This window comes from Centropristis striata, chromosome 13 (genome assembly GCF_030273125.1).
Source record: "Centropristis striata isolate RG_2023a ecotype Rhode Island chromosome 13, C.striata_1.0, whole genome shotgun sequence".
Taxonomy (NCBI): Eukaryota; Metazoa; Chordata; class Actinopteri; order Perciformes; family Serranidae; genus Centropristis; species Centropristis striata.
The window spans coordinates 12,221,835-12,366,013 of NC_081529.1; the positions used below are offsets into that span (position 1 = coordinate 12,221,835).

Below are 144,179 nucleotides of genomic sequence, written 5' to 3' on the forward strand. Positions count from 1 at the left end.
TGATTACTGATGTTAAATATCCTCATTATCCTCATTAGACACATTTACAGCACTCAACATTCATTCTATGTATGTATGTACTAAAAACAGCATTCTACATCAAATTAAAAACATTTAAAAATCAAAATTGGGGCCACACTTTAGCAAACTGTATGAAGATACAGCAGAATAATAAATTTAACCCATCACATTACACTAACTAATGAAACAGTTATGTTGTTAATTGTCTTACATACGTCCTGAAATGAAACACAGAGACTCAGTCTGTGAGCACGTCGAGGCTCTTGAGCCTGATCATTCATGCTCAGTAGATGAACACGCTGTCTGACAAACAGTTTGAAAGAATCCTCTCAAAGGGACTTTAACTGTTACGTACAGTTCATATGTCTTTAAAACATATTTTTGGTAACACTTTACAATAATCAACTAAGTAATGTTTATAGATGGTTTATAAACCAATTATTAACCATTTACAAAGTGCTATACATATTTAATCTTTAAATGTTTTCAACTAATTTCTTAAACGTATACAAATCATTTCAAAATCATTAACATACTTAATATGATGTTTAAAATGTTAAAATGAGTGCAACTAAAACTATTAAAATTCAATTGTTTGTTAATGGTAAAGTAGGTATAAACTTACATTAATATACCATCTTTTTGTCATTTATAAATTATGTAGTTAGTAAAAAATTAATAAATCATGTATTTACGATTCTAAATGGCCGATATAGGGTTTATAAATGATGATTAAACATTAATAAAAGGGAGTTGTTGAGTACTGTTAAGTACAGTTTATATTACTTTAAAACATATTTTTTCCCCTTTAAAATATGTCTGATCTGTTATGTGGGCATATGGAAGATGCAAATTCAGTAATTAGTCAATGTTGAAATGTAATACAAAATGAATGTAATGAGTACTGGAACAAGTTATTTTCTCCAGGGAGTGATTGAATAAAGTTAAATGCACAGCTTGAACTACTGGATGATCTACTTCTTTTTTATTAAATGATTTATGTATTTATTTATTCATTCATTACAGGTTTTTGTGGTTCATTTTTTCAGTTGTTTTTAAAAGAAATTATCTCGTGCTGCAATTTATTATATCAGAAAAACAATTCAAGCTGTACAATTACTATGGTCATAAATGTTTTATGTCGGTCAGAAAAAGTCAGCAACATGAGCTAAGACTGCCATCTAGTGGCAAAGGCTCTGTGAGGCCACACCAAGGACTTGGAGTGAAACACTCCCTCACATTCACTATCTCAGGTGTCCAGTGAAACTGGGAGGAGAACGTTGTTTGTGTGTCAACAAGGCCTTCTGACCACTGTGATGGTGTTATTCAGATGTGGCTGCAAGTATCAGCATTTTCATCTGAATGTCCAGTAGAAACAAGACACTGAGAGGTGATATGACTCAGTGTCCTCTTTCATACAGTACAACAGAGGATACTCCTACAATATACAGCTATTGTAAGTGGTTCATTTTACTAAATACTTTATAATAAGCATGTAGGACCTTTGAAATATATCAAGACTACTCTTGTATTGTATAAGCCTAACTTCTGGTGTACATTAAGGTATCAGCTGATATAACAAGCAGCAGAAGCACTTGACTGCCCTCTAGTGAATTCTGCAGTGAAGTTGAGTTTGAGCTTGAGTTTGATAAACATAATTTGGACGGCCAGGTAAACCTTAAACTAAAGCAAATACAGTGATATTCTGCTTTTTAAACACCCAAAAGCTTTTGAGGATTTTGTTTTTTATTTGAGGAATTCAAAATCTGCTTGCAGGAAACATCTGTTATCAGTTGAGCTCTGAAGGTTTCTCAGTTCCCCGACGCTTCTAAACATATCATCTTTAGAAGGTCACTTCCCTCTCTCTGCACCTCTGGGAACACACCTGTAGCACTAAAGCTTCTGTGGTAACCGTCAGAGCTACAAATAAACTTCTTGGAAACAAAAGAGCCATCTCTTACTGCACATTTTGCATACCATGTGTCCATGGCAGCAGCTTCACATGCATAAAGCAGACACACGTCTAGATAAATGAACAGAGGGATCAACGTCAGCAGATGCAGGACATGCACCTGATACAAGACAAGTATACTGGTTTATAATGTTTGTTGCTGCATGGTGCAGAGTTGTAGGTCCATGGTTTGTGTAGAGATAGATCAGTATATTTACATTTGTGTTCTTCTTTAAAAATATATTGTACATGTGTATGTGTATTGTATATTTCTACAAATATTGTAATCTATTCTAATTCAAAATTACACAATTCACAGTCCCACTAATGTACGACTAACTTTAAAGTTACATTTCAGAAGAAAAAAATGATCTCCCTTTGCATCACATACTGCAGCTTCATTAAAATGATTTGTGTAAGAAGACAACAGTGATCTATAAAGTGGAGGGACAGTGGAATAATGAGACTATTTAACTTTACAAAGTGACTATGTATGGAAAAGTTTTTTCCATACATCTTTTGTAAAGTATAAAAAGATAATAATCAAAGAATCATTGTTGTGAGAGAAGATGTGGACAAAATATTAACAGCCAATAATCAAGAATATGAATATAAAGATAAATATAGCAACATATCTCTATGGGCAAGAATAAACCCACACAATTTATTTTTTGGTCACAATTTTATAGTTTTATTGTTCATTCATTCATTCACCTTTATTTAACCAGGCAGGTCATTAAGAACAAATTCTTATTTACAATGACGGCCTGACAAGCGACAAGGGCCACTTGAGGGAAGGGGAGGTGGGCTAGGGAGTAAAACACAGTAAAGATCGTTAAAAATACAACAACAGGGTAGAGTGAGTTTAATCAAAATGAATGTTCTCCCGAGAATCCTGTACCCAATGCAGATGCTCCTTGTGAAGATAAATAATTCTGTTTTCTCTGATATTGATAAAGTTATTTCAAAATTTATCTGGCATGGGAAGAAACCGCGTCTCAGTTTGAAGACGTTGCGGCCGCCCAGGGAGAGTGGGGGTCTTTCATTGCCTGACTTTAAACTTTATAATTGGGTGTGTCATATGCGTATAGTGTTTGGGTGGCTGAAACATTTTATGGATCCTACACAGGAAACCCACATCGATGCTTGGCACTGCCCCTTATTGTCTCCACTTAGCCTTGTTGTTAATGAGAAGTCTTTGCTCTCTATCAAAGTAAAAAACAGTCATATTATGATGAACACAATCAGAACATGGGAGAGGATTGTTAAGCCCACTCAAAGTAAATGTCCCTCACCAGCTCTTCACCCTATTATTCAGAATAAGGCCTTTCCCCCAGGACTTGATAGAAATATATTCCAGTGCTGGTATGATCATGGTATTAAAATTGTTGGAGAATTTGATGTACCATCTCAACATTTTTATGGCTACCTCCAGGTCAAACATTTAATTAATAACCTAGGTCTCACTGAAGCCCAGCCAATAACCTCAGCTATTGACTCATTTTTGTCACAATGTCAACATAACAAGAAAATTATTTCCCATTTCTATAGGAAACTACAGTCCCTCAATCCATGTAATATTGATAAAATTAAAGATTTATGGCACAGGGACCTGGCAACTGAGTTTGAGGAGGAAGCATAGTCAGATGCAATAGCATCAATCGGCAAGATTTTTTTGTGCAACAGACTAACTGAGAGTCAGTATAGGATCCTTCATAGATTACAACGTACGCCCAAGTCCTTGAACTCTTTCTATCCTGAAATCTCTCCCCTGTGTAGTAAATGTAAACAAGAGGTTGGCTCTTACATACATTGCATCTGGCGCTGTCCTTTGAGATTTAAATTTTGGGAAAACGTCTCACAGGAAATCTAAATTTTTGTTTAGAACATACAGATAGATCCTGGTTTATTTTTACTTAATCTCTCAGGAGAGGGACTCTCTTTGTCAAGTGTTCAGCAAAAACTTCTGTATAAGTTACTTCTTTTAGCTAGGAGATTTTTTTATTTCAGTGGATCAAGCCCAGATCTCCATCTGTTAACCAGTGGTATGGAGAGATATTTAAAGTTCTGCTAATGGAGCGTCTGAGCTCAGTTTTAAAGGGGAACGAGAGTTATTTCAATAAGTTGTGGGCTCCCTTCTTGAACCGCCTACCAGGTGATGTAGCAGACTTAGTACGTAGAGGCCGCCGCAATGTGGATTGGCGCCCCCCTTGCATCTCTATATCTCCCTAATGTTCTTTCCCAAGTGTTGACTTTGTTTTATTGATATGGCTGTACAGTCCCCATTCCATGTATAATGTTAAAACAGTAAACTCTCTTAGAACTTTCCATGTAAGGTCCATTATAGTATTGCTATTCTTGTGTTTGTTTTATGTGAAGTATTTAATTGCCTCTGCTGTCATGTATGTTCTCTGTTTTGTATCTGCTTAAAAATGAATAAAATATTGGTTAAAAAAATAAATAAATAATAATAATAATAATATAATAACATTTCTAAACAACCAAAAAAAACAAAAACAAAAACCCACTTTGCTCTGGGGTGTCTACGTGGGAGTGGCATGAGCGTGTCATGGGCATGGCATGGGATGTGTCATGAGCATTGATGACACTTTGAAGTGGCGTTGGTGCTCGTGGTGCTTGTCGTGCCATGTTTTTGGCGGGCTTGTGTGACTCTTGTGTGGACACCTTCAAAATAAAGTGTTACCGTATCTCTGGTGCGATCTGCTGCTCGCGGAGAAAATAGAACTCCTACCTAATACTCGCGGAGAGTGCAACGGCGACCGCGGGACTGCTGTTCCGCGGCTGTAAAGCGCCCGGTGGAAATCAGGCTTAAGTCATTATTTCTCTTAAGTTACATAATTCACACACAATGTAATTACTACGCCAATAGCCATCCTTTGTTACATCTTTTTTGAGTGAAATGATCAATAAATGTCATATGTAACAAAAAAAAAAATACAGTAACAACAACTAGAAAATTTCCTCTGGGGAAATTTTGAAAGGGCCACGGGGGCTACTGCCGGTGTGTGTGTGTGTGTGTGTGTAATTAAAATCACATAAAGTTACTGTGTGTGTGTGTGTGTGTGTGTGTGTGTGCGTGTGTGTGTGCGTACATGCGCGTGCATGCGCGTGCGTGTGTTTGAAGCATGTGTATGCATGTGTGAGGAGTGTGCGTGCTTACGCCCATGTGTGTGTATCTGTAACTGTAATCACATCAAAGATCAAAGGCAATCAGATCAAAGCAATCAACAGAATTAACTGACAACACCTGTTAATGAAAGAGTGACAGCAGCCAGAGGTGGAATGGAATTTCTGGCCTCGAACAGAAAGCATTTTTGGCAAAACCATAATACCTATCATTGATCCGACTTCACTTTGAGCGTCCCGAGTTCTTCCTGAACGTCTACATATGTTGTTTTTTTTAAGAAAAATGAAAAAATAGCTTTGTTAGAGCGATCTAAAAAAACTGTTCCATCTTCCTTTTTTCCAAAATCTTCCTGCGTTTTTAATATGGGACCCAATGAGGCTGTTGGTGGTGTTGGTGGCGCATCTGTGCGTCGTACGCCCAAACTATGACTCTGACAGCTTTACCAGAGGATTGTGAGAGAAGACAAATTTTCCTACATTTCTTTTTTTTTTTTTATTTTTTTTTTTGGGCTTTTTCATGCCTTTAATGGATAGGATAGCTGAAGATAGACAGGAAGCAGGGGGCAGAGAGAGGGGAATGACATGCAGTAAACGGCCGTCCGATGCGGGACTCGAACCGGGGCCAGCTGCAGTGAGGACTGTAGCCTCTACACATGGGGCCTGCGTAACCCACTACGCTACCGACCACCCCTTTCCTACGTTTCTATGTATAAATTATTTCTGTAGAGTGGAATTTGCGGCCTGGAGCAAAGTTTTCTAATTTATTTCTGTACTCTCTGCATTTGGTAAAGTCATTACAAGTGGCATCATGGGTCCACTCGCTGCGTTGCCCGGCTGTGGCAGCTGTGCCCGTCTGGCTGACAAGATCGCCAAGCTAGAAGGTATGATCTCTACCCTTCATGAAATCCGGGAAGCAGAGGGGCTGATGGATACAGTGACTCTCCCGGCAGCGCTGACCTGCTCCACCAGCGCTGTAGTCCCCGCTGCAGGCCGCATCGGCCCCGCCGAGCTGGCCTCGGAAGCCTCCTCACCTCCTGAGGCGTTTTTTTTTTAAATTTTCCACAAGGGGGGTCAGGAGGGGAGGCGGTACTGCGTCACTTTTAAAAGAAACACTGAACCCAAAAGAGGTTTCTTTTAACAGTTACACATTATTTGAATATCACGCCTTTGTTTTTAGCAGCCCTCCAATTATCTGCATCACAGTTTACAGACCACCTCAATATTCTTCCTCTTTTATCAGTGAATTTTCAGAATTTTTATCAATCATACACATCACTTACAACAGGGTTTTAATAGCTGGTGATTTTAATTTACATATTGACAATATCTCGGACACAATGTCCAGAGAATTTTTTTATTTTTTTTTTAAGATAATTTTTTTGCATTTTACTGCTTTATTAGATAGCGACAGATAGAAAGGGGGAGACAGAGGGGAAGAAGAATAGAATAGAAGAATAGAATTATTTATTGTCATTGCACAAAAATACAACGAAATTGGATGGCAGTCCTCTTGGTGCTTATAGATTAAAAATGAATAAATAAAGGCAAATAGAGTTCTCACATAATACAAGACAAAATAAAACATACTTGTCCAGCTATTCACAGACATTCACAGACAGCCCCCCTCTCTACCCTCCCATATTCCCACATACATTCACATAAATTTTCTAGTGCATGTTTTGAATGAGAAAAGTGCATACAGTCCGACACTCAGAGGGGCTCAGTCTCTAAGTGACCGTGTGTGAGGGTGGCTGGAAGTGTTCAGTGTCCGTATTGCGATGGGGTAAAAACTGTTTTTGAATCTGTTTGTGTGTGATTTGATGGACATGAAACGTTTTCCGGACGGCAGCAGTACAAACATATGATGACCTGGGTGTGAGGGGTCTTTCACAATGTTTGCAGATCTGGTGACAGCGGGAACTGAAAATGTCCTGCAGGGAAGGCAGGGCACAGCCGGTGATTTTTTGGGCGGTGTTGATGATCCTTTGTAAGGCCTTCTTGTCCGCTGCTGAGCAGCTGCTATACCAGGTGGAAATGCAGTAGGCCAGCACACTTTCAATGGAGCAGCGGTAGAATGACACCAGCAGTTTCTCCTCCAGGTGGTGTTTCCTGAGTATTCTCAGGAAGTGGAGTCGCTGCTGGGCCTTCTTGACCATGTGGTGGGTGTTGGTAGTCCAGGAAAGGTTCTCTGTGATGTGTGTACCCAGGAACTTAAAGACAGGGACCCTCTCCACACATTCCCCGTTAATGTGGAGCGGCTCTATGTCTGTCTTTTTCCTTCGAAAGTCCATGATTATTTCTTTTGTTTTGGAAGTGTTGAGGATGAGATTGTTGTCCTTACACAAACCCACCAGTCTGCAGACTTCCTCCCGATAGGCGGCCTCGTCTCCCCCTGAGATGAGACCAACGACGGTTGTGTCGTCCCATACTTGACGATGGTGTTGGTAGGGTGGGTGGGGGTGCAGTCGTAGGTGTAGAGAGAATACAGCAGGGGACTCAAAACACAGCCCTGGGGGGAGCCAGTGCTGAGTGTGAGTTGGGATGAGATGTGTTGGCCTATTCTCACTGTTTGAGGTCGGTTGGTTAGGAAGTCCATAATCCATTGGCAGATGGATGAGGAGATTCCCAGGTTGGTGAGTTTGGTGACAAGTCTCCCCGGAATTATGGTGTTAAATGCAGAGCTGAATTCTACAAAGAGCATCCTCACATAGCTCCCCTGGTGTTCTAGGTGGGACAGTGCACTGTGGAGAGCAGTGCTGATGGCATCTTCTGTAGATCTTCCTGCTCTATATGCATACTGGTGTGGATCAAAGGTGGGTGGGAGGCTGGCTAGGATGTGCTGCTGGATCAGCGGCCCGAAGCACTTGGTGATCACTGGTGTGAGTGCCACTGGGCAGTAGTCATTTAAGCTGGTTATGGTAGTTTTTTTGGGTAGGGGAATTATTGTAGCAGATTTGAGGCATGGCGGGACGATGGCTTTGGACAGAGACAGGTTGAAGAGTCTAGTGAAGATAGCCGAGAGCTGTGACGCACAGACTCAGTACCCTCCCTGTGACCCCGTCTGGACCGGCAGCTTTCCTAGGATTTACTCCACTGAGCATCCGCCTCACCTCATGTTCCTGCACAGTGAGCGTATAGCTGGTGTTGCAGACAGGAGAAGGTGTGATGACCCCGACATTGGTGGTGCTCACCTCGAAGCAGGCAAAGAAGCAGTTGAGTTTCTCTGCCAGTGAAGTGTCCCCCTCTGCAGCGGTGCTCCTGTTGCCTCTGTAGTTGGTGATCTGCTGGATGCCCTGCCACGCCCTTCGTGGGTTGTTGTTGTTGAAGACATGCAGCAAAGGGACCTCAGGCCGGATTTGAACCCGGGTCTACCAGTGTGAGCCACCGGGACGCCCCATGTCCAGAGAATTTTTAAACATTTTATGCTGCCTAGATTTTAAACAGCACGTCGCGCAGCCAACTCACAACAGAGGACGCACCCTGGACCTGGTCATAACCTACGGCCTGTCCGCTGGTGTGTCCTCTGTTGTGGACCTGGCTGTGTCTGACCACTACTGTGTGTATTTTAACATTGCCAGTTTTAACCTTCAGGAGGCCCCGGTGAGAACAGTGAGGAAACGTTACCTGTCTTCTGAAGTGGCTGCAAATTTTATCGAGATTTTTCAGAGCACCCCTGCTGAGGTTTTACCTGCACCCTGTGATTTTATTGTTGACAATTTTAATTCCAAACTAAAATCAACACTGGACTTGGTGGCTCCACTTTTAACTAAAACTGCAAAAACAAAACCTGTACCACCATGGAGAACCGCTAACATCAAAAAACTAAAAAGAAAGTGCAGAGAGAAGGTGGAGAAAAACGAAATTGACAGTTCATCATGAAATATTAAGTGAACAACTCAAAACCTACAATAACGCAGTCAAACAAGCAAGAATTTCCCATTTCTCAAAACTCATAACAGACAATAAATACAACCCCAGGTTTCTTTTCTCCACCTTTGATCTTTTAACCAACACCAGTTTTAATAAAGCTCACATGACACCATCAGAGGCCCTCTGCGAGGACTTTGCAGACCACCTCAGAAGTAAGATCGGTGGTATCAAATCCAGTCTTTTATCCCAGAATGTAACTTTTTACACACCTGAACCATCGCTCTTATCTGAGGAAACACTGGAGAGTTTTGCCCTGGTTGATGCAAGGACACTTGGTCGAGTTTTCTCCCAAGTAAACCCAACAATCTGCCTTTTAGATCCTATTCCCACATCGCTCTTAAAATAATTTTATGGTTTCTCTGAGGAACAGATCTTAAATGTTTTGAATTGCTGTCTTCAGACGGGTGTCTTCCCTACTGCCTACAAAACGGCAGTGGTGAAGCCCCTTCTGAAGAAGAGTAATTTAGACCCCAACATTTAAATAACCACCGGTCTGTATCCAACTCACCATTTTTAATTAAATTTTTTAGAAAGACTGGTTTTTAACCAGTTAAATTATTTTTTAAAAAGAAACAAGATTTTAGAGAAATATCAATCTGGTTTTAGAATGAACCACAGTACCGAGACAGCTCTTTAAAGATTTAAAATGACTTCAGGTGTAATTTAGATTCACAAAAATTAACAGTCTTGGTTCTACTGGATCTCAGCGCCGCCTTTGATACAGTAGACCATCACATTTTATTAAACAGACTCGGAACCCTGGTCGGCCTCTCTGGTATTGTTTTTAACTGGTTCAGTTCTTATCTCTCAGATCGAATTTTCTTTGTAAGTATGGATACATGCTCCTCCAGAACACATGAAATCAAGTGTGGGGTTCCCCAAAAGTCAATTTTAGGTCCAATTCTTTTTAATCTCTATATGCTTCCCCTTGGGGACATCATCAGGAGACACGGCATCAGCTTCCACAGCTACGCTGATGAAACACAGCTGTACATCGCCGTGTCTCCTGATGACACAGAGCCAATTGATTCCCTTTTAAACTGTATTTTAGATATCAAGTCATGGATGGCAGTGAACTTCCTACAGCTCAACCAGGACAAAACAGAGGTTTTAGTCATCGGTCCTGAAGGCAAGAGAGAGAAACTTTTACCAAAACTACGAGATTTTAAAACTTCACAATGTGTAAAGAATCTGGGCGTCATTTTCAACTCTGAGCTCAATTTTATTCCTCATATTAAAAATGTAACTAAGATAGGTTTTTATCATCTTAAGAATATAGCCAGAGTACGCCCGTTTCTCTCTCAGGCCAACACGGAGGTGCTGATGCATGATTTTATCTCTTGTTGTTTAGACTACTGTAATGCTCTGCTCTCTGGTCTTCCCAAAAAGAGCATCCACAATTTACAATTATTACAAAACTCAGCCGCACGCGTGCTAACGAGGACCAGAGGGCGAGACCACATTACACCGGTTTTAAAATCACTGCATTGGCTCCCCGTGTGTTTCAGGATCGATTTTAAGGTTCTTTTATTCGTTTTTAAATGTCTTAACGGTCTTGGGCCATCTTATCTATTGGATATGCTTTTGTCATATCAACCATCGCGGGTCCTGAGGTCCTCTGGCACCGGCCTTTTATTTATTCCAAAAGTTAAAACTAAAACCTACGGGGAGGCTGCATTCAGCCATTATGGCCCACACCTATGGAACAGCCTGCCAGAGGACATCAGGACAGCAGAGACTGTTGATATTTTGAAAAGGAGGCTCAAGAACCACCTGTTTGGTCTAGCTTTTAACTGATTATTATAGTTTTTATCCTGTCCTGTTGTCTCTTAGTCTTTTAGTTCTTATCCTTTCCTGTTGTCTTTTAGTCTTTTAGTTTTTATCCTGTCCTGTTGTCTTTTAGTCTTTTAGTTTTTATCCTGTCCTGTTGTCTCTAAGTCTTTTAGTTCTTATCCTGTCCTGTTGTCTTTTAGTTCTTATCCTGTCCTGTTGTGTTTTAGTCTTTTAGTTTTTATCCTGTCCTGTTGTCTTTTAGTTCTTATCCTGTCCTGTTGTCTTTTAGTCTTTTAGTTCTCATCCTGTCCTGTTGTGTTTTAGTCTTTTAGTTTTTACCCTGTCCTGTTGTCTTTTAGTTCTTATCCTGTCCTGTTGTCTTTTAGTCTTTTAGTTCTTATCCTGTCCTGTTGTCTTTTAGCTTTTAGCTCCAGTGTTCCCTCATGGGGGTCTCCGCAGTGTGTTGGGTCTGCCCATGGGGATGTGGTCTTGGAGATTCCCTGGGCTCGGGGGACTAGGTGGCTCTGCACCATGTGTGGAGTCGGCCCCGGTCTACCCGGGTCGTGGTGGTCTCTGTGACTGCGTCCTCTATGGCTGTGGGCTCTGCCACCTCTCAGTGTGGATGCTCCCACAGGTTGTTTTTTCCTCATCTGGATCCTCGGTGCCTTGCCATGTCTCTACACTTTCAATCAATATGTGCTGTGTGTGAGTCTGAGTGTGTGTTTGTGTGCGTGCGTGTCTATGTGCATGTGTGTGTACATACAGATGTGTATGTGGGGATGGGAGGGGTGGGTTTTGTCATTTTTATTGTCTGTTTTTATTCTTATTTTTTGTAAAGCACTTTGTGCTACATTTCTATGTATGAAAAGCGCTATATAAATAAAGTTTGATTGATTGATTGATTGATTGATTGATTGATATAATCATATACAGAAATATATTTTATCCCATTAGAAAAATGAGTCAAATTGTTATACATTATTAAAAAAGAAAACTATCATGTAATAAAAAACAATCACTCGACAACTTTAAATACTCAGCATCTAACAATGGACAGTCTATCAGTCGGTGTCTCTTTCTAAATATCATTAAAAAGAGACAACAGCAACACATGATTATTTTCAGAGTCACTAAAATGTGGAAAGGAGTGTGGGAGTGGAGGTGGTGAGATAAGAGGAGGCCTGGTCATGGAGGACTTTGTTAGTGAAGAAAATAGGGAAAAGTTGAGCAGTTTTTGAAATGTGGCGTCCATACATGAATTAACATGGTGAGGTTGTTGATCAGGGTGGAGATAGGTCAGTGATGATGGAGTCGGTGGAAATCTAGAGGTGGATATAATCAGTGTGAAAGTGGAGATCATGATGACAAATGATATCACAGAGGGGGGCATGTAGAAATTAAACAGCAGAGGACCAAGCACCAAGCCCTGGGGATGCCTTGGTACAGAATAAACATGGTAAAGATGAAGTTGTTAGGCTGATGTACTGATGTCTGTCAGTGAGATATAGATTAATAATCCAGGAAATAGCAGCACAGGTCATGCTGAGGGCTGATTCAAGGTGATGATGTACTGAGGACAAGTCAAGTATGATTCTGTTTCTCTGAAAGAAACAAGGCTGGCATCTTCACATCTGGCTTTAAGCAGTCCATGTCAGACAAGTCTGTACTTTAATGTGCAGACTCAGAAGAATGTAAAATCAACTTTCCATCGATCAAACTATGGATTTGCAATATTAATTATTATTGAGTTTAATACAGGCTGCAGTTAAGTCCAAGTGACACTGGGAGAGAAGCGGTTCTGTTAGCAGCTACTACAAACATTGGATCAGACAGCCTGCAGGGAAAGGACTGGAGTGGATGAGTAGGGACATGTGAAAGATTCACTGAAGAACAAGTTCAGTATCAGCCTCGACTCTTCCAGCAACACAGTGACTCCAAACAGACAGAATATTATGAATGTTATGATATTATTGTTTATTGTTTATATTATTATTATATTATTGTGCCACACACCCACAGTGACACAAAGCATCAGTAGAGCTGAACAAAAATAAATGGGAAGTCTACGAACAAAGGTTCTTAAACTCATTTTACAGCAACATTTTATATAAAAAAGAATTTGAAATTATAATATTTGAGCCTCAAGCCTTTCCAACTACAGTAGAAATTAACGCTTTAAAGTCAGCTTCTCTTCCATGACAGCTTTGTTTCAAGAAAATGTGAATCATTTCTGCTTAAATGACTAAATCAAAAGTCTTTAGCCAACTTCATTGTGATCAAAGTCAAACCTAACAATCTAAACTGTCAGAGATTCAAGTTCCACCTTCTCTTTCTTTGAGATGAAGAACAACGCCTGAAAGTTTCATCTCCATTTAGAATTATTTGAATATACTTTAGTCAGCTGATTTAGTGTCAACAGTATGTAAATCTGCCTCCTTTTGTTGCCTCATAAAGAAGTGAAGTGAAGTGTGTGTGTGTCAGTGAGAGGAGAGAAGAGCTCACATCAGTTCAGCTTCAACATCAACCATGTTCTCTGTAGCTCTGATACTGCTGCTGGCAGCTGGATCCTGTGAGCAGCTTTCAGTGGATTCACACTAATAAACACATTAGAAACACTCAATATTCACATGAATGATGGAGATCATGTTGATTTGTGTTTCCACAGGTGTGAACAGTATTGATCTCATCCAGCCAGACTCAATGGTTGTGCAGCCTGGACAGTCTTTGGCCATCAGCTGTCAGGTCTCTGGTTATTCTCTGACTGATGACAGCTATGCAACAGGTTGGATCAGACAGTGTGAAGGAAAACCCATGGACTGGATTATACATCGATGGGGTGGAGGTAGCGTTTATCAAAATAATGCTCTTAAGAACAAGTTCCTTTACCACACACACACTTCTACAAGCTCAGTGACATTAACAGGAAAGAATCTGCAGCCTGAGGACACAGCTGTGTATTACTGTGTCCGTGTAGCTCCACAGTGATACAAACCACCAACAGACCTGCACAAATACTCAGCAACCATGTGACTCAACCACAAAAACAACTTCTAAATGTGAACATTATCAAAATAAACACTCTTTACTCAGTATAGAAGAGACTTAAAATAACTTTTTTTCCCCACAATGCAAAATGTACATAACACATTTTTTTTAAATGCATCTGTTGTTTATTTGGAGAAGAGATGAGGAACCTCTTTTCCTGTTTTAATGGGGAGGAATAACATCTGAAAACGTCACTATAACCTAATCCTGTAATTAGACCAATGTGGAAAATAAATCTCTAATCAGCTTCACCGTGAGTTAAAGATTGTCATTGTAGATCGTTGTAGTTTAAATATTTTCCATCAGTTCAGAAATGAGTTTCCAGGGCTTTGATATTTGAGTTTCCTCTGCTGTTGTAGAGATACTCTACTTATAGAAATGTGTCACATGTTCCTTTTTAAACCTGCAGAGGGAGGTCTATGCAAACTCTTGCTCTCTTATAAACACACCATCAGAAACTGAGAGCGTTTCTATATTTCTGAAACACTCAGGTCAGAAAGCTCTGAACTACAGTGTTTATCACAGAATGGACAATACAATTATCTGGAGTTTATTATTTGCAGTTGCTATTCATGGTGAGAAAATCAATGGTGCTTTTTAAATGTCCGACCTGTGATTTACAAGTTTGATGGATAATGATCAAAATGTTTCTACTTCCAGGAGTTTGGAGTGAGATCAAACTGGAGCAGTCTCCCTCTGAGGGGAAGAGACCTGGAGAGACAGTGAAGATGTCATGCATCATATCTGGTTATAGCATGACGAGCAACTATCTCCACTGGATACGACAGAGGTCAGGGAAAGCTCTGGAGTGGATTGGGAGGATGGATTCAGGCAAAAACTCTGCTAGCTACGGCAGCTCCTTTCAAAGCCGTTTCATCATGACTGAAGATGTTCCCAGCAGCACTCAGTACCTCGAGGTCAAGAGCCTGACAGCAGAAGATTCTGCTGTTTACTTCTGTGCTCGAGAGACACAGTGACTGAAGACAGTAGAGCAGCTGCACAAAAACCTCCACAGACAACAAACAGCAAAGTGATCTCAATGATATAATTTATTGTTTCTTTTCAGAGTTTTCTCACCATAATCAATGATGATTGTATACACCTCATATTACAGTTTTTTTCAGTCGCCAAGAAGCGCTTACCCATACTTCAGATACTTTTTCAAAACCCTTCACACAATTAGCACAGCATGGTATTTTGTAGCCATACCATTCACACATTTCATGTCGTTTCCACACAATATGCAGTCAAACACATTTCCTTAACAGACAAGCTATACCTCGCAACAAAATTATGGATTGTTTTTGTATTATTTAAGAATGTTAATGCTCATTTGTGTTTCATGGATATTTTGTTCACTGTAAGCAATACTGTAAAACTTTTTCTGTTCTATCATATTCTAAACAGTACTTCTAATGTACCTCCTAAAATAAAGTTTTTCTCAATTGCTAAAACACATTTTTCGAATCCTCCTGTCCTTTTCTCAGAATTCTTATTGCAGGAGAATTGTGTTTAGAGTTTTGCAAAAGGAATGACTGAGATCTGCAAATAGTGTTTTACTAGATGAAGATAGTTTATGGTTTTGTCAAAAAGATTTTTGATTCGGGGAATGAGTTTAGACAACCAAGCAATCAATTCACACAACAGAAATTTTTGTTTTAGCAATTGAAAAAAACTGTAAACAGTAAAGGAAAAAACAAACTGATTTGCTTTCTACTGGAATGATTTTGAATGTGAACATTACATGTGGACACACAGTTCCCAACCAAGAAATTTAGTGTAAAAATGGTGGATTGCATGTTTTGCATGCATATACCTGTAAAACTGAAACATAAAAGTCTATGCACTTTTTGTAATGTCAACAACAGCCAGTATTTTGAAACCTGGTGTACTTTGATTGACTGCATGTACCTTGTAAAGTGAAAACAAGTGTTGTTCTTTCACAGAATTTCATTTTGAGTCAGATTTCCAGTGTTTTGGTAAAGTTAGTGTGTGCAGAGAAAGATGTGTTCTATTTTGAAATGAAGAGTTAGTATATATTTAAAAAAATGGGTTTTTGAGAAGAAAATTATCCATTTGGTCAATTGTGTTTTGTAGGTGTGAGTCTGTGTTAAGAGTTTAGAAAAAGTATCTGAAGTATGGGTAAGCGCTTGTTAGCGATTGAAAAAAACTGTATACAGGTAAATACACCTTCATGAACCTGAGATAGACTCTTCTTATGAGCTTCATTCAGAATAAATTGAAGAAAACATTTTTCTAGATATTTGTGATGAGGCCCATTTTGCAAATATGTATTTTGATGTTTTTGTTATTATTACTGTCATTTTATTGTTTTAATTATCTTTAAATAATTATCAATAATCACTTCCAAAAAGCGTTCCTGTCTCTGTGTTATTGTATAACCATTAAAAGGACAAAAACGTAATAAATTATAAGTGATTCATTAAACTCTGTGTTTTCAGAAGCCCCTCCCTCCCCATGATGTGCTGATGCAAATGTTCAGTGTGTGCAGTGTACTTTTGTCCTGCTGACTGCTCTTGTACTTTGTGTGGAGCATCAGAGGTCACATCTCCAGCCTCAGGATGATCAACACACTCACTCTTCTGCTGGTTGCTCTCTCTCTGCCCTGTGAGTTCTCCTGCTGACTGCTGTTTGATCTTTGATCAGACAACATGGACTGATGGTCGCTCAGTGAGACCAGAAAACTTCCCACATGACTGTCTCACTTTCTTCTGTGGTTCCTCTCTCCTTTCATCTCATCAGGTTGTACAGGTCAGAGCATGGAGTCCATTCCTTCCAGTTCAGTGGTGAAAAAGCCCGGGGAGACTCTCAGTCTCTCCTGCAGGGGATCTGGCTTCACATTTAGCTGCTGTGACGTAAGCTGGATCAGACAACCTGCAGGAAAAGCTCTGGAATGGATCGGCCGTGTTTACAGCGATGCAAGTAGAACAGATTATGCCAGCAGCATGCAAGGACAAATAGAAGTCACCAGAGATAATAGCAAGAGCATGACGTATCTGAGACTGTCCAACTTACAGCCAGAGGACTCTGCTGTGTATTACTGTGCCAAACACACAGTGGTTAAAGGAAGCAGAGAGGCTCTACAAAAACCTCAAACTAGTTATTCTCACAAGTACCAACAGGTGGCAGTAGAAGATAAGAAGTCAGATGACACAAAGGAGAGGATGTCTCTAAACACACACACACACACACACACACACACAGTGAAAGCAACAGTTGATGCTGTGGTTTGTGACTTCCTGTGTTGTCAGGTTAAAAATGGTTAATAATGTTCCCATTGTTGATTTCATGAATAACAGCAGGTATTGATAATATATTTGGACATTTATACATGATGTGTCTAGAACATGGATAGACCACCAAACGCTGCTGAGCAAAATAAGTGAATATGTTAAATTTTACAATTGACAAACATAGCAGTTAAATAATTTGAAAATCATGAATTCATTTGTCATTATTACAAAAATAATATGAAAGAAAGATATAAATCATATATGACACAATGAGCAGATATAACTTTTTTTCACCCTGTCAATTAACTGGGCAAGTAAGAACAATAAATGTTTTTTGTGACAAAGCTCCTGGTACAAAGACAATGGCCCTCATTTATCAAACGAGCGTACGTCAGAAAGTGAGCGTAAAGTGGGCGTAAGATGATTTCTACGCAAGCCTCGGCATTTATCAATTTGGACGTGAGCGGACGGTACGATCAGATCTCACGTCTGCTCTCAGCTCGTGTACGCAAATCTGAGTCAGCGTGAATTCCACACGTCTGAGTCTGAGAATTGATCTTAGACTATTGTATCGATGCCTGGAGCTGATAAAACTCTGTGGTGTTTTGATTTTTAATAGTGACAAAGCAAAACATGTTTAGACTACATCATTTATCACTAAAACATAATCCAAAAATAAATACACCCTGCAATCGTGAAATTCTTTAAACAGAACACCAGCTGAGGATATTAAATGTTGTTGTCTTCTGCTGTTTACTGTTATCCAGCTCCGACACCAGAGCGTCAGCGTCTCTTTTACCAGCGGTTCTGACCGGATAGAAACATTTCCAATCAGCGTTGTCACACGCTCCTCTGACTAGGACATCATTATTAGTAAATGTAAAGAGGTGAATAATATATCTCCATCATAATAATAGCAATATTCGGATATTATATAGATTATCAGGCTTTATATATCACGATGTAATTACTCAAACCTCGCCGGGAGTTTAATGGTCCGCTACTCTGCTGACAGCACCACTGATTTCCTTCTTTTTCACTTTTTATGCTGCCAAACAAAACTAGTTTGTTGTGTTGCTGCTGTTGAACGTCAGCGTTTCACTTTGTGACTCTGAGAAATTCCTCTTCTTCTTGAATTAAAACTTACTTTAAAACATTGTTGACCTCCTTCAACCAAAAAGCTGAAAACTTCTAAGTCTGTGCTCCAAATGTAAAATATTCAGTGAACTTGTTTGAGTTTATAACGATAAGTACTTTTATTTCATAAACCTCCTTCGCTGCGTATTTCTTTAATATGTCTAAATTGCCCCTATTGTTAATTGTAACGGTGCACTTAGCTAATAAAGCTGACTTTAGAGGGTGAAAAAATCCTCTTTTTGGCTGTATTGCGTCCTTCGGTGTCGTAAACTCTGAAGGCGAGTCTTCTGAATCGAGTAGGCTATATATTAGGGCGTGACATTTAAATTACGCATGTTTCGAGCCACCACATTTATCAACAGCCGATCATTCTTACGCTGTGATTGGAGAGATACGATCGTTTGATAAATCACACGTGGATCCTGTCGTAAGACGAAATATACACTCAGATCTGCGCTCGTTTCTACGCTCGCTTGATAAATGAGGGCCAATATGTCTGCATTACAGTAACTAATGAGCTGTTTAAATGTCTGCAGGTAGGCCTACTGAGGGTCAAACACTGACTGAGTCTGAACCAGTGGTTAAAACACGTGAAGAGTCCCACACTACTTATGACAGGACAGTCCATCCTTCCTTTACAGCCTGTCAGTGTCCTTCTCTATGCAAAGTGAACTTCCTCACAGTCTGCTATAAAGACTTGATATCATGCTGTCAGTTGCAGCAGAAGAAGAGAAGCTCCCATCAGATCACCTTCAATACCAACCATGTTCTCTGTAGCTGTGCTGCTGCTGCTGGCTGCTGGATCCTGTGAGTCTCACTGAGGCAGAGACACTGACAGTATGATCACAGCACACTGACTGTTCACTCTTATTACACTCATTCAATATTCAACATGTTTTCCTCCACAGGTGTAAAGTGTGAAACGCTGACTCAGCCAGCCTCTGTGACTGTGCAGCCAGGTCAACGTCTGACCATCACCTGTCAGGTCTCTTATTCTCTTAGCAGCTACTACACAGCTTGGATCAGACAGCCTGCAGGGAAAGGACTGGAGTGGATTGGAGTCACCGTGTTGGATACACTGCAGATTACAAAGATTCACTAAAGAACAAGTTCAGTATCAGCCTCGACTCTTCCAGCAAAACTGTGACTCTAAACGGACAGAATGTGCAGCCTGAGGACACTGCTGTGTATTACTGTGCCAGATACCCACAGTGACACAAAGCATGTACATGACACATTTTTTTGAAATGCATCTGTTGTTTATTTGGAGAAGAGATGAGGAACCTCTTTTCCTGTTTTAATGGGGAGGAATAACATCTGATAACGTCACTATAACCGAAACAGCAGCTCTGTCTCCTCACAAATACATAATGAGAGGTAAATCTCACTCTTGTAATTAGGCCAATGTGGAAAATAAATCTCTAATCAGCTTCACCGTGAGTTAAAGATTGTCATTGTAGATCGTTGTAGTTTAAATATTTTCCATCAGTTCAGAAATGAGTTTCCAGGGCTTTGATATTTGAGTTTCCTCTGCTGTTGTAGAGATACTCTACTTATAGAAATGTGTCACATGTTCCTTTTTAAACCTGCAGAGGGAGGTCTAGGCAAACTCTTGCTCTCTTATAAACACACCATATTTCTCATCATATTTCTTACATCATATTTCTGAAACACTCAGGTCAGAAAGCTCTGAACTACAGTGTTTATCACAGAATGGACAATACAATTATCTGGAGTTTATTATTTGCAGTGGCTATTCATGGTGAGAAAATCAATGGTGCTATTTAAATGTCCGACCTGTGATTTACAAGTTTGATGGATAATGATCAAAATGTTTCTACTTCCAGGAGTTTGGAGTGAGATCAAACTGGAGCAGTCTCCCTCTGAGGGGAAGAGACCTGGAGAGACAGTGAAGATGTCATGCATCATATCTGGTTTTGACATGACAAGAACATATCTCCACTGGATACGACAGAGGTCAGGGAAAGCTCTGGAGTGGATTGGGAGGATGGATTCAGGCAGAAACTCTGCTAGCTACGGCAGCTCCTTTCAAAGCCGCAATGATATCATTTATCGTTTATTTTCGTTTTCGTTTAGTTTTCTTTTACCATAATCAATGATGATTGTATACACCTCATATTAATATGTTGTTTAAATTGTCTTCGTGATATTATTTATGAAGTTATTCATGACTAAAAAAGAACAAGGAAATCAACAAGGAAATAGTTAAAAAATAATGTAACATTGGAACTGACAATACGTAAAATCAACACGTGGCTGTTTACAATTATTTATAACTTAACTTGTTTAAATAAAATATTATACAGACTCTGACAGAATGTTAACCAGCATTTAAAAGTCTTACCTTTAACAATTAACTTCTTGGTTCAGAGTTCTGTGAGTCCCTCAACACGCTGAAAGTTTAACAGCTCCAAGAATCTCTCAAATACTTTTTAAATATCATGAGTATTTCGATAGCTTTGTTAAACTATAATAGCAGATTATGATGCTACAGTTTTATCTAACATCATGGTCTGAATAAAGGATGTTGACCACCAGTTAGCAGGTTGTTGTTTTCACTAAAATATTAAACATTTTGTTTGTTTGTTTGCTTGTTTGTTATCATGTTAAAATAAATGACTTGAGTTGTTCTACATCTAGGTTTTTCGAATTAAAATATGTACATGTGACATATAATACATATAACACTTACAATGTATTTGATATTGACATTAAAAAAAATTGAAATGAAAAACAGTGATAAAATAAACATAAATACAATTCAAAATTAAAATTAGCCAGTGTATAACCTTGAGTATGATTCTGCTCATTAGAATACAAATTCAGTTTTGTTCTTACCAGCTGCTGCTGACAACATAGTTCCCCTTCCCTCTAATGCAGGAAACAGTGTTTGGTTTTTGTATGAGGATTCATCACAGTGGTGGGCTGGGGGGCACTGAGATATACAGCAATACAAGAACCTCAGAGCAAAAATCTAACATTCTACTATTCTCACCATTAAAAAGGAGGATGGGACACATCATTTATCACTGGAATATGAGGTAATGAATCTGTCATTTCTTTTTAATTAGCAAATTAGTATTTAAAATTCAGTTTGTTAATAGTCTAAAGTAACAAGTCTGCACAGATGTAAATGTCATCTTCCAGTAAAACTTAACTTTAAGAACTGATTAAAATTCAGCAAAACACACATTGCTCACTGGATGACATCAGGGTTCAACACTGACCAAGATTTCTGAATATTTTATTCACTTAATGAGGTTTTAATGATACTTTCTGGCACATCAGGTTTTTGTTCAAGCTGTGAGTGGAGATGCAGCACTGTGATGCTTTCGACTACTGGGGCAAAGGGACTGCAGTCACAGTATCTTCAAGTAAGTCACATTTAAACATTCTACTTTTGTGAGAAGTTTAATTTTCTTTTTTAAATGTGCATATTGATGATGGGAAGATTTGAGTCATGGTCTTATTTAGATTGGTACTGATGTATAAACTAGAAAACTGAGCAGACAGATGTTATCAATGCAGTTCTTTCCTAGAAAGCATTTGAAAAGTTTTTCTTAGACATTACCACTGAATAGATGGTGGCTTGAGTTCATTTTTGAATGTGTTTAGCTTGATTATAATTGGTGCTGATCAATGTTTTCATCTTCTAATCACTTTATTGAATACATATTGTATTTCGATGGATATAAATTATAGATTGTACTGTACCTGACTGAGTCATTCACCGTAAATTTTGGAATATATATTTTGTGTGTTAAAATACAAAATCAGTATGTGTTTCAATTAAACAACCGACCACTGAAAAAGACATATTTATAAATAATTTGACTGACTTTTAAAAGGCTGTACGCATTTGCACTGTAGGTTCAATTGTTAATTATCTATTTTAGCTTTGTAATTCTCTCCAAAAACTTTGGGCCAAAAAAAAGAGCCTCATCAGAAACCATTCAATATATATTATTTCTTATTATTGCTAAAATAAGGTCTTGATTTTAAATGTTGGTAGAAGTCATTGTGTTAACGCGCTCAGCTCTAGTCCATTAGTCCATTTACTTCTGTGATTAACTAATCAAGTAAAATAATATTTATTGCTTGAGAAATATTTTTTTTGGCCCTCTTTCGTCTGAAACTTCAATTATCAATTATGCTAAAAGTGATATTTAATCATTATTTATTTTCCTTATCTAGTTTATTATTGTATACATTTAGAGAATGTAAAGATAAACCAGGCACAGTGGTATGGAACAAATTAGGTTTCAGTTTTTAAAATGCTCAAATCCTCCAAAAATGCGTGGCACTTATATTTAGAATTAAGCTGATTTTGTGATGATTGGCGGTGGTTTTACAGACAACTAATATCCTCTTTAACATTACACCTAAAGAGTTCAGTATTGCATAAATGAATAGGACATAAAATAATATTTTTAAATTCTTAAATAATACAACAAATATTGAACTATATTTTAGAATCATTTATATATAAATATATATATACTGTCACATTTTCTATTTACTCATTGGACACACGTAGGCTCTTCATATTTTAATTAATATGAGTTAAATGATACAACAAATTATTTGGTTTTATTATTTGCCAATTTGTGTGAATATGAAATAATGTCATTTTTAAAAATTTGAGAAAAAAAAATGTTTGAAATGATTGTGCCAACTCAAATCCCTTTGGTTTGGTACAACTCTGACACTGAGGAAAACAAATTGAAAAAGCTCTGTTTGTTGTGTTGAAAACGACTTCCACCCAAAGAATTATTTCCAAAATGTGTTTGTGTCTGTCTGAGTACCGAGGAGATAAACTAAATAATCAATAGGACATTACCTTTTAAAATGTAATCCCTGTCTTTAGATTCATCATATAACAATGTGAAATCTATTTTAATAACAAGCCATTGATGTTTGTGCTCTTTAACTGACTTACATTGGTGTTTACATGTTTTGACATTTTTTAAACTCTTTCACAGCTGCAACAGCTGCACCGCCAGCTCTGTTCCCTTTGGTTCAGTGCACGCTTGAGTCTGCAGATATGGTCACTGTTGGTTGTCTTGCACAGGACTTCTACCCTGAGAGTCTTACTTTTAAGTGGACCAGTGACCTGACACCTGTAGACTATCCTCCAGTTAGGAAAAGCAACAATTACACAGCTGTCAGTTTGCTCAAAGTACCAAAATCTGACTGGGAATCAGGGAAGTCTTTCGATTGTTCTGTGACTCTCAATGGCATTGCCAAAAATGTGACACTGGAAAAAGGTTTGTGATTTTTAACTTATTATCATGATTTTTAACTTATTATCATGGCTCTCTTATGTTCATGAGTCCACATGGATCACCTTGTTAATGTAATCTGACATTTTTAATGAATTGTTTCTGTTCCTTATGTTTGGCTTAATCGTTCTAATATTTCCTATTTAAAACATTAATTAAAACAGCGTCTTTATTTTTGCTCTTTCCTCCACATGCTCAGAAGCCATCTTTACTCCAAAGGTAACTTTAGTAGCAGTGCCAGCAGGAGACACTCAGGCCCTGGTGTGTTTAATTGAGGATTTTCGTCCTAAAAAATTGTCAGTCAAATGGAAAAAGAATCAAAGCGATCTAACTGATTGGACTGAATTGCACCCACAAATATCTGGAAAATTTTATTCAGATGTCAGTTTCCAGAAGGTCAGCCAAGCAGACTGGGACAGTAAAGCGGTTTACGCATGTGAGGTGAATCACCAAAGAGAAACGATTACGAAGACGGCCTCCAAAGGTAAAATGCCACTATGGCCATTATATAATACTCAGTTAGCTGTTAATAGTGTAGTATGGTGTGCCCAAAAATATTTTTTTTATTGTTGTAGTAACTTGGTTTTCTCTCTTCTCTTTTGTGTAGCTCATATCACAGTGACACTGAACCAACCAAGTCCCAAAGTAATTTTCAGCAACAACCAGGCAACATGGGAGTGTGTCGTTGCTGGACAGGACAAGAAGATTGTAGATGAAGTCCAGATCACATGGCAAATTGATGAAGTAACTGTGGCAGGAAGCGATGGAACATCAGAGCGAGATGGAAGTCAGTTTCGCAAAATCAGCACACTGACGCGCAATCGCACTGAAATTCAAAGTATCAACCGAGTGCGCTGTTCTGCCGCTAAAGACGATATGACACCAGTTATTCAAGCTCTGACCGTCCACAAAGGAGGTATGTTAAAGTGATGGTAGAACAGTCCTTAACAAATACACACAACATGTCAGCATCCAATGTAAAGCTTATATATTGTGGTAAAGCCAAGTATCTATTTCAGATGGGAGGGACCCAAAAATAACCGTCCACCTGCTCCCAGAGGAGGACACCAAAGATAACAAAGACGTCACCCTGGTGTGTCTGGTCTCAAGCTCTGTACTGCAGGATTACTACATCGCCTGGGCAGAACATAAAGGACAAAATCCCATTGTCTATACTGATGGCATTACCTTCCCCCCACAAAAGAACCATGGCAACTACACAGTTGCAAGTATTTACACCACCACTGAGAAGAAGTGGAACGACTACAACATGTTTTCCTGCAACGTCTGGCCTGCTGGTAGAAATAAGTCTATGAGATCCCGAGAGGTGTCTAAGGGCCAGAATAACATATGTAAGAAATAGTAGATTCAGCTTTAAATGTGTCATTTTGTGCTAATGTGTTGCTCTGTCTCTGCAGTGGGAACCTGTCTTTGTGATTGTAAAAATGATTGACGTTTGTTTGTCATCATATTGTGTTTTAACCTGTCTTTGTCACATTGTCTAACAGCTTGTGAAGTGTGCTGACTGTTTCAAATAAATGTTGCATGGAGACACTTTGGAATGACTTCAATATTTTAAAACAAACGTTGAGTGTTTGATACCTCACAGTAGCCTGTCCCACTACTCGGATGGATTAACGTCCACACATTACATATGATCAAAATGAACAATGTTTGATGCAATTAAAATTACAGAAAGAAAAAAAAAGGTATAATCTAACTGCCTATACCTTCCTCCTTTTAGCTCCAGATTCAAATCTGAGTTTTGTTCTGAGCTGCATAGATGATGCCATTGAAGAGGATGAGTACAGCAGCCTTTGGTCCACAGCTTCTTCCTTCATATTTCTCTTCATATCCTCTCTCCTATATAACCTGATATTCAGCCTGGTCAAGGTAAACATGTAGGCTTTCTATGGATTTCACTTCTCCTGAGGTCTAAAGACTGTAAGATAGGGATGATAGGCCGATACTAACCACTATCTCTTCAATTCAAATTGTATATACATTATAAACTGGATTTTTAATTCCTGGCAATTAAAAAGATTTAAAAAAAATTAAAAAGATTTTTTTTTTACAAAGTTCCTGGTGCACCAATAATTATCTTAATAATGAATAAAAATTCTGTAAATTCATATTCATTTGTAACGTTTTGTTTTACAAAGTTAGGAAAGCAATATTTCAGTTTAGCCTGGTCAAGATAAACATGTAGGTTTTATATGGATTTCCCTTCTACTGAGGTTTAAAGACTGTAAGATTACTGATACAAATACTGACCCAAACCACCATCTATTCATTCAAATCTGTACATTATATACTGGAATTTAACTCCTTTTTTTTTACTAATTTGCTAGTGCAAGATTTATTATTTCATTTATTACCAATTCAGTAAATTCATTTAATTTTTATTCAAAACATTTTGCTTGCCTGATATTGCTTTAATGATTTCACACAGTTAGGCTCAGCTTGCACTTTATTAAACAATATGACAAGTTGATATCTGATCGCTACTTGTTATCTGCTGCATGTATATAAATCACAAGTTTAACATACATGATACTGTCTTATGTTGATTTCTTAGAAAGCAGTTACATATTTGCTGATATCACAAGGTCTACCACAATAACAACTGGATTCCATTCAGTTTAGGGGCCTGCGATTAATATCATATGATATATATTAATAAGTTATATTTATATCAACTCACAGAAATAAATTGGTACCAAATTATTCTTTCTGACTGGCGGATTGTTCAACACTTAAGTTAAAATTCATTTTAAAAAGTTTTAAATGACCATTGACATTTTACTGAATTAAACAATGAACTATAAAAAAATAACAGGTAGTTAATAAGTCCTGAGGAACCTTTATATGCTGGTTGTTACAAAATGTATTAATGTTATTAATATATATTAATATAATTGCTATAGAAATGGCCATAACCATCTACTGTGTTGACGACACAGAGGTGACATTTTTTAATTGTTTGATTTTCTTTTCTTTTCTTTAGATGAAGAGCCCATAAAAGAATGAAGTAGATGTACAACATGGACACCAGCAGGTCTTCTTTTATTAAAATCTACTTTTAAAAACATCATCACTTATCTACTTTGCTTGGTTTAATGTTTGTTTAAGCTTGTCCTGTATACAAATATTTGCAATTATTATTTTTTATGAATACATTTTCCTGCATTGGGTACTGTTGTTACATTGTGATTACAGAAGTTGTTAATTGCTTTTCTAGAATAATTTGTGTCATAAAATGTCTGAGTGAAGTGAAGTATTAACTGTTCACTGAAATGTAAATAAAATAAAAAAATTGCACTAGAAATAGACAAATTCTGTCTGTGGTTCTTCATTTGGTAGTATGAATGTTAATCTTTACTTTTCATGTTTGGTCATTAGTCAATCATCTGTAATTGAAGGTATGATAGATAAAACAAACTTTAAAATACATGAATAAACATAATTTGGACAGCCAGGTAAGCCTTAAACTAAAGCAAATACAGTGATATTGTGCTTTTGAAACAGCAAAAGCTTTTGAGGATTTTGTTTTCATTTGAGGAATTCAAAATCAGCTTACAGGAAACATCTGTTATCAGTTGAGCTCTGAAGGTTTCTCAGTTCCCCGACACTTCTAAACATATCATCTTTAGAAGGTCACTTCCCTCTCTCTGCACCTCTGGGAACACACCTGTAGCACTAAAGCTTCTGTGGTAACCGTCAGAGCTACAAATAAACTTCTTGGAAACAACAGAGCCATCTCTTACTGCACATTTTGCATACCATGTGTCAATGGCAGCAGCTTCACATGCATAAAGCAGACACACGTCAAGATAAATGAACAGAGGGATCAACGTCAGCAGATGCAGGACATGCACCTGATACAAGACAAGCATACTGCCCTGCAAAGTCTAACTGCAGTAACTACATTTTTGGTCTAAATTGAGTTACAACTAAAAATGAACTCCTTGATGTCTGTTTTATCTTTTGACAAAGTTTTCGTTTTCATTTTTGCTTTATTTCAGAGAAATAATTATATCAAAACCACAAAATCCAACTCAAAACCAAGCAAGTAATTGCATTTACCACAGTCTGCTTTGGATATATATACTAATTTAAACATTAAAATGATAGAAATTATAAGTTTATGTGAAAGGGAAATTATTATCTAGATAGTAATGAAGTAAAAAAGTGAGATAAAATTATATTAAGATCAAAATATAACATTTCTTTATAATATTAAGTCTAAAATACACAGATTTTTAAATGGAGTTGTTAAACACTTTTAAATACACTGATAACAGTGTATTTTACAGCAAAACCAGAGTGCAGTAACTACGTTTTTAGGGTCAAAGGTAAAAAAAAATCACCATGATTTTTGAGCATAAATATTACATCATCAATGTAGATGTAAGTGTCATATCACTTATCTACATATAACTCATTTGGCTGGCCAGTTAAAAAACGTTGTTTAAAGTAAACAAACTTTAAAGCAGTTTTTCTCAGTTTTACCCTTTGCGTAGTTACTGCAGTTAGACTTTGTAGGGCAGTATAATGGTTTATAATGTTTGTTGCTGCATGGTGCAGAGTTGTAGGTCCATGGCTGGTGTAGAGATAGATCAATATATTTACATTTGTGTTCTTTCTATCTAGAATATGGCAGCACTTACTGATTGTGTGTGATGAATGTGGCCTTTTTTAACTACTTCCTTTTAATGTCTATCATTGTCTGCTTCTCTGAATATTATAAGGGGAAGCAGAGTTTATATCAGTAAAATGATTACTGATGTTAAATATCCTCATTATCCTCATTAGACACATTTACAGCACTCAACATTCATTCTATGTATGTATGTACTAAAAACAGCATTCTACATCAAATTAAAAACATTTAAAAATCAAAATTGGGGCCACACTTTAGCAAACTGTATGAAGGTACAGCAGAATAATAAATTTAACCCATCACATTACACTAACTAATGAAACAGTTATGTTGTTAATTGTCTTACATACGTCCTGAAATGAAACACAGAGACTCAGTCTGTGAGCACGTCGAGGCTCTTCAGCCTGATCATTCATGCTCAGTAGATGAACACGCTGTCTGACAAACAGTTTGAAAGAATCCTCTCAAAGGGACTTTAACTGTTACGTACAGTTCATATGTCTTTAAAACATATTTTTGGTAACACTTTACAATAATCAACTAAGTAATGTTTATAGATGGTTTATAAACCAATTATTAACCATTTACAAAGTGCTATACATATTTAATCTTTAAATGTTTTCAACTAATTTCTTAAACGTATACAAATCATTTCAAAATCATTAACATACTTAATATGATGTTTAAAATGTTAAAATGAGTGCAACTAAAACTATTAAAATTCAATTGTTTGTTAATGGTAAAGTAGGTATAAACTTACATTAATATACCATCTTTTTGTCATTTATAAATTATGTAGTTAGTAAAAAATTAATAAATCATGTATTTACGATTCTAAATGGCCGATATAGGGTTTATAAATGATGATTAAACATTAATAAAAGGGAGTTGTTGAGTACTGTTAAGTACAGTTTATATTACTTTAAAACATATTTTTTCCCCTTTAAAATATGTCTGATCTGTTATGTGGGCATATGGAAGATGCAAATTCAGTAGTTAGTCAATGTTGAAATGTAATACAAAATGAATGTAATGAGTACTGGAACAAGTTTTTTTCTCCAGGGAGTGATTGAATAAAGTTAAATGCACAGCTTGAACTACTAGATGATCTACTTCTTTTTTATTAAATGATTGATGTATTTATTTATTCATTCATTATAGGTTTTTGTGGTTCATTTTTTCAGTTGTTTATAAAAGAAATGATCTCGTGCTGCAATTTATTATATCAGAAAAACAATTCAAGCTGTACAATTACTATGGTCATGAATGTTTTATGTTGGTCAGAAAAAGGCAGCAACATGAGCTAAGACTGCCATCTAGTGGCAAAGGCTCTGTGAGGCCACACCAAGGACTTGGAGTGAAACACTCCCTCACATTCACTATCTCAGGTGTCCAGTGAAACTGGGAGGAGAACGTTGTTTGTGTGTCAACAAGGCCTTCTGACCACTGTGATGGTGTTATTCAGATGTGGCTGCAAGTATCAGCATTTTCATCTGAATGTCCAGTAGAAACAAGACACTGAGAGGTGATATGACTCACTGTCCTCTTTCATACAGTACAACAGAGGATGCTCCTACAATATACAGCTATTGTAAGTGGTTCATTTTACTAAATACTTTATAATAAACATGTAGAACCTTTTAAATATATCCAGACTACTCTTGTATTGTATAAGCCTAACTTCTGGTGTACATTAAGGTATCAACTGATATAACAAGCAGCAGAAGCACTTGACTGCGCTCTGGTGAATTCTGCAGTGAAGTTGAGTTTGAGTTTGAGTTTGATAAACATAATTTGGGCGGCCAGGTAAGCCTTAAACTAAAGCAAATACAGTGATATTCTGCTTTTTAAACACCCAAAGCTTTTGAGGATTTTGTTTTCATTTGAGGAATTCAAAATCTGCTTGCAGGAAACATCTGTTATCAGTTGAGCTCTGAAGGTTTCTCAGTTCCCCGACGCTTCTAAACATATCATCTTTAGAAGGTCACTTCCCTCTTTCTGCACCTCTGGGAACACACCTGTAGCACTAAAGCTTCTGTGGTAACCGTCAGAGCTACAAATAAACTTCTTGGAAACAAAAGAGCCATCTCTTACTGCACATTTTGCATACCATGTGTCCATGGCAGCAGCTTCACATGCATAAAGCAGACACACGTCAAGATAAATGAACAGAGGTATCAATGTCAGCAGATGCAGGACATGCACCTGATACAAGACAAGTATACTGGTTTATAATGTTTGTTGCTGCATGGTGCAGAGTTGTAGGTCCATGGTTTGTGTAGAGATAGATCAATATATTTACATTTGTGTTCTTCTTTAAAAAGATATTGTATATGTGTATGTGTATGTGTATTGTGTATTTCTACAAATATTGTAATCTATTCTAATTCAAAATGACACAACTCACAGTCCCACTAATGTACGACCGACTTTAAAGTTACATTTCAGGAGAAAAAAATGATCTCCCTTTGCATCACATACTGCAGCTTCATTAAAATAATTTATGTAAGAAGACAGCAGTGATCTCTAAAGTGGAGGGACAGTGGAATAATGACACTATTTAACTTTACAAAGTGACTATGTATGGAAAAGTTTTTTCATCTTTTATAAAGTATAAAAAGATATATATATATATGTATATATATATATATATATATATATATATATAGCTATATATATATATATATACATATATATATATATATATATATATATATATATATATATATATATATATATAAGAAATATATATATATATATATATATATATATATATCTGGTGCTGCAATTTATTTTTTCAGAAAAACAATTCAAGCTGTGCAATTACTATGGTCATTCATGTTTAATGTCAGTCAGAAAAAGTCAGCAACATGAGCTAAGACTGCCATCTAGTGGCAAAGGCTCTGTGAGGCCACACCAAGGACTGTACAGTAGAAACAAGACACTGAAAGGTGATATGACTCACTGTCCTCTTTCATACAGTGATACAGAGGATACTACTACAAAATCCAGCTATTGTAAGTGGTTCATTGTATATACTTTATAATAAGCATGTAGGACCTTTTAAATATATCAAGACTACTCTTGTACTGTATGAGCCTAACTTCTGGTGTACATTAAGGTAGCAGCTGATATAACAAGCAGCAGAAGCACTTGACTGCCCTCTAGTGAATTCTGCAGTGAAGTTGAGTTTGAAGATAAACTATATAAGTCAAAAATGGTGCTTTGCTTCCATCTACAGGCTTCTACTTGACACTACATCACAGCAATGAGTGGTCAAAAGTACAAAAGTCTCGAACCTTTCAGCCCACATATGTCAGTTCAATCATGTCATTCTACCATACAAGGTCAAGTGCAGAGTAATATATTAAAAGAATAATTGTAGAAGTGAGATTTGTCTGAGCTCACCAGGTTCAAGAACGAAAATCAAAATGATACAGAGGCATTATAACATTAAAAAGCACACACCACTCACACCAGATGGGCCACGCTTCTCTATCTAGACCAGGGATGGGCAACTTAAATGCTGCAGGGGGCCACAGTTTTTCATGGACACTACCACAGGGTCACATATAGGACCATGCACTCAACCAGATATGATGGATCTGCTATTTTAAATATATTTACAGTGCAGTAACTTAACATATTTCATGCTCAAATGCATTTTAACAGTATAAATAGGAATACAAAAGGTTTGAAGCAAATAAAAAATAACCACTTACTGTGATTTCTTTTTTATTCAGTGCAAGAACAGCAGACCAACATTAATTGCAAGAAGTCATTTTGTGTATTTTTACACTGCACTTTTAAGATTTCATGCTCAAATGCATGTAGTTGTACTGAGGGCAACTTCAAGTGAGGGTGCGGGCCGTATGCGGCCCCTGGGCCTCCAGTTGCCCATCCCTGATCTTCGGGTAGCTGCAGTTGTTGTGGAAAAGAGTCCACTTAAAATTGAATATTTATCATGAGTTCTTGTCATATGCACATCAGTTACAGTGGAGCAGTCGTTGGCAATGAGGATCTCAGGCACCCTCCTACAATGCTCTTCTAAATATTTCTTAAAGTTAAAAAAATAAATTAAAAAAGGTGTAAAATAGTAGAAAAAGTGAAATATATAACACATATAAAATCCAAAGTAAAATCTTGTAACTTCTAAAAAAAAAATGCGGTAGACAGTGACTGCAAATTAATAAAGTGTATGTAAAAAACCAATGCAGTCATGTATAAGCATAATGCAAAGCAATAAATATATATAGTGGTGTAAACAGTAAGTAGGAAAAAAAACATTTTAAACATACAGACAATGGCTTTCTTCTTCTAAACTGCTGTTTTCTTGACCAAGTCAGAGAAGTGTGAGTTTCAGAGGTTTTGGTATGTGCTTGTGTCACTGTAGTTTCTTTTTTTTTTTTAATATATATATATATATTTTTATTGGTGAAATGACGTAGAAAAACACAAATGTACAATGATGTGCACAGAGGCATCACAGGTGCGTGTGTGTATGTGGATGAGAGGCAGATGATATAATATATAAATATATATATATATATATATATATATATATATATATATATATATATATATATATATATATATATATATATATAACATGGCTCACATATATGTATAACACAATGAAAATAAATAGGCAAACAAAGCAAGAAGCACTAACATGAGAAGAGAAGGAAGAGGAAAGAAAAAAATAATAATAAAATAATAAATAAAATAAATAAATAAATAAAAAGAAATAAAAGAAATTAGTAATAAGTGTGGTTTCTGCTAGTGGCTGGAGTTACAGCACAGTGTTATACACCATAACAAAAACCATCTTGTAATATTCATCCAAATCTTTTCTGTTTATCCTAAAGTAATACAAGCTCCAGATAAAGAATCAATGAGTGTCAGATTTCTGTCAAATGATAAATGTGGATATTTAAATGAGATTTCTTTCAATTATGAAAATAGCACGGAGATTAATTGGTTTTACAACCCGGTTCCAAAAAAGTTTTGTCGTTGTTGAAAACATAAATCAAACAGAATGGGATATAGAATCAATTGAAAACTGTGCAAAGACAATAGTTTAGTGTTCAAACTGATAAACTTTTGTTTTTTGTAAATATACACACTAAATTCTTACAATGTATGGCAACAGTTTTGGAATCGGGGTTGTAAGAAAGGTCACTGGCAATTCTCTTCTTAACAAAACTGAATTTGTGCAAAATGTCACAGTTTAACCGAAATCAATTCAATTCAGCAGCCCTGCAATGTTATGTTGTATGACACAGCTGATTCATGAAGCAAAAGTGATGCTGCTGTAGCTCACAGACTGAGAAGTGTTGCCAAAATTATATCCCTGTCATGTGCAATTTGATGTTTATCAAATATATAATTTTCCCATTTCTCCAAACTGTTTTTGTCACATTCACACTCTTCAAAATTTTAATTTGAGGAGTTAAAATAAAAATACATATGCAGGGATATTTTAAAAACAAAACGCATCTAAAATCATGTAAATGCCATTATATTTCCCATAAATGAAAAATGAACACAGGAACATTTTATCTCTCCAGCGCTCTGCTGGACAAACTCACAATAAAAAAAAAAAATTGTTAACTGCATTATAAGTTCTGCAAAAAAGTGTTCATATCAGTGCATATTGGACATTGCATACACCATTACCCATAGACATGAATATATGTATGATTGGCCAATATTGGTCGATAATATAGATTTATCGGTCTCACTATACTGCCCTAAGTATGACTTCAGTAACAACGCAAAAGGTAAAACTAAGGAAAACTGCTTTAAAGTTTTTTAATGTGTTTTAACTGGCGAGACAAATTGGTTATATGTAGATAAGTGATATTAAAAATCTACATGTATTGATGATGTAATTTTTATGCTCAAAAATCATGATGATTTATTTGACCTTTGACCCCAAAACTGTAGCTACTGAAGTCTGGCTTTGCTGTAAAAGGTTCTAATAGTAATGATCAACAGAGTGCAGTAATAACAATGCTGTTGTCTTCTCTCAGCTTTTATATTTTGTTTTCAGTGAATAAACATTTTCCAATTGATTTTGTTATAAATGTATTTATAAGTGTTTACCAACTCTATTTAAAGATTTCTGTATTTTAGACTTAATATTATAAAGAAATGTTATATTTTAGTCTTAATATCATTTTATCTCACTTTTTTTACTTGATCACTATCTAGATAATAATTTCCCTTTCAAATAAACTTATAATTTCTATTATTTTTATGTTTAAATTAGTGTATATATCCAAAGCAGATGGTGGTAAGTGCAATTACTGCTTGATTTTGAGTTGGATTTTGTGGTTTTTATATAATTATTTCTCTGAAATAAAGCAAAATTGAAATCTAAAACTTTGTCACAAGATAAAACAGATATCAGAGGGTCATTTTTATTTTTAACTCAATTTTGACCAAAAATTTAGTTACTGCACTTGGTAGGGCAGTATAGTTATTAATGAACAGTAAATAGTGGGCTGCCATACAAAATACAAAAAAAAAACCCTATTAAATACAGCATTATAGCTTAACACACACATATTCACTATGTTAATAAAGGTACTAGAGCCTGACAGATGTATGAGTTGACAGAGAATATCGGCCGATATAATAATTATTATATTATCGATATTGTGTGTACTGCCCTATACAGAGCCTATTGCAGTAACTACAATTTTGGTCAAATTTGAGTTATAACTAAAAATGAACTCCTTGATGTTTGTTTTATCTTGTAACAAAGTTTTAGATTTCAATTTTGCTTTATTTCAGAGAAATAATGATATGAAAATTTGCAGTAACTACAAAACCCAACTCAAAACCAAAGCAGACAGCAGTAATTGCACTTACCATGGTCTGCTTTGGATATATATGTATATATATATATATATATATATAAATATATATATGAATTTAAACATAAAACCAAAGCAGACGGTCTGATACAGTGTAGCCTTGTATTTCCTCATTGTGTTAAATAGTGAAAACAATAATAATAATAACTTTACTTTATGATATTAAGTCTAAAATACAGAAATATTAAACACTTAAAAACACTCATAAGAAAATCAATTTGAAAATGTTAATTTACTGGAAACAAAATATAAAAGCTGAAAGGAGACAACAGCATTAGTTACTGTACTCTGTTTCTGCATTACTTTTACAGCAATGCAAAACCAGAGTGCAGTAACTACATTATTGCGTCAAAGGTCAAATTAATCATCATGATTTTTGAACATAAAACTGACATCATCAATACATGTAGAAATAAGTGTCATATCACTTATCTACATAACTGATTTGGCTGACCAGTTAAAAACGTTTAAAAACTTTAAAACAGTTTTTCTCAGTTCAACCCTTTGCGTAGTTACTGCAGTTAGACTCTGTAGGGCAGTGTATGCTGTCTAATATGTGTCCTCATAAAAAAATAAAGTTGAAAATAATTTTGTTTGTCTGATACAATCCTCTGTTCGTTGTGGTTTCATTTTCAAATTTTGAGAAGATATACACTGTCAAGGACAAACCACATTGTCACAATCATTTCATGGCAAGAGGTAAAAACAATTTTATTATAACTTTATGGGCGACTGTGTAAAATGCATGAAATGTTGTGTGATTTTAGAAATGGTGGTAGCTATTGGGTGATTCTCCTGAAGCCAGTCTAAGTTATGTCTGTGAAGATTATAAGGACATACTTTATTAAACTAAATATATTTCACTTTTATATGAATGAACAATATACCCAAAATGAGGCACAATTCATTGTTTTGTGCTAAAATAATATTTTCTATATTTTTAAACATATTTTTGATTCACAAATTAATTACTGTAATGCGTCCATATAAAAATGTCATGGTTTCCCCACACTTATATACAATAAATATTTAATAAACTTTATAAAAATAAATATACATTTGTTTAAAAATTTATATTTTAACAGAATATAATCAAATATGATGGTTTTTAACAATGTATAATGAACAAAATCTGAATGAAAATTGATGAGAAAAAATGGTGAAATGTTACGGTAATGATAGAATTGTTTGAATTAAAATAAGTGTATATTTTAAAAAAATACATTTTGGTGATACCAGCTACCCTTGAGCATATTTAAGTGCTTGCCAAAGAAAAAACAAACAAAAAAAACTTTTTGTTGTTTTTTTATTTCTATTTTAAAATGTTGGTAATGAATTTTGTTGCTCACAGTGTCTCTAAAAATGTCAGAAAATACATTAAATTTTTTCAAATAGATTATAAATTCATATTAAACAGTGACTCTAGATTGTATATGTTATAAAGGGTCAAAGAAAATATGTATTCAATGCTCTTGGATTTTTGCTGTGAGCTCAGTAATTGATGGAAAACTGAACATTAATGATGTTTATTCAGCTATTTATTTGATTCCTATTTATCTTTATTTTCTCAGGTATCATTTATAAAAACTGGCTGGCAATGTAATACATTGTTTGTGTAATATATAATGATGTATAAATAGCTATTGTATTATGTATTGCAGAGATGGGTATGACAGTAACACTGTGGCAGAGGTTTTTGCATTGTGGTTTTTCAATGTGTGGGTGGCCACGTTGACTCACACTGCTACAAAAACCTCTCAGGACAGCCTTAGGTCGCTATACTGCACATACATGGAGCATCTACAATCCATTTTTAAACAGTCAGCCCCAGCAGACTAAACTCTGGATATACAGTACTTTAAAGGCCTAATAAATACCTGGACAGTGTTTTTTTTATCTACCACTTGTAGCACCCAACCTTTGGATGATATGCCTGGAAATATACTGTAAGTTATTAATGTATCATCCTGTCAGAGCTTATTTTCCTTTTCATGCATAGCTGTTTTTTATTTATATTAAGTGAATGTCATTTGTGCATTTATTCATTTTTATGCTGCAATGTATGGGTCAGTGACGAATAAGGGTTGGCAAGATGGCAAATGGTGTAACGACAAAAGAATGATACATATTAAACACTTTATCCACCTACAGTGTATTTAAGTACACTTATAATTACTTCATTTTAATTGTATTTCTACATTTAAACATTTCGTCAATATTGAGCAGAACATATTCTAAAAACAACCTTTTTTTTAAAGTTTTGACAAATTATGTATAATGTGTTATATACCATAGTGTTGCAATGTAAATGTGGATTGTATTTTTTTCTCATTTTAGTTCACATTTATTTTCCTGTATATAATCAGATTTTTATGGGAAAAAAGTTACTGGTTACACCAACTGACACTGGGTTAGATCACGTCATTGACCAATATACACATTCATATAATTTTTAATGTTCTGGTGAAGCCCTTTTTAGCAATATATACAAAATGGACCCAATAAAAGAATAGAATTAGAAAAATCACAAGGACACGTTTGCACTCCTGATTCATTCCACAGGATTCGATCTTAACATTACTGAATTAAAGTCAAAAACTTGTATGTCGTAACAGCCAGTGTGCAGGGTGGAGTTTTTGTATTGAGTTCTAGCACAGTGCAGTATAACGTCCACAGTGATACATCATGTGTCAAAAACACCCTTCAACTAACAAGGAAATGTGTTGCTCTACGGGAAATAAGTAACTGAAATATGTATGCAACAAAACTCTTCTTAGAAAAAACAGAAAAACTGACACCCTGTCCCTTCCAGAAGCATTGTGTTGGGATATCATGAGGTAAAAAGGATTTAAAAACATTTTTTTTTACACAAAAACAAAAATGCACCAATATCAGGCCAAGGTTTTTGTATGAGCCTGAAGCACTGTGGATGGAGTGGCCACAGTGATACATGCTAATACAAAAACCTTTCATGTGCTGTCACATAATGTCACTGTGCGTTAAGAAAAATAGAAAATCAGGTAATTTCCCAAAGACTGAATAAAGCCAATATTGAATTGAAAAGTGAACGGGTAAATTAAATTCATGTGGAATTCTGATATTTATTTTTTACCCTGAAAAACAGGAAAATCATTAACTTAACTCATAAATTTAAATCTACTTCTCTGCTAAAACACACAGTGTTTAACTAAAGATGACAAATGTTTGAATAAAGTCACCCATCCTTCTGAAAAAAATGTATGAAGTATATTTGTTTATTATCCTGTCTGATTCTATTGATCTTAGTTATGCTACAGAAGTTTTGTTTCTCATTCAAATGCACAAATATACATATATTTAAAAGTATTTGGAATTTTTTTGTCAAAACCATATGTGGATGTTGTAACATTGAAATACAGCTGACTGTTAAAGCTGCATTTATTAACAGTTTTCATTAGTGAACTTAACTGCATTTTTATTTTTGGGGTATTCTAAGACACCTCTGCACAATTAAAATAATATTAAAAAATACTAAGCTAGCCAGCCATAATATAGTCTTAGTTACGGTAGACAGCAAAACCTTAACTTAATGGTAAATCACTTGCACACAGCTTACCTCATCAAATATATGCAATAAAATAAGTTGCTAGCAAACCACAAACACTACACACTTTGACCATTTGGCAGTTTTGATTTGCTACGTACACTTAAGAGATTGTTGCAGTCTTACGACATTTGATTATCCACATATAAAACCCCACTGTAAAAGGTAAATAACAACAAAATGCATCAAATCCAGAATTCAATGTTTAAGTTTTAAAAAGCAAAACAAAGGTTTATCAGTCTGAATATACAATAGTTTGGCTTTGTACAGTTTTCAATTGAGTATATGTTAAAAGGGATTAGTGTATTATCAGATTCTGTTTTATTATGTTTTTAAACAATGTCTCAACCTTAATGGAATGGGGTTTGTATTCCCTCTTAGAAATATCCGTTTGTGAATTGTGCCATTGCAGGGGAATTGCAATGAGAATATTTTTGTGAAGTCTTCTATATATGAACCACAAATACATTTCTGGATTATTCCGTGTACATTAATTAATTCCATAATATGATGTCAAATGGTACAATTCAATTTAATTCAAAATTCAGTTTTATTGTAAAAAAGTAGCGAGATATAGTAAACACTCCTGCTGAGTACAAAGAGTATATGACTTTGACGATGGCCATATCAGGAACCGGTTTTTGTACGAGTATTTGGCACTGTGTATTCGGGTAGCGGCCACAGTGATACACGGTCATACAAAAACCTCTTCTCAACTGTGTGAGGACCAAAGGTACTACGCCTCAGGAATAACAGAAGATCAGGTCATTTCCGTTAAGGATTGGACTGAACATAGATCATCTTTAATTTAATAGTGAAAGGGTTAATTTAACTTATGTCATTTTTTTCTGAACCTGAACATCATTCACACTGCAAAAAGGTGTGTCTAAAACAAGATAAAACACTAAATCTGAGGGAGATGTTCCTGCTGCATGGACAGATAATTTCACTTGACAAGATTTCTTAAATTAAGATTATTAAATCTAGAAATAAGCATGTTGTATGCTTAAAATAAGAAATTAACTCTTAAAACAAGATAAATTAAAGCTGCAAGTAGCGATGAACTGGTCCGAGCAGAGTGACCTGACAATTATTTGTTTCTTACCAAGATAAAAAAAAACCTTTAGATTTAGAAGTGTTAGATAATTAACCTTGTTTTAAGAGTTAATTTCTTATTTTAAGTGTTCAACATGCTTTTTGCAGTGCACACCTCAGAAAAGGTTGACGATTGACTTTTTTTTACTTACTGACTTTATATTAGCGTTTACAATTGATTTAAAGTGTAAGCTAATGGCCATACAGGACAAAATTGTTTTTCTAAAACTTATTATTACTATTATTTACCAAAATAACTACTATAACTACCTATATTGCTTTAATCTATAACTTTAAATCTACTACAACCCCTTTGTGGGGTATATATTCAATATGACTCATCCTGTCAGAGCCTATTAGCCTTGTTTTATGCTACATTTCCCACTTAAATTAGCTGTACATTATTTGCCCATTATTTTATGGCATTATGTACTCCCTACATGTGTATGACAAAATAAAAAAAATAAAAAAATCATCAACCAGTGTGCATGATGGCGTTTTTGTATGGAGTTATATCACAGTGCAGAATAACAACCACAGCTATAAATCCTATGACAAAAACCTCCTTCCACTGAGATATAAAACTGTGTGGTGCTGACGCAAAATACAAGTTAGAGGAAGACAACACTTCTGTTGTGTCAGGACATCATGAGCAAGTAGAAATATGATAATGAAAAAAACTGCTATAATTAGGTTTATTTTTTCCCCTTTTTTTCACAGTTTCATAGTTGTAGAAAGTGCTGAAATATATTCCTGCTGAGTAGAAAGACTGCAAAGTATGTACCCCACAGTACATCAGGTAACAGGTTTTTGTATGAGTATGTGTGACTGTGTATATGGGGGTAACCACAGTGATATGTGGTAATACAAAAACCTGCCCTGAACTGAACTGAGGCCCAAAGAAAAAAAGAAGATTTTCACAGAACTAGACTATTTACCTCATTTAATACACTAAATAAAGTGTATATTCAATGGAAAAGACAAGGATAAATTACTAATAGTATTTTTTCTGCATTTTACCCTGGCAAAAAGGCATTTAGAGTGTGTTGAAATGTGAGTTAGTGGTCATAAATTAGAGATCAAATACAGATTTATTTATGAAATAGTGGCTATTGCTTCCCATATTTGTTAAAACTTAATTTTAAATGTACAAATGTACTTCTATACTAAGAACGTTTTAAACTAAAGCTTTTGCTGTACTGTACTGTATGAAATATGTCTGTCAGTCTATTTATCTTGTTTTATGCTACAGTAACTTTGTTTCTCCAATTCAAATTAAGGTGCACAATGTTAACGTATAATTTGCAGGATATCTTACAAATTGTAACATATGACAGGCGCTATATATATATATATATATATATATATATATATAAATATGTGACCAGACCACGTTGTTTACACGTGACCACCGCTACAGTACCCTACATCACAACTGCTGTGTTAAAACACGTTGTTAATGATGTAAAAAGGTTAGGTTTAAGCACCATAGCAACAGTCCTAAGGTTAGGAAAAAGAGCAGGGTAAGACAAAAAAACCTGGCCAAGAAACCACTTTATTATGGTAAGCTTGAAAAGTTCTACTAGTGGACATACTGTGACTTCCAACAAGGGGACAGGAACACTAGTTCCCTAAGACTGGGGAACTGACCACTCATCCACATTGCCCACCCAGCTGGCAGACAACTTAAGGGGCTTTAAAATAATGTTCCTGCATCACTAGTCAACATTTTGTAGAATAGCTACAGATTACAGTGCAGTACTTTGCAGACAAAATGTTCACGAGGACAGCCTGAGTGTGTTTGTTTTATTGTGTCATTATAATGATTGTGAGGTCCTTTTTAGGAGTGTATACACAATGACAAAATAAAATTCAACAACTATAATATATATATTATAAATCATGGAACTTGCTGATTTTGATTCTTAACATTACGTGTTAAAACTTAGATGAAAAATCCCTCTGTAGTAAAAGTAACAGCATACAGTCAGTGTGCAGGGAGGAGTTTTTGTATGGAGGTATTTCAGAGTGTACGATGGCAGCTACCCACAGTGATAAATCTTATGACAAAAACCTCCTTCCACTGAGATATAATACTGTGTGGTGCTGATACAAAATACAAGTTAGAGGAAGACAACACTTCCGTTGTGTCAGGACATCATGAGCAAGTAGAAATAAGATAATGAAAAAAAACTGCTATAATTAGGTTTCTTTTTTTCCCTTTTTTTCACAGTTTCATAGTTGCTGTAAAAAGTGCTGAAATATATTCCTGCTGAGTAGAAAGACTGCAAAGTATGTACCCCACAGTACATCAGGTAACAGGTTTTTGTATGAGTATGTGTGACTGTGTATACGGGGGTGGCCACAGTGATATGTGGTAATACAAAAACCTGCCCTGAACTGAACTGAGGCCCAAAGTTACTGTGCTTCAAGAAAAAAAAGAAGATTTTCACAAAACCAGAATATTTACCTCATTTAATACACTAAAGAAAGTGTATATTCAATGGAAAAGACAAGGATAAATTACTAATAGTATTTTCTCTCCATTTTACCCTGGCAAAAAGGCGTTTAGAGTGTGTTGAAATGTGAGCTAGTGGTCATACATTAGAGATCAAATACAGATTTAATTATGAAATAGTGGCTATTGCTTCCCATATTTGCTAAAACTTAATTTTAAATGTACAAATGTACTTCTATACTAAGAAAGTTTTAAACTAAAGCTCTTGCTGTACTGTACTGTATGAAATATGTCTGTCAGTCTATTAATCTTGTTTTGTGCTACAGTAACTTTGTTTCTCCAATTCAAATTAAGGTGCACAATGTTAACGTATAATTTGCAGGATATCTTACAAATTGTAACATATGACAGGCGCTATATATATATATATATATAAATATGTGACCAGACCACGTTGTTTACACGTGACCACCGCTACTGTACCCTACATCACAACTGCTGTTTTAAAACACGTTGTTAATGATGTAAAAAGGTTAGGTTTAAGCATCATAGCAACAGTCCTAAGGTTAGGAAAAAGAGCAGGGTAAGGCTAAAAAACCTGGCCAAGAAACCACTTTATTATGGTAAGCTTGAAAAGTTCTACTAGTGGACATACTGTGACTTCCAACAAGGGGACAGGAACACTAGTTCACTAAGACTGGGGAACTGACCGCTCATCCACATTGCCCACCCAGCTGGCAGACAACTTAAGGGACTTTAAAATGATGTTCCTGCATCACTAGTCAACATTTTGTAGAATATGTTAGAAATAATCTGTGATTCTGTCTCTGTTGTTTGTCTCTGTGAATGGGGCACTATCTGATTGGTCACTATCTATGCACACTGTAAAAAATGTTTGTAGAAATTACAGTAAAACACTGTCAAATTACATCAGAAATAGGGCGTAAAATTAAAAATTGTATATCACCGTAGTAGACACTTTTAATTACCGTAAATCAAGGAATAGTACAAAACTTTAACTTTTACTGTCATTAACTGTAGGAAACTCACAGTTTTGCTGTAAAAAAATATAACAATTTCATGTAAAATTAATGGAGAAATACCATGATGTGTGAATGAATGAGACAATTACCCAAAAAATAACGGGACTATTCAGTTTAAATTACAGTTTTTGCTGATATTTACATTTTAATTTACAGTAGAAAACCCACTCACTGTCATTTTTACGGTAAACCAAAGCTGCCGGTATTTTACCGTAAATTAAACAGATTATTTTTTACAGTGCATGCGTAATTCACTAACTGTGTATGTAACCTCTCTCTCTGCATTTATAGATTAATCATGCAAGATGCCTTGATACAATGATCATGTGCTAATATTGTTTTAACACTGTGATTACCCTAGTATTTAGAGTAATCACAGTGTACATAATTAATACACTTATTCCATCTGCTCAAACGTTCTCTGTCCTACTTAGAGTAAGATTCTATCATCACAAAAATATATATTTTATGTTTTATTGTTTTGTTGCAAAATCTGTGTCTCCAATAATATCTCTGCAAGTCATAGCAAGGCAGGAGTTTGTGTTTTAAAAGTTTTCCTCTTTTAGGTCAGGTCACAGATATGATGTGCTGAGCAGAAAGATAACTGTCTTCTCTGCTTGGTGACATGACGTGTCCACAATATTAAATAAAGTGACAAATCAGCGGATCAGGAGGAGGCGACTTCTGGAGAGATCTACCTATGTTTTTTATTAAACCTCTGTTAGGATATAAAAAAGGGTTCAAGGGAAAGTAGCTTGATCCAAGCTCCATGAACTGACCAGCCTAATGTGATGTCAGGGACGTGTAGATTGAACCCAGAGACTCTGTAACTGCACATTTCTTGACGTATTCTAATAAAGTGAAGTTAAACTGAGAACTGGGACGTCTCCTGCTCATCATTCCCCATAAAACAATCGGCGCAGAGAACTAGGTGAGGATTTTGTGTTGGAGTCAGATAATTTAATTTTAAAGGTTTGCTCAATGAATTTCTCAACAATTACCTACGGATTACAGTGTAGTACTTTGCAGACGAAATGTTCATGAGGACAGCCTGAGTGTGTTTGTTTTATTGTGTCATTATAATGATTGTGAGGTCCTTTTTAGGAGTGTCTACACAATGACAAAATACAATTCAAAAACTATAACATATATTTTTTTAAATCATGGAAATTTTGCCGATTTTGATTCTTAAACCTTTATCAGGCAAAGAACTATATTTGGTAACTTCAGGTAATATTTCGAGAAAAAAGTTGCAAATTTACTAGATTAAAGTGGCAAATCTACAAGAAAAAAAGTCGCAGATTTAAGAGATTTAAAGTGGCAAATCTGCGCGAATAAAGTTGCAGATTTTCTAGAGAAAAAAAAGGGAAAAAAGCAACTTTTTTTCTCCCAGATTCACCACTTTAAATCTCATAAATCTGCGCATTTTTTTCTCGTAGATTTGCCACTTTAATCTCGTAACATTTTTTCTCAAAATATTATTTTCGTATGTTTTTTTTACACATTCTGGCAGTATGTAATATTCTCCAATAATCTCTGGGGTTGAAATCTGGAATTTGCAAGTATTTTAAAGAGTGCCAACATTGAAACAAGATGAAAAAAACCTCTATAGTAAAAGTAACAGCATACAGTCAGTGTGCAGGGAGGAGTTTTTGTATGGAGGTATTTCAGAGTGCACAACAGCTACCCACAGTGATAAATCCTATGACAAAAACATCCTTCCACTGAGACAAAAATGCTGTGTATGGTGCTGATACAGAAAAAAGTCAGAAGATGACATTCATTTTCTGCTGCATGTGTGCATTCAACAAACTTTTCTTTAGGGAAAGCAAAGATATTTAAAGACTGACAATTAAGTGTTCTTACACAATGGGCTGTGTCAGGACGTCATGAGCATAAAAGTGATACATTTTTTCTTAGCAACCAAGAATCATAACGACAAAGTATGAGAAGATGTAGCAATAGTTAGGTTTCTAAGGGTTTAATAGAAAAGGAAATCGAGTTCTGCTATAAAAAGGTTGTGAAGTACAATAAACACATACACTGCAAAAACACTTAAAATAAGAAATTAACTATTAAAACAAGATAAATTACTGGCCCGAGCAGAGTGCACTGCAAATTATTTTGTTTCTTACCAAGATGTAAAAAAAAAACTTTAGATTTAGAAGTGTTAGATAATTGATCTTGTTTTAAGAGTTAATTTCTTATTTTAAGTGTTCAACATGCTTATTTCTAGATTTAACAATCTTAATTTAAGAAATCTTGTCAAGTGAAATTATCTGTCCCTGCAGCAAGATCATTTCCCTCAGATTTAGTGTTTTTATCTTGTTTTTAGACACACCTTTTTTGCAGTGTACCATAAACAGGCAGAGGTTTTTGTACGGGTATGTGGTACTGTGTGGATGGGGGGGTAGCCACAGTGATATGTGGTAATATTTTTTATAGTACAGAGTCACTGTGCCTCAAAAAAGCAAAGATATTTAAAAACCAGGCCATTTCCAAGAAAAGGACTTTGTGTTGTTATAGAAAAGCTGATGCTTTATATGAGCAAAGATTTCGAATATTGAAAAAAAAAAAACTGCAATTGTTTCTCTTTGCGAATAATTAGATGTTTGTTTTATTGTATCATAATTGTGAAACTCTCTTCAGGATTCTGTTCAACTTGACCAACTTGATCAAAAATGTATTTATAACTGAAAACCTAATAACTGGGGAAAAAAAAACCCTTTTGCACTGCTGACTCCATTCACGTGATTAGATCCCAACATTAATTTTTAAACGATTTTTAAAAACTAGGGCCGGGACTTTGACGCGTTAATTAAGATTAATTAATGACACAAAAATTAACGCGTTAAAAAAATTGACGCATTTTAATCACACTTATTTTTGCACCGCGGAACGTTTCTCACTGGATGATTTTCAGGCGGACCGATTATACTGGAGCACCAACTAGCGTTCATGAGTTCAGACAACAACAAACCACAGTGAACATGAAGGAAGAAGCTGATGAGACGCTTTGGTTGGCCCTGTGGATGATGGGACATTTTGTTACAAAAAACCAACGGATGGAAGCATCGATAAGAGCATGGTTGTGTTGCTATGCAACAAGGAATTCACATATCACCGCAGCACATCCAGCCTCAAGTATCACCTCAATGCAAAACATATAGCAGCTAGCTGCTAGTGTGGTAGCTTAAAAAATTCTGAATTTCTGAAATGTACTATATTTCTAAATATGCTATTGCTTATGCTTAATGGCAAAAATTGCACTGGTCTGTTGGACTCAAACAATATTTTGTTGCTTAAGCTTATGTATTCAGTCATTATTCAGTGGTATACTAAAAATCCATGTGAAAAAAATTACTTCTCACTGTTCTCAGGTCAAATATTTATATGCGATTAAAATTCTATTAATTTCGATTAATTAATTAATTACAAAGCCACTAATTAATTAGATACATTTTTTTAACCGAGTCCCGGCCCCATTAAAAACACTATAGTTACAGTGACAGTATTTGTGCATTGTGACAGCCATTGTGCAGGGTGGAGTTTTTGTATGGATGTATATCAGAGTGCAGGATGGCAACCACAGTGATACATCCTATGACAAAAACGTCCTTCCACTGACAAAGAAATGCTGTGCATGCAGATGACACAGAAAACAAGTTGAAATATTTTTTCAGCCAAGTACCCCCTAACCAGGGCAAAGCATTTTTGGTTGAAAAAAAAAAGACTTAAAAACAGAGCGCTGTGCCATCAGTGTCTGATTTATTAAACTTTGGAACTGATAGACACAAAAAAAATTCCAACATTTGAAAAAAAAAACTATTTTGGGTCAAACCATCCTGGTATGGGGGAGACTCTGGGTTTTTAGGATAATGAAATAGAATAGTCTACTGAATATAAAATTCATCTTCTGAACTTATACTTTATTTTCCTAAAATATTTATTAAGTAATTATTTTTAAAGAATTTTTGCATGGATGCAGTGGCGGTTCTACACAGGGGCCTACAGGGGCCACTGCCCCTGTGAAGAAGCCCTTGGCCCCTGCTGTGACCCCTGTGTCAAATTAATAATAAAATGATCAATTTATAAAGATGAATGACAGAACAATCCTTATTTCTTCAAACAATATCTCATTGTACACAAAAGGAACTTAGAATGTGTACATTGTATAATAGTTTAATTGTGCAATAAAAGCTTGTTTATATATATATATATATATATATATATATATATATATATATAAATATATATATATATAAACATACATACATATACATCCATTTTTCCATTTTATACATCCATTTTATACATCCATTTTTCACATGGATGTATATATATATATATATATATATATATATATATAGTTGTTATTGTTGGTAAGTCTTATTGTTTCAATCAATGTATTTGTATCTTCCAAATATACTTAAATTATATTTTTAAATAACCTAAAATAAAGGATTTTTTTTATTGATTTGCATTCATATGCAGATATCTACTGTTTATATTAGCCAAAATGTCATCTCCAATTCCATTCTCACATCTCAGGTTGCTATTTGCACTGTAAACAATGACTAGAATTCTAATGGAAGGAAGTCTTGACCCAGATAGCCATTACCCACCAGATACATCAGAACCCCGGAAATATTTAGAGGTTTAATCGTCATCAGATCAATAGCTGACAGATTCTGAAATAGTATGAGCTTAAAAGTGATATAATCTACTAAGCACATAGGAAGTCATGTAAATATCTGCAAAATAAAAACACTTAGATAATGATTTTATAGTTAGACTGTAAAAAGGTACTCCCTCAAAGAGTGCAAAATATTGCAAAATATATATAATAAAAGTTTTTGGATGAGCATGTGGCACTGTGTGGAGCAGCAGCCACAGTGATACAGGGTAACACAAAAACCAACCCTGAACTCATTTGGCATTTGTACTGAAGAAATGTAATATGAAATTAATAATGTAAGTGGACATTTCCTTTATGTGTAAATGTTTGCTTTTCTTATTTTTACCCTCAGAATTTAGCAAAAGTTTTGTTTTTTGAGAAATAATATATTTCACATATTGAAAAAACAACATGTTTGTCATTAAATTAGGCTGGAGTCGTTTATTCATGGTTTTACTGTACAGTGTAGATCAATAACAATAGGTTTTTTGTTTGAAATGTGCCAGTGTGCAGGGTCAAGTTCTTGTATGGAGGTATTTCACAGTGCATATAGCAACGCCCACAGTGATACATCCTGTTACAAAAACCTCCTTCCACTGAGAAGTGAATGCTGCGTATGTCCACCAATTGGACTGGAGTTACCACACTCTAATTCAATTCAGTCTGGTTTTTTGCTTAATATCAAACCAGTTTGAACATTTTTACACCAGTCAAACCCTAATCATTTGTCCTTGGTTTGCACAATATGGCTCAATAACAATATTTTTGTTTGTGTTTGTTATATTATGCCATTATAATTATTATGAAGCTCTTGCCAGGGGTGAGTACAAAGACAAAATACAAATAGATAAATTATCACAATAGAAGGTTCACCTAAAATTAAAATCGGGTAAAGTCATGATGATGCATCATCTGGGGACCATGAACAGGTTTTTAAAGGCCTGAAGCAAATTGGTGAACAGACAAAAAAAAAATCCCTAAACATCACCAAAGTGACAAATGCCATTTTTGAAAACAGGCAATGGTTTTTGTACAAGTATGTGGCACTGTGTGGGGTTAACCACAGTGATATGTGCTCATACAAAAAACCTGTCCTGAAGTGAAGCACAAAGCCACTGTGGCTCAAGGCAAAGAGAGGTAGAAAGAGGTTGGTTGTTTTAAATTACGAGAGTCTAAGGGTACTCAATGGATTTTTGTCAAAGAGCAAATTGTATTTAAACAAAGGTTTTTTCAGTTTAACCTTGACATAACAAAAATACAATAACACCTCAGAAAGCAATTTCAATTGGTTTGTATCAGCAAAGATTGACAAACGTTAGGGGTGCAAGGACCGCCCCCCACAGTGCCGGGGTGCCAGTCAGAGATAATCTGATAATTTTTCTTTTGTATTTTGATTTGTCAGACTTACACAGGACCCATGCCTACCCATGCATGGTCCCTACTAACAACCAGAAATCAAGTATGACCATTTTTCAAAGGAGACCCATTAAACACAAAACACACAAACCAGAATTTGCAATATTATACAATTCAGTGTCCCATAATAATAATAATAATAATTCAAACAACCAAAACACAAAAATAGTCTCTCTCTTTCAACCAAAAATAGTCCTCTTCAGGTACCCAATAAATAAACAAAATAATATTTTTTTTTGGATATAAAAGTTGGTCAACCAAAACCCAAACTAAGTGCCGTGTCCGGCGTCTAATCAACCAGTTTTGACAGCGGCGTTACCTCCCGGTTGCCGGCAGACATCGGAGAATGAAACCAGGAGTTTTCTGGAGCAAGAGGATTAATCCAATGGTGAGAAGCGAACATTGCAACATATAACACGGACTGAAAATCCCCAGCTGCCAACGTTTGGCAGGCTACCAAAGCCGAACCTGGACGGACTAGACCTCTTCCTTGTCAGTAGCTGCGGGCTGCCATCTTGAATGCATCGCGACAACTGTTTGGCATTAATGTGAACCGCGTGTTGAATCCCGACAAGGGGAGTTGCAGTCATGGCGAGCAGAGGAGAAGAACCAGGCGGCAACCTCCGGGTCTGAGCAGGGAGGCAAACCAGGAAGTGCCTTAAGCTGCATTCTACCGAAAATTCCAGCAGGGGGCGCTAAGTTTGGCTGCAAAAACATTTCTGTCCATTAATTTCAGTGCAAAATGAGAAAACTACTCACTTGATTTATTACCTCACAACACTATGACAATTTCATGTTAATAAATAACAAAACAAATAATGGCCCCATTTAAAAGAATATAGAAGATAAAGAATCATATGATTTGGGGCGTGGCTACCTTTGATTGACAGGTGGCTAACAAGGCGAGCCGTCATCAGGAGAGAAGCAGAGCAATGCGTATCCACGGCAACGTGTCAATAAAGTTATATATAACGTTATATAGATATAAAAAAGGACATTTTGTATTGTTCAGCCTTTGGTTGGACTAACAGACACTCCAAGGAGTCACTGTTCAGTTTTCTGAGGTCAGTAACAAACATTTTGTTTTAGTTTTTTGCTAGCCAAAACTAACATCCCAGTTAATGCTCCAGTTAATGCTAACATGAATTAGCAGCAGCTTCTCTCAGTCAGGTTGAGGTGTAGAGAGGCTGGAGATGGAGACTCAAGATGGCGACGAGTGTAACGTTGAACTTGATGCTTCCAACGGGCCACAAACCTATGGGTGATGTCACGGTGACTACATCCATTATTTATACAGTCTATGAGAAGAACTTGAGAAGCCTCCTGCATTATCTTAATTGCATATATGGCAGCATTTTGGCATACCTATTAGCTACAATAACCATGGTAGAAGGGTTGTAGACAAAACTGTTACAGTGTGTAGGCAATGGTTGAAAATCAACAAGTTTAAATATCGTCACATTGCCATGATGGCCAGATGCTGCGTTGCTGTGGCTGGCACGTCTGTTCCTAGCCAGAGTGTTCTCCACGGCAGGCAACATACTGAGATAATTCACACATCCTTATCTTTCTAAAGAAGAATCAAAAATTATAATATATGTTTAGCTTTGCTTTCTTTTTCTTTTTTTTTTACTTACTGTATTTGTATTTGTATACACTGGCTATTTTCTATTTACTGTCCATGTTTTTATTGCACTTTATTTAGTTTTTATATACTTTAATTTTAATATTGGATGGACATCTTGAGTTTGTTAGAATTAAATTGAAACACATTTATATTCTATTTCCTTCTCTTTTTTTGCTGACCCCAAAAAATATCCGATCCATGAATCAAAACCGTGACACTGAGCTGAACTGTGAGTTTTGTGATCCATTGCATCCCTAACGAACATACAAAGAAAGATAAGGCAATCTTAATTTGTAATAAGTACAAATAATTTGTTGTCAGGTTAATTCACATGTTTTTATTTTTATTTGAGTTAATGGTAACAAATTAAGGATCCAATATTCATTTAAAATTCACATTTATGAATGCAACCCAAATCGAATAAAGTCAGACATGTAGTCAAAAGATAGATGAAATTGTCTGCACATTTTGGACTTGTGCTTATCAACATTCCTATTGGTTAATATTTATGTAACACGGAGGAAACAATCCTCACCACAACAGGTGTTTCCGCATCCAGTTAACAAACTGAAACTTTAGACTGAAGGCTCAGGCATCAGTGCTGATCAGATGTGATAACACATTACACAAAACAGGGCAGAGAAACTGGGTTTGTCTGTTTTCAACATGAAAATAATGTACAAATAAAACAATTAAATTCTGAAAGATATCATTTGTTTACATCAGTCTGAACCAATCCAACCATTGGATAATACCAATTTATACAGAGTATGAGGAGAACAAATAGTATGCTTGTATGAGTGTGAATGTAACACACATTATGCAACTAATTAAATAAAATTATAACATAGATACAGTCACTACATCCCAAAATGTTAATTCAAAAAGCCGGAAGCTGGAAATTTGGTTTAAAAGCATAATTTCAGGAGCCATGAAGGGCCAGAATTCGAGATATTTGAAATCGCTTGTGCATTGAGAAGTGAAAAGTAAGTCACTGTAGGGTCCAGTTTGCCCTCGGTTTAACATGAAAGGTTAAATACGTAGAGCCGCCTCGACAGCTAAACAAACAGGTTGAAGGTTCATCCCACAGTGAACAATCGCACATTAAACTCAAAGATGGCTGAAACTGTTGGCAAGTGACTTTTATCTCCATCACAACCACCCACTCTCAGCATTGACATGGTTTTGATTTGGTGGATTTCTTGCTAGTATGGTCTTGCTGAAACTAAGTTAAGTAAGCTACAACATGAACCATAGGCTTAGACCATGCATGAAGCTACTCTGAAGAGTTTCAGCAGTTTGGTTTGACCACTACTAACGACCTATATGAGAGTTTGCATTTCGTGGTACAGAGTGGAGCGAAGCGTTCTAAAAATCGCACCCAATTATATATACACGTACGGTTCACAGTTGTAAAAAAAAAGGCTACAAAGTTTTATTTAATTTAGGCCACTAGTAAGGCATTATAAAAGACAGTTTAAAAAGTAAATAAATGTACGTAAATGCCGGAAGTGATGTTGTAACGAGAGTACACTGATACTGCTATCACTGAGTACAAATGGAAGTATGGAAGTGGACACTTGGAGAGCGCAGGCCTCTGTTTCATGGCTATTTAATGAATAGTTATTCAGTTAGTTGAGTGGTCTGATGAAACGTCACCCTCGAGTTGTAATACAATCACGTAGGAGTACTGCAGTGTCGCTGTAATGTTTTTTCATGTCATTCTTAGATGTATGGCTGACTGAAGTGGCTTTGATACACTCTAAAAATAAATGTTTAGACTCAACAAAAAATCAACGCAACAGTTTCCATTAGTCTTTCTTAGTTGTGACAACTTAATTTGAAATTACATTGAACCAAAAAACTATATTACTTTGGGCGAAATAGCTTTTCCTTTTCAGTCAAATATTCTATTAAGTACAGCTTACTTAATAACAGTTAGCCTAAAGGCAAGTTTTTAAGTTGATAACTCATAAAAATTAAGTTACTCCAACTGGCTTTACCATATTATTATAAAGTAATTTTATTGGTTGTCTAGTTAATTACAATAATAATGCACACAACTTTTTAAGTAGCAACAATATAAAAAAATCTGTTGCTCCAATTAGATTTTCTTCAGATTTTTTTTTTTTTTTGGTAATGTAGTAGCTTTTCAAGAAAGACAGTTCAACCACTGCTTTTGCAATTAACTTCTTTTTTTATTATTATTTTGAACGTAAATAAGTATGACCACCTCAAAATCACTGTCTCCATGGATAAATACTGTAACAGCAAAAGCCAAGTAGAGGCCAATTGAACTTTGCAAGTGTTCCAGGGGTAGACCTGTCTCCGATGGAAATTTTCATCATGTGACTTTCAAAGCTGGTCTCGAACTCTTCATTGTCCTTGTAAAGCAAAAAAAGAGGGAATTATTGTCTTCCATGTTTTACAATTGACCTTCAGTTTGTTTGTATATCATGATAATTTTCTTGATGCTTTTCAGGTTGCATGAAATAACTGAACCAGTAAACAGTCATGTGTTCATCTTTTCCTTTATATTGCTATTAACAGCCATTTACAATGCTGATATGGTATGACGTACATTTTACTTTTCCAGCTTAATTTTAACCTAGGGTCTGAGATCAAATAAGCCACTGATAGCTACATGCTAACAAAAGGACCATACTTCAGTATTACTAGTACTATAGTACAAATAGTGTCCCAGCCCAGTGTGTTTGACCCTGGGTTAAGATTATGCCGGAATTTCCCTTTTAAAAAAATCGAACTGCAATCTTCGGCATCTGCGTTTACACTATGCTCAATAAGGATTTATCTCTATTTCATAATATTACATTACTTACCCCAAACTCTCCTCTTCTTTCTCTCCAAGGTATACAACCAGGCACCGGATGGCTACTTCTCTCCTCATTTCAATTGTGTTGTGCTGTATGAAAAAAAGGGTGGTGATGGTGTTAGGATATAGTATTCAAATTAGTATCATCTACAAGAGTGCATTTAAAAAAGAGGCAAACTCTAAATAATTACCATACCTCAAGAAGCATGTCCTTAATCTGCTTGATCCTTGCTCCTGAAGCTCCTCCTCTTGATGAAACCACATCCATTAGTTTCTGGGTGCACTGGTCCAGTTTGGCCATGAAAGTCGCTTCCAGGTTTACAACACTGACAAGTGAAGGAGAGAGTTTCTGAGTGCTGTCTTGACAGATGTGATCTAAGGCTACCCCATGTTTTAAATGAACAAAAACACTTGTGGTGAATACATGGCAGACGTTCCCCACCGTGGCCATGACGTAACCTGTAGTGCCGTAGCAACCCAGTTTGTGTGGAGGTTTCAAATTTACAGTTTGCACTCAAAACCCATCTTTGAAAACAATGGGAAATTTAACAAAATGTAAATCTGATTAGATTGTCTAAAGTATTTTAAGATTACATCATTACAGTCACATGGCTATTACAAACACATGACTAAAATATCTTTCTCCAGATTCTTAACAGGCAGACAAAATAAAAGAAATAGTTTGCTTACCTCTTTGATTCCTCTCACAGAAACATTAAACCACACTTTGCCCTCAGTGGAACAACACAGCTATACAACAAAAACAAAACAAAAAATTAATTGTGGTTGTGACAGTGGGGTAACATTAGAATGTAGCTGGTGGTTAAACGGTTAAACAGCAATCACATGACTAAAATATATTTCTTAATATATTTTAAAAAGGCAGACAAAATAAAAGAAATAGTTTGCTTACTTCTTTGATTCCTCTCACAGAAACATCAAACCACAATTTGGAACAACACAGCTATACATGTGAATGAACAATTTATTTTAATTTTTTTTAAAATTGTGGCTGTGACAATGGGTAACATTAGCATGTAGCTGGCGGCCGCATGCAATGAGCTAAATGTGAATAATCCTTTTCCCAACAGCTCTCTCTTGCTGGGCACACTGGCTATTATCTGAATGAAAGTCACTGAAACAAATGTAAACCCAATACTTCAGTAGAACTATTAGAATTAAATTTTACTCACCATGAAAAGTTGCCTTTATCAAGGTTGTTCAGCCTCCTAACACACCGTCTCTACTCAGAACTAGCCCAGGCACGTTGTGTGGAAAGGAGAGGGAACTTAAACTTGTAAAGTCAATGTTGAGAAAAATTAAGTTATCAAGCTAAGTTTTTTAAGTTACAACAACTTGAATTTTGTTTTAAACCCACCAACAATGAAATCTGAGTATAAATTATATACAAAATTAATTTGATGTAATTACCAACATTATTATTTGATCACAGCTTAAAAAATAAAGTGAAACCTGTTAGCATTCGAACAGAAATCATGTCAGGAAGTTGGCAAAATAACGCTGCAACGCAAGGGGGGGGGGGGGGGGTTTGGCATGACGATTTTCAAAGCGGTCATGTGACCTCTGACGTCATGATTTCTTGATTCCCACAAGTCTCCTCTCAGGGTTTCCTATTAATTACCTAGACTCTGGCGGCCCACGCACTGAATTTACCGAGCTGCCCACGTTCGCAAAACTCCTACCCCGAATGCTCCTCGTCCAATCATAGCCTTAAGCAACAGTTAACAGGAGAAGAAGGTCCATCAAGCTTTGAGCTCTGAGTGAAACAGTCTGACACCAGGTACCCTCAGAGTTTAGCAGGAGGAGTCGTTTTTTCCCCTTTTCAAAAATTCGAAAAACAAGAGGAGCGGATTTAACAGTGTGGGAGACCCCCCTCCCAACTTAATATCTCAAGATCAAAAGACACACAAATGTCTGCTCCAAATTAAGCTTCTAGCTAGCAAACATGAGCTAACTAACGATTGTCTAGCTGTTAGGTGAGATAACCCAAACCAGATTTAGCAGCTATGGTTCCTGTCAACTAGTATTCTCACCACTACTCAGAACTAATCCAACAAAGTAAGGTTAATGACACTGTGTGTAAAATTAGCGAGCCAAGCTAGCTGACAATGTTGCTAGGAGCTTAACTACTTGCTGCGTTCGATTGAACTTGAAAGATCCGACCTCCTTAGACGAATGTTTTTGGGAGGAAATCTGCGTGCATACGGTGACGCAAAAGTGTGTGGAATTGGATTGGGTATCATGCCAGGCGACATCACTTAAAGCAAAAAGAGCATCTTTGGGCATGTGGAAGTTTTCACACCACGCATTTTAATCAGCTACTACGACGAGATCTCCCAGGTCCCATCTTGGCAGTGTAGACGGACACGCTACGGCGGAGTGTATTCAAGTTTTCCACTCTGGAGGGTGGTTTCAGATTTTTGCGTTTTTAAGCCCCAAAACACTGTCATTGTCTAAACGAAAGGCACTTCTGATAAAAAAAATTGTCGTTTTTATCCACAAGCATCCTCGTGCAAACGGGGCCTTAATCACAAAATAATAATCTGTGACAAATGACTTCCTAAACACATGTCGCTACACATGCAGCTTTCGAAATAAGAGCACAAAGTGTTAACAGAATCCACCACAGCATTTTCAAGAAGACTGTCAAAATAAGAGGCCTTAAATAAAACATAAAATAACCCCTATTCTCCTTTAAAATGATTAATTAAAATATGCAATCATTAAGATCAGTGTATATGGTGGAATAGTGGCATTAGAATGTGTGAGAGGCCACCAAATGTGGGCTTTTACGGGAAAAAAATTATCCGTGGGGGGGCATGCTCCCGGACCCCCCTAGCCATTTTTTCCACATTGGCTGGCTACTTCATGTCCAAGTGGAAAGCATGTTGACAGCAATAAAAAAAATGTCACAGCAGGATAACAATAATGATTCTATAATACAGTATCTCTCGACTGAGAAAATTGTTATGTGAGGTGTTTGCTCTCATTTAGCTCTCAAAGTGCAAAAGATTAATGCATTTTACTTAAAAATGTACAACATTTTCACACAGGGACCAGACCCCCCTAGATGTCTACCTCATGCTGATAACATGCAGTTTAAAAAAAACACATTCTTTTTTTTCTTATGCACTAAAATGTGCTATTTTCCCCTACTGTACGTGAGTATTTCTGCATACTGCGGTCCCTTAACAGGCTTTTACATAAATTGACCTCACAATATAAAATAACCTGCTGTGACCTCTAGGATAATCACAGCCTCATGCAATGTTAAAACCACAAACTAGAGACCTAGAGCATTCAGAGGATGTGTAGCTTTCCCAGGTACGTTGACAATCATGGGGTTTCTAAGCAGCTTAGATAACAGCAGTGCTCGCCATCCTGAAAATATGGAAATCTTCAAAATCAACAAAGTTTTTTAAACCAAATCACAGCATGGATTTTTCTGTCTTGTTCCAAATCTCTTGGTGTATTGATGTCATATTCTGGAGGGGTTTTTGATCATTTTTATCCATTCTTGATATTTAAAAAAATGCCTAATTCAGCACCAAATGTGTGTAACGAATGGTATCAACCCAAAAATTGCTGCAACAACTTATGGGACATAGTTGAACATGGAAATGGATTTCAGAAAGCCATACATTTATGTTCTGAACCCTTATACACCTTAATAGGTTTATTTAATTAAATCATTAATTGAGTCATTTTTATTAGAGATTTTTGAGCAGAACAACTTGACACAGTGCTAGGCTGCATCTCAAATTAATCTTCAGATCCCCAGCCCCTAAACATCTACTGCCCAGAACCTCCAAATCTCAATAAAAGGACGAATAATACGGGGTTATCTCTGTGTCATCAACTTGTATCAAGCTTGACAGTAGTTTGGCTGAATCAAGTCCATGCTACAGGAACTGGAGTTGGCAGGAGGATGTGAAATAGAGGAAGTGTTGACTAACCGTTGAAAAACACACATTATTTTATACAACCCAGACCACAGGAAATGAATATCTCAAGGGAAGTGGTTAATAAACAGTACAGTGGGAATTACTTTGTCAGTGCAACAGTTATGCTATTCTTGATTTAATCAACATTTTTAGTATTTGTATTAGAAGCAGAGTACAATATATCACTGTGACAGCTACTTCGACTACTGGGGGAAAGGAACACAAGTCACAGTAACTTCTGGTAAGTCACAATCAAATATATTTTGAGTAAGACAATTTTATAATTTCTGTTTTATTATTACATTTATGTTGGTTTATACTGCACTTGAACTGTGATGTAATCTGCAGTAAAAAAACAAAAAAACAACACATCATGGTTAATATCAGGGATATAAAGCAGCTTTGGAAATAAGAACAATGATTTATTGGATAGTAGAAGGTGTAAATGCTTTTTGCACTAATGTGCGATTGAAATCTGTCACTGTGACTACTACTTTGACTACTGGGGAAAAGGAACTATGGTGACCGTCACAACAGGTAAAAGATCTTTTTTTGTCCTCATGTTGAAATTGTAAAAGTTACACTGTTTAATATAACATATTTAGATCTCATCAAGGGCATCTTAAAGGTGCTAGTTTTTGTATGTTGGGTATGTTGACTTATTACACTGTGACGGTGCTTTTGACTACTGGGGGAAAGGGACGCAAGTCACAGTAACTTCTGGTAAGTAATAATCGAATATATTTCACACAAAGCAAATTCTATATTTTTCTGTTTTTTGACTACATTCATGCACTTCAACAAGGCTAAAATCTGCAGCAAATAGATGTGGGTAAATGTAGACGTATACAGTAGTTTTCCAAATAAGTCCAATGGTTTATTAGATGGTAGTAGGTGAAAAATATTTTTGTACGAAAGAGCAATCGTAGTCTGTCACTGTGACGACTACTTTGACTACTGGGGAAAAGGGACAATGGTGACCGTCACAACAGGTAAAATAAGCTTTTTTATCGTTGTATTTAAAATCAAATAATTAAATTGTAGAATATAGCAGATTTGGTCTTTGTTGGCATCAGCTTGTTTTAGTATGTTGGATGTGTTGGCATAATACACTGTGACAATGCTTTTGACTACTGGGGGAAAGGCACAATGGTGACAGTCACATCAGGTAAGCCATTCTTATTTTCTTTCTCTATTGTACATGTTTTGATTTAAAAACAGAAAAGCAATTTTCTGAGAAATCCAGTTGTGAAATTACACAGTCCATTCAATTCAAGGATATTGTATGTTAAGAGTGTTCCAGTTATTACCCTCAATTTAAACTTTGGTCGTTAAAATCACGTTTGTTCCATTTTCTGAATTTTTATTTGCAAAAGTGAAGGAAAAAGTGTCAGAAGGTAGATTGTGCAGGGAACAGGTTTTTGTATGTGGAGCTTATTAATATGTTGAACTGTGACTACGCTTTTGACTACTGGGGAAAAGGGACCACAGTCACCGTCACTTCAGGTATGTAATCTTCACACTTCTGATTAGAGAATGAAATTCCTAATCACATTACTAAAATATTTATTAACATTTTCGTGTAGTCACAACTGTAAACCAGTGATTAGGCAGCCGACAGTGTGCTGTAGCCTGACAAAGGATTTGTGAAATGTTTAGAAATTATAATTTCAATTTGAAAGCAAGTCTTTTACCAGATGTGTATTTAAGCTCATTTTAACTGTTGCTGAAACCAAACTGTAAGACATGAAGTAATGGTGTATTACAGTAATGAGTTTTTGTGAGAAGTCTGCATTGACTCTCTTAACTGTGACAACTGGGCTTTCGACTACTGGGGAAAAGGCACGATGGTAACCGTGTCTTCAGGTAAGATTTGTACGATTTAAATCTAAAGCTGTGTATGTTTCAGACTGCTAAATTTTATGTTTAAATTTAACTTCTCAGTAAGTCCAAAAGTAAAGCATTTCAATATAGAATGTACTGTAAGATATCAAACAGCCATATTCTCAGTCAGACGCAATGGTGGATATTTGAGGCTACTGTCTTTAGGGTCATTTAAATGGATTATAAAAAATGAGTGTGAATAATGAAATGTTAAAGCTGACTATTTGCGCTCACCATAAGATGAAGCATTTTCATACTGAGAGTTAAGTAGATTCAGCACTGTGCTATGCTGCTTTTGACTACTGGGGAAAAGGCACAATGGTAACAGTGTCATCAGGTAAGATTTTTACCATTTAAAGTTACAGCGGGGTATGTTTCTGACTGCAAAATGTGTTTAAATTGAAAACTTCTTAACAAGTCAAGTCTCACTTTGAAATTAAAGCCGTTGAGTTAAAAATGGACTGTAAAAAATTAGATGCCGTCTGTCTGTAAGACACAATGATGGATATTTGAGGCTACTGTCTTTAAGGTCATTTAAATGGATTTTATAAAATAGTGGCAATAATTAAATGTCAAAGCAGGATTTTTGCGCTCGCCATAAGATGTAACGTTTTCATGCTAACAGCTAAGTAGATTCAGCACTGTGCTACTATGAGGCTTTTGACTACTGGGGAAAGGGTACATCGGTTACTGTTTCATCAGGTAAGAACGCGGTTTTAATCTCAAACATAGTTACTGAATTTAACCAAATGCAACGCATTTTTGTAAGAATATGTCTGCCACCAACTTAGTTAATGGATGGTAACCGACCTTCATTCTTCAAATTCATTCAAATTCAATTTCCCATTAAATCTGATTATATACAGGAAAATAAATGTGAATTAAAATGAGAAAAAAATACAATCCACGTTTAATTTGCAACACATTGGTATATAACAAATTGTACATAATTTGTCAAAACTTTAGAAAAAAAAAAAGGTTGTTTTTAGAATATGTTCTGCTCAATATTGACGAAATGTTTGAATGTAGAAATACTAAAAAAAAAAAATCATTCAATGTTTTTTAAAACGAAGTAATTATATGTATAATGCCACTTAAATACACAGTAGGTGGATATAGTATTTAATATTTATCATTCTGTTGTCGTTACACCATTTGCCAACCCTTATTCGTCCCATATATACTGTATATATATATATTGAGTGGGGTAAGTCTTCGAAATAAATTCATTAATGCTTGGTAAGGAATGTCTATTAGACTTAATTTTTTTTTGTATTTTAATAACACTATTTTCCCCCCTTTCTTAGCCCCCGTAACTCCAGTTGCGCCAACTGTGTGGCCTCTGAAGCAATGTGATTCTGGGACTGGAACAACAATCACTCTTGGCTGCCTTGCCACCGACTTCACACCCTCCGCACTGACCTACACATGGAGCAAAGGCGGGACTGCCTTGACAGACTTCGTCCAGTACCCTCCGACACAGAAAAACAACCTGTACACTGGAATCAGCCAAATCAAAATACCGAGACAGGAATGGGACCAGATGCAAACTTTCCGATGTGTTGCGGGAAATACAGCGGGACAATCACAGGTTGATATTCGAAAAACACGTAAGTCTGCAAAGTCATATACAACTGCCTATTTTTTAAAGCAGTTGATTTGAAATCTAGCAGTTTTACATTTTGGAGCTGTTAACATATTTTATTATATATAAATATTCTGCAACAATTTAATTTTTTTTCGTTGAAAGTATTAATTATACAAAAAAAATGGTAAAAATAACTGATAATGTCATACTTAAATGCCAGTAAATTAAGGTGTAAGAAGGCTTTACATTGCAGTGAACAAAGGACTTCACTTGTACTAGGATACTTAAAGTCATTACTACTTATTTTACTTAAGTTATTTTACAAGTTACAAAGTTTTGTGGGGTAAAAAACTAAAGGAGGACAAAAAATTGAATAATATAATAATAATAATAATAATTAAAAAATAATAATACAGTCAAAAATAAGTGATACAAAGTTTTGTGGAAAAAACTAAAGGATGAAACAAAATTGAATATTATAATAATGATAATTAAAAAAATAATAATACAGTCAAAAATAAGTGATACAAAGTTTTGTGGAAAAAAACTAAAGGATGACAAAAAATTGAATAACATAATAATGATAATTTAAAAAAAATAATAATACAGTCCAAAATAAGTAATACAAATTTTGTGGAAAAAAAACTAAAGGATGAAAAAAATTGAATAATATAATAATAATAATTTAAAAAAATAATACAGTCAAAAATAAGTGATATTGATATGATAATATAAAAGCGAAGCTCTAAGTTGGTTTGGTGGGTTTTCCCAAGGTATATTACGAGAGCTTATGTTGAAACATGTGAACTGAATTAAAAAAAGAGAAATCAATTGGTGTACCGTTTAAGAGACAAATATTCTCCAATCTGTTATTTCATAGGAACATCAACTCATCGGAGAGCACAGATATATAATATTTACTAAATTTACCGTTACTAAACAAAATAGTTTGAAGCAGTCAATAATATTTTTGATGTTATAATCATTAGTGCAGTGAGGTGGAATGAGAAGGCTGAAGCTCAGCTGCTGAATCACTCTATTTTATTCTTGACAAATATGCTGTATGTCCTCTGCACCTGTCTAAAAACTGATTATTTCAGTGTGTTCTGCTTCTTTTCATCTATCTGCAGAATCTTGTTTGTGCTGTCTGTCTGTCTCCACTTTCACTGTCTATTGATAATTAACAGTAAATCTGTGTTAGCTTGCCCCAGCAGTCAATGTATATGCCGAAGCAATGAGTGAGCAGTGCTGTTCTAATATTATATCTATATATATATATATATATATAAATCAGATTTTCTTTTTGACTCATTTTTGCCAAATTTAGTACCAAACTACAGTTAGTTTTAATTTGAGAAATGTGTGTCCATTTGTGCGTGCAATTTGCAAAACATGTAGTACATTGTTCACCTTTGCTTCTGTATATATATTTATATATCTACATATATTATTTCTTGCTTCCGCATACATATATTTGTGTGTATGCTTTTTTTTTTCCAGCTGAGTATAATGTGGCACCAACCCTTAAAGTGTCATCCTCCTCTGATGAGGGACCAGACACTTCCCTTTCCTGCTTTGCCAAAGATTTTTCTCCAAAACAATATGAGATCAAATGGCTGAAAAATGAAGTGGAAATCTCCAACCCAAGCGAGGTCACACTAACTAAAGAGGGAAGAAGGGATGAGAATGGAACTTTACTTTACAATGCAGCAAGTTTTATCACAGTAGAGTCCAGTGAGTTGACTGATGGTGCCTTGTTCGCATGTCAGTTTATGGGGAAAAAAAATGCAACATTCGAGAAGAAAACCGTCTCATCATCTGGCCCTTGTGAGTAAATTGCTACTTTTTCTTTAAACACTGCAATAAAATGTAGTTTCAATTCTTGTATTTGTATTTTTCTGTTCAATAATTGTTCACTGATAAATCACCAGGTCCACCAAAACCCTCAACTGCAGATGTGGATGTAACCATCATAGAACCATCACTGGAGGATATGTTTTTAAATCACAAAGGAACTGTCCAATGCAAAGTCACTGTAAAGACACCATCTGTCACTGAAATTCGCTGGCAGAGCGCTGATGGAAAACAAATAGTTGGTGCAGACGTCATAAAGCCCAAAGACGGACAGGAAGGTGTACCTGGTGGCGTGGCTAAACTTCCCATCACATACGAAGAATGGATCCGTGGGGACCAGTTTGACTGCGTTGTTGAGGATCAAAATTTGCTTGAACCATTGAAGACACCCTACCAAAGGATGAACGGTAAGAAATTTGGAAAAAATATAGCAACTGTGCACTGAAAACCTGTGTTTAAATCCTCTTACCCTGCCATCAAACACAATATGATTGTATTTCTAACTCTATTATTTAGTATCTCTAGTAGTAGAGATTTCCTACAGTACTGCAAGTACTTGTCTCTGTGCCAGGATCCCTAATTATTCTCTCATGCTTGCAGGAGGACGGATTCAGCGTCCTTCAGTGTTTATGCTACCTCCACTAGAACATACTAAAGAAAACAAGGTGACCCTGACTTGCTATGTGAAAGACTTCTACCCTAAGGAGGTTTTGGTGTCTTGGCTTGTCAATGACGAGAGAGCGAGCTCAGAATATGAGTTCCACACCACAAAGCCTGTAGGAAGCAAAGCACCCTATTCTGCTTATGGACAGTTATCTCTCACCCTTGAGCAATGGAAAGACAATGACGTGGTGTATAGCTGTGTAGTTTCCCATGAGTCTGTGGCCAACACAACTAGAGCGATTGTCAGGTCCATCGGGTACAGAACATCTCAACAAACCAACATGGTCAACCTCAGCATGAACATGCCTGAAACGTGCAAGGCCTAGTAGATGTCCCTGTGTGTCTCTGTGTCTTCTGCTCTTTATTGTTTAATGTTTGTTGCTTGTGATGACATTGTGTTTGTCTTTTTAATGCAGATTTAAAAATAAAAATAAAAAAAGCACTCTGTTGATGTATGTCGCATGCTGTTCATGTCTTTATTTAACCAATGTTTGAGCTGCATGTTTCTTGTGAGTTAAATGTCCCACTGCTGTCCTAACACAACACAAATGAGGTGTCAGCATGTTTGGTAACAATATAGCAAAAATCATATTTTATTCACTAGAATAACACCACCAACCCCCACTAACTTTTACCAGTTTTTGTTTTGTTCATTGTTGTTTGTAGACAGAGCATTAACTCTGTTGGTGTGACTCGTCTTTGTGCATGTGTGTGTATCCTCTACTGGGTCTTGCACCCCTCACACAACAGATGATTCAACTCTAGCTCTTTGGTCTCAGTCAAAATATTAATTTTCTGATTCACAAGCCAAGTCATGCATGCCACGCCAATACCGGGGTCTTTCAAAAGCAATTCAGGATCATGTAGGACTACTGCACTGCAAAAAAGGTGTCTAAAAACCAGATAAAAACACTAAATCTGAGGGAAATGATCTTGCTGCATGGACAGATAATTTCACTTGACAAGATTTCTTAAATTAAGATTATTAAATCTAGAAATAAGCATGTTGTATGATTAAAATAAGAAATTAACTCTTAAAACAAGATCAATTAAAGCTGCAAGCAGCAATGAACTGGCCCGAACAGAGTGCACTGACAATTATTTGTTTCTTACCAAGATAAAAAAAAAACTTTAGATTTAGAATTGTTACATAATTTATCTTGTTTTAAGAGTTCAACATGCTTATTTCTAGATTTAACAATCTGAATTTAAGAAATCTTGTCAAGTGAAATTATCTGTCCATGCAGCAAGATCATTTCCCTCAGATTTAGTGTTTTTATCTGGTTTTTAGACACACTTCTTTTTGCAGTGTATAAACAAGAAAATTAACATTTTAAAAAACTATTAGGCCTTATGGTACACAAATACTGTAAGAAGCAATAAGACCAGACTAATGACTGATTAGGTCCATTCCAACCTGTGAGGATATATAGTAAATAACCCCTATTACAGGACTTTATTAGAATTTGCTCGTCGTCTCAGTAGCTACTGTTTAAAGCTGGGTTTCTTCTCCAAGTATTAACTGAATAATTACTGTAATCTGTTCAGTCTCCATCCAAATGCACGATGCCATAGAGGCAGAAGAAGATAATATGGGAAGCACAGCCCTCACCTTCATCATCCTCTTCCTCATCACTCTGCTGTTCACCATTGGAACCACTGCTTTCAAGGTAATCATGAATTTATATTTTAGAGTTGTGCAAAGATTTTATCTTAACCATTAACCAGTCAAAGGCATCTGAGTAAAATGTTTTATGTATTCAAATACATACAATACACTATAATAGTCATTGTAATGTAATCACATCAAAACTACCTCAGTAAATATCACATTACATTACAACTTCAATGAAGTTCTTTTTATATCTTTTACATAATTTTAACCCATAAGAACCCAGACCCAGTTATCCTTAAAGGAAAATTATGGGAGATATACCACAGACGAAGTGGACCACATAGAAAACATTTATGATGTTTTAAAAAAAAAAAATTCTGTGAAAAGATCTGTGATGTGACATATATACGATAAAATGGGCGTTTATTGTATTAAAGCTTATGATATTTCTTATTTTAAAATAAAAAAAACTAGACACATTTTCTGCTTACAGAAACACAAATTTGCATCTCCACAACATTTATCAAAATTGTGACATTAATAGTTCTGTTTAACAATAAATTATTTGTCAGATTTGTTTTTAAGTAACAAAATAAGAATAAATCAATGATAAATAAAAACAAATAACCATTTCTCTTTTTGTTTTCATCTCTATAACATATATCAAAATTGTGACATTAATAGTGCTGTTTAAAAATAACTTATTTTTCAGATTTGTTTTTAAGTAACAAAATAAGAATAAATCAATAATAAATAAAAACAAATAACCATTTGCCTTTTTCCATAACATATACCACAATTGTGACATTAATAGTGCTGTTTAACAATACATTATTTTTCAGATTTGTTTTTAAGTAACAAAATAAGAATAAATCAATAATAAATACAAACAAATAACCATTTCTCTTTTTGTTTTCAACTCCATAACATATATCAAAATTGTTACTTTAATTCATTCAGTTCCGTATTTTAAGTTTTAGGGCTATTAAACTGAATTACATTTGAAGGTGTTGCTGTTATTATGTGCGGTGATGTATAAAAATATATTTTTCTCTCAAATTCCTGAACATGAATTAATTTACCGAATAAGCAGAGCAAACTACAACAGAAGCCATTTATTCTGGTTCTGTTTGTGCCATATGTCGATACATTTGTTATATAATATTACTAATCCATATTTTTTTATGTTTTTTATGTATTTTCAGGTTAAATGAAACAAGGTGAACTTTCTGTAAAAACAACTTTTTTTTCATACATTTCTTCTTATACACTCATATTATCATGTAAGTAATCACAACTGTCATTTTGCATTTTTATTACAAAAGCTTTGTGCCTTTTCAAAAATAAATGTTTAAAAGAAAATTTTACTTTACTTTTTTCTCTTTTTTTTTAATTGTTCACACTGTATTTTCACTGCTAACACATAATACAATAAACATTTTATCTTTGTAAAAGTTATTTTGTTATATAATGTGTTGTTATGTTCATTACCTCAACAGCACCTGGAATCAACAGTCCATGTTCAACTCAACATGTAAATTTAAAGGTTTTACAGTCGGTTAGTTTTCGAGCATAATATTAATAGACCCGAGAACCAAAACCTTGAGCAAGTCATGAGAAGCCATGTAAAATCTATGTGAATATATGTTTCTCTTACTGGCACCACTGCACCTCACACCTGCTGTCTGTGATGCACCGTTGCTCTTTGCATTGTTTCACTTCTGTATTTTGGTACTTTTTTGAGACCTGGGTGTTACTCAATGCTTCCGCTTGCTGCTTACCCTGATCACTCTGCCCTGTCATGCTGTGACATCTGTGCAACAGACCTCCAGCCCTGTTGTCTCCACCTGACTTAACACAGAAGGAACTGTAAAAGTACAATTCTGCCATCTAGCCTAAAGACAAATAAGTTGCACTTAGAATACAGACAACACAGTTGGTTATTTGACAAAAGCCCAAAAGGTATGTATAAATGACAGCAATGCAGTCAGCTATTATTTTAAAAATGTACACATGCCACATTTGGATTGAGGCAAATAAAGATAATAATATCTTCTCTATCTCAGCTGAAAAGGTCATCTCTCCAAGCATCACACTGCACCCTGTCTGGGAAGGTAACGCTGTGGATGCACCAGCCACACTCGTCTGCACCCTTAGTAACTTCCTTCCAAAGAAACTGAGTGTGAAGTGGGAGTTGAACAACAAACCTCTAACATCTCCTGCTGATACACAAAGGAAGTTGCAGAGTGTGGAGGCAGAAGAGAAAACCTACACTCAAAGCAGTGAAATTGTCCCAGATAGGAATCAATGGAAGACAGGCTCGATTTTTAAATGCAAGGCCAATCACAACAATCAAGAATTTGTAAAAACAATAAGCATTTGTCAAGGTAAGTGTGAATGGTTACTTTGTCACAGAACACAAAAGAAATTGGTGATATATATTCATATTTTAAGTTAAAAAATCTTGTTGTGTTAAGTTTCAACAAGATTATAGTCAAACGTGTTTTTTTCCTGCAGTCCAGGCAATTGTCCCTCCTCTAATTCGCTTGGATACTCCCAGCTTCAAGACAGTAATGACGGAAGGAACCAGTGTGAAAGCAACATGTGTGGTTCGTACTGTTTTTATTGCCAAGGTGATCTGGCTGATGGATGGGAAACCCATATTAAACCGCTTAGTGACCAGACACGACCAAAACACGACTCATGTATCCAGTGATTTGACGGTTCCATCAAGTGATTGGAAGAAACTTCAGTCTGTCACATGTAAAGCTGAACATAAGTGCCTCTCATCCCTCCCCCATCTCTACATTGAGAGGACTGTGAATGTTGCAGGTAAGACAACTACACAACATAAAAATCAGATGTCTTGTGACAATAAAGCAAATAAAAGAATGAATTCTTATTGTGTTTTTTTCTGTACCATCCAGGACCTGCAGTTACAGCTCCAACCGTTAAGATCAGGAGATCTCTCCAAGCTTTGCAGAAAGGAGAAAGTGCTGTGCTCGAGTGTGACATCACACAACTCTCATCACATGACCTGTATGTCACCTTTCAGGCCAAAGGTTCGGACATCTCTGACGAACAGTATGTTGATCTCCCTAAAACCCCTGGCCCCCATTCAATCAGTAGACGCTTCTCTGTCCCAAAACCTCTATGGAGCAATGACACAAGTTTCAGCTGCACAGTGAACCAAGGATTCTCGAGCAAGTTTAGGTCAAACTCCATTGGAAATATTTTTGGTGAGAGTTTTACTCTTACTACCCAAATTCTTTTGTTTATGTCAGTACACTATTTTCATACTTGAATTAATTAATACTGTGATTAATTGTGTGGTTCATTCATTCATTGATTTATCATTTGCTGTCATAATGTTTAGTGGACCCATCAGTGGAGCTTCTTCTGGCCCCCAGTAAAGAGTCAGGACCACAAAGACTCTTGTGCTCTGGATGGGGCTTCGACCCTCAAATTAAATGGTCTTCTGAGTCTCAGCAAATATCTTCATCTTCAACTAATGACATCAGCATGAGTGCAGATGGACGTGTGGCGGTAACCAGTCAACTTGATGTCCCTCGCACAGAGTGGATCACAGGGAAGGTTTTCACTTGTGAAGTATCTGAAAAGTCTCTGGATACGAAAGTGACAAAGGACATCAGCATCTGCTCAGGTAAAACTAAGTGGAGAGACACAAACCCAACTGTCAACTGAGAACAGTGTCAACTTCCAAAAAGTGGTTTTACACTGAATTTCAACTATAATGTAAATATAGTCTGAATTTGTAAAAAGTAGGGCTGGGACTCGATTAAAAAAATTTATCTAATTAATTAGAGGCTTTGTAATTAATTAATCGAAATGAATCGCATTTTAATCGCATATAAATATTTGATCTGAGAACAGTGAGAAGTAATTTTTTTCACATGGATTTTTAGTATACCATTGAATAATGACTGAATACATAAGCTTAAGCAACAAAATATTGTTTATTTTTGTTCAAGCCCAACAGACCAGTGCATTTTTTGCCATTAAGTGTAGCAATAGCATATTTAGAAATATAGCACATTTCAGAAATTCAGGTAGCCTATAGGTAGGTAGACCTTCTGTAAACTAGAATACTTTGGTTTTTTAAGTAAAACACAATCCACGCTAGCTACCACACTAGCCGCTAGCTGCTATATGTTTTGCATTGAGGTGATACTTGAGGCTGGATGTGCTACGGTGATATGTGAATTCCTTGTTGCATAGCAACACAACCATGCTCTTATTGATGCTTCCATCCGTTGGTTTTTTGTAACAAAATGTCCCATCATCCACGGGGCCAACCAAAGCGCTCTCATCAGCTTCTTCCTTCATGCTCACTGTGGTTTGTTGTTGTCTGAACTCATGAACGCTAGTTGGTGTTCCAGTATAATCGGTCCACCTGAAACTCATCCAGTGACAAACGTTCCGTGGTGCAAAAATAAATGCGATTAAAATGCGTCAATTTTTTAAACGCGTTAATTTTTGTGTAATTAATTCATCTTAATTGACGCGTTAAAGTCCCGGCCCTAGTAAAAATGTATTTTACATAGATGTAGTTTTCTCAAAACTTTGGTGTTGTTTCAAGAATCCCTTTTCCTTGTTTCCCATCAGCTTGTTCAAATGCCCCTCCTTCCATCCATGTGGAGACTCCCAGCTTCAAGACAGTCATGACGGAAAGATCCAGAGTGAAAGCAACATGTGTGGTTCATACTGTTTTGAAGGCCAAGGTGACCTGGCTGATGGATGGGAAACCCGCATTAAAGCGCTTAGTGACCAGACACGACCAAAACACGACTCATGTATCCAGTGATTTGACGGTTCCATCAAGTGATTGGAAGAAACTTCAGTCTGTCACATGTAAAGCTGAACATAAGTGCCTCTCATCCCTCCCCCATCTCTACATTGAGAGGACTGTGAATGTTGCAGGTAAGACAACTACACAACATAAAAATCAAATGTCTTGTGACAATAAAGCAAATAAAAGAATGAATTCTTATTGTGTTTTTTTCTGTACCATCCAGGACCTGCAGTTACAGCTCCAACCGTTAAGATCAGGAGATCTCTCCAAGCTTTGCAGAAAGGAGAAAGTGCTGTGCTCGAGTGTGACATCACACAACTCTCATCACATGACCTGTATGTCACCTTTCAGGCCAAAGGTTCGGACATCTCTGACGAACAGTATGTTGATCTCCCTAAAACCCCTGGCCCCCATTCAATCAGTAGACGCTTCTCTGTCCCAAAACCTCTATGGAGCAATGACACAAGTTTCAGCTGCACAGTGAACCAAGGATTCTCGAGCAAGTTTAGGTCAAACTCCATTGGAAATATTTTTGGTGAGAGTTTTACTCTTACTACCCAAATTCTTTTGTTTATGTCAGTACACTATTTTCATACTTGAATTAATTAATACTGTGATTAATTGTGTGGTTCATTCATTCATTGATTTATCATTTGCTGTCATAATGTTTAGTGGACCCATCAGTGGAGCTTCTTCTGGCCCCCAGTAAAGAGTCAGGACCACAAAGACTCTTGTGCTCTGGATGGGGCTTCGACCCTCAAATTAAATGGTCTTCTGAGTCTCAGCAAATATCTTCATCTTCAACTAATGACATCAGCATGAGTGCAGATGGACGTGTGGCGGTAACCAGTCAACTTGATGTCCCTCGCACAGAGTGGATCACAGGGAAGGTTTTCACTTGTGAAGTATCTGAAAAGTCTCTGGATACGAAAGTGACAAAGGACATCAGCATCTGCTCAGGTAAAACTAAGTGGAGAGACACAAACCCAACTGTCAACTGAGAACAGTGTCAACTTCCAAAAAGTGGTTTTACACTGAATTTCAACTATAATGTAAATATAGTCTGAATTTGTAAATAGTAGGGCTGGGACTCGATTAAAAAAATTAATCTAATTAATTAGAGGCTTTGTAATTAATTAATCGAAATGAATCGCATTTTAATCGCATATAAATATTTGATCTGAGAACAGTGAGAAGTAATTTTTTTCACATGGATTTTTAGTATACCATTGAATAATGACTGAATACATAAGCTTAAGCAACAAAATATTGTTTATTTTTGTTCAAGCCCAACAGACCAGTGCATTTTTTGCCATTAAGTGTAGCAATAGCATATTTAGAAATATAGCACATTTCAGAAATTCAGGTAGCCTATAGGTAGGTAGACCTTCTGTAAACTAGAATACTTTGGTTTTTTAAGTAAAACACAATCCACGCTAGCTACCACACTAGCCGCTAGCTGCTATATGTTTTGCATTGAGGTGATACTTGAGGCTGGATGTGCTGCGGTGATATGTGAATTCCTTGTTGCATAGCAACACAACCATGCTCTTATTGATGCTTCCATCCGTTGGTTTTTTGTAACAAAATGTCCCATCATCCACGGGGCCAACCAAAGCGCTCTCATCAGCTTCTTCCTTCATGCTCACTGTGGTTTGTTGTTGTCTGAACTCATGAACGCTAGTTGGTGTTCCAGTATAATCGGTCCACCTGAAACTCATCCAGTGACAAACGTTCCGTGGTGCAAAAATAAATGCGATTAAAATGCGTCAATTTTTTAAACGCGTTAATTTTTGTGTAATTAATTCATCTTAATTGACGCGTTAAAGTCCCGGCCCTAGTAAAAATGTATTTTACATAGATGTAGTTTTCTCAAAACTTTGGTGTTGTTTCAAGAATCCCTTTTCCTTGTTTCCCATCAGCTTGTTCAAATGCCCCTCCTTCCATCCATGTGGAGACTCCCAGCTTCAAGACAGTCATGACGGAAAGAACCAGAGTGAAAGCAACATGTGTGGTTCATACTGTTTTGAAGGCCAAGGTGACCTGGCTGATGGATGGGAAACCCGCATTAAAGCGCTTAGTGACCAGACACGACCAAAACACGACTCATGTATCCAGTGATTTGACGGTTCCATCAAGTGATTGGAAGAAACTTCAGTCTGTCACATGTAAAGCTGAACATAAGTGCCTCTCATCCCTCCCCCATCTCTACATTGAGAGGACTGTGAATGTTGCAGGTAAGACAACTACACAACATAAAAATCAAATGTCTTGTGACAATAAAGCAAATAAAAGAATGAATTCTTATTGTGTTTTTTTCTGTACCATCCAGGACCTGCAGTTACAGCTCCAACCGTTAAGATCAGGAGATCTCTCCAAGCTTTGCAGAAAGGAGAAAGTGCTGTGCTCGAGTGTGACATCACACAACTCTCATCACATGACCTGTATGTCACCTTTCAGGCCAAAGGTTCGGACATCTCTGACGAACAGTATGTTGATCTCCCTAAAACCCCTGGCCCCCATTCAATCAGTAGACGCTTCTCTGTCCCAAAACCTCTATGGAGCAATGACACAAGTTTCAGCTGCACAGTGAACCAAGGATTCTTGAGGAAGTTTAGGTCAAACTCCATTGGAAATATTTTTGGTGAGAGTTTTACTCTTACTACCCAAATTCTTTTGTTTATGTCAGTACGCTATTTTCATACTTGAATTAATTAATACCATGATTAATTGTGTGGTTCATTCATTCATTGATTTATCATTTGCTGTCATAATGTTTAGTGGACCCATCAGTGGAGCTTCTTCTGGCCCCCAGTAAAGAGTCAGGACCACAAAGACTCTTGTGCTCTGGATGGGGCTTCGACCCTCAAATTAAATGGTCTTCTGAGTCTCCGCAAATATCTTCATCTTCAACTAATGACATCAGCATGAGTGCAGATGGACGTGTGGCGGTAACCAGTCAACTTGATGTCCCTCGCACAAAGTGGATCACAGGGAAGGTCTTCACTTGTGAAGTATCTGAAAAGTCTCTGGATAAGAAAGTGAGAAAGGACATCAGCATCTGCTCAGGTAAAAATGGAAATATAATACAGAATCATAAAAATGCACTAAATCATCACTTGTTGGTGTTGCATTATCTCCCCCTTTAATGTTTTTTGTTTTTCTTAGTAACTCCAGCATCATCACAGATAGTTGGTGTAAATGTTCAGGGACCACCTCTCCAGCAGCTTCAGAATGAGGGACAGGTGACAATCACCTGTCTTCTGGTTGGCCCTTCTCTTAATGACTTCACCATCACCTGGAAAGTAGGTGGGATAAAATATTCCCAGAATGTCCATAAGGAGCCACCAGTGAGTCACAGCAATGGGACAGAGACGTTGCAGTCGTCCCTCAATGTGTCAGCAGAGGATTGGCATGCATATAAACAAGTGTCTTGTGAGGCAAAGCACAAGTGTTCCAACCAGGGCTATGAGGACCATATAAGCAAAAGCAGAGGTAGTATTATGCATAAAAAGCTTGGATTCATTTATCTGCGATTGCTTAAAGCTGTTTGTGAATTTGTAAGAAAGCCTTATTTACTTTTGTCCTCTTTCTGTTTCTCAAGACCTTCATCCACCAGCAGTGAAGATAATAGAGCCAGCTGTCTCTGACCTAGCTACATCAGATGTCCTCACGCTTATTTGCATAGTCTCTGGATTTTTCCCATCTAACATTATGGTGTACTGGAAAGAGAATGGACAGAGACTCCCTTCAACTCTCTACACCAACAGTCCTGCATGGAAATACACAGGGAGCAGCACTTACTCAATGAGCAGCGGACTAAATGTATCAAAAACTGAGGACAAGCAATCCACGTATTCTTGTGTTGTCACACATGAGTCGTCTGAAAATCCTTTCAGCAGCACTGTAAAGGATGTGTTCGGTGAGCTGAAAATAAGTTAAAATTGCAATTCATTGGTGTTGCCTCAAGACAATTCTAAGGATTTATTTTAAAGGCGATTTATTTTAGCAGATTGAATCCGCTGAAATAACAACAATCAAAATCAGATCCTATCTTTACTGTACTCTGCTGTGTATTATACACCTCAGACATCCCTCAGTGTTACTGTATAGCAGTTATATTAGCAAAAAGGAAGCATTTTAATTAAAAAATCTTCCTTGGTTTCTCTTGCTCCATGACCTTTCCTTATAGAAATTCATTTATTTTGTTTGGAAAAGGCATTTACATTAGACATCAGCACAAAGATTCAAAATCAATGTTTTCCATAGACCTTTTCCATTTTTTCCTTTTCCCCCCACCCATTTATGCATAGTGGTGATCAAAAGAGTCTGCGAGAGTTGTGACAGTTTGTGTGCTAAAAGACAGTCCTCCTGGTCCTTCATGAGCCACTGAATGTGTTGCTATATAGTGCATTGAATATAGAAGGTTTAGTACATTCACACACTCACAAAAATTCTTTAATTATGTTTTTTCTCCAGCCTCAGTGACCCACAGCAAACCTTCAGCCACTTTGCTCCAGGGCCCTGGTGAAGTTGTGTGCCTGGTCTATGGCTTCAGCCCTGCAACCATTAACATCACTTGGTTTCTGAATGGCAATGAGGAACTGTTAAATTACACCACTACTGAACCCCTCAGAGGCCCAGACGGAAAGTTCAGCATCCAAAGCCACCTTCCTCTTTCCAAAATCATGTGGTTACCTGGGGTAGTCCTCACGTGCAATGTGACACATGCAAACGCCACCCTATTCCTGCATACATCTAAACCAGGTGCCAGCTTCTCCATTGATTCACGTCTTTCTTGCACATTGGGCCTCATTCACCAAAATCTTCTTAAGAATCTTCTTAGATTCTTTCTTAAGTCCTTCTTAAGAAGATTTCTAAGAAGACCCTATGTCAGATTCATCAACATGTTCTTAAGCCGCTGAATTGTTTGCAGCAGTGTTCTTAAATTGATGAATGCCATCTCCTCGTAAATTGAGGGGGTGTGCCAGGTGAGTCTAATTAACATAGGATTAGCATAGGTAACCGCCCATTAATGCCCATAAAAGGACCCTTAAAAAAGGACTGCTGTTCTGCTGCAGGAGATCAATTGGAGGAAGAAAATTTAATTTAGCAGCCTTAGTGCAGGTTGCAACAATACAAACAATTTATTTTCTGGAATAATACATATATATATTTAAAACGTGTGCCCTGTAAGGCAGGAGTTTACCATAGTGTTTACCTTGGCTTGATTTTATTTTTTCATTATTTTTATCACATATGAAGCCCCGCAGTGCCAACTTGCAACAGAACCAGAACAGACTGAGCCCTCCTGCAGCAGCAATATATATGCCATTGTTCTGTAGGCCATGGAGAAATGCCACCTATAAATAGGGTGGTATCAGTAATGGACGGCATGATTTCCAATTTACTTGATTCATGTTAAAGCGTTGGCACATTTAATTGAATTAAAATGAAAAATGAAAAAAAAATTAAATTAATAAATATATACATAAATATGACGGAAATTTCACTGTAATGTATTTTATTGAACTTAACAAAAGAAGACAACACAACCATGCCAACATGTCATGTTAAGAGTACTCCTGAGTGTTGGTAGGATTTGTTCTTACCTAAGAAAAATCCTGGATAAGAAACGTTCATGAATGCCACAATCTTCGTAAAATCTTGGTAAGTAGGACTTAAGAACAAATGTGTTCTTAAGAACAGTTCGTGAATGAGGCCCATTGTTTGGAGACTGCATGGCTAATTAACATCTCTACACAGTCCCTCTTACATTGTATCACAGTCAGTGTAACAGTTTTCTAACAAATCTCTTTTTAATCCGTTTATAGAGATCTCGAAGGACTGTTATAATTTCTTTGATGGCTTAATGCATGCTGAAGTGAATGAAGATCCAGGTGTAGAAAGCTGGTATGTGGCTCTCACTTTCCTCCTTTTGTTCCTCATCTCCACCATCTTTGGAATTGTTGCTACCATGATTAAGGTAAGATACAAGAGTTGCAGTGGTTTTGGTATTGTAATTATTGTAATTATGATTATTGTTTTGTATAATACTGTTATTTTAACGGAATACAGATTCTGACACGTTTGTTTTTCTTATGTCTCCTTTTAGACTAAATGATGATGACGATGATCACTGGACAGATCCCATTTTATTATCTAAACCTGAAAATTTGAAGTTTTTTTTCCCCAGTGTAATTAATGCATTTCTTTTTTGTTATGTGTGTTATGAAGCTGGTTTGTATTCATTTTTTTTTTTTTTTTATGTTTCAGTTATATATTTGGTGTGGCATTTATATGTAGTGTATATGTAAACTAGGAACAACAATGTTACAACAATAATTAAAAAACAACAACAAATGTTTTATCACTGGACTCATTCTTACAGCAAGACAAATAAAGATTGAAATGTGGGAAAAAAAATGACATAATGTGCTTCATTGATTACAATAAAACAAACCTGCTCATGGGTGATTCTCATGAACATGGAACAGCTCATAGCAAAAAACCAAGAGCATTGAATACATATTTTCTTTGACCCTTTAAAACATATACAATCTAAAGTCACTGTTTAATATGAATTTGTAATCTATTTATAAAAATAAGGTATTTTCTGACATTTTTAGAGACACTGTGAGCAAAATTCATTTCCGTAACACATTTTTAAATAATTAAACAATGAAAGGTTTTTTTCTTTTCTTTGGCAAACACCAAAATGTATTTTATTAAAATATACACATATTTTAATGCAAATGATTCTATCATTACCGTAACATTTAACCATTTTTTCTCATCAATATTCATTCAGATTTTGTTCTTTATACATTGTTAAAAACCATTATGTTTGATTTTATTTTGTTAAATTATAAATTTTTAAACAAATATATATTTATTTTGACAAAATTTATGAAATATTTATTGTATGTAAGTGTGGGGAATCCATGACATTTTTAATCTGGACGCATGTATAAAATATAATAAAATAAAAATAAAATAAATATAATATAATAAAATAAAAAGCTAGACAAAAAAAGATAAAACAATAAATACATAATTAAGATAACTAGAGCATGATAAAATATATATATAGAGATAGACTAATAAATAGTAGCAAATAAATAGATAAATAAAAGAGAAGATGTAATAACACTAAGATGCATGAGCATCTAAGTCTTAAATTTGCTCTTAAAAATAGTTTAATAAAGTATGTCCTTATAATCTTCAAAGACATAGCTTAAACTGGCTTCACGAGAATCACCCTCATATAAAACAATATTTATTCTTCTGAAAAAAATATAGCATACTATATCAGCAGACCTGTATTACTCAGACTGTCCACTAGACGGAGACAAAGCTCCACATGCAGTTGTGGCGATTTGCTACTTTTCCTTGAGCAGTAATTTGAAGATAGTGACAGACGTGAACTGGACCTATGAGTGTTACAGTACAAAGATGTACTCACCTAAAGTACGGACTGGTTTTATATATTTTCTCCTCCCACACACACACACACACATACCCATACACACAGAATCACTGTAAATGTGTGCACACTCTGTCTTTGAGTAAGAGCTACGTGTTTGCGTCTGCATTTGTGTACCTTGTGGGTTTAAAGGAATTCACATCTGGGAGGGATGACACTGAGCACAACCAGGCTTACTATTGGCTACCTCTGGAGTGATCTGGCACTGTGTGTGCCCTCATTGGCTGGGGACCCTTTGGCAGCCAGCCCAAATCTGTGACGCTGTTGCTGGGATGGAGTCACAGCATGCTGCTGCCAGTCTCAGTGCCAAGACGTCGGCAACAGGGGAAGCAGGGCACTATGCCCAGCAGGCTGCCTGAGAGCGTCTCACTGTCTAACACCCTCCATACCCTCCCACCCTCTTATGCCAGGCCTCCCTCCCTCTAGGTCCTTGCTTGACCCCACCGGTACGTCCATATAAACCAGAGACAAATAACCAGACATCCTTAGATATAGAACCATTCTCTCTCTACAACTATTGAAGCACCAGTGAGCAAGGTGCTCACCCAGAAACTGCCCAGTGTGTTAAACTGAATGCTAAGCAGACTACTGTTTTTTGTAATTGTTTTGATACATTAATGCAGGTTGATGAATGAATACCCTTTGCCCAAAGTTGGATGGTAAATTGTAAGCAATGGATAAAGACAAATTTATTTTGATTGGCAAGTCCAGCTGCAAAGCCCTGTCAGATGTGTGTCAAAACCAAAGTTACTGTTGATGTGTATTGAGTTGGCACAGATGTCTAGTCTTCTATACCAGGGATTCTCAACCTTGGGGTCCCGACCCCAATTGGGGTCGCAAGATGATTTCTGGGGGTCGCCAAATCATTTTGGAAGTCAGCTCTGTCTCCACTGTGTTAAAGTGTTCATGTGTTAATGTGTTTTAGTCTTTTTGGTCATTTAATGTCTTTTTTGGTCATTTTGTGTCTTTTTTTTGTCATTGTGGGGGTTTTTTGTTGTCATTTTGTGTCTTTTTGGTCATTGTGTGTCTTTTCTGGTCATTTTGTGTCTTTTTTTGGTCATTTTGTGGTCAATTTGTATCTTTTTTGGTAATTTTATGTCTTTATTTTGGTCATTTTGTGTCTTTTTTTAGTCATTTTGTGTCTTTTTTTAGAAATTTGTGTCTTTTTTTGGTCATTTTGTGTCCTTTTTTAGTCATTTTGTGTCTTTTTTGGTCATTTTGTGGTCAATTTGTATCTTTTTTGGTCATTTTGTTTCATTTTTTTGGTCATTTTATGTCTATTTTGTTCATTTTGTGTCTTTTTTTAGTCCTTTTGTGTCTTTTTTCGCCATTTTGTGTCTTTTTGGTCATTTTGTGTCTTTTCTGGTTGTTTTGTGTCTTTTTTTGGTCATTTTGTGGTCAATTTGTATCTTTTTTGGTCATTTTGTTTCCTTTTTTTGGTCATTTTATGTCTTTATTTTGGTCATTTTCTGTCTTTTTTTGGTCATTTTGTTTCTTTTTTTAGTCATTTTGTGTCTTTTTTTAGTCATTTTGTGTCTTTTTTTAGTCATTTTGTATCTTTTTTTGGTAATTTTTTGTCTTTTCTGGTCGTTTTGTGTCTTTTCTTGGTCATTTTGTGGTCAATTTGTATATTTTTTGGTCATTTTGTTTCCTTTTTTTGGTCATTTTGTTTCCTTTTTTTGGTAATTTCGTGTCTTTTTGTGGTTATTTTTCGGTCAATTTGAGTCCTTTATTGCTTAATTTTATATCATTTTTTTAGTCATATTGTGGGGTTTTTTTTTTAATCATTTTGTGTCATTTTGTGGTCAATTTGATTCTTTTTTGGGTAATTTTGTCTTTTCTGACAAATCCCAAAGAAGCAAGTTATTACTCTCCAAGGGCTTGAAGGTGACTGTTACACACTCAGGAGGTCAGAATGGACCTTTAAACTTATAGCAAAGGACTTGTTGTCTGCTTCATTATTCGTCCAAAATTTGTCGTATCAACTGAGTTTGTATGATCTGAACTGTGCGTAAGATTCTGTTCAGTGAGCGGGGGTCGCAGACAACATGCATGTTAAATTGGGGGTCGCGATTCAAAAAGGTTGAGAACTTCTGTTCTATACCACGGATTCCCAAAGTGTGGTGCATGCACCCGTGTGGTGCATGAGCTGCCGCTAGGGGGTACGCGAAATGAAAAATGTAATGGCGGTCTAAAAATTACACAATTACATTTTTTCCCCCATACAATAAATATGTGTAAATAAACATTTCCTTTGTAAAATGTAAAATCAAAAACTGTAATATTAATTAATTAATAAGTGCAGGCTATTCAAAATGCACTTCATCTTAAAATGAAGTGTAGAAGAAGTTCTTTTCTTCCATTTTTCCAACCTGTGTTATGATGATGGGGTTGTTTTAGCTCCACGCTTATTTAAACTTGTTGCAATTTTTGTTCAACGCGGCTCAAAATATTATAACATTTTCCCAACTTATCTGCTTTCTGCCTCTGATCCTGAGCCAGTCATCATCCTCTTTGCTCTTTAAAGTGAAAGTTTGCACATAACTCTGTTGGTTATAAAAAAGCTTATTGCATTTTTTTTTTTTGAAGGTGTGGGGGATAGGGGTGCGTCAACCCGGTTGGGACATAGAAGGGGGTGCGCAGCTAAAAAAGTTTGGGGACCACTGTTCTATACCATTTGCTAGAAAAGCACACAGGTTATGATTTGCCTTCAAAACTGTGTTAATGAGGTAGAGGAGAAGACTTGATTGTCCTAAATATTCTAAAAAAATGTGAACCTAATCTAGAGCAGTGGTTCTGAACCTTTTTGAGTCGCGACCCTCAATTTAACATGCATGTTGTCCGCGACCCCCGCTCACTGAACAGAATCTCACACACACAGTTCAGATCACCCAAAAAGAAACAAAATGAGCACAAAAAGACACAAAATGACTAAAAAAAGACACAAAATGACCAAAAAAGGAAACAAAATGACCAAAACAGACACAAATTGACCACAAAATGATCAAAAAAAGACACAAAATGACCAAAAAAACACACAAAATGACCAGAAAAAGACACAAATTACAAAAAAGGACAAAAAATGACCAAAAAAGACAAATTGACCAAAAAAGACACAATATTACCAAAAAAATACACAAAATGACCAAAAAAGGAAACAAAATGACCAAAACTGACACAAATTGACCACAAAATGATCAAAAAAAGACACAAAATGACCAAAAAAAGACACAAAATGACCATAAAAAGACACAAAATGACCAAAAAAGACACAAATTACAAAAAAGACACAAAATGACCAAAAAAAGGTAAAAAAAATGACCAAAAAAGACACAAAATTACCAAAAAAAGACACAAAATTACCAAAAAAGGAAACAAAATGACAAAAACAGACACAAAATGATCAAAAAAGACACAAAATGACCAAAAAAAGACACAAAATTACCAGAAAAGACACAAAATGACCTAAAAAGACACAAAATGAAAAAAAAGACACAAAATGACCAAAAAAGACAAATTGACCAAAAAAGACACAAAATGACCAAAAAATGACACAAAATGACCAAAAAGGAAACAAAATGACCAAAAAAGACACAAATTACAAAAAAGACAAAAAATGACCAAAAAAGACAAATTGACCAAAAAAGACACAAAATTACCAAAAAATGACACAAAATGACCAAAAAAGGAAACAAAATGACCAAAACAGACACAAAATGATCAAAAAAGACACAAAATGACTAAAAAAAGACACAAAATGACCAAAAAACGAAACAAAATGACCAAAACAGACACAAATTGACTACAAAATGATCAAAAAAAGACACAAAATGACCAAAAAAACACACAAAATGACCAGAAAAAGACACAAATTACAAAAAAGGACAAAAAATGACCAAAAAAGACAAATTGACCAAAAAAGACACAATATTACCAAAAAAAATACACAAAATGACCAAAAAAGGAAACAAAATGACCAAAACAGACACAAATTGACCACAAAATGACCAAAAAAATACACAAAATGACCAAAAAAAGACACAAAATGACCAGAAAAAGACACAAAATGACCAAAAAAGACACAAATTACAAAAAAGACACAAAATGACCAAAAAAAGGTCAAAAAATGACCAAAAAAGACACAAAATTACCAAAAAAAGACACAAAATTACCAAAAAAAGGAAACAAAATGACAAAAACAGACACAAAATGATCAAAAAAGACACAAAATGACCAAAAAAAGACACAAAATGACCAGAAAAGACACAAAATGACCAAAAAAGACACAAAATGACCAAAAAAAGAAACAAAATTACCAAAAAAGACAAATTGACCAAAAAAGACACAAAATGACCAAAAAATGACCAAAAAGGAAACAAAATGACCAAAAAAGACACAAATTACAAAAAAGACAAAAAATGACCAAAAAAGACAAATTGACCAAAAAAGACACAAAATTACAAAAAAATGACACAAAATGACCAAAAAAGGAAACAAAATGACCAAAACAGACACAAAATGATCAAAAAAGACACAAAATGACCAAAAAAGACAAAATGACCCAAAAAAGAAACAAAATGACCAAAAAAGACACAAATTGACTAAAAAAAGACACAAAATGACCAAAAAAGGAAACAAAATGACCAAAAGAGACACAAAATGACCAAAAAAAAGACACAGAAATGACCCAAAAAAGACACAAAATGACCAAAAAAAGACACAAAATGACTAAAAGAAACACAAAATTACCACAAACAGAGCTGACTTCCAAAATGATTTGGTGACCCCCAGAAATCATCTCAGGACCCCAAGGTTGAGAATAGCTGATCTAGAGGAATATGTACAGACACTCCTTAAAATTCAATCAAATCAATTAAATTACCATATTAAAAGAAAAGGGTGGAAGCACACATCGTCATTCCATCTCAAGCCAAAGCATCTTGATCTTGATACTTTCTTGTGTTTTTACAACACTATAGTAACAGGAAACACAGATCCAGAAGCCAAACCCAGAGTCCAACCTTATCAACCACATTATGTGACTACGCGAATAATTACCAAAATACACATTATGCACTGATCGGTTATCCCTTACAAAACTACTGATTTCAAGTATTTAATTTTTTTAAAAGACATAAAACATAAAATCACAATGATCTTAGGTTATTTGGACAACTTAAACAGAGAAACTAAATATTTTCAATTTCACCAATTTTCACATGAATAAATTCCTCAATTTGGCTTTAAAATAATCAATACGGTAATCAGGTACAGGCCGCTTTATTTTTGGCACTGTAAATGTAATGCTCCATCATGAGCCTCTAACCTGTTGACCTGTCATAAACTACAGGTGTGACAGGCCGACTAAAATACAGTGGTGGAATGTAATCTAAATACATTTACTGTACTACGGTACTTGTACTTTATTTTAGTACCTAGTAATTACTATTTTATAATTTTACGCTACTTTATACTTCTGCTCCACTACATTTTGTAAGTCAGCTACTTTGCAGATTGAGATTATTTAAATAAAACATAATTCTGCTGATTGACTATGATACATTATTATGGATACAATGTCTGCAACCCACCTGACCTGTCTTTAAATGTACCCTGACTTATTTACCATTCTCTGTGTGACTTTTTTGCCATGTCTTCCCATTCATTATCTATATAACAAATATGTTTATGATTGTATACCAGAACACACAATTAACAAGGGTGCCAAGTTATTAATGATTGTGATGCCAGTCATACGTAAAGGCGGTTGCCTTCTGGGATATAAATCCCATAATCTGCAATCCTGTTTTATCTTCCAGGTTCTTGAGTGTGCCCCCTGGACCATATTACACCGGTCCTTAAATCACTACACTGGCTTCCTGTGAGTCAGAGGATAGATTTTAAAATCTTACTGCTGGTCTACAAAGCGTTGAATGGTCTTGGACCAAATTACATGCTTGATCTGCTACTGCTTTTTCTATCCTGCTGTATCTTATTTTATCTTATTTGTATTTTCATTTCTGTTTCCCTGTTTTAATTGACTCTTTTTACTGTTTTCAATTGTGTCTTGCTGTTTTTAATGTTTATGTAAAGCACTTTGAATTACCTTGTGTTGAATTGTGCTATACAAATAAACTTGCCTTGCCTTGCCCCTACCCCATCAGCGCCTCTGTGAAAGTTCCAGTGACATATTTAAATCCCTCTCTGTAAGGCACTCAAGGTAGAATGCTGTTACTTGGAGGTGGATCCAGGTGAAATGAAATGAATATGCCTGACTGCTGGATACTCCTCCCAGGTGGAGTTCAGCAAGACTCAAGATGAGCCGATAGCCGTGTTTCCACTAGGGGTAAAAGTGTTCACCGGGAAAGTCTCAGGCCACGCCCTCTCAAATGACCGCTCACTCTGCGTGTCTCCACCAGAGGGATTTAGAGACTCTGGAGGTGACGTATGGTTTTCGACTGTAATCACTTAGCGACAGTTCGACCGTGACGTCACATACGCGACGGATTAAACACGGGAGACTCAACTGTGGCCGCCGTCGCTAACTGTGCACAGTTCTCCGCTGATCATAAACATAGTGATTGTGAATGAACCGGCATCACTAACTGTGCACAGAGTGTCCGGTGCTTGTTGTAAACAAACAGAGATCGCTAAGTGAACACCTCCTGCAGCAGCAGCACATACACACTGTACTGCTACAGAGTTAACTGTTGGCCTATTTGCAGACTGGACACTAAGGGGTTAACATCCTGCAGCTGGGAGAGACTGTTGCAGGAGGACTGTGCCACTTCTACTTGTTCTTACTCTTCTTCACGAGCCGCCGACCCCCACGGCTTTCATACGTCATCAATGACAATTTAATTTATAGTTTTTATCATGGGATGACATATTCTTATGGTGTGGAATGTTTTTTACAATATATAATAAACAATAACATTTCGCCCATTCCTTTTGTGACATGTCATATTTGGCTTTGACTTTGACTGAAACTTTGCTCTCACTTTGAAAATATCTGGATATATCTTGTATATTGATATTCAGCCTAAATATATATCAGGATATGACTTTTAGTCCATATCACCCATCCCTATCTACAATGAAATAACATTATACCCTTTTTAGAAAGTAAAAATTAAAAGGTCTATATGTGGTGGTCAATGTTGATATTGTGGGACCACAGATGAATCACTATGTGGGAAAGGCTGTTTTTGGAAATATTGCCAATTATATAAATGAATAAAGTGTACAATTCAACTGTTCTGCTGTTAATTTTTTAGTTAAAAAGGTAAACAAAATGTGCGATAAATCATAATAACACATCACAATACTTTGCAACACATATTTATATTGGCACCTAAATATCGTCATAGTATTGAATCGTCCCAGCCCTACTACCTACCAGCAGCTAGGGAGGAACTCACAATACAGTACTATTACAATAAACTGCCCACAATGGCAATACTTGATACATTACAAGACAATAATCTATGATACATCATGATATCTGTGTAACTGAAGAAGAAGAAAAACTCTTAAAAAGGGCAAACAGCAGGAATTATGTATCTATCCATTGTATGATGGAGTCAGTTTCACAGAGTATGACAACTGAGGTGAAACAATATACAACAAAGTCTTAGCTTAATGCCTGTTTAACACACACACGCACACACACACACACACACACACACACACACAGCAACTTGTCAATGTTGTAAAATGTAAAATAGCTTTAAAAAATAGCCATAAACTGGCAAAAGGCCTGACTGCAAGAGGAAGAATATATATATATATATATATATATATATATATATATATATATATATATATTATATATACATATGATATGATATTCATCAGCTCATCCTGAATATGTCCTCCTCAATAAATATTGAAAGCACTGTTCTAACAACAAAGCAAGCAAGTAAACATATGCATTTTAGTTAGAAACACTTCCAGCAGGTGTAGTGGCGATGTTCAACGGACTATTAACTACGTAACAGCAGCCGTTTTTTACGTAGTATTCCATAAGGGCTATTTCCACTACCGGGCGATACCTGGACAATACCCAGAATGAGGCGGGTCTCACTTACCAAAACGCCTCTAATTTGAATACAAGCAGTCCGGAGCCGGCTTTTGTCAGGACTTTTTTAGTCCCTGTTGAAGAGCAGGGTCTTTTTTCTCCCCTGAAAACAGCCTGGTTGCTGATTGGATAAATCGTTAAGCTGGATGTGAGGTAGTACTCTACACGACAACAACACACGCCATTTGTAAAAGCCGGCAAAGCAGTCTTCAGACCCCCTTAGCGATTATTTTTCAAGAAAGCGACTGGAGACAAATCCAGTGACTCCTTCTTACTCATCGGTTTGTTAAGAAGAGCCGCCGTTAGCGGCAGTTAGCTACAGTTAGCTCTGTAGCAGTACAGTGTGTATGTGCTGCTGCTGCAGGAGGTGTTCACTTGGCGATTGTTTACAACAAGCACCGGACACTCTGTGAATTAACCGGCATCGCTAACTGTGCACAATCACTATGTTTATGATCAGCGGAGACATAATTAGCCATGCTGCTTTCAGCTGCTGACATTGTGCACAGTTAACGATGGTGAAAACCATACGTCACCTCCAGAGTCTCTAAATTCCTTTGGGGGCTAACTTGTATTGGAGACACGCAGAATGAGCGGACTTTTGAGAGGGTGTGGCCTGAGACTTTCCCGGTGGACACCTTCCCCCTTAGTTGAAACATGGCTACTGGCAACATGTCACAGAAGGCACAGGTGCTAATAATCAAATTAATAATGTCAGAGCGGTTTTAGCTGCTTAAGTTTGAGAGCCCTGGTATTTTACATGCTAACGAAATACCGCAATTAATGGTATTAGTTACACCTGTGCTTTTATTAGCATCTTTATTTAAGATTAAATTTAATTTAAATTTTTTGCCACTGCAAATATAAGGGAAACCAGTGTTCGATGTTAGCTTTATAGGCTATTGTAGCTCTTACAAAGAATTAGCATGCGAGCCAACCATCACTTGAACAGTGTCAAACATTTAACGTTTGGCCCCACTGACAAAACACCAGTTTTACAGCCATATTGACAAATAACCACAGTGTTATTTTAAAATGAAAACTCACCATTTTCTTTGGGTATAGGTAGAGAGCAGTGACAGATGTGGCTAACTCCAAATCTTCACCAAAAGAGGGCAGAATCCTCTAGAGCCATACAAACTGAAGTTTACTACTTTTTCTTTTTTTAAATACCATATTTTTACATATTTCTCTTCACCGCGCAAGCAGAAAACTCCTTGGCAAGTCATCACCTGGCGGCCGTCATTCACCTGTGTGGACCGGATGGGAAGGGCTGAGGCTGGACCAGTGGCCGTGTTTCGACTAGGGGGGGAAAGTGGCCACCGGGAAAGTCTCAGGCCACACCCTCTCAAAAGTCAGCTCACTCTGCGTGTCTCCATTACAAGCCCCCAGAGGGATTTAGAGACTCTGGAGGTGACGTATGGTTTTCACCATCGTTAACTGTGCACAACGTCAGCAGCTGAAAGCAGCATGGCTAATTATGCACAGAGTCCCCGCTGATCATAAACATAGTGATTGTGAATTAACGGCATTGTTAGCGACAGAGTGTCCGGTGCTTGTTGTAAACAAACAGAGAAAGCTAAGTGAACACCTCCCGCAGCAGCACATCTACACTGTACACACTGCTACAGAGCTAACTGTAGCTAACTGCCGCTAACGGCGACTCTTCTTAACAAGCCGACTCCTAAGAGTAAGAAAGAGTCGCTGGATTTGTCTCCAGTCGCTTTCTTGAAAAGTAATCACTAAGGGGGTCTGAGAAGTTGCTAAATTTAGCAACAAAGTCTCTAAATGTAGCAACAAAGTCGCTAAGTTGGGAACACTGCTTCCCCGGCTTTTAAAAATGGCGTGTGTTGTTGTTGTGTGAGTACTACGTCACATCCCGCTTAGCGATCTATCCAATCAGTTACCAGGCTGTTTTCAGGGGAGAAAAAAGACCCTGCTCTTCTACATGGACTAAAAAAAGTCCTGACAAAAGCCAGCTACGGAGTGCTCATATTCAAATTAGGGGCATTGCGGCGAGTGAGATCCACCTCATTTCGGGTATTGTCCGGTAGTGGAAACAGCCCTAGTGATTGCCTGTTTTGATCAATGGTGGCCTGGTCACTACACTGTAAAAAATGTCTGTAGATTTTATGGTGGAAAAACTGCTGAACCATGACATGAAGTCCGTAAAATGATAAATGGGTTAATTTAGTTTTAGTAACAATGAAACACCGTAAATGTATATATCAGCCAAAACAATATTTTTTACAATTAAAAAATACATTACTCCACTGTAAAATATACTGGCACTGTGTGTGTAACAAAAATATACTGTAATATAAATACAAGCCATCACTGTAATTTTTGCATCTATTTAAAAAAATACTCACTGTTAAATGTACTAAACACCATATCTCTAACAAAAATATACTGTAGTATTTCATGGTAAAATCTTTAATTTATGCAGCATTTATAAAGTATTTTCTTGTCAATTATGTGGCAGAACAGCGTTTCTTTCGATGGATTATTTTTAAACGATAAAATATGGAATAAAATGGCAATCTTAACAGTGCTAATATCCTTTCACCGTAATATAAGAATAGTTGCACCGTATTTATTACGGTAAAGTTCTGGCAACCACAGCTGTCAGTTTTTTTTTAAAGTGTGGACCGTTGCTTGACAGAAATTTAATTTGAAACAGTTTTGATGGGGGTGTAAATTGTCTACCAGCTTTTCATATTATTATTATTATTATTATTATCATTATTCTTATTATTACTACTATTATTGCTCTTATTATTATTATATAATTTTGAGTTTGGAACCTTTGGTTGGACAAAATCTAATGTGAAGATCCCACTCTGATCACTTATACTGTGATCACACTGCAGGTGGTACAACACCATTGTTTGCCAGCATGCATATCATGAAGTTTTATTTTGCTGAAATACCGCAGAAGTGTTGTTCATTTGCATTTTCATGATCCTCTAGATGGTGGTACACGCTCCCATAATGACTATCTCCAGGAAGACCCTCTGGAGCATTGCTCAGTCATGAAAAAACATGGAGAGAATGTTTTCTTTTTCTAATATATAATTTACTGTAGCCAGTTCTTTCTTTCTTCAGAATTCTAATGTAAAATGTAGTCAATCTGATTAATGCTGTGAAATACACAACAGTGAGTAACTGCAACTATGTTTTGACCAGTAAATGCATGCCCCTAGGTGCAGCTAAGAATTTATTTATTGTGAGACATGCAATATTTGAAAACAGCATATTTTTAAATGTTTAGTACAGTATTTCCAGGATGTCCACCGTCATTTCTGGGTGGGTGAATCAAGCAAATGTGCGACTGGAAAAAAAGTTGTGATATAATTTTTCCTGTCAGTTTATAGCAATTTCTTAAATCAGCTTTCCTCTGAAAATAAAACACAGAAACTAAAACCAGGAGATGTCACTACTTGTGAATTACTATTGAAGCATATTTCATGGTTTTAAATGCCAAGGTCACAAAAAATGAAATACAGTGCGAAAGTTGGTACTATTCATAAGTTGAGAGAACAGTCATTGTGAATGCTGGGAAGATTTAAATGGATGATGCTATGAGATGACACTTTAGTTACTCACTTGTGGGTTGATTTTTTCCTTTTTTCTAGATATTACATTAAAATGAGTATAATTTGAATGGAGGGCTCACAGCTGTGTCATAATGTCATAATATCCTGAGTAATACACAGTTGTTGTAAACAAACAGAGATCGCTAAGTGAACATCTCCTGCAGCAGCAGCACATACAGAAATTTCTGGCCTCGAACATAAAGCATTTTTGGCAAAACCGTAATACCTATTATTGATCCGACTTCACTTTGAGCGCCCTGAGTTCTTCCTGAACGTCTACATATGTTGTTTTTTTTAAGAAAAATGAAAAAATAGCTTTGTTAGAGCGATCTACAAAAACTGTTAAATGTCTCTTTTTCTGAGATCGTCCTGCGTTTTTAATATGGGAGCCAATGAGGCTGTTGATGCGTGTTGGTGGCGCATCTGTGCGTCCTACGCCCAAACTATAACTCTGACAGCTTTACCAGAGGATTGTGAGTGAGAAGACAAATTTTCCTACGTTTCTATGTATAAATTATCTCTGTAGAGTGAAATTTGCAGCCTGGAGCGCAGTTTTCAAATTTATTTTTTGACAATTCCTTCTCTCCCTCTACACTCCGGCGATGATGTCACACACTGTGACACGAACATTCCGTGTAATACACACCAATTATAATCTCAGAATTTCTCCAAAAATGATCATGGTCATTGAACAGGGATTGATAAAAAACTATATGACCTATCGAAATGTATATATATATTACAGTATATTTTGTTACAAACACGGTGCCAGTGTATTTTACAGTGGAGTAATGTATTTTTAAAAAACCTGTAAAAAATAGTGTTTTGGCTGATATATACATTCACAGTGTTTCATTGTTACTGAAACTGAAATAACCCATTTATCATTTTACGCTCTTTTAATGTCATGGTTTAGGAGTTATAGACAACCATAAGTGCATATTCATGACAAAACAGTTTCTAGTGACACATATATTTCCTCATCATGGCACTGTGCTATTTTGAAGACATTAATTCATGAATTCAGACCTCCAGATATGAAATTTCTATGAATGTCGAAAAAGAAATAGCTCATTTTGGTAATTTTGACTGATATTGCAATTGTGATATGATTCACGATATTGGATTAAGAGATAATTTTTGCATCATTATTCTAATTTTGGTTGACAACTATATCAAAATGATCATGGCATGACTTTTTTGCAAGGATCTGCACCAAGAATTTCCTAGAGCAAGATTTGTAGGTTAAATTTTGACAAATATTTCATCAAGTGTGATTTTGGATATTGCATGGCCATTTTTAGAAACTAGTCAATTAATTATGCAGCCCGAGTAGACCCTATATCGTTGGCTATATTTTGAAGTTGGATATCTGCTGTGTCTCCAACTTCACAATTAATGCATGCAACACTGTACAAAAAAACCTGTTGTTTTTACGGTAAAAAACTGGCAGCTGTGGTTGCCAGAACTTTACCGTAATTAAAATTATATTAGCACTGTCGATTTCACATTTAATATTGCCATTTTATTCCATATTTTACCGTAAAAAAATATATATTTACCATTACATATTACAGTATATTTCTATTAGAGAGATGGTGTTTAGTAGATTTAACAGTGAGAAAAAGTACTTTTACAAAAAAATAAATGCAAAAATGATGGCTTGTATATATATTACAGTATATTTTTGTTAAAAGGGGGCCCGACCGCCCCCCATCATGCCTCCATGGTTGAAAAAGCGTGCTGAAGTGCCCTCAAGAGTGGTGAAAATGAGAGGAAGTATATTGGCTGCCCTTTACACATGCGAAAAAATTGGGTACTTGGTAAAAATATTGGGTGCCCCCTTCATATCATAAATCATGATGATGTGCCCTCTCGTGCAAAAAAAATTGATAATGTGCCTTAACCCTTAATAGGGCACTCATTGAAATACTTGCAAATTCCAAACCCATGAGAACATTGGAGGATATTACATACTGCCAGAATTTGGACTGTGGAACGTGTAAAAAAAACATACGAACCCGGGGAAGGAGGGCAATATTTTCAGAAAAAAGTTTACAAGATTAAAGTGGCAAATATACGATAAAAACATGCGTAGATTTATGAGATTTAAAGTGGTGAATCTGCAAGAAAAAAAATTGCTTTCCCCCCACTTTTTTCTCGTAAATCTGTGACTTTTTTCGTGCAGATTTGCCACTTTATATCTCTTAAATCTGCATTTTTTTCTTGTAGATTTGCCACTTTAGTAAATTTGCAACTTTTTTCTCGAAATATTACATTTTTCATTTTTACATTGGAGGTCAAGGTGAATAAAGTTAATATTATCATACTGATTGGTCAGATGTTATTGTGTCACTGTCTGTGACGTAGCCTGATCTTTGCTGATTAGCTAGAAGAAATCCATGTGGTTCTACAACCAAACAGAGATACATGGGGACCCAGTTTAGATAAAGGGTTAATGAGTGCCCTTCTGGTGCCATGGTGCCTCTCTTTGGTAGCCGATGAACAGGGGATGTGAAAGAGGCGTTGCTTTCATGTGGCGTCGCTATGACGAACAGCAACATCGGGTGGTACTAAAATCTGCAATGGATAACGAAGCAAAAGGCGGATTAATAGTCTGCCTATACCCGTATCAGAAAAGTGCATTTAGATGCCAAGTTATAAAACAGGATAAAGTGCCCTTGCAATAGAGAGAAAAAGAATCCCAGTGAAGAAAATGATCTGCGGTGATACAAAAATGTCACAGTAGGATATCAATAAAGATTCTAAAAAAAAAAGTATCACCCAACTGTGAAAATGTTATGCGAGTGTTATGTGTGTTTTTGCTCTCATTTAGCTCTCAAAGTGCACAAAATTGATGCATTTTAGTTAAAAATGTACAAATTTTATATGGCAGCCATTTATGGACTATTATACTAAATATAACCCCATGAAAAATGAACAAATGTAAATTTTGGAAAACTTCTTATGGTCTTATTTTAAAATAAAAATTATTATTATTTTCAGATTCGTTTTTAAGTAACAAAATGAGAATAAATCAATAATAAATAAAAACAAATAACCATTTGCCTTTTTGTTTGTACCTCCATAACATACATGATGCATCATAGCTTTTTGCGTGCAGAATGGGCCCTTTTTATTTTTTCGCCCCGGCCCTTCAAACAGTCTGAGTCCGCCACTGACTGTAAATCAGTTGAACACAGGTGTGTGCAGGTATGATAGGTGTCACTGCATCCAACACATAAGGTTTCACTTGTTTACAGCCAACAAGGGCGCGGCTTTATTCCCACTTTATATGCGCGCGCCGAGTTCACTCAAGTTAAATAAGTATGTACACACACACGGCCTACTTTTCCCAAATCTATCGCGGAGAGAGAGGGGGAGAGGGAGGGAGAGAAGGCTTCTCCTCTCACACTACTGCTGTTGCTGTGCCAATGCGCAAACAGTCCACGCCGTGGGATAGGTCTCCCCAAATTGAGGCTGCGCTCCAAACGATCATGCGATTGAATGACGAGCGCGTCATGCTTGTCTTCCTCCTCTCCTGCTCCGCGCGATCAGTGTCTCTGTGCTCCGCAGTCCCCAGGGATACTGTACCGCCCTCGATGGCTCTGCTATCGGCGTTTCGCTCACACTGAATGGCTGCCCGGAGCGAGGAAAAGCGGGGAGAGAGAGTGCTGCGTCTCCTCCTTTAAACCAACGCTCTACATCCAACTTCCCAGCGAGGGGGTGAGTGTCTTTTCTGCCGCTGTGTGAGGCGTCAGGGTCGGGGTCGTCTGAGGATTCACCGGCGGCGGCTGTGGAGAGGAGGAGGAGGAGGAGGAGGAGGGGGAGGTCTGTGCCGGTGTCCTTAGTTAGCGCTGTGGATTGTGGGTTGATGATGAACGGTCCAGTTGATACGGGACAAATAAAGTTTGGATAAGTAGGCCTGTGCCACTTAGGGGAAGGGTCCAAGTTGGCACTGTCAAAAACTTTATTTAGCCGATCCAAGCATTTTTTTTGTGAAATGTAGCAGTGGGATGGTTGTACTTAAATGGTTAACTTCAGAGCTCCTCTCTCAAATATGCGTAAATAGGATGGCAGTGAGGTTTTTTTGGCATGGCAGCTCCTGAGCGCCGGTTGTGAAGAATTGTGCCTTGTTGTGCGCCCACCCCCCGCTCCGTGCCGCACTGGTTCCGTCTGGCTCGCCCTCAGCTGCTGCGTGTCCTGGGATGACCTGTTGATGTCGGTAGAATGGAGAATGGCAGGGGGAGCGATTTCCCCCATCACCAAAATATTTAAATAAGCAACATTTGGGCTTGACAACCGGCGTCGCAGCACAGATAGCTCGTCAGACAGCCAGTAAGTCTTTTGTTTATATTCTGTGTGTGTGTGTGTGTCTATGTGTGTGTGTGTGTGTGTGTGTAGGGGAGAGACTATCGCGGAAATGCTTGACATTGTGGGCTGAGTGTGCATGAGGTGGATGGTGCGCAGGGGCCAACCCAAAATATTTAACAGTTAGCTTAGCCATTAGCCACCTCTATAGGCCTGCTGCGGATGGGAGAGGACATGAAACATTCAGCGGTGACAGACACAAGGGACAGGGGACACTTTATGTCCTCTTAGTGCGCTGAACAGGCTTAGGATGAATAAACTTGACTGGGATTGGACGGTGTTGTGTCCTTACTGGTTTCCACACTAACTGGTTGCCGTACTCATCTGTGCAGCTGCCTCAGTTAGCAGATTCGTCACATATTTAATAAACATATACAGTCAGGCAAAAAATATTAGACTAAGCTTGTTTTCTCCTTGCTAACAAGGATTCTAACAACAACATGCAAACAAAAAGGCAAATAGTTATTTGTTTTCATTTATTATTGATTATTTCTTATTTTGCTACTTTAAAACAAGTCTGACAAATAATTTGTTGTTAAACAGCACTATTAATGTCACAATTTTGATCTATGTTGTGGAGATGCAAAGAAAAATTTGTGTTTCTGTGAGCAACAAATGCGTCTTGCTTTTTTTATTTTAAAATAAGAAATATCATAATCATGAATACCATAAACGCCCAATGTAACGTTTATGTCACATTACAGATCTTTGACATTTAGGGGATTTAAAAAAAAAAAAAAAAAACATCATTAATGTGTTCTATGTGGTCCACTTGGTCTGTTGTGTAACCCCGTAATTTTCCTTTAAGGATAACTGGGTCTGGGTTCTTATGGGTTAATAAACATATACAATCAGGCAAAAAATATTAGACTAACCTTGTTTTGTCCTTGCTTTCTTGTTTATTTTAGTACCTGGTACAATTAAAGGTATATTTGTGTTGACAAATATAATAACAACAAAAATAGCTGATAAGAGTTTAATTTAATAGCTGATATCTAGACATTTAAAATGGTTTTATTGAGAATGATTTTGGTTATTGGGTCAATGACGTGATCTAACCCAGTGTCAGTTGGTGTAACCAGTAACTTTTTTCCCATAAAAATCTGATTATATGCAGGAAAATAAATGTGAACTAAAATGAGAAAAAATACAATCCATAATTTGTCAAAACTTGGAGAAACTAGAAAAAAATGGTTGTTTCTAGAGTATGTTCTGCTCAATATTGACGAAATGTGTAAATGTAGAAATACTCTATACTAGAAAAATAATTTGATGTATTTTAAAATGCAGTTATTATATGTATAAGTCCACTTAACTACACTGTAGGTGGATAAAGTATTTAATATTTATCATTCTTTTGTGGTTACACCATTTAACATCTTGCCAACCCTTATTTGTCATTGATGCTATTATCAAGAAAACCATGGAAAACGGCTAGATGTCAGCTCTTCAATTTAGGGTCTAATATTTTTTTCCATGACTGTAGAGGTGATGGTTTATGAACAATTAAATTGTGTTGAGTTTGCAAAGTGAGTTTGAATCCAGCTCTAAACAATCTTGCAAACATTATATTTTCATGCTTTCTTTAACTGGCGATTTCCAGGTCGCATCTCCTATCTACTGTGGATAATATTGTTGTATAAGTGAACACTACATCACAGCCACCTATAAATAAAAAGAAAGCATGAAAATATAATGTTTGCAAGATCGGTTAGAGCTGGATTCGAACTTATTACAGCACAATTTAATTGTTCATAAACCATCACCTCTACAGTCATGGAAAAAATGATTAGACCCTAAATTAAAGAGCTGATACCTAGTCATTTCCCATGGTTTTCTTGATAATAGAGTCAGTGACGAATAAGGGTTGGCAAGCTGTTAAATGGTGTAACCACAAAAGAATGATAACTATTAAATACCTACAGTGTAGTTAAGTGGACTTATACATATAATAGCTTCATTTTCAAAAACATCAACTTATTTTTTTGAGTATTTCTACATTTATACATTTTTGACAAGTTATTTAAAATGTGTTATATACCATAGTGTGGCAATGTAAACGTGCATTGTATTTTTTTTTCTCATTTTAGTTCACATTTATTTTCCTGCATATGATCAGATTTTTATGGGAAAAAAGTTACTGGTTACACCAACTGACACTGGGTTAGATCACGTCATTGACCCAATAACCAAAATCATTCTCAAGAAAACCATGTTAAATGTAGATATCAGCTCTTAAAATAAACTCTTATCAGCTATTTTCGTTGTTATTATTATATTTATCCAAACAAATATACCTTTAATTGTACCAGGCTTTGAAATGAACAAGAAAGCAATCAAGGAGAAAACAAAGGTAGTCTAAAAATGTTTTTCCCTGACAGTATATGTACATTAACCCATAAGAACCCAGACCCAGTTATCCTTAAAGGAAAATAATGGGGTTACACACGAGAACAAGTGGATCACATAGAACACATTAATGATGTTTTTAAAAAAAAATTCTACCCCTAAATGTCAAAGATCTGTGATGTAACATAAACGTTACATTGGGCGTTTATGGTATTCATGTTTATGATATTCATGTTTATGATATTTCTTATTTTAAAATAAAAAAAACTAGACACATTTTCTGCTCACAGAAACATAAATTTGCCTTTTTCTTTGCATCTCGACAACATATATCAAAATTGTGACATTAGTAGTGCTGTTTAACAACAAATTATTTGTCAGATTTGTTTTAAAGTAACAATAAGAATAAATCAATAATAAATAAAAACAAATAACTATTTGCCTTTTTGTTTGCATCTCCATAACATATACCAACATTGTGACTTTAATTTTCTCAGGAAATATGGTCAGAACAAGTTAAATGCAATAGGATTGCATTGAAGGGCACCCTATTAACGGATTAGAATTGTTAAATGGGTTGAAACAAAGTGTTTGTTACACGGGTGTCACCATGGGTTCTTATGGGTTAAATATGTGACGAATCTGCTAAATGAGGCAGAAAACAGCTCCAGCACCAGTTAGTTTGGAAACCAGTAAGGACACAACACCGGCACGTAAACAGGAATACACCGTGGCCCTTAGCAGGGTATCACCGGGGCTTACTGCCATCCTGTGTCGCCCCCCTCCCGTCGCCTCCCGGCCCCGGGGCCAGCAGACAGTGGAGCAGCCCGGCGGGTCGACTGGCACACGGCTCGGTGTGTTACAGAGCTCCTTATCTGCTCCCATCTAGCCTGCATCCTTCCCCCCTTTTCCCCTCTCTAGCACAGTGGTTCTCAACCTTGGGGTCCCGACCCCAATTGGGGTCACAAGATGATTTCTGGGGGTCGCCAAATCATTTTGGAAGTCAGCTCTGTCTCCACTGTGTTAAAATGTTTAGTGTTAATGTGTTTTAGTCTTTTTGGTAATTTTGTGTCTTTTTGTGGTCATTTTGTTTCTTTTTTGGGTGATCTGAACTGTGCGTGTGAGATTGTGTTCAGTGAGCGGGGGTCGCGGACAACATGCATGTTAGATTGGGGGTCGCGACTCAAAAAGGTTGAGAACTACTGCTCTAGCAGAGCAACACTCCTGGTGCATGCAGCTTGTATGAAGTTAAGAAGTTTAAAAGCTTTGCTGTGTGTGCTGCTTTATATTCAGGTTCTCCCTGTTACATAAGAATCAGCACGAATCAGGCCTGTGCATATGTCTTGACTTGATAGGAGCAGCACAGTCATGCAGGCAGGGCACATGAGAACCAGGAAATGCCTATAGAGGGAATGTATTGTGTGCAAAGCTGCACCAATGACTCCACAGTAATCACCCACACACACAGCAGTGGAAGGGCCCATTCTGTTTTAATGGTAGAACTGGATCAACTGGAAAGAAGTCAGACAGTATAAAGTCCAAAGTATGTTGATGTCCATGCCATCACAACATAGCATAAGCCCTTTGAATGTGGGCAAAACATTCTCCAGGCTTACTATGAAAGTCTTAAGTATGTTGTGAGTATGTTTGACCTACTTTCCCCAGCAGGCTGCTTGGTATAAGCCACAGGGTGACTTCGGGTGAATTTCCCTCGTTCACATTGCTGCGCTCTATATATTTAATGGAATAAGGACCTGAGATGATCCCTCTCATCCCTGCAGGCCTCACTGCCCCTCCTTGCTGCATAAAGACACATGCACACACACACACACACACACACACACACACACACACACACACACACACACACACACACAAACACAAACACACAGCCACATTCTCTCTCACTGTCAGGGCAAACTGTGCAAACACACCCTGCTCTCAGCCCATGTTTGTGTGTCTTTATGTGCACGCATGTGTGCTTACTGCGGCTCGCCAAACTGTAAACAAGCAGTATTGTCTAATGTCTGTGTGTGACTCAGTGTGCCTTTTGTGGGTTTGTTTGAGTTTGTGTGTGCGCATCTGTGTTTTAGTATGAGGGAGAGGGAGCTTGAGTGAGACAGAGACAAAGAGAGCATTTCTCTTTACCCTGGAGCTTGGCTAGGTCCCAAATGAAAGGCTTTGGATATGATGGGGCGGCTCACTCCAGCCCTCATCGGTCACACCAAAGTTGGTTGTATGCCTCTCTCAGGGTGGGCTTCAATCACTTTGTTCTCCCACTATCAGATATTGTCTTAGTTTGGTAGCTACTTGTGTGCTTGCAGCTCATGCAACACTTTAAAGTGGTAAAGCAACTGTGTGAAAGTAGCTCTGTCTAGGCCTGTAGACTCATCTGTGTATATGTGACAAGGTTATTATAGTTAACGAAATAACGAAAACTAGAATTGAAAAAAACATTTTCGTTAACTGAAATAAAAATAAAAACGAGAGTTAAAAAAAAAAAAAAAAAAAGATAACTAACTGAAACTGTATTTTGTGGTTACAAAACTAACTAAAATTATAGTGAAAATGTCCTTCGTTTTTTATCAACTGTTTTCATAGGTAAACCTTTTTGGTTGATAAATCAAATCAAATCAAATCAAATCAAGATCAATCAAGAAATCTATTTCATCTATCTGGTTTTATGACTTAATAAACTTATTGGGGCTGAGATGGATCAGACAAAGGAAATAAAGGAAACATTTATTGTGACTTTTTTGAATCTGGCACCCAACAAATACCTCATTACAAAAAAACTAATAAAAACTAAAGTAAAACTAAGCATTTTCCAAAAAATCTAAACTAATTAAAAATAGTAAGCTCACTCTAAAAACTCATTAAAACTAACTGAATTTGAAAACAAAAATTGACAACAAAATGAAAACTAATGAAAAATCCAAAAGTATTATAACCTTGATATATGACAACACTTATGACTGGTATTCTGCTTTAAATAAGGATTTATGGCCAATGAGATACCACATAGGCTTATCAATGGCTCTGTTGTATCTCAGCTGTGATTGTGGAGGTTATATAGGGATAGAGGCTACAGAGGGCATTCGATGCTTACAGGCTGACTGATAAGGCAATTGTCAGGTAAGACTCTTTTTAATAGATAATGAAAAGAGTTACCTAAAATGCTGACTACTTTAACTGACTTTTAGTTGTGGCTCCCTGCCATATTTCTATAAAGAAAATATGTTGCCAGACTTTGGGCCTTTTAAACACACTGAGAACCCAGACCTCATATTCACGTGACAGTCCGCTATGGTTCAAAATAATTTATTACAGTTTAGCTTTGTGCAAGTTCTTTTAAATGGTTAAATCAGTTTATCAGTTCAGTCATTAATTGATCTTTAAACTTAATGTGTCATATGCACGGATGCCTCAGTCGTGGAACAATTCTGGATTATTCTGGACTACTGTAGCTTTCGTGTTTTTTTTAAGTGACATAAATACCAAGAACATCTGGAATATGACACAATGGCATAGAAATCATGATTATTTTCACCTAGAATGCTAGAAACTTGCATCTGAAAAGTGTCTCATTTTAGCTTAATGTGTTCTGCTTCATCTTACCTTATGTGTCAGGTAAAATGGGACATGATGGTCACTTAAAAGCCTTATCCATAGAAGTGAAGTTTATCCTGGAAATATTGTCATCTGGTTGGACAATATGATGATATACAAATTGTCAAAATTCTATAAAATGTCTACATGTTTTTTTCTCTATTTTGTCTGCTGTAATGTTAAAAACCCTGCAGCTGAATGGATGATGCTAGGGCTGGGCGACATGGCCCTAACAGAATATCACGATACTTCAGGGTATTTTTGCGATAACGATATTCTTGGCGATATTACAAAATACTGAAAAATATGATATTTTAGTCTGTATAAATAACTAATTGTACAACAAAATAGAAAAAATCTACCTTAAATCTAAAATGTAGTTTAAAGTGCAAATTTCAACCGTTGCAAAAATACAAAAAATTTACTCTTGAGAATAAGCAAATAATAAAAATACAAAAAATTGTACATTTGTAATTATGCATCAATCTTATCCACTTTGAAAGCTAAATGAGAGCAAACACCTCACATAAAGTTTTTCACAGTCGGGAAATACTGTGATATAGAATCTTTATTGTTGTTCTACTGTGACATTTGTAATTGCTGTCAACAGGGCTCTCCACTAAATATAAATATATTTTCAGTAGCTTGAAATGTGATGTTATCCGCCACAGTCTAATAAGGGTAATTAATAACCCTTACGCCACTACGTCAAGAAGTAGGAATGATGCCAATATCATGATATGCATTTTTTTACTCGTATAAAAAATATACCAGTATCATCGTGATGATACGATATGGCACACCCCTAGATGATGCTTTACCTTCTGATCATTGCACATTTGAGTGAAGCTGGAGCAACATAGAAGCAACGTTTTGTTAACATAGAGTTTGCAAAAATAGGCTTTACTGTATTGTTATTTCACACAGACGAGTATTTATTGGATTACCAAAAAGCATGCTATATCAATAATCTAGTTCTATATGTAGAATTACCTTTACTGCACTTGAAATGCAGCATCATAACCATTTCTGGTGTTATATTCTCATTGTTTTATCTTCAGTACTCCTTCAGTCAGTGCGCCACATGGTTTACCTCGTGAGCCATGGAACCAGTGGTTTTTGTAATCTTAGTCATCAGACCAATCAAAATCATTGTTTCATGTCAAGGACATTTGGAGCAACATGTTGATGTGTTGTGATTGGCTGCTAATATTTAAAGAGCCCTAGTTGTGAAACCGGATTTGTCCCCTTTTACCTGACTTCACCCTACACGTGCATTCCTGAACTGAAAGGCTTTTGTGTAGAACGAGGTCACGTATACAAATTCTGAAACATAAAAGAAAATATCTGGTGTCTTGACACTGAAACGAGGCAATCTCAACGAATCAGGCCGTCACACAGCAGGCACACAGTGTTCATATCCTCAGCAGAGGGAACTTTGGTTCACTTTAATTTAATATTGACATTCATAATATAGGAATCTTCTTGAGGGAACAGGCCAAGGGGGTATGTCTGCCTTTGACTGTTTAGAGAAGTGAATGGAAACATGCTATGTGGTGTTTGTTTAGTCCGCACACTTTTCCACATAGAATAACAGACCATGACCCAGTTATCTAAGGACACAGGGTTTTATAGCTCATAGAAGACAGAAAATAAAAAGGCTTTTACTGAGCCTGCTCCTGGCAATAACAACTACTGCAAGGCTGAAGTGACGTATAGGATTAATGCAACGAGGCTTCAACAAAAACTTTGTTTCAAATATCAACGTCCTGTAAGGCTGCCAACATCCTGCAGTAGGACTCTGTGAAGAAATATTTGTGGCCTTTGTCAATTGGATATGCCAAGGAGTAGAGTGCCTTTTCGGGACTTATTTTCTCCACAATAGAGGTGTTTCATTTAAAATAATCTAGCAGGGTTGTAATAAAACTATACCTCCATTAGATTAATTGTATGTTTGGGTATTGTCAGCCATTTAATTGTGTCAATTAATGTAAGAGTATGGCGTTCCTAACCTGGTTTGTTTTAGGTCTGTTCTCCTTCAGCTTTCTGTCTTTAGCACCACCTTGTTACATTACACCTCCTCCTCCTCCTCACATGGCCTGCTGATACCCTCCTCGCAATTGAGACACATCAGAGGAGAAAGCAGTTTGTTGTGAATGAGCCTGCCCAAGTTATCCCACCTGGTACAACCCGATTTCAAAGGAGTTGGGACGTTTGTGTGAAATGTAAATACAGAGTGGGACAATTTGCTCGTAAATTTTATGTTTAGAGCTGATGAACTTTTTGTTTTTGTTAGAGATGGTCCAATCAGGTTTTTGGGACCGATCACCTAAAGCCTCACCAATCCGATTACCAATCAGAACCCATCGATCACGTGGGACGATATTAATATTTAGATTTTACTCTTGTTTTCCCCCATCAATTAATCCACTCATGCACAGGCCTATAGTCTTTCATTTATGTTAACCTTGCAATGATTTATTTACTAGACTACACTACAGCCACCTTTGGATCCAGAATGTATATCACACCATTTTTGTAAATATACTCTCTGAATTTGAAGGTGGATGCATTGTGATCTTATTTACATTTCACACAGCATCCCAATTGTATTGGAATCAGGCTTGTACAATGAGCCTGCTCATGACCAGGGATAAAGCAATGTAAACACAACAACCAAAACCCTGATGATGAGTAGCTGATGTGTGTGACGCTACATTCGCTGACTTGAAGGTATAAACAGCAACAGCCTGATACTAAAAGTTGAACCGTCAGTATGTTTAACCAGATTGGCCCTCAGAGCCGACCGTGCATTCTGATGCTCCTCCGGTGGCCCCATTTCCTTAGTTGGAACTTTTGTTTTTTAGAGAACTTTGGTTTTCTTCATGACCTTCAAGTCATAATGTGGAAACAACATGGATGCCGTAAAGTGTTTTGTATGTTATTGCTCCGAGCATGTAAACAACATGGAATTGCGTTTTTGCAGACTTTCCATGTTGTCATTCAAACTTCATGTGAATTTCTTCCAGTTGGGAACTCAATTTTCCGATTATTCCGCCACCACATAAATGCAGCACTTTGTCTCGCAATGTTACTGAAAGTGAAAAATAGTTTGTGTACCCTCCCTAATTCAAATCTGCTCCAAAGTATAATGGGTTCTTTCTTGGCACATGCTACACCCTTCCACCAAGTTTAATGAAAAGTAGGCCAGTAGTTTTTTTTCCGTAAAGCTGCTGACACGGACAGACAAGCAAAGCTAAAAACATAATCTCTTCGGTGGAGGTTAGGTGTTATGAAGATGATGTGTCGTGAGATATAACTATAAATAACTATTACTAATTGTAAATGTGTCATTCCTGTCTTTCTTTCTGTCTCTTTCTTCCCCTACAAGACCCTTCGGTGGTGTGCGTAGGCGCACCATGGCCCAGACCCTCCAGATGGCGATCCCAAACTTTGGCAACAATGTTTTAGAGTGTCTGAATGAGCAGCGGCTGCAGGGCCTCTACTGCGATGTCTCCGTGGTGGTCAAGGGCCACGCCTTCAAGGTACTGATGAGAGAGCCAGTTTGGCAAAGTCTAGTTTTGATTGATGTCTAGTCCTAAACAGATCATTTATTCAATATCAATTATATATACATATATCATATATTATTATATCAATTATTAGTTTATAAAAGTCCCTCCGCACTAGTCTTTATATGAAGGAACGTAATATTCTCCTCTAAGTTCTAATGGAACGCCTTCTCGGGCTGCTTAATTAATCGAATTTTAATTGTGATCACGATTTTGGCCGTCACGATTACATTTACCTGATCGTCGCCGATATTTCCATTTTAAAATGCGGCTCTCCTGCATATCCAATCAAGCACTTTCTACACCAGTAGTCCACCAACCACCAGGGGGCGGGGCCTTTTTTTTCTCCCCTGAAAAAAGCCTGGTTGCTGATTAGATAGAACGCTAAGCAGGATGTAATGTAGGACTGGACGCCACAACAACACGCAACATTTTTAAAAAACGGCGAAGCAGTGTTGCCAACTTAGCGACTTTTTCTAGTGTTATTGGAGACTTTTGGTGACTCGTTAAGAAGAGTAAGAACGAGTCGAAGAGGCCCAGTCCTCCTGCAGCAGTCTCTCCCAGCTGCAGAGCTGGAGGGGATGTTAACCCCTTAGCGTCCAGTCTGCAAATTGCTAATAGGCTAACAGTTAGCTCTGTAGCAGTACAGTGTGTATGTGCTGCTGCTGCAGGAGGTCTTCAGTCAGCGATCTCTGATTGTTTACAACAAGCACCAGACACTCTGTGCACACACTAAAAACTGTTCCTTTTGTTTGTTTAAAAGTAGTGCAATAAAAATACAGATGTTTTCCCTAACATGATGAATAATTGTGATTATTCGTCATGATTATCATATTAATCAAAATAATCGTGATTATCATTTTGGCCATAATCGTGCAGCCCTAACGCCTTCCTTATCTTCTTTTGTCTCAGGCCCATCGAGCTGTGCTGGCTGCTAGCAGTTCTTATTTCCGGGACCTTTTCAGCAGCAGCAATAGTGGAGGTGGTAGCAGCGCTGAAGCCAGCCCAACTGTAGTGGAGCTACCGTCGGCTGTGCAGCCCCAGAGTTTCCAGCAGATTTTATCTTTCTGCTACACAGGCCGCCTCAGCATGACGGTGGGAGACCAGTTTCTCCTCATGTATACTGCTGGCTTCCTGCAGATCCAGCAGATCATGGAAAAAGGCACTGAGTTCTTCCTCAAGGTAAGGCTGAAAAAGTTGTCAGTAGAAACTTGGCAAAGCAAGTTACACGGTAATTTGGGACTTATTGTCAGATAAATGGACGAGAGGCTTCTGAGTTTTCGATCTATTGAACTAGGTTTTCATTGTTGAAAAGTGCTGGTGGAAGTAAAATTCTAGTGTAATGATAGTTCTAGATAAGGAAGGGGGTCACTCAATCATTTGGAACAATTTACTAAAAACCATGAATGACTAGAAAGGCACTCAGACAGCGCAGACCTTCGCCACAAGGTCTCACAAAGTTAACAGGGATTCATGTGAATATTTCCAGTGAGGAACTCATTTTTCTAATTATACCAACCCCATATGAATGCAGCACAAATGCCCTATATTACGATGTGAATTAAAGTAAAAAATGACTATATAATTCAGATGGACTCCAAAATGTAATGTGTTCTTCTTTGGCCAGTGCTATACTCTTCCATCAAGTTTCATGAAATTCAGCCACTATTTTACTGTCATCCTGCTGACAAACCGAACTGAAAACATAACTTCTCCTTGGCAGAGGTTATCATGCTAAGTGTGAAGGTAATCTGGCCAATAGTGCAGCCACCAGCATGGTAAAACTCTATGAGCAAACCCATATCTGTTGGTACATTAGGCCCCGTTTACACAAGGACGCTTGTAGGTACAAACTTTTTTATCAGAAGTGCCTTTCGTTTAGACGTTGACAGTGTTTTTGGGGCTTAAATACGCAAAAATCTGAAACCACCCTCCAGAGTGTAAAACTGTAATCTGCTCCGCTGTAGCGTGTCCGTCTACACTGCCAAGACGCAAAACTCTGCTCAGATCTGTTCACGTCATGTACGCGTTTACGTCGCATACATGTGCCAGTACAGGGAAATAAACAAACGTGGGATTATTTCCATGCGTCGGACCTTCAAGCTGCTCTGGCAGCTCTAATAAACTTGTAGGAGTCTTTCCACCAAATGTACAGGATATGTACAGATAGTATTAGTGAACAGAGAAGGATCTGTAATTACCTCGATCACATTTTGGATGCACCGATTGGTCCGAGGCGAGCCAGACGGCTTTGGACGAGACCTGGGAGATCAAGTGAATGGTGGAGAACTTTGTGGAAGGATTACCGTAATTTTCAGACTATAAGCCGCGCCTTTTTCCCCATTTTTCGATTCTGCTGCTTATATAACGGTGCGGCTAATCTATGGATTTTTACAGCTAACGGCCACTAGGTTACCTCCTAAATCTATGGATTTTACAGGTTACAGTCCACCAACTTTAACTCTATGGGCTCTATGACCGGTCCGCGAGGAGCGGCGGGCTCCAGCAGGAAAAGCTGGAGGCAGGTGTACGTACCAGCTCGGGGTCCTTCATATACTTTTAAGCTATTTTTCACTTGTCTGTGTGTATTTGTGTCGAAAGCTACTTAGTTCGTCGGAGTCGCCGTGCCGTAGCGTAACGAAGAACCCTGAGCCAATCTGGCAGGGCGCCGGAAAAGAGTGAATTATTATTTTTATTATTATTATTATTATTATTATTATTATGCTATTATTCAAAATAATAGCAGTCTAATGTGACTAACCAGATTAATCCAGGTTTTTAGTATATTTTTTATTGCTACATGGCAAACAAGGTACCAGTAGGTGCAGTAGATTCTCAGAAAACCAACAAGACCCTCTTAAGGCTGTGCAATTGGGCAATTAGTTGAAAGGGAACACTACTGTAGCCTTAGTGTGTTCCTTTATGCAGACACAAAGTTAATGTATACATTTATTTCTAGGTCTCCTCCCCCAGCTGTGACTCCCAAGGTCTTCAGGCTGAGGAGACCCCTCCTTCTGAGCCCCAGAGCCCTGTGACACAGACCAGTAACGGTGCAGGCCGACCCGCCTCCTGCCTGACGCCGCTCCCACTGGTATCACGAGTGAAGACAGAGCAGCCCTCCAGCCAGCCGGAAGCCGCCACTCCTTACTCCGTGGTCTGCACTCCGGTAGCCAAGCGGCTGTGGGAGGGTGGCAGCAGCCGAGATGGAGGCGGGGTCGGCTCAGGGGGAGGAGGCGGAGCCAGAAAGGCAGCCCGTTATTCCCAGGAGGCGGTGCGGGGCAGTGCCATTCAGAGCCCCGGAGCCCTGGGACTGGCCATGGGCATGGGTGCCAACGCAACCAGCCTGGTGGGCATGGTGGCCAGTGGTGGTGCCGGCACCAACGGGAACGCTGCAGCGGGCCCCGGCATGTCAGAGGGGGCCAGCCCCGGCACTCTGAGCACCTACGCCAGTGACTCACCCATCAGCTACCATGATGATGAAGAAGAGGAAGAAGGGACAGATGAATGTGCTGAAGAGCAGTACAGGCAAATCTGCAACATGTATACCATGTACAGCATGCTCAACATGGGAGCTGCAGGTAATGGACACGAGACATAATAGCACATGTTAAAGCACCAGTATTTAAATGTGCTCTAATGTTTAACCCATAAGAACCCATGGTGACACCCATGTAACAAACACTTTGTTTCAACCCATTTAACAATTCTAATCCATTAATAGGGTGCCCTTCAATGCAATCCTATTGCATTTAACTTGTTCTGACCATATTTCCTGAGCAAATTAAAGTCATAATTTTGATTTATGTTATGGAAATGCAAACAAAAAGACGAGTAGTTATTTGTTTTTATTTATTATTGATTTATTCCTATTTTGTTGTTAAAAAAAATCTGACAAATAATTTGTTGTTAAACAGCACTATTGATGTCACAATTTTGATAAATGTTGTGGAGATGCAAAGAAAAAGGCAAATTTTTGTTTCTGTGAGCAGAAAATGTGTGCTTTTTTATTTTAAAATAAACAAATACCATAAACTGCAGTAACTGCATAACTGCAGTAACTACTCAAAGGGTAAAACTGAGAAAAACTGCTTTCAAGGTTTTTTGAAATGTGTTTTAACTGGTCAGCCAAATTAGTTATAGGTAGGTAAGTGATATGACTCTTATTTCTAGATGTATTGATGATGTCATTTTTATGCTCAAAAATCATGGCGATTTATTTGACCATTCACTCTTATTTTAAAATAAAAAAACTAAATGCCACATCACAGATCTTTGATATTTAGGGCTAAAAAAATCTTTTTTAACATCAGTAATGTGTTCTATGTGATCCACTTGGTCTGTTGTGTAACCCTATAATTTTCCTTTTAGGATAACTGGGTCTAGGTTAAAACATATATGTATGTATATGTTCTCAGCTGATATGTCCTACTTTATTTCAATGGATATATAGTAATCTGGTGCGTTTCTGGTTTTAGCAGGTTGACCTGAACACACTGGTATTTTTCTAATTCTGCAGTTTTGTTTTTCTGCAGCAGCTGGTGAGCGTGTCGAGGCTCTGCCAGACCACACAGAGACGCGGGGTCGGATGCGAGGCAGAGATCTTACATGTCTCCCTGCAGAACTCATCGCTCAGATAGGCAACCGGTGTCATCCCAAACTGTACGAGGAAGGAGACCCTGCTGAGAAACTAGAGTTAGTCTCAGGTATGTCTGTGCATGGTCTAAAAGAAGCACATCATTTTTTCCTAGTGTTTATCTACAGTCTTTCAACATTTGAAAGATATAGTGGAGCGGCTAAGTGCTCATTTTTGCCAGAATCTTTCAGTTTATGATACAAGCGTGAAAATTGGCATGAACACTCTCCATGGGTCACTTAACAAGAAAATTGTCCGAGACATTTGAAATTTTAAGATGGCGGCCATTTTTCAAGATGGCCGACACCTAAGTGGAGCAGTTAAGTGATATAATGGTTTATTTGGTGATACAAGCATAAAAATTGGCATGAGCAGTCTCTGTTGGTCACTTGACAATGACCCACCCACAGTTATTTGAATTTCCAAGATGGCGGCCATTTTTCAAGATGGCCGACACCTTAGTGGAGCAGTTAAGTGATATAATGGTTTATTTGGTGATACAAGCATACAAATTGGCATGATCAGTCTCTGCTGGTCACTTGACAATAACCCACCCACAGTTACTTGAAATTCCAAGGTGGCGGCCATTTTTCAAGATGGGTTTTAGATTATTCTGGAAAACAAGTTTTAACACATCATAATACAGTTGTGTTGATTTGTTGATCATAGACAGATTAGACAAGAGTGAGTGTCTGCGCTACCAGGGCACACTGGTGATATATGACTGCTGTTAAACTCAGAGTGGGGTTCAATGTCAGCCAATTGTAAAGTTAGTCAAAGAAGAGACGACAACTCTCTGAGTAGTTTTAGTTAACCGGGTGGTGTACAGATCGTACAGGGTAAAAATGGCATTGGATGAACGATTGGACTAAGTGTAGGGTTAAGGCATGAACTTAGTTGTATCCCATACATCAAAGTGCTTATTAAAAGGTGGTAAAAGGCTAAACCCTCGGCCTCTGTCTTTGAATTTGCTGCAGACATTGCAGAAGCCATCATAACAGTTGAGAAAACAAACAGCAGGACACCAAGATCATACTGGTTATGATACCTTTGCAAGAATGTTCCATTTTTTTGTAAAATAAATGCTCTGCCTATATTACGTAGTCCAACCCGACTAGATGAAGGTGATGGCACATTGACAAGAAACAGAGCAAAATATCATTCAAGCTGTAAACTTATGTTCAACAACACACAGCTGGAAAGGGCACAAAAAAAGGCATCTACTGCTGCTAAAGACACTAAAGATACCAAAGATATCCATGTCAAGAGGTCAAGAAGATCTCAGACTTCTTATGAGGCTGGATATGTGTGGGGACAGGCATTGAAGAGACACCCACAAATGCTGAGCCCGTCCGACTGGGGATGGGTTAAACGGGACAAGGAGAGGAAAGTCTTCTGGACTCCACTTCCACCTATTGCGGAGAGTTGTTGGGAGTTGACAAAATGTGGGTGCACCAAGGCTTGTACTGGAAAGTGTAAGTGCTACAGATATGGACTCAGTTGCCCCTGCTAGAACTTATTTGCTTGTTTCTTTTGCCAGTGTTATTCCTTGTTGTCCTTTGTGTTTTAAAGTGTAGGCCTATGGCTCGGCTTCCCCTCGCCACATCGGCGCATTATGTTCTATTTTGTCACCAGCCTATTACTGTGACATGTTCAGTTTTTACTTTGTAACATTGCTTTCACATTTTCAGTTTAGTTCCCTAGTATAGTTTCAGATACTGTTTGTCATGGTTCCACGTCAGCCAGAGCTGCTGTTGCCTCTGGATCTGTCATTATTGCCATTCAGTATTAACCATTGCTCAATTATTATTTTGGAGCACTGTCCGTTCAGCACCACAACTGTGTTTCCCCACCACTTTGTATTTATTTGGCATGTTTAATGGCAGTAGTAATGGTTAGTTATAAAAAAAAAGTAATTTAAAAAAGTATTTAAAAAAGCCCTCATGGTAAGGGAGCCTGCGTACCTCGGTGGGAGGGAACTCCTGTCAGGTTTTACCAAACTGGACAGGTTGTGGGCAAGGAGTCAGACAAAGCACAGTCAAACAACCTCGGCAGTCATCCTGAAAAAAAAAATTGCTGCCTTGAAATTTCAAGTAGCTGTGGCTGGCTTTTTGTCAAGTGACCCACAGATACTGCGCATGCCAGTTTTTATGCGTATATCACCCAATAAACCATTGTATCACTTAACTGCTCCACTAAGGTGTCGGCCATCTTGAAAAATGGCTGCTATCTTGGAATTTCAAGTAACTGTGCGTTGCTTATTGTCAACTGACCTACAGATACTACTCATGCAAATTTTTATGCTTGTATCACCAAATAAACCATTATATCATTCAATTGCTCCACTAAGGTGTCGGCCATCTTGAAAAATGGCCGCCATCTTGGAATTTCAAGTAACTGTGCGTGGGTTATTGTGAAGTGACCCACAGATACTGCTCATGCCAATTTTTATGCTTGTATCACCAAATAAACCATTATATAATTTAATTGCGCCACTAAGGTGTCGGCCATCTTGAAAAATGGCCGCCATCTTATAATTTAAAATGTCTCGGACAATTTTCTTGTCAAGTGACCCATGGAGAGTGTTCATGTCAATTTTCACGCTTATATCATAAACTGAAAGATTATATCACTTAGCCGCTCCACTTATATATGTGTATCCATATTAGAGAAACCTACAAAGCCTAACTGCATTAACTACATTTTTGGTCAAAATTGAGTTAAAAATTAACCCCTTGATGTTTGTTTTATCTTGTGACAAAGTTTTAGATTTCAATTTTGCTTTATTTCAGAGAAATAATGATGTAAAAATTGCAGTAACTGCAAAATCCAACTCATAACCAAAGCAGACTGCAGTAACTTTACTTTGACTGTGATACAGTGCAGCCTTGTATTTCTTCATTGTGTTGAATAGTGAAGACAAGAATAATAGAAATTATAAGTTTATTTGAAAGGGAAATTATTGTCTAGATAGTGATGAAGTAAAAAGTGAGATAAAATTATATAAAGACTAAAATATAACATTACTTTATAATATTAAGTCTAAAATACACAAATCTTTGAATAGAGTTGTTAAACACTTTTAAATAAATTTATAACAAAATCAGTTTGAAATGTTTATTCACTGAAAACAAAATATAAAAGCTAAAAGAAGGCAACAACATTATAGTTACTGCACTCTGTTTATCATTACTATTAGAACCTTTTACAGCAAAACCAGAGTACAGTAACTACATTTTTGGGGTCAAAGGTCAAATAATTCATCATGACTTTTGAGCATAAAAATGACATCCTCAATACATGTAGAAATAAGTGTCATATCACTTACCTACCTATAACTAATTTGGGTGGCCAGTCAAAAAACATTTAAAAAAACATCAAAGCAGTTTTTCTCAGTTTTACCCTTTGTGTAGTTACTGCAGTTAGACTTCGTAGGGCAGTACACTTGAGCTATGAAATATACATGCAGCAATATTCCAATGTTAGTTGACTCAAGTAATCCAAATGGCACAAAGCCAATGCCAATGGTATGTATATACATATTCTGTCCTCTGTGACTGGGCTTGGCATGCAAAATAAATGGTAGTACTGACTGTACTGACTGTTTGTTTATGTCAAGGACGTCATGTGACACCGTCTGTGTTACCTTACAGGCTGGGTTACATACTTTACCAATATAGTGCATCCATGTGACTGTGAGAATGGGTGAGACGTGAATAAATAAAGAAAATTATACAAAAATGAACGTGTTAACAGTGAACATGAAGGAAGAAGCTGATTAGACCGCTTTGGTTGGCCCCGTGGATGATGGGACATTTTGTTACAAAAAAACAACGGATGGAAGCATCGATAAGAGCATTGTTGTGTTGCTATGCAACAAGGAATTCACATATCACCGCAGCACATCCAGCCTCAAGTATCGCCTCAATGCAAAACATACAGCAGCTAGCGGCTAGTGTGGTAGCTAGCGTGGATTGTGTATACTTAAAAAACCAAAGTATTCAGTCATTATTCAATGGTATACTAAAACTCCATGTGAAAAAAATGACTTCTCACTGGTATACAAATATTTATATGTGATTAAATGCGAATAATTTCGATTAATTAATTACAAAGCCTCTAATAATTAGATTATTTTTTTTAATCAAGTCCCGGCCCTAATAAAAATAAGAAAAGACTAAATGTTTATTATTTTTATGATTGTAAAGAAGCAAGACTGTAAGTAAAGCACAGCCTCCTCACTCCACCTCCTGGATATGACCCACAAAATGTGAACAGATTTATGGCGTGCTTAAGAGTAAATGAGTCATAAAGGGTGATGATGTTGGCTGGGTAATTTCTTTATTGGTATTCATTGTTTGTGTATTATTTGCAGGTACTTCTGTGTATATATCTCGAGCCCAGCTAATGAACTGTCATGTGAGCGCGGGGACCAGACACAAGGTGCTGCTCAGGAGGCTGCTGGCTGCCTTCTTTGACAGGTTTGTTCCTTCTGTCTGCGTGTCTGGGTCTATTTCTGCAAGTGTTTCATGTAAAGTTGGCAAAAGCTTGGTTTTTATATAGAGATTAATGTATCTTTTTTATCTGCCGGCTTTGGAGGGATATAAGGACTATTTTTGTTTTCCTCTGCTGTGTGTTCTGTACAACTCATTCTCATTTTTGATGTATCAGGAACACTCTGGCCAACAGCTGTGGAACAGGCATCCGCTCATCCACCAACGACCCGAGCCGCAAGCCGCTGGACAACAGAGTTCTGCATGCGGTCAAATGTGAGCGTACATGTTTATCTGTCCGTGGGTGTTGGCCCACAAGCATGCAAACATTAAGCACATTTGCTTGTGATGTTTGGTACAGACAGAGGGGAATGTACATGTATTCATATTTCACATTTACATATACATGCAAATAGTCACATTGCAAAAAAAGGTGTGTCTAAAAACAAGATAAAACACTAAATCTGAGGGAAATGATCTTGCTGCATGGACAGGTGATTTCACTTGACAAGATTTCTTAAATTAAGATTATTAAATCTAGAAAAAAGCATGTTGAATGCTTAAAATGAGAAATTAACTCTTAAAACAAGATAAATTATCTAACACATCTAAATCTAAAGTTTTTTTATCTTGTTAAGAAACAAATCATTTGCAATATTTTTTTTATTTTTTATTTTTCTTATTTTTTTATTTTTTTCCCTCCGGCAAGTGCTAGGGAATAGTGATCCACAGTGCTTTTAAAATTATCCCATCTTCTTTTAATTTATTTTAAATTTAATTTTGTTTTGTTTTGTTTATTTCTTTTTACCTTTGTCAATTCTGGATTTTATTGCACTTTTTGCACTTTTATGTGAAGCACTTTGGTGCAGCTTAGCCATCTTTAAATGCGCTATAAAAATAAATTGGACTTTGACTTTGCAGTGCACTCTGCTCGGGCCAGTTCATCGCTGCTTGCAGCTTTAATGGTTCTTGTTTTTAGCGTACAACATGCTTATTTCTAGATTTAACAATCTTAATTTAAGAAATCTTGTCAAGTGAAATTATCTGTCCATGCAGCAAGATCATTTCCCTCAGATTTAGTGCTTTTATCTTTCTTTTAGACACCCCTTTTTTGCAGTGCAAGCACTTTTTTGCTAAATTTAATGATTGGAAAGTCCGTTTTTACTGCTACTTTTGAATAAAAGTTCAGATTGAAGATTATTTCCCACCTACTGAACCCTTGCTTTTAGTATTTGGTAATAGCCCACAGTGACCACTAGATAGCAACATTCATCTATGCTGACATATGTGTACATATTAATAACCAGGTTATACACTGAATTTGCTCATTTTTAACTTGTGTGGCTCCTTTAATAGCTCAGGGAAGTTTGGGTTCTCTTTGTGAAGATGAACAAATTTCCCTACATCTCATTAATGAAAGTAAAAGCAGCAGGATACGTTTTAGGAGATCAGCTGTTCCGTTTACAATTTACATTTACAAATCACTGATCTGCAGGAGTCCTGCAAGTAGTACATCTCTATCAGTGTCTCAGCTTAGGGAGATGGTTATACTGGATTTGCAAATATAAACTGAAGTGTGTATGAATGTGTGATATTTTTCAGAATATGTTTATGGGGATTTTTCATATACAGTAAAATCTTAAGATGTAATGCATAGTTGACCAGATGCAGAATTAATGCTGCATGTGTCCATGCACTTTGCAAATAGTTGTGCCAGAAGCCCAGTGGAAAAAACAACATTTAAACAAAGTACAGAATAAATGAGCACCGTACACCACATTACTCATGAACTAATGATGCTTCCACTTACTTAAAGGGGAACTTTTTCCAACCTGAACTTGTGTTAAATGGGGATTACAGTATTGATCGAGAGCACTATAGCAATTAATCTTTATAGATATTTTATAATAAGTCATGAATCAGTGGATATTTTGCACCTACTACTGACTAATTGAGTGATTGTGTTTTCTGTTATTATGCTTATGTGTGCACTAATGCAGGTCAGCACAATAGCTTCAGCTCATAACGTCACAGTCACAGCAGACCCCATGGTCTGAAAGTGTATGGACTGAGTGTGCTAACCACAACTTAAGCCTGTCCATATCTGAAAAAATGTGGTCTATGAAAGCTGCGAAGTGCTGTTTGACTTTTTTTTTAACTCTGTCCAACTTTATTTTACCTTTATTTATCCATGAAATATCCCATTGAGATTAAGAAGCAGCATTAAAAAATGCACATTTGCATCAGACACATTTACACCCAAGTCATTGATATAAATGATAAATAAGAGTGGCCCCAATACAGAACCCTGTGGCACCCCTTTGTGGACAGAAAAAAAATCACAGACCATCATATTTAATGCATTGGGACCTATTACTGAGATAATTTGAGAACCAAGCAACTGTATGCTCTGAAAATCCTGAGTGACACAGTCTAAGTTTTAAAATATCATGATCGACGGTGTCAAACGCTTTTGACAAATCAATAAAAAGAGATGCACAGTGTAGTTTTTTGTCAAGTGCTACAGTAATGTCATTTACCACCTTCATTGCTGCTGTGATGGTACTATGTTTTTTCCTGAAGCCAGATTGATGTTTTTGATAAAACATCAATCTGTTGTTGTTGTCCCACCTCAAGTCACTTCTTGCAGGATTTTAGAATTAAATAGTGCTGTCAGACACTTATTATAACATAAAATCTGTGAAATAGCCACGGATAAATATTCACTCAGTGAATGTACATAATCACTTTGTATGTTGGAATAGCCACGGGATATGACTGTCATTAACTTTTTACGTGGCTATTCCACGGATTTTGAGTTAAGCAAATCCGTGGCTATTTCACGGATTCCTGTGAGACCATGTTGTTAAAAATAGTCGTCCCAATTAGTCATTTTGACACAAAAATATGAGAAAATAGGGCCCAAGGTGCAAAAAATACAGAGTTCTCGTGAACACTGTTTCTATCGTATAGCCTCCTGTCTCCTTGATGACACTGTGTTTTTTCCCTCTTCCCCGTCAGTTTATTGCCAGAACTTTGCCACCAGCTTCAAAGAGAGCGAGATGAATGCCATCGCAGCGGACATGTGCACCAACGCCCGCCGCGTGGTCCGTAAGAGCTGGATCCCCAAGCTGAAGCTCCTGATGGCCGAGAGCGACGCCTACACCGCTTTCCTCCCTGACGGCGTCAAGATGGAGGACGACACCCTCGGGGCGGACCCGGGCTTCGACCCTGCCTCTCTGGAGGCCGCCGGCGGTGCTGGCATGGAGTCCGGTGGCTCTTCAGGTGAATCGCTACCAGGTGGGGGCGTCGACGGAGGACCGTTATTTTGAACATTGTGTCCGGGGGGGGGGGGGGGGAGTTTAAATTTGGTGACACACGTACCAGTATTCCCCAGCTCTGCTTGCCTCCTCACTCTTTGGCCCACGCTGATCTCTCACATGTGACTGTCTATACTACACTGCTAGGGTCAACAGCTGCTGTTGCCCTGATGTAACCAGGACATGAAAACTTTAATTTTTGCTTTACGACTGTACAATGGAGTCAGTTGAGGAAAGGGAGAGTGAGAGGGTTTTCTCTCTGCCTCCCCTTGTCTTTTTAAGGTGTGTAAGCGCATCCACTGTTACATATTAAATACATTCCCTGAAATGCAGGTGTTGGGGAGAGCTGCTAGTGCAGCTTGAGGAGGAAGAAGGGATGGCTGGTTGGATAGGAGTAGAGGTGGCAGGTATATTGAATGTAAGTGTCAGCGGCATTTCTCTCTATGCAACCCTGACGACTTGTATTCCAGCCTGTAGGAAAAAGGAACTAAATTTCAAATAGATACAAGAGTTAACACTACCTGTTCTTCCTCCCCTTGCATCTTCCACTCATCACCCTGCAAGTACTCTTCACCACATCACCTTTCTCCAGACCAGAGAATCTCACCTGAGTGTTTCACTGTGCAGTGTCTTATAGGAATTTATCTCATCTTTATGTTTTCTAAATTCAAAGCACGTTTCTCTGTCTATAAGCTGAGCAAGTGATCCAGAGAGAAGGGGGAAAGCTTTTTACTAAGATGATTGTAAAGAAAATTTAAAGGGCAACAGGTAATCAAAGATGGTCATATTTTTAGAAGACAAACTATATTTATACAAGCACCCATGCCTGGAACGGCGTGAGCAAAGAGAGTGAGAGGGATTGTTTTAAAATCTCGATCTTCATGTTTTATTGAAAGAGGTCTTGTCAAATAAGGAAAAAAGTGCTATTTTTGCATAAAAAGGAGTATAATAAAGCAGTCTTATCATAAGACCCATAGTCATTTATTTTTATCTTTATTTGACAGTGCAGAGTGATGGAATGAGCAGTTGAACTGCTAAATTTGAAGCATTTCATCTTCTGTTCACTAGCTTGAAAAGGAATAATAAGACTGATTCAGCTGGCTTGACTGTTGTCTACCATAACCACTTGTTGTTAGGTTGCAAACCTGCAACGTTTGCCTCCTTCAGTAAAACAACAACCCGTGATTTTGAAGATTACTCGTAGAAATGTAAAGGTTATATCGATTCTACCAACTCTGCTAGTTTTTTCTTTGTACTGAAATTATCGAAAAGAAAAGAAAACTTCTGACAAATGCAAAAGTCACAGGAAATAATTATGGAATATTGGAACGTGCCTTTTTAATTTAAGTCCGTAAGCAGAAGCCTGGTGGGAACAGTGATGTCATGAGGAGGCAATATTGCTCAAAGCAAATAGGCTTTATGGTACGATCCATGTGTGTTTGGGAAAGAAGGAGAACCCGAGTTGTCTTTAAGTATGTAGTTTATTCATGTATCTGATTCACCACCTCTTTAATAAGGAAATTCAAAATGGCTGATAGTTATATTTAAGAGTTTGCAATGATTTTTCACCTTCCATGAGAGTGGAGGTTTCTGCACCTTAATGAGAAGAACCAGTGGTTCATGCACCTTTTTGACAAATGTTGTGTAGCAGTTGAACCCCTTTCAGTGGAATTTGTCTATTTTCTTCTTTTTCTTTTTCTCTCCATGTCTGTCTGTGTTTCTTGTTTAGAAGTGGCACAAATTCCTACTGTAAATAATCAAGACGACTGTTGAGTTAAATCCCAAGTGTTCTTCCTTTCTGTTGCTGGATGCATGTGATTATGAAATGTCAACAACTGAGCTTTTTTTTAATATATGTGAAAGTTTGTGTTTGTTTGAATGGCCTGTAAGAGGTCAGAACAGGGGATTCATTCATCCTGTTGTGGATGGATAGAAGTGAAAATGGTCCAGGTGTGACTTAGGAGTGTGTTCTTAACCTGATATCCTCTCACATGCTTCTAAAAAAGGATTTATTTTCCTGAAGACAGAGATGGGGTAAAAACCAAGAAGGGTATGATGCTTCTTGAGTCAATAACTAGAAGCATGAAAGATAGAGCTCAACCTATTTTTATTTTTGATTAAAACTACAAGGATGGCTTTACTGAAACAGTTTGACCTGGTGATATGTAGACAGAACAATAATGCAGTACCTTGTAAGTATTCTCTAAAGGGTAATGACAACAAAACCTCAGTATGCTCTGCATTTGACTGTAAATGCCACACGAGCACCCCTCCCCCACTTCACTTACCTCTACAGTATCTTTGAAGACTGTTGTGCTTCCTGTGCTTCACACAGCTGGTGTCACGTTTCATTTCCACAAGTTTATTCATGCGTTTCAGCGAGAGGCAAAGCAGTGGTTTTAGGTGGCTCAACCCAAATTAGAATATCTTGATACGTTGAATTTGTTTAGTGGCTTTTAACTGGGCCACGTTTACAGTTTAAAGTACATCTGTATGTTTCTCCCCAATAGGTTTTAACTTAAATCACAATTTCACATTTTCATTATATCAGACTTTTTCAAAATACATTTGACACCTTAACACCTGATTCTTAGATTACTGCTTTATGTACACAGCAAAAAAGGTGTGTCTAAAAACAAGATACACTAAATCTGAGGGAAATGATCTTGCTGCATGGACAGATAATTTCGCTTGACAAGATTTCTTAAATTAAGATTATTAAATCTAGAAATAAGCATGTTGAACGCTTAAAATAAGAAATTAACTTGTAAAACAAGATAAATGATCTTACACTTCTAAATATATATATTTTTTTTATCTTGGTAAGAAACAAATAATTGTCAGTGCACTCTGCTCCGGCCAGTTCATCGCTGCTTGCAGCTTTAATTTGTCTTGTTTTAAGAGTTAATTTCTTATTTTAAGCGTTCAACATGCTTATTTCTAGATTTGAAAAGATTTCTTAAATTAAGATTGTTAAATCTAGAAATAAGCATGTTGAACGCTTAAAATAAGAAATTAACTCTTAAAACAAGATAAATTATCTAACACTTCAAAATCTAAAGTTTTTTTTTTATCTTGGTAAGAAACAAATAATTGTCAGGTCACTCTGCTCGGGCCAGTTCATCACTGCTTGCGGCTTTAATTTATCTTGTTTTAAGAGTTAATTTCTTATTTTAAGCGTTCAACATGCCTATATCTATATTTAACAATCTTAATTTAAGAAATCTTGTCAAGTGAAATTATCTGTCCATGCAGCAAGATCATTTCCCTCAGATTTAATGTATTTATCTTGTTTTTAGACACACCTTTTTTGCAGTGTACAGATGAAGGACCAAGAGACATCAATCACTAGAATTGAACTGAGGCAGTTTTGGGATCATTCAACCTAACAATGAAACTTAAAGGGACAGTTCATTCCAAAATTAAAAACACATAATTTCCTTATTTCCTGTAGTGCTATTTATTAATCTAGACTGTTGGAGATATTGGCCGTACATATGTCTACATTCTCTCAAATACAATGAAACGACGTGGCTTGTGGCGCTCAAAATACTCGAGTAATACATTTGAAAAACTCTACAGCAATGTCTCTTTCCAGAAATCATGACTCCCGTTACTCAGTTTCATGTAGGAAAATGTTTTATATGTCTCCAACACTTCAGACAACAACAATCTGGATTAGCACACACATTAAAGTATCAAAAGTAATTCGCTATGCAGAATGGCTTCACTCAATTATTGATGCATTTATATGAGCAGCATTTTCATTTTCCTCAACATAGGGCTCATTTAACTACTTAGTATACTGTTATGAGGTTTAAAAAAAATAAGAAGTCTAATCACTTTTAATTGATCATGTTTTTTATATTAATCCTCCTGTTATGTCTCTTTCCAGAAATCATGACTCATGTAGGAAAATGTTTTATATGTCTCCAACACACAACAGCAATCTGGATTGGCTCTGGATAGGCACTACAGTTAAAAGGAAAAAAACAATCTGTCCCTTTTTATTATGTTAAAATAATGTTAATATCTCATTCAGCATAATGGCTATTAAATATGTCATATTCCTGCCTAAAGAAATAATCCAGGTGTAACAACAGCCAATTGCTGTTGAAAAGTCTGCATTTAGTTCCACTATTACAGGACTGTTGTTAAGTATGTCCTTAACAAGATTTTAAACTATTAAAAAACAAAGAGTCTGCTAGGAAAAAAAACAGAAATCTAAAAATAAAGTGGAGAAGCTTTTAAAGAGACACATCTTCCAGTCCCCGTGTTAAACAATGCCCTACTGAATGACTTGCACTGTGAGTCACTGAATAGAGCTGAATAACCACCAGTGAATCAGCGTTGATTCTAAGGAAGCCATGTTAGTGTGCTGTGACAACACAGCAGCCCCAGTCCAAACACAGAAATGTCCACAGCATTGACCCAGTCAGGACATCCTGCTACTGCGCCTCATGAGCCTCGAGTAGAAATCACTACGGTTACGGTACTTGTCAGGGTTTTACGTATATTTAAGTTCCCTACTCACAATTTACCTGCACACTGCTTCATCTGCAATAGCTGTGTGTTTCACTTAATGTGCATTTTATTTTTTTGTCAGTAAGCAAACTGTATGTTTACACTTCACAAAACATGTAGACCTACACACTTGAATGGATAAGGTGTGGCACGGCATGGGGAACCTTTTGTCACTAAACAGTATATATATATATATATATATATATATAAATATGATTTTACACATGTATAGATAAATACTGTATATTATATATAGACGCACACATAGAGGTCAGATTGTTTGTTGTGCACTCGCAGCATGAGGTATATATTTACCCAGAAACGGCGCTTTCTTCACAACCTGTGCAGTAATTGGACTGCCCATGTCTTTGCCCCTGCTCCTTGCCCTGTGTAACCCTGTAGCACCAGTGGACATCCTGTACTGCTCATCCTATTTCTTTCTGTGTTCCAAGTGCCAATAACTTTGTGAAAGCCCTGTAACTGTGACCCAACATTATAAAAGGTAATTGCACATTAACAACTGTAAGATAAATAAATACAAATCATAGAGAAAATGTTAAAGATGGATTAAATAATGAATATCTTAATAAAAGATTTGTAACAATTTCTCTTTGACTCTTTTTTTTTTTTAACTTCTCTTCAGCTGCCTGTTTGGTGTCTGGTTGTTTTTGATACACTTTGCATGCATGAAACTGAAAAAAGTAAAAAATAAATAAAGATTCAGTTATTCCTATTTAATTTGTCATCCTTCTATAGATTTCTGTCACATTTTTTAACTGGGTGCTTCAATTAATTAATTTAATCTGATATCTTCAAAGTTTGAAACTTGAAATTCAGGTAAGGGTGTCATGTCTAAAAAGTGAAACATTTTGACACATTCAAACAGGAAACTGTTGTGTTTTTCTTTAATTTGACACCCTTCTGTAGATTCCTGTCACATTTTTTTAACTGGGTGCTTCTGTCCAGCTGCTTTTTTTGGTGTCTGATGTTTTTAATACACTTTGCATGTATGAAACTGAAAAACAAGAGCGTTTAAAATAAGTTTGAGCTATTGATTAAGAAAATTAACTAAATAGTTAATTTAGGTTCATTTATTCTCAAAAAAGTAAAACATTTTTACATATATTATTATTGTGATTTAACAGGAAACATATCTTTTTTCTTTAATTTGCCACCCTTCTGTAGATTTCTGTCACTAAACATTTTGTAAAAACTGGATGCTTCTGTTCAGCTACTTGCTTGGTGTCTCTTTGGAGTAAAAAAAAGTTATAGCTAGTCATTATTTAATTCATTTTACTAGACATTGACTAAATGGTTAATTTAGGTTCTGAATGTATAGGCTCTGAATAAATCTCCGGCTTCCCATGGGAGCTGGAAATCCTTGAATTTTTTTTTTTTTTTTTTATAATTTTAATTAATTTATTAAGGCATTTTTCAAGGTTTGACACTGCTTGAGATTCGGCTTATGATGCCAATAATACATTCAATTTATATAGCGCTTTTTTTCTAGCTACTCAAAGATGCTTCTAAGTCTATTTTCAAAACGTGAAACATTTTGACACATTTAAACAGGAAACTTTTATGTGTTTCTTTAATCTGACACCCTTCTGTAGATTTGTCACAAAACATACTTTTTTTTCTCTTTACCGTGATGCTTATGTTCAGCTGCTTGCTTGGTGTCTGGTTATTCCTTGTGATTTTTTATTTAATTTTACTAGACATTGATTAAGAAAATTAACTAAATGTTTAATTTGGGTTCATTTACACGCTCCGAAAATATTCAGGCTTCCTTTTTGTGCTGGAAATCCTTGAAAACACTTCAATTAATTAATTAATTAATTAATTAATTAAATCGGATATCTTCAAGGTTTGGAACTGCTTGAAATTCAGGTAAGGGTGTCATGTCTTTTAACAAAAAGTGAAACATTTTGACACATTTAAACAGGAAACTGTTGTGTGTCACCCTTCTGTAGATGTCTGTCACGAAACATAAGCTACTTTTTTATAGCACAATAAGATCTAATGTGGATTGTTGAAGAATTGATTAAATTAAGTTATTCCTATTTCATTTGTCACCCTTCTGTAGATTCCTGTCACATTTTTTTAACTGGGTGCTTCTGTCCAGCTGCTTTTTCTGGTGTCTGATGTTTTTATACACTTTGCATGTATGAAACTGAAAAACAAGAGAGTTTAAAATAAGTTTTAGCTATTGATTAAGAAAACTAACTAAATAGTTAATTTAGGTTCATTTATATGATCCAAATACATTTCAGGGTTCCTATGGGTTCTGGAAATCCTTGAAAACAAGCTTATTTTCAAAAAGTATAACATTTTTTACATATATTATTTTTGTAATTTAACAGGAAACTTATCTTTTTTTTCCTTTAATTTGCCACCCTTCTATAGATTTCTGTCACTTAACATTTTTAAAAACCTGATATTTCTGTTCAGCTCCTTGCTTGGTGTCTGGTTGTTTGTAGTAAAAAAGGTTATAGCTCTTTATTATTTATTTAATTTTACTAGACATCGACTAAATGGTTAATTTAGGTTCATTTATAGGCTCCAAATAAATCTCAGGCTTCTCATGGGAGCTGGAAATCCTTGAAAATAAAATGTAAAAAAAATAATTTTAATTAAAAAATGTAATTTTAATTAATTTATTAAGGCATTTTGCAAGGTTTGACACTGCTTGAGATTCAGCTTATGATGCCAATAATACATTCAATTTATATAGCGCTTTTTTCTAGCTACTCAAAGATGCTTAAGTTTCAGCTATTGATTAATAAAATTAATGAAATTGTTAATTTAGGTTCATTTATATAATCCAAATACATTTCAGGGTTCCTATGGGTTCTGGAAAACAAGCTTATTCTCAAAAAGTAAAACATTTTTCCATATATTATATTGTTATTTAACAGAAAACGTATCTTTTTTTCTTTAATTTGCCACCCTCATTTTACTAGACATTGACTAAATTGTTAATTTAGGTTCATTTATAGTCTCCAAATAAGGAAATCCTTGAAAATGCTTGAATTTTAATTAATTTATTAAGGCGTTTTTCAAGGTTTGACACTGCTTGAGATTTAGCTTATGATGCCAATAATACATTCAATTTATTTAGCGCTTTTTTCTAGATATTCAAAGATGCTTCTAAGTCTGTTTTCAAAACGTGAAACATTTTGACACATTTAAACATGAAACTTTTATGTTTTTCTGTAATTTGACACCCTTCTGTAGATTCCTGTCACATTTTTTTTAACTGGGTGCTTCTGTCCAGCTGCTTTTTTTGGTGTCTGATGTTTTTAATACACTTTGCATGTATGAAACTGAAAAACAAGAGTGTTTAAAATAAGTTTTAGCTATTGATTAAGAAAATTAACTAAATAGTTAATTTAGGTTCATTTATTTGATCCAAATACATTTCAGGGTTCCTATGGGTTCTGGAAATCCTTGAAAACAAGTTTATTTTCAAAAAGTAAAACATTTTTACATATATTATTATTGTAATTTAATAGGAAACGTATCTTTTTTTCCCTTTAATTTGCCACCCTTTTATAGATTACTGTCACTTAACATTTTTAAAAACTGGATACTTCTGTTCAGCTCCTTGCTTGGTGTCTGGTTGTTTGTAGTAAAAAAGGTTATAGCTCGTTATTATTTATTTAATTTTACTAGACATCGATTAAATTAAAAACACTTCAATTAATCAATTCATTAATGTAATCAGATATCTTCAAGGTTTGAAACTGCTTGAAATTCAGGGAAGGGTGCCATGTCTATTTACAAAAAGTGAAACATTTTGACACATTTAAACAGGAAACAGTTGTGTTTTTCTTTAATGTGTCACCCTTCTGTAGATTCCTGGTACCAAACATAAGCTACTTTTTTATAGCACAATAAGATCTAATGTAGATTTTTGAAGTATAGTACATGTACTGTATATGCAGTTTACCACAGCTGCAAGTTGTGGGAAAGACTTGCCCTTTGAAACTGTTTTTCATGCATCTGTCTGCTGAGAAAGGCTTTTGACTGTGACACGGTTAGATGTAATCTACTGTACATTTCTCATAAAGCTAAAGATAAAAGGTTTAATCATGCATGCTCATTGTTCAATGTTCCTTTCAATGCACACTTCACTGCTCCCACCTGGAGGCTGTCATGTATGACCAGTTTCTTTCATGCTTCACCAACGTATCAGCCCACACACTTGTTCCTGCCTTCATTTAACTGGGCTTTTGTTTCATACTTATCACAGTGTTTTACATACTTGAAACGACAGCTGCCTCATGACGAGACACGTTTCACATCAGTAAGAGAGCGGACAACACAAATCAACTTTATATAAAGATTGTGAAATATATTGGCTCAAGATACATGTTTGCATTATGTATCTAAAATAGTGAGTTGGAGCTTTCCTACAGTGAAGGCCTGTTAAAGTCAGTGGTGGAAAAAGTAATCAGATCCTTTACTTCAGTAAAAGTACTAATGCACACTGTGAAATTACTCCACTACAAGTAAAAGTCCTGCATTCAAAACTTACTGAGTTAAAAGTACAAAAGTATCAGCATCAAACCCTCTGGAGTCCATAAAAGTGCCGGCACATTACTTCTTCATGATATAATGACATAAAAACTACACTGAAAAAAGAAAATAGTTGAACCAACTTAATTGAATTGTTTAATTTGGTAACACCTAAATGAATTAAGTTCTTTCAAATTAATTTCAAATCAATTGTGTTAATCTAACTTATTAAATTAATTTGAAAGAACTTAATTCATTTAGGTGTTACCAAATGAAACAATTCAATTAAGTTGGTTCTTTTTTCAGTGTAAGCAGCATCGAGCCCTGCCTAAAGCCCTGGCTTCAAATCCTTCGGAGATAAGGTCAATATATATTTAGTATAAAAAATATAGAACTAGATTTTATCCTCATTTTACCTCTACACGGTCGCTCATGAAGTTGTAATAAAATATTTTTGACTTCTTTCCATGAAATGATTGTGACGATGTGACAGATGAAGTGTATATCTTCTAAAAACTTTATTAATCAATCTCTTCTAAACATATCACAATGAAAATGAAACCACAATTAACAGAGGATTGTGTCTGAAAACAAAATTATTACAACGTTACGGGCGACTGTGTATATTACATTTGTAACCAACATTTGACATCTTCATTGAGCATGATTGTGTTTTGGAATAATAATAATAAAAATAAAATCCAAATTTTCCAAATCAGATTTTAACTTTTGTTGGGTTTTGTTTCTTTTAGGTTCAAAATACTGACCCAGTAAATCAAAGCGAAAAATAATAATAATCAGGTCATATTGAAGAGCTTGTGCTGAAAAAATGGATACCCACCTAGCATGGTAAACATTTTATGTGTTAGAATGAAAAGTATTAAAAAAACTGACAAAATTGCACAAGACTCCAAAGGGTTAAGTAAAGTGCAAGTACCTCATTATTGTAAATGAGTAAATGTGGTAATGTGGTAATGTGGTAATGTGGTTGCACTATTCTGCCCTACAAAGTCTAACTGCAGTAACTACTCAAAGGGTAAAACTGAGAAAAACTGCTTTAAAGTTTTTTAATGTTTTTTTAACTGGTCAGCCAATGGGTTGTAGGTAGATAAGTGGTATGACACTTATTTCATGTATTGATGATGTTATTTTTTGCTAAAAGATCTTGACAATTTATTTGACCTTTGACCCCAAAAATGTAGTTACTGCACTCTGGTTTTGCATTGCTTTGAAATGTTCTAATAGTATTGCAGTAACTACAATGTTGTTGTCTTCTTTCAGCTTTTATATATGTTCAGTGAATATACATTTTTTAAATTGATTTGTTACAAGTGTATTTATTCACAAGTGTTTAACAACTCTATTCAAACATTTGTGTATTTTAGACCTAATATTATAAAGTAATGTTATTGTTTAGTCTTTTATCTCACTTTTTTTTTTACTTCATCACTATCTAGATAATAATTTCCCTATCAAATAAACTTATCATTTCTATTATTTTTGTCTTCACTATTCAACACAATAAAGAAACACAAGGCTACACTGTATGGTTTGGTTATGAGTTGGATTTTGTAGTTACTGCAATTTTTACATCATCATTTCTCTGAAACAAAGCAAAATTGAAATCTAGAACTTTGTCACAAGATAAAACAGACATCAAGGAGTTCATTTTTAGTTATAACTCAATTTCGACCAAAAATGCAGTTACTGCAGTTAGACTTTGTAGGGCAGAATAGCCAGTGGGGTGGGGGGCCAGTAGAAAGGCCGGTCCTTGCCACTGATTCAGATTGTCAATTCACTAATACGCCTGTGTTTAGACAAGAACATTACATTTAAAATGGTGCCATTTGCTATATGTCATTTTCTTTTTTCTTTCATAAAACAGTCAATAGGATATACAACAAATCAAATGTTTATTCTACTGCTGCTTAAAAATGTAATTAAATGATACATTTCTTTTCTAATATTTTGGTATTATTTTCTTTGCTATTTTTGTCATATGCAATGATCATTACTGGATGTATGTTGATGTTAGTCTAGTTGATCATGTGATGAGACAACAACAACAACAACAACAACAACAACAACAACAACAACAACAACAACGATAACAATAATTATATCACTGTAAAAAAAATGTCTGTAGATTCTACGGTGAAAAACTGCTAAACCATGACAGTAAAAGACTGTAAAATGATAAATGGGTTAATTCAGTTTCAGTAACATATCATTTCATATCAGCCAAAACAGTAATTTTTACAGTTTTTTTAATACATTACTCCACTGTAAAATTCACTGGCATTGGTTTGTAACAAAAATATACTGTTATATATATACAAGCATCACTGTAATTTTTGCATTTCTTTTTTGTAAAAATACATTTTCTCACTGTTAAATGTACTAAACACTATATCTCTAACAGAAATATACTGTTATATTTAATGGTAAAATCTTTAATTTATGCAGCATTTATAAAGTATTTTCTTGTCAATTATATGGCAGAACAGCGTTTCTTTTGATGGAAAAACTGTTTTTTTTACTGTAAAATATGGAATAAAATGACAATCTTAAACGTGAAATCAACAGTGCTAATATCATTTTAACGTAATATTGGAAAAAGTTGTACCGTATTTTTATATATATATATATATATGACCTTTCTACTTTCCCAGTATTCAAGTATTTGAGTAGTTCCAGTATTATTTGGAATCCAACACATTGTTGATTAAAAAAAATACAGTTCATATCTAATAGTGACTGCGTGTGTGTGTGTGCTCCCTTAATTGTTAAGTATTACTTAAATAATTAGGCTGCCATAGTAACTGTAGCACCACTTTATCATAATTACATAATCAGTGATGTGATTATGGTGGTTCAGCTGACACTTGGAAATCTTTTTTAATATTGATACTATATAAGAACATTTCTGATGTAAATGTGACAAGATCAACACATGCAGAATGATGCAGAATGTGAGATAGACTGCTGGCCCTCTCTTCCTTTTCTTTGCAGGCGTGACCTCTTTTAGGCAGACAACCCAACACTGATACACTCATATCAAGTTTTAAATCCCCTGTTAGTGTGCCACCCAGTGTTGAACTGCTGTAAATGCAACTGACTGCAGGAAATAAAGTGGAGAACGCTGCACACTGTTTTCCAGCTTGGCAGTTTGTGAAATGACTTTTATTCTAAACCTGCATTAATTATATTTTTTAGATTAACATTAGCCGCTTGTAGAATCTGATAATGTAATAAATTCCCGATAATGTAATAACCCCGATGATGTAATAAAAATCTGCACTTGAATCCATTGAAAATGTAACAAAACCTGATAATGTAATAACTTCCTAGTAATGTAATAAATTGCATTTCCCAATAATGTAATACACTTTTTACCAATAGTGTAATAAAGTATAACACCAAGCACCTTTAGATTTCAAGAAGCTGTTGAATGCATTCGTGTGTCATGGATACCTCGTTTGTGAAAAACGGATGAACGGGTCAAAAGTTAATAAACATTCAATTTTGACCTGTTGGTGGCGCTAGAGCTCTTGAGCTAGTGTTGCCTACACAGCATCACCACTTGAACTCAAGTAATGGGTGGTCTGCTGTTAAATTATTACAATATTGGGGAATTATTACATTATCAAGACTTGCTAAATGAAGGCTAACCTGATAATGTAATAACCTCCCATTAATGTAATTCTTTGTTACATTATTGGTAAAAAAAAAAAAAGTGTATTACATTATTGGGAAATGCACTTTATTACATTATCGGGAAGTTATTACATTATCAGGTTTTATTACATTTTCAATGGGCTCAAGTTCAGATTTTTATTACATTACCGGGGTTATTACATTGTTGGGAATTTATTACATTATCAGGTTCGGGAATTTATTACATTATCAGGTTCTACAGCTGAGCCATTCATAGTATAATTGTTTTGTTTTGACTGCTTGCACATTAATTTATGCTTGATGTAGAGCAGCATCAGCACGTACAATTAAAAAACCTTTCTGAAAGCCCAAATAATAAAAGGCCAATAGAGTTGGTGGAGACCACAGCAGAGCTAAAAGGCATTTTGTCAGTGACACATGACTACAATGAGAGTTGCTGAGTACCTAACTGTCTGCTTTTTGTGATCTTTTAGCGCCCTCCAGTGGAAATACAGGGATTAATATGTGTTTAACCCTCTGAGGTCTGAGCCTATTTTGGCCATTTTTGAATACTTTTGATTTTGCCCTTCATGTACCACATAAAAAATGTTTACTTTACCACTTTATTGAGCCCCAAAATACATAAAAATCATGAAATCCGAATTTGAAAAATTATACTATTTACTACAATAAAAACCACAAATATGCTCAATGAACTGTTTTGGAACTTGGAAATGTAAACATAGGATGCATATATGAACAAATAAAAAGGTTAAATTTCAATATATTAAAACTATATACAAAAAAGTCCCACAAAAACATATATATTTATAGGGATTTTTTTCCTTGTTAGCTGCAACTCTTCAAAAACAAACTATGTGCAGAATTACATATTATCACTATTATCTTATCTTATTTTATTATCATATCTTTGGTTTTACATGACCTGGGAATGTCAATGTTGAATGTTTTTTGTTAAACTTCATGTGATCTGATCAGGAGGGTTAACTGTATTTTTTTTTTACAGTTTTTGAAAATACATTACTCCACTGTAAAATACACTGGCATCGTGTTTGTAACAAAAAATATACTGTAATATATATATACAAGCCATCACTGTAATTTTAGCATTTCTTTTTTGTAAAAATACTTTTTCTCACTGTTAAATGTACTAAACACCATATCGCTAACAAAAATATACAGTAATATTTAATGGTAAAATCTTTAATTTATGCAGCATTTATAAAGTATTTTCTTGTCAATTATATGGCAGAACATCGTTTCTTTTGATGGGAAAACTTTTTTTAACTGTAAAATAACATATAAAAAGGTAAAATTTCAATATAATAAAACTGTATACAAAAAAGTCCCACAAAAACATACATTTTTCCTTGTTAGCTGCAACTCTTCAAAAACAAACTATGTGCAAAATGACATATTATCACTATTATCTTATTTTATTTTATTATCATATCTTTGGTTTTACATGACCTGTGAATGTCAATGTTGAATGTTTTTTTTGTTAAACTTCACATGATCTGATCAGGAGGGTTAAGGCCCAATATCTTCGAAAGGAATTCACTATATTTCTATGTAGTTCTAATATAATTATTCTAAGTGCATCATGATGTTGACATCGTCTGAGGATTTTTTTTCAAGACTTCACTTGAGTAAAAGTACAAAAATACTAGCATCAAAATATACTTAGTATATTTAATGCTAGCACCAAAAGTGCCCATCATGCAGAATGACATCATGACAGAATCATTACATCACTAAACTGTACTGACCTACTAAGTCTAGTCTGTAGTCTCTGCAGTAACTATGCAAAGGGTAAAACTGAGAAAAAACAGCCAAATGGGTTACATGTAGGTAAGACATATGACACGTATTTCTACATGTATTGATGATGTCATTTTTATGCTCAAAAATCATGATGATTTATTTGACCGTTAACCCCCAAAATGTTACTGCACTCTGATTTTGCATTACTATTAGAATCTTTTACAGCAATGCAAAACCAGAGTTGTCTTCTTTCAGCTTTTATATTTAGTTTTCAGTAAATTAACATTTTCAAATTGATTTTGTTATCAGTCTATTTAAAAGTGTTTAACAACTCTATTCAAAGATTTGTGTATTTTAAACTTAATATTGTAAACATTTGTTGTTATATTTTAGTCTTAATATAATTTTATCTCACTTTTTTTTACTTGATCACTATCTAGATAATAGTTTCCCAAGCAAATAAACTTCAATTTTCTAATATTCTTGTTTTCAATATTCAACACAATGAAGAAATACAAGGCTACAATGCTTTTGTTTTATGTTTAAATGCGTATATAAATGCAAAGCAGACCGTGGTTAGTGCAATTACTGCGGTTTGATTTGGTTTTGAGTTGGATTTTGTAGTTACTGCAATTTTTATATCATTATTTCTCAAAAGCAAAATTGATATTGATCATTTTTACTTATAACTCAATTTTGACCAAAAATGTAGTTACTGCAGTTAGACTTTGTAGGGCAGTATAGTAAGTGATGCATTCGTGTGTACTCACTTTAATGTTGCAGTAATTGTTGGAGTATGTTATAGCCTTATTTTATTTTAGTTTGAATCTTTTTTTAAACATTATTCTTATTTCTGGTGTTTATTTTATAGACTTATATTTATTGATTTCAAACATTTTTTGATTGTTGTATTTATTAGTCTTGCAAATGTAAATGTAATTTTTTTTTCTTTTGATTTTTGTCTATGATGTTTGCATTTTGCAGCACAAAGCACTTTGAGCAGATTATAACTCCTGAAGTGGCAAATTCACTGTGATTCCATCACACGAGGACCACAAGAGGGCGCCCTTCGACATATTATTGCACTTAAATGTGTTATAAACAAGTTACCCTTCCCTTCTACTGATGATCTGAAACTAAACCACGAGCTGTGCTGAGTTTTAAACCATCAGCAGGTGTTAGAATAAATTGATTACTCTACCTTGATAAATTATTTGATTGCTTGATTGCTGCTTCTTGTTTGTCTCCGCTGTATGTCTCTGTGCGTGACGCAGCTCACTATCAAAGGTCAACCTTGGGTGTACTATCTATCTCTCTATGCATTTATATATTAATCAGGCAATATGATTTTGATACAATGATTATGTTTGCGTGTTAATGTTGGTTTAGAAACTGTGATCACTTTAATTACATATATTCCATTTGCTTAAACTGATTAAGATTCTATAATCACAATATATTGTATATCATATTTTTTAGACTTTAGAATCCATGTAAGACAGTGAAAAACCTTTGGTTTAGTAAACAATTGTTAGGATAAATAATGGGTCTGAGGGCAAGAGACGGGGTTCAGACTTCACAAACTGAAACCCGTCTGTGTGTATCTGTATATATTGCACATTTCTTGACGTATTGTAATAAAATTATGGCAAATTGAGAACTTGGACGTCTCTTGCTCATCATTCCCCATCAACGATCTATGCGTGACAGGTGAGGATTTTGGTGTTTGTGTCAGATAATTCAATTTTCAAGGTTTCCTCGAGCTATTTTTCTAACACAGGTGTTTTGTTTATTTTATAGACTTATATGTATTTGTAGCATTTTATTGATTTATTTTTTAATTTGATTTAGATTTTTGTCTGTGATGTTTGCATTTTGCAGCACAAAGCACTGAGGGCACTCTTCAACATATTACTGCACTCAAATGTGTAAAAACAAGTTTCCCTCCATTTCTCCTGATGATCTAAAATTAAACCACGAGCTGAGTTTTAAACCATCATTTTATAGACTTTATAGATTTTTTTGTTATTATTATTTTTTGTGGTTTTATTTAGATCTGTGTCTGTGAGTTTGTATTCTGCTGCTTAAAGCACTTTGAGCTGCAGACTGCTGTAAATAAAGTTTAACTGCAGTTGAAGTTGCAGCTTGTGGGCGGAGCTCATTTTAATTATATAAACACTGATGGGGGCAAAACATGTGAAAACATATTGTAACCTATTTTCAAATTAAGATGATTGATACAATATTCAACCTAGTGTTGAAATGGCCATATTTGGAGTCCCAGGGGAGGGTTCATCAATGACAAATAAAATTAAAAATGTGCTTGCTTTTTCAACTCTCCTTCAGAATCAGAATCAGAATCACTTTATTAGTCCCTTGAAGGGCGATTAGTTTTGCAGCAGGACACACAAGACAAGGTACACAACGATACAAGACAAGGTACACAATGATAACAGAATAAGACCCAATAAAAGTCTAATAAAACACAGTCAAAGAAACGCCATCCGTATATTTAAAATCACTGACACATGTTCATTACAGAGCTAATACCCCTAAATGGAGAGTTAATACCTGGTATACGAAAAGTGCAATGTGCAGATGTGCAAAAAGCAGACTTGTGAAGATTAGCAATTTGAGGGCTACTTTCTATTAGTTAAATAAATGGCATTTGGTATAAATGAGACCTGCAGTCTTATAGTCCTCCACCTAGGGGCCCTAAGACGAAGGCCTGAGGGCTAATGGTGTTAGCCTTCCTCAGGACCTGTTATACATAGACATAACGCCTTCCTGCCCACTTCCTGAAATCCTTCCAGCAGTATTGACCAGCCTACCTGTTGACATCCTGAAATCCTTCCAGCAGTATTGACCAGCCTACCAAGGCGATTCTTGTTGGACAAGTTCAGATTTCCAAACCATGCAACAATACAAAAGGTTAAAACAGATTCAATAAAACTTCTGTAAAAGAGAGTCATCATCTCAGAGAAGAATCCTGTTGAAGAAACCTGAGTGGAAATCAGCACATCCACTTAAAGCCTCTTTCTGGATGAAGGACCTGATTCTATTCCTTAAGTTGGAAAAAGATAGAGTATTGCATTAGAGGCTCGACCCAAAAATTCTATGAAGCATGGGCCCCTCTATTATCTTATTTTAAGAAATTTACAGCCCTCCCACAAGATTAAAAATGTAAAAAAGGCGAATAGCCTATTTGTACTGTCTTGATGTGCACTTTTTCTCTCATTGATCTTTTTATTTTATTTGCTTTTTATTTTTATTTAATTTACTTTTAGTTTATCTTTATTTATTTTGTAGTACAGTATTATTTTAACCCTGTATACATTTTCATGCCTGTACATTTTTTTGTATAACATTAGAGGTGTGCTTCTCTCACAAGTTTATTTTCATTATTTAACCCTTTATGGGGCGAAGAACTATATTTGGTAACTTCAGCGGATATGAAAACTGGGTCCCCATATCTCTCTGTGAGGTCGTAGAACCACATGGATTTCTTCCACTAATCAGTAAAGATCAGGCTACGTTACTAGATTAAAGTGGCAAATCTACAAGAAAAAAAGTCACAGATTTAAGAGATTTAAAGTAGCAAATCTGCGTGAAAAAAGTCGCAGATTTACGAGAAAAAAGTGAAAAAACAACAACTTTTTTCTCGCAGATTCACCACTTTAAATCTCATAAATCTGCGCATTTTTTTCATTTGCCACTTTAATGTCGTAAACCTTTTTTACCATTAATTTGAGATTTTTTTCTCACAAATTTGTAACTTTTTTTACCGTTAATTTGAGATTTTTTTCTCATACATTTTGTAACTTTTTACCATTTATTTGATTTTTTTTTCATAAATATGTTACTTTTTGTACCGTTAATTTGAGATTTTTTTCTCATAAATTTTGTAACTTTTTTACCATTAATTTCAGATTTTTTCTCACAAATTTGTAACTTTTTTTTACCATTCACTTGAGATTTTTTTCTCACAAATTTGTAACTTTATTTTACCGTTCATTTGAGATTTTTTTTCTCACAAATTTGTAACTTTTTTTACCGTTAATTTGAGATTTTTTTTTTTCATAAATATGTAACTTTTTTCTTAAAATATTACCCCCCTCCCCTGGGTCCGTATGTTTTTTTTTAAAATACATTCTGGCAGTATGTAATATCCTCCAATATTCTCTAGGGTTGAAATTTGGAATTTGCAAGTATTTCAATGAGTGCCCTCATTTTTTTTCTTTTCGTATTGAATAAGAAAATAAGAAAAATTATGTATGTTGAATATCTGGGATCAATGTTCATTTCTTCAAATAAAAACATGTTAATATGATTGATACAAAATATAAACAACAACAAAATAACCAAAGGTTGAAATAAAATATAGTGGAGTAAAAAGCGCAATATTTGCCAAAATGAGCTCTGAAGGTTAATCTGGTTTCCAGGTTATAATGTGACAGTGCTTCAGGTTCTGAATTAGGCCTGCAGGCAACTGTGTCTTCTGAATGATTTCTTCTCTAGGTGCACAAGTTATGGCTCTGAAAGTGGCACCCGTCGCCACTGCACTTGCATTGTACGACCACAGGAGGGCGCTCTTCAACATATTATTGCACTGAAATGTGTAAAACAAGTTTCCCTCCACTTCTACTGAGGATCTAAAAGTAAAGCAGGAGCTGTGCTTTGAACCATCAGCAGGGGGCTTAGAACACATGTTGGCCTTCTGGGACACTGGTCACTACACTACCATGAGAGTGATCAACTGAAAATAAGATGGGAATTGGATGTGAATTGTCACTGTTAAGAGGAATTTCTATTTATTTTTCTTTTTTACTTTTAAATGGAACTCATTGATCTGATGCATTCCTACCAAATAGAAAAATATAATTCAAGCACAGAAAACACAAAAGAATGTCCGTGTGTGAATCTCTGTGACTGGTGTTTTGTTGGACTGCAGCCAAACCACAAACAATCACCTGCATACCACGAATTCCTCTGCATTACCACACAGCTTTGACAAAAAGCTAACTTCCTTTCTGTTCCTCTGGAAGAATTAAAATCTTCTTTATACTTTCAATCTCATGCTAAAGAGTCAAACGTTACTGCTGTCGAGTTCTAAGGGTTAATGAAGTAGAAAGTACTCAAGAGTTTGTGATCATGATACGACCTGCAGGATGGATTCCATTGCCCAAATATGGGCACAGGGAAGTGGCATGCTCTGACGCAATCCTCTCTGCTGTTACTTTAAATGGTTTCAGGAAACAAGGGCTCCCACTCACGTCATGGGTTTTCCTCTGCATGTGCCACAGCAGCAGGATGTGCTAAATATGGGCATCTGTCTGTGAACCTCCACCCACCTTTTCTCTTTTCCTGCAAAAGGAAGTAACACACTGGGGGATGGGTGAGAGTGGAAGAGAGGCTTACACCAGGCTTTCTCACTGTTCAGAGCTGTGGACGGCTCTTCATGCCTGCTGGGAGAAAGACAGAAATAGATTTCACAGGTTAGAATCTCCTTCTCCGGTTTTGGGGATCAAACACATGCATTGCAGTCATTCAGTCTGGACTCACGATTATTTTCATTATTGATTAATCGATAAGTTATTTGATCAAAAACATGTTGAAAAATATCAATTAGTGTTTCACAAACCACAAGATTACGTCCTCAAATCTCTTGTTTTGTCCAGAAACCAAAGAGATATTCAGTTTATTGTCATAAAGGAACAAAGGAACCAGAAATATTCACATTGAAGAAGCTGAAATCAGAGAATTTGGACTTATTGTCTTTAAAAAAACTGCTCAAAACAATTATTCGATTATCAAAATCGTTGACGATTAATTTAATAATCGATTATTGTTCAATGAATCGTATAATTGTTGCAGCTCTAGTCATATATGTATATATATATATATATATATATATATATATATATATATATATATATATATATATATATATATACATATATATATAAATATATACATATATATATATATATATTTTATTACTTATTTTATTTTATTTTTATTTTTTATTTTTTTATTTTATTTTTTATTACATATTTTTTATGGTAAAATATGGAATAAAATGGCAATCTTAAACGTGAAATCAACAATGCTAATGTAATTTTCCATTAATATTAGAAAAAGTTCGATTCATCGATTAAGTGTTGCAGCTCTAGACTCTGTTTATCATTTTTGAAACATGTCCTTAAAGATTTTGAATTGCATCACATATATTTTCACCATGTGCATGACTTTAAAGTTCTTATCTTGCCTCACTAACATGCCAGGCAAACACGGTTCATTGCTCTTTAAACCCAGTTTAATAATTGATGGAAAAGTAACAACACAGCTATGTAATACTATTTAATTCAGCATTAAAATAAATAAATAAATAAATACATTCTCTGAAAATGAATAAATGTGGAATTATTAAATAAAAAGACAATACAACTAGTCCTTTGTAAGAACATCATCTTTTACTTAACTATAATCACTCATATTTTCATTTACGTCTATATTTTTTGCTTCATTTTTCAAATATTTTATATCAATTTATTTCATCTGCATATTTAATTATTTATGCATGAATTACGACTGAAATGGCATTCAACACAACAGGCTTTGTTTGGATATTAGCAAACAACAAATCTGAGTCAATGAATTCAGAATTTTTGGCAGATATTTTATTATTCTGTGATGGACACCTGTGATAAATATATTGAATTAACTTAATGAAATGGCATTCAACACAACAGGCTTTGTTTGGATATTAGCAAACAACAAATCTGAGTCAATGAATTCAGAATTTTTGGCAGATATTTTATTATTCTGTGATGGACACCTGTGATAAATATATTGAATTAACTTAATGGTAAAATGTCCCTAATTGTAATTAATATTTTCATTTATTCTTCTTTGAAGTGTGGTACTTTTAGGTCGCTCTGACGTTGTGTTTGTTTATATGGAAAGGAATCATGACTATACAATGTTTCTTATCTTTATGATCAAATCATGCTTCACAATAAAACACATCACATCTGAAACTGAATGTTACCCTGAGATGATGCACTTGTTGATAGTTTTTGTGCAATCGGTTGTTTTCTAAGTGCAAATGAAATGCATAAATAAATCCTAATGTCAGGATTGACTGCAATCTTAGCCTAACTCCAAAAAAGGAGCATGTTTGGCCTCGCTTTGGAAAAAGACTGTCAGGTGGAACTGTCCAAAGTTCAAACTCCAAATCTGGCTGCATGTTGTAACCTGTAATAAACACCTTCAAACTATAAAGATTAGTTTTACAGGCAGGTTGAAGTTGTTTTCCAGTGGTAAATGTAGTACACATTACTTACAGTTATAGTTAGCTGTACTTACATTTAAAATGGTGCCATTTGCTACATGCCCCGAAAAAGGCCACACATCCTTGTCATTTTCTTTTTTCTTTCATAAAACAGTCAATAGGATTTACAACAAAATTACATGTTTATTCTACTGCTGCTTAAAAATGTAATTAAATGATGAATTTCTTTTTTAAATTTGTGGTATGATGCAATGATCATTGCTGGTGGGTATGTTGATGTTAGTCTATGTGATCATTTGATGAGACAACAACAAAAACAACAACATCAACAACAACAATAATAATATATATATAAATTGTATTATTATTATTATTATTATTATTATATAGCTTTCTCTTCGACCTTTCCTACTTTCCCAATAGCCAAGTGAAATCCAACACATTGTTGATTTAAAAACTTACAGTTATTAGTATGTTATTAGTATGTTATTTAGTATTTATTATGTCACCTTATCCCCTTCACATCAGAAGCAAGCATTGTGCCTTTTACTTCACTATTTGTATTTTAAATACATAGTATAATAATAATAATAATAATAATAATAATAATAATACATTATAATGCATTATAATAATAATAATAATAATAATAATAATAATAATAATAATACATTATAATAATACATTATAATAGGTAAAATAGGTTCCGCCACCCTGCAGGAATAGTTTTAGTCATCAAAATGACACATTTACTAGCTTCAACATGAAAGCGATGTATGCACATGCAATTATAAGTTGTTTTTCTCTGAAATGGGCCATTTTGCAAATTTTTACTTACTATTTTGGTGCATTTTTTAAAAAAAAGTAAGATTTTGAAAACAGGACCTTCACTTTTAATAGCATTGTTGACACTGTAGTAACCTTTTGTTACTTTGAACCAAATATGATATTGCAACAACAATAACTAATTATGTTAATTATAGCAAAAAGAATAGATAAACCTTAAACTGCCATGATATATGGCTCTTGGGTATCTCAAAATAGGAGTAAGAGTGTCCAGGGTGCAGCCAGCAGCAGCTGTTAGCAGGGAATCTGCTCCCACTCCATCTGTACTGTGTGTTTGTGCAATGAATGTGTGAATAAAACAGCTCTACCTTGGAAGTTTCCTCCTGTTTCCAGTCTTTGTGGTTACATTTGCTTTGTGCTTTCCTTTTCCTATTTATGGACAGTGACCTGACTGGGACAGAGGTTCCTGCAGCTCATGTCTCGTGTTCTGTTTTCTCCGCACAGTTTAACTTTTTGTATTTGAACAGTTGAATATATGTTTATTAGAGCAGTGGTTCTCAAATGGGGGTACGTGTACCCCTGGGGGTACATGAAGGCACTCCAGGGGGTACGTGAGGTTTTAAAATATACATTTTAAAAGTAGCATCCATGCAAAAATTAATTAATTATTAAATAATTATTTAATAAATATTCTAGTATAAGTTCATAAAATGAATTTTATATTCAGTAGGCTATTCAATTTCCTGATCCTAAAAACCCAGAGTGTCCCCCATACCAGGATGGTTGGACCCAACCTGTCATATGCCACCTGGCATCACCTGTCAATCACTTGAAAACTCAAAGATGGAGTCGTGGTTGAAGCGTAGCAGTTATAGTTTTAAATGGTTATATGCTCACTGTTTTTACTACATTAGTTTGAATCACTACATTTTAGTTACATTTATTATTAACATTTAAAAGGTTTGAAATAGTTTTTTTTTTTTTTTCAAATGTTTGAATTTTGTATGTGTCTATCAGTACATTTAGTCTCTACCAACACTGTCAGCCTTTAAGTCACATCTCAAAACACACCTCTTTAGACTGGCCTACCCCTAATATATTCATTATTTTATTAATGTTGCCAATTTTTTTCTGTACTCTTTTAGTGTTGTTTGTTATTACCGCCATTGCCGTTTTATTATTATTGTTTTATTTTTAATTGCTTATTGATCTGTTGTTATCAAAAACAAGATATTTAAAGAATACTTGGAATATTAAATCATAAAATAAATTAATATCAAAAGATAGAGCACAGAAACACACAGCAGCATTAAATAACATGGGAAATGAATGAGGGTCACTTTTGACCCATGTTGTGCACTAGAAGGGGTGGTCAATATGTTGTGCATCAAAGGGTTAAAAAAAAGGTTGAGATTATCTGTGGTTGTTTTGGGGCTGTGTGAAACAGCAGGCCGGGTGAGGCCGGTGGGCGGGGCTCTGTCATATGACGCTGCCTCAGTGACGTCAACGAGGTGATAAGTACTACTGGTGCTGACGCTCTGTGTGTGTATTGTGTCTGTGAGTGCAGTCAGAGGGAGAAACTCTACTAGAAACGTGAAGCCGTGCTTGTTGTCTGGACTCTTTTCTGTGACATGGAGGTCAGCGCAGAGGCCAAGAGGATCATGGTGGTGGCTCTGGGGAAACTGTACAGCTCCCGGACCCAGAGAGGGGGTCTCCGGCTCCACCGGAGCCTCCTCCTCACCATGGTCATGAAGTCCGCCCGGGACATGTACCATGCGGCCCAGGCGGCGGTGGAGAGTGGAGCAGTAGAATGGGAGCACCAGTCTCCAGCTGAGGGGGCCACAGAGGCTGCTGGCGCCCCAATGGAGCTCCAGAGCCCCGCTGCGACTAACACCGGAACCCCTCGGACTACTTCACCCCGAGAGGAGGTCCCAGCCTCCCCCACGGAGCTCCGCCGTGACGCGGACAACAAGGAGAACCTGAGCCCGTCTGGCCCGGGACAACAGTCGAGGAAGAGACGGGGGAAAGTAGCCGTGGAGCCGGACTTTCTACCCTGCAAGAAAGCAAAACTTGAGCAGGCCAACTGCCCTCCACAGCTCATTGTGAACTCTGTTTTACTGGACTATGTGAAGTGCAGCAGTGAGCTGGGAGCCCCCCCGGCCCCCATACCTCTCCACAGAGCCGTAGCAGCGTGTTGAAGCTCAGCAGATTAAAGGTGATGAACTTTTCGACGCGGTCAAAGGAGCCTGAACGCATCGGCAGACGGCCTCCACCGCCGGGCTCGTTGGGACACCCACCCGGGACAGAGAGTCCTGGAAGTCCGACATGACTGGACAGGTCGGCGCATGTTCCAGGGGCCACGGCAGCAGGCGGTGTGGAGGTCCCGGGGACTCCGGACCGGCCCCTGCTGGCCCAGGGCGGGCCTGAAGGGCCTGCTCCATGTTTGGGGCCCTGAACTCCTCTATGAACATTTATAAACACCAGAGACTGTATATAAATGGGACCAGTGCTGGCTGGAGATGAAGAGTGTTGATGAAAAAGTGTAAAAAGGTTCAATGACTACAACTACCTCAGTATTTATTAAACATTTTTGTACTGAAAGTGAATTGGGAGTGTTTGTATTTTTCAAAACTATTGAGAAGTTCCAATTACAGTCAGAATCTTCATCTTGGGTAGAACAAAACAAAGTCTGGCATCACAAATTGAGAAAGAAAAAAAATATATATATATTGGCGTCTTTCAGGACTCTCAAGGTTGCATTGCAATAAACAATTAAAAATAAACACACAAAAAGGGATTTTATTAAAAAAATAAAAAAAGGAAAGCATAAAATTAAGATGTATGATGGTCAAAAACAAACTAATTGAGGACAACCTGGAATGATAAAAATATTTTTTTGCAAAGATATAGAACATAAAAACTGTCGGGTTATTTTTTCAGCCAAGTACCCCCTAACCAGGGCAAAGCATTTTTGGTTGAAAAAAAAACAACTTAAAAACAGCGCTGTGTCATCAGGGTCTGATTTATTTAACTTTGGAACTGATAATAATAATGCATATTATTTATAGGCCCCTTTCAGGACTCTCAAGGTCACCTTACAATAAACAATTAAAAATAATAATAAAACAGCAATGACAGTAATAATAAACAACAATAAAACAATTACAAATAAGAACGATAATAAAAAACAACAATGACCGTAATAATAAACAACAAACAGTACAGACAAAAATTGGCAACATTAATAAAATTCAAACATTTGGAAAAAAAATCTATTTCAAACATTTTAAATGGTAACAATCCATAACTAAATTTATTGCAAATATTCCTCATCACTAAAATGTAGCGATTCAAACTAATGTAGTAAAAACAGTGACCATAGAAAATAAATAAATATGAGACAAAGTGAATGAAGTGCATCAGCCAGTATAGGTGTAAATTAAACAGAATAATAAAAATAATTAAAGAGGAAGGAGGAAAAAAAGAAAAAGGCATGACATATTGCATTTCTCCAAATATTTCTTGAATTATGTAAACAGTATGTATACATTTGTTATTATTAATTCTTGTGATACATTCAAGGTAGTTGTTGAATTCAATTTCAAAAACAGGACAGAAAGGTCGACCTTTGGAAAACTTGGCTTTATGTATGCCATTACAATAATTAAATTAATTAAGTGTTGAATTTTCCTATCTTTATTGCTATAATATAAAGTATATCTTTGGCTTTCAAATTAATGTGTAGGTTGGAATGTGAGGTGATGTTAACTTTTTTCCAAAATTATGGGAAAAATGACATTCAACAAAAAGGTGCCTGATTGTTTTTACTTCAGCATTACAAAATACACAATTAACATCAATATAAAAGTGAATTTGGAGTCATGTGTTGTTTGTAACAGGAACTATGTCACATATGGTGCATTTGAGTGTTCAAGTGTGCTTTTAAAGGGACAGTTCACCCCAAAACACAAATAATAACAAGTCAAGGTAACTGGGTCATGATTGCTGGAGGGACACGTTGCTGCTTTCAAGTCTATTTTTTAATTTTTTTGTATTTGTTCACCACAAAGCCTGGTGTCATGTAGTACTACATTTTTTTTAACTATTGAGATTACATTTTTTCATACCCTCCTGTCCAGTGTCAACCATATATATCCAAATTTGGGGGATTTTAAATGAGAGTTTTCCAGTTAAACTGAAGGATAAAGTGTTCATTTAAGAATTGAGACAATTATCCTTCTTCTTAAGCAATATAACTTTATAAAACCTCTTAGATCAGGTGGACTATGCTCTGTCACAAAGTAAACAGATAAACAGATTTTAATACATCTTCTTCTATTAGGATATGATACACTGCTGCACATTCACCTACCCAACAGGATATTAAGGAGTTAAAATCAGCACAAACTTCAACAAGCTTCATGTTTGATCTTTGAAATGTTCTTTCATATTTATTCTCATTATTACTGATCCAAGATCTTCCTCGTTTAACTCTATGGAGTCTTATAGGGCTATTTTGTCCATTTTTTAATCCTTTTCATGTCTTTGTAAGTCATTTTGTGTCTTTTTTTTTAGTTATTTTGTCATTTTGTGTCTTTTTTGGTCATTTGTGTCTTTTTGTGTCTTTCTGGGGGTTTTTTTTGGTAATTTTGTGTCTCTTTTGTCATTTTGTGTCTTTATTTGGTCATTTTGTGCCTGTTGTTGTGTCTTTTTTAGTTATTTTGTGTCTTTTTTGGTCATTTTGTGCCTGTTGTTGTGTCTTTTTTAGTTATTTTATGTCTTTTTTTGTCATTTTGTGTCTTCTGTGGGGTTTTTTTTCCTGTCTTCTCAATTTGTGTCTTTTATGTCATTTTGTGTCTTTTTGCATCTTTTTTTGGTCTGCTTTGTTTTTACGTCTGGATGTGATGAAGAATCCATGCTTTGGCGCTTTTGGAGACTCCAGAGGGTTAATGAAACAGGCAAAAATGAAATACCAAAGTACGTTTACATTTTGTACTACCTTATCATTTGCCAGTGCCTTAATCATTTCAAGTGTTAATTGTAAACATAAAAAAGTTTAGTATTAATTCGAAACTATGTCATATATCCACACTGTCAAATTGATACTTTTATCCATGTAGAAACTCTTCTACTTACTCTTCCTATATGTGTCAGTGTGTCTCTGCAAGAGTGACAGAAACATGGCAGTAATGGGTGTGAGGTGTAATATCTCACTCATGGCTTTACAGAAATGTTGCTGTTATATTAGTGAGGAGTTTGCTTTTCGTGTGAAAGCAGAATGTGTGGGTGTGTGTCAGTGTGACAGGAAACTGGTTTCAGTGTGAAGAAGTTGGCTTCCTTCCCCCACAACTTCACATCCCCCACACTGATTAGCACAACAAAAGCAGGGACAATTCAGGAGATTGTGGGTCAGAAGAGTGGGGGGTGGGGCGGTTGTAAAGCCACTGACTGGCCAGAGAGCAATCAGGCTCCCTTGGTTCTTCAAGAAGTGTTAACTGTGCCTCCAATGCTGTAATGATAATAGTCTTTGGCTCAGGGTGCAAAAGGTTAGATAAGGAAAAAAATCAATTCTTTGTGTTGTAGTAAATTACAGTGAAAAGCGTACTTAATAATTCTTTACAACAACTGAGAAAAGAAGATAAGGGAGATAAAACGCTCGCTGAGAACTGTATTTAAATGTGATTACATTTTTAACAGTAGAGGTCATTCTGTAGAGAAGCACCAGCACCTGAAAAGTTGTTTTTCTTACTAAACTAATTCAACCCCCCCGGTTGGGAATCACTGCTCTAGAAGAATGTCAGAAACAGACCAGTGAGCCTGAGTTGTTTGCCAAACTGTTATTTGTTTGACTGTTCACTCTATACATTTCATGAATAA

The 144,179-nt window shown here is 36.1% G+C and overlaps 3 protein-coding genes and 2 gene segments (V, D, J or C); all 5 read left to right on the forward strand.

Moving 5' to 3' along the window:
• The first annotated feature begins 16,449 nt into the window (after positions 1-16,449).
• LOC131982832 (immunoglobulin gamma-1 heavy chain-like) lies at positions 16,450-64,250 on the forward strand. The segment is given in 7 exon segments: positions 16,450-16,495; positions 16,631-16,942; positions 58,921-58,974; positions 60,998-61,300; positions 62,779-63,105; positions 63,210-63,539; positions 63,733-64,250. Coding segments are annotated over 7 exon segments (1,761 nt in total).
• On the forward strand, positions 19,023-26,711 carry LOC131982831 (immunoglobulin mu heavy chain-like). The segment is given in 9 exon segments: positions 19,023-19,065; positions 19,167-19,469; positions 21,604-21,653; positions 23,262-23,546; positions 23,761-24,045; positions 24,169-24,477; positions 24,581-24,913; positions 25,306-25,454; positions 26,569-26,711. Coding segments are annotated over 9 exon segments (1,772 nt in total).
• A 2,369-nt stretch (positions 64,251-66,619) lies between the features above and the next one.
• LOC131982829 (uncharacterized) lies at positions 66,620-76,483 on the forward strand. The gene is made up of 15 exons (XM_059347458.1): positions 66,620-67,797; positions 67,928-68,242; positions 68,338-68,649; positions 68,787-69,074; positions 70,037-70,351; positions 70,447-70,758; positions 70,896-71,183; positions 72,146-72,460; positions 72,556-72,867; positions 73,005-73,292; positions 73,392-73,718; positions 73,828-74,145; positions 74,703-74,990; positions 76,058-76,209; positions 76,339-76,483. Exons 1-15 carry the CDS (start codon positions 67,383-67,385, stop codon positions 76,345-76,347), a joined length of 4,254 nt encoding a protein of 1,417 aa, XP_059203441.1. The 5' UTR covers positions 66,620-67,382; the 3' UTR covers positions 76,348-76,483.
• A 16,479-nt stretch (positions 76,484-92,962) lies between these two features.
• nacc1a (nucleus accumbens associated 1, BEN and BTB (POZ) domain containing a) lies at positions 92,963-120,867 on the forward strand. Of its 3 annotated transcripts, none has more exons than XM_059347463.1 (8): positions 92,963-93,114; positions 103,109-103,262; positions 104,202-104,471; positions 106,249-106,867; positions 107,822-107,992; positions 112,298-112,403; positions 112,594-112,691; positions 115,437-120,867. In XM_059347463.1, the coding sequence occupies exons 2-8, from the start codon at positions 103,137-103,139 to the stop codon at positions 115,745-115,747; spliced, it is 1,701 nt and encodes a 566-aa protein (XP_059203446.1). In that variant the 5' UTR covers positions 92,963-93,114; positions 103,109-103,136; the 3' UTR covers positions 115,748-120,867. The 3 variants fall into 3 exon arrangements, with proteins under 3 accessions (XP_059203446.1, XP_059203445.1, XP_059203447.1); XM_059347462.1 differs by lacking the exon at positions 92,963-93,114 and adding an exon at positions 93,216-93,726; XM_059347464.1 differs by lacking the exon at positions 92,963-93,114 and adding an exon at positions 93,218-93,726 and having other exon boundaries at positions 107,825-107,992.
• A 19,028-nt stretch (positions 120,868-139,895) lies between these two features.
• On the forward strand, positions 139,896-141,505 carry ier2a (immediate early response 2a). Its single transcript, XM_059347474.1, has one exon. It carries the CDS (start codon positions 139,934-139,936, stop codon positions 140,498-140,500), a length of 567 nt encoding a protein of 188 aa, XP_059203457.1. The 5' UTR covers positions 139,896-139,933; the 3' UTR covers positions 140,501-141,505.
• Positions 141,506-144,179: the final 2,674 nt, after the last annotated feature.

Coding starts and splice junctions, on each gene's coding strand:
- LOC131982829 (XM_059347458.1), top strand. CDS start 67,383: ATGACAGCAATGCAGTCAGCTATTATTTTAAAAATGTACACATGCCAC. Junction 68,243..68,337: donor GAGGACTGTGAATGTTGCAG/GTAAGACAACTA, acceptor TGTACCATCCAG/GACCTGCAGTTACAGCTCCA. Junction 68,650..68,786: donor CTCCATTGGAAATATTTTTG/GTGAGAGTTTTA, acceptor CATAATGTTTAG/TGGACCCATCAGTGGAGCTT.
- nacc1a (XM_059347463.1), top strand. CDS start 103,137: ATGGCCCAGACCCTCCAGATGGCGATCCCAAACTTTGGCAACAATGTT. Junction 104,472..106,248: donor GCACTGAGTTCTTCCTCAAG/GTAAGGCTGAAA, acceptor ATTTATTTCTAG/GTCTCCTCCCCCAGCTGTGA. Junction 107,993..112,297: donor GAAACTAGAGTTAGTCTCAG/GTATGTCTGTGC, acceptor TATTATTTGCAG/GTACTTCTGTGTATATATCT.
- ier2a (XM_059347474.1), top strand. CDS start 139,934: ATGGAGGTCAGCGCAGAGGCCAAGAGGATCATGGTGGTGGCTCTGGGG.